This window comes from Chelon labrosus (genome assembly GCF_963514085.1).
Source record: "Chelon labrosus genome assembly, chromosome: 20".
Classification (NCBI taxonomy): domain Eukaryota; kingdom Metazoa; phylum Chordata; class Actinopteri; order Mugiliformes; family Mugilidae; genus Chelon; species Chelon labrosus.
In genome coordinates this window covers 17,704,658-17,848,836 of record NC_140353.1, presented here as the reverse complement: position 1 = coordinate 17,848,836, position 144,179 = coordinate 17,704,658, and the positions used below count along the sequence as shown (strand labels likewise).

The following is a 144,179-nucleotide window of genomic DNA, read 5'->3' as shown; positions in this document are numbered from 1 at the left end:
TACTTTCATCTCAAAACTGTGTAGCGCCCAGATCCACACAAACAGTTGAGTTATTTCCTAGTATATACAGTCAACGGCTATTCAAAAGAGCAGTACACATCCTGGAGGAAAAAATATCATGGGCTGGGGACGGATGGGCAGGTCAGTCAGAGATTCTGTTGAATAAGAATACCTCGAAGCTGCTCAATTAAAAATAAAAAATAAAAAAAAAAGAGAAAAAAATGAACACAAGCTGTTCATTTTGGAGTCTCTGAACTTAGTTCAAAATTAAAAAATGTGAACTATGAGCTTGAACTAGTTCACTTTTATCTGTGTGAACTGAACCTTGAACTAGTTCTTGTTTAGTGTGAACTTGCCCAACACTGGATAAGGGTAATATAGGACAATACACTGCCTGGCCAAAAAGAAAAAGAAGAAATGAGAAGTTACTCATTGCATCAGTTTGGGTTAAATAACTTGTTGCCAGCTGAAAGATAATCACCCATGTAGCAATTATCCAATAGGAGGCTCATACCTATTTGCTTAGTTAAATCCAGGTGGCGACTTTTTTTTGGCCAGGCAGTGAATATTGCTGCTACTGGATGTTGTCCAAGTAGTGGTCCTCAGAGAAAATGTGATTGATGAGGGCATCCCATAAAGTCCCATCCCAAAACATGTAGTCTTCCAGGGTAAATTTCCAAATGTGGATGCTGTCACTTTCACATGCTCTAATAATCTTTGGTTTAAATGTCCTAAATGTCTTTGCCTTTTCTAGTATCAAAACCACTTCAGCCGACAATCTCTCACAAAATGTTGAGATGCCACAGCTTGTCCAATAATCACTTGAGACTAATGGTGACTGATTGCCGTGCCGTGCCGTGACTTATTTGAGTTTGACATCTGTAAATTCTTGTAAAATGTATTAAATGACAAAAACATATTTTACAAACAAACTACCCAGCAGGGTAGAGGGTTAAGGGGATTCTGGATGAATTGTCATTCTCTCACACTTAACGAGAAAGCATTTGTCCAACCACAGACCTGGGGTCAAGGACAAGGACAAAATGACATTTCCTTTCTTATCAAATAAAAGGAATTCCTGTCACAGACCGGTTCCTGCACCATGCATCAAGGGCTGACATCATAACCTGATGTAATGGATGGAGCAGGTGATCTTAGCTTTTAAAATCTGTCTATCATCTGCAACATGAAATCTGATTAGAGCCGAGTAATCTAGTTATGTTCGGCTGAAATAAATCTATTGTGGCTGCAAACATTGTGCAGGTAAAACTGACAAGAAGCATGTTTATACATTTACTGCCATAACCTAGTAAAGCCTTTCAGCGGTTTGATTGATTGGGAAAATGTTTTGTTAAAACGGTCTCCACAGTGACAGAGAAAGCCAGTGTCCTTCTCAGCTGTCATCCTTCAATGCAATGATTTCTGAGACGCAGGATGATACACTGGAGGGAGAAAGGAGCACTTATAAATCCCCCAAGGAGGAACAAGACAATATTACAGAGGACAAGGACATCTGAGAACCCAACTCGGATATGTCAATAATGTACACAACTGGAGAAAATTCACCTCGGTTCATCTCTGTTGAGTTCTGTCCGTGTGGAAACAGTTGCCATGTTCAATGTCAAAAAGCACAAAACCCCCCTCAAAACCACAAAGACACCCACACACTCCAATGGCAGCCCATGAGCACTCTCAGCACTCCCAAACACACTCCCACACATGCTCAGATAATGCTCTGAAGCACACATCTACTGTGTAGCCACAAACCTGTCCACACATGCAAACACACACACACACACACCTCTGAGTTCAACCTCCAACAATCACAAAAAACAAATGGCTAACCCAAATTATGTTTAAAAAAAAATCGCACACACCTACACATCTAGACCACTCAGCCAGCTCATACACTGTGATGAGCACCATCTGAGTCCACTTGTGCATTTTGTTTTTGGTTTAAAAGGCTTAGTTCTATGAATATGAATAAACCATGGGACAGGGGGAGAGGCTTTGAGTACTCTGACAGAACATGCAAAATTACAATTATTCTAACCAGTCGTTTAAAGAGTTTTTACAAAATTAGAAAGCTGGAGCACCATCATGACCTTTAACACATGCAGCTGCATCAAAAACAAATCATGTTTCCCCCAAACTTGATATATGACGAGAAGAACATACATTTATACAGAAATGTTACAAAGGATTACTTACAAAGTACCCCTCTAGTTGAGTGTGTTTTATCAATTTACTGCAGGCATTCTTTACTAAATCAACTGTCTTATTATTAACGGCATCTTTGCTAGGGGACAAACCTTAACACTAAAGGGGTGTACAGTGAGTAGCAGCGACGTGACAGCAAAAGAATTTTAAAGAAATTCATCAAGTTTTAACAATGATTTGTGAAAAGAGAAAGGGAACCAAGTTGGACTAATCTCAGTTTTGATGTGACACATTTGAGGCAAACAATAGAAGGGGCTGATACAGTTGACTCATATTTGTTGTAAGCAGAGTTCCCCGGACGTTTGTCGCAAGGAAACATTGTTGAAGATGCCAGTTCCTACCACCAGATTCACCAAGATGACAGGGGGTTTGGACCACTAGGCAACCCAGCGGCACCTTTTTATAGTATGTCCTTTTTAAATTACAACAAAAAGAGCTAGCTTCGTCCATACAGTAGTCATATTTTATGTCCTGCTTGTTTTACTCGGAAAGGTGGGATTGGATCTATAATGGAACCTCCACTAAAGACCAACGGCCAGCTCTTCCATGTTTTTTTGTACAACACATGATAGAAAAATGATTGTGGTGAGTTGCCCCCTTTGCTCTGTATTTTTGTACAACAAAAGCCAATTTATGAATAGTATCAATACATTACAAGACGTTTTATTAAAGGTCAAGTGTGTAGGATTTAATGGCATCTAGAGGTGAGGATGCAGATTGCCACCGACTTATGACCCCTCCCCGCCGGTTCTTACTGAGAGAAGTCAAAAAGGAAAAGAAAAGGATATTGTCATCATGAAAAAGGCCGTCCATGCCCTCAGGTGCGGCTTTCAGAAAGTGGAGAAAAGAGGAGGCAGAAAAGAGGTCCCGGCACAGACGTATGTCATCTTCTCGCCTAGGGCACCAAAATGGATAGAGCCGGCTCTGAAGGTAATTATACAATACTAAAAACAATTTTAAATATTTCTTATCATTATGAATACTGAGTTCCATTTCAGCTAAGATCCCCCTAAATCCTACAGACTGGTCCTTTAAGTTTTGTAGTGCTTTGCTATAATGTCTGCATTGCTTAACATTAAGTTTTCTAATTCCTCATTAAGACTGTGTTACCCATCACTGCATTTTGTAATCACAAGCAAAAGCTTTTATCTCATTGCATAGTTTCATATTCCATAAGTACAAGATATTTACACTGTAATTTTCAGACAGTAATTTAAAGTGTTTCTCTGTAATGTTTGAACTTGTTTGTTAGACAAAGATCTTAAGTGTCCTGTGTTCTCAAAAACAGTCAGTGAAGTCTCTACCAGAATGTTATTAACTCAAGCAAGCACAGATAATTGCTTATGAATACCACACTTTAAGAAAGCAAGACTGCCATCATCTCACAGTACAGATAATTCCCCGATTGGTCATATTTGTTTCAACCTTAGCAAAACAATAAAGACAAGAAGTGAGCACGTAGAACAAGAGACTCGGCACAGTCCAACAACACTGAAGACAGCACAACTCTGAACAAGGGTGAAAGGAGAACATCTATGAGTTTCAACTGTGACAGTTTGATGGAGATAAATGCTGACAGGAAGGTGAAGCGGGAGGTGCAGAGGTCAAAGGTCAACCTCCGAGAGCTCTGACCTGCCCTACCTTTTCTGACGCAGATCAGCTCATGCACTCCACAGTTACGATCGCCACCTGGAAAGACAATGCAGTTACAATGAGCCACACCGTGATGGAGGGGAACAAAAGACGAAACATCACAAGAACACATTCAAATATGTTCAGACGCAATCAGACAAACTCCAGGAAAAGGACATGAATAACACACATAGCAGACACTGACAGAGACTGGATGACAAGAGTCTTATGTGGGTGTGCAGTTTTCGAGCTAGCTGAGTTCTTAAAATAAAGTGCATCAACTAAGAGCACTTACTGTTCTGCAAACATCTATTCAAACAGCCTTGGACTTAGTAAGCAGCAGCATTAAGTGTAACTGCATTTTTTTTTTTCTTTCTCCAGCCGCAGCAAGTCACTCATGGACAATCACTGTCTGTAGGTTTTTATTTGGTCTAAATGGTTGCATAATGTCCCCTGTCAGCAGCTGATAACAGTTGTGTGCAACCTTCAGCTGGATTTGTTGTTATTTCCTGTTGGCAGAGAAGTATGACAGTATTGAACACTGGACAAAGAAGGCAGTGTTTTTTAAACTGACAAATGCCGCAAAAAAATAGTAGTTTATAACTAAAAATGTGCGCTAACGTGCTATTTATTTTGAAACCCCTCCTCTCCCTCCAAAACAATGAAATGGGAAGTACACATATTCACTTTCTTCCTGAGAGCTGGATGAGAAGATTGATACCATACTCATGTGTTTCCTAAATATGAAGCTATGGCTAGGATATGCTTAGCTTAGCTTAGCATAGATAATGGAAGCAGAGTGAACCTGGTAATTTACCAGCACCTGCAAAGTTTGGAGATAGATTTGTTTAATCCACACAAAAACAGGAAAAACTGCTGTTTTCCACTGTTTCATTTTGCTAAGATGACTTCATCTTAGCTGGACAGATACAGTTACCATGCTATTGATCACTGGTTTTCTGGTTGCTTCAACACAACATAACAGCTTTCATTCTCTCTTTCAGCTGTCCATCCTCTCCATCCATTCATCTCTCAGTGCAAAACTATTAGACCAGAAATGAATGGTTGGTTAATTGAATAGCAAATATAAAAGAAGAAACTCTGACAATCGACACACTGTTAATCAAACTGAGGTAGTGAGCTTAACAGTTTGTCAAAGACTGTCTTATGTGAAAGTAAACTGGATAATTTGAGGTCAGATTATTACATTCATTTTTTTTTTTTTTTTTTTTAAACATTATTTTACTAATTACACCATTTAACATATTAGACTGCACCCAAATACTTAACAGCTTTTTTTTTTTTTAGAAAACATTAAAACAGAGAGGTCTGATATTACATAATTATTTTGTCTGACTCAACCCCAAACCCAGAACAACTATTGAATATAAGCCACTCTGTAACATCTGTGAAAACCAAATCGAAACAAGACAGAATATCCTGAAATGTCCTGGATTATGTATTATTGTGTCACTGCTCATTGATTTTGAGTTAGAGACAATGGGCCAACATATTTTTACTGCATCCTATGATTCTATCTGACTGCCTCTCACAACCTAGCTATAGACTATAGACTGTTGCTTATTTGCTTCAAAAGCAGAGCTGGGGCTCATTTGGCTACAGATGAAAAAAAACAAAATTGGGACCTGCTGGTGGTGCTAGATGAAAAGTTGAGGGGTCACCAAGTTATTATAGTCCAGAGGGGAAACAACAAGTTATGAAAATCCATTCAGCAGCTGCAACTTATCACTCGATAACTGTAAACCCAACGAGATGGTGCCAGAGGAAATGTCAGAGCACCATTCATCCTCTAACAACAATGCATGTCTTACCACATTTCTGGTAGATTGATAGACCACCACGTAACTCGTAAAGCCACTGAATACAAAAATCATGTCTGACATCTCTGCTTTGAAATGGAAAGAAAAGCACTATTATAATATGAAAAACATTTTGTGTGTAAACTGAGACACAGAAGGTAATATTTTTACAGTGCATTACTCTTTAATAAATGAGTCCGGCATCAAGAACAACGTCTGGAGGCGAAATCAAATTTCAGCCAGTGTCACTGACGCTGTGGGTCTTTACAGAGCAGCAGATGGACTTCCAGACAGTGACTGTAATTCAGAACTATTACTCACACTTGCGAAAACCTCCTAGTCTCTGAGCTCTGCGGCTGCCTCTGGGATCTGTCCACAGGTTGAGCTTTCAAATAGCTCTGGCTGCCTTCAACTGAGACACTTGTAAGATTTGTACAGTTCAGAACAAAGGACAGAAAAGGCTTAAAGCTACAAGTGCTGTGGCCTTAACTTTATGTCATTTTTCATGCCGTGGTCACATTTGAACTTGTCAAAATGCAGGTCTTTCAGTAAAAAACATCAACGTTAATCCTGATAAACGTTTGTACATACCATTCACACTTATGAGACAAAAAAGTCAAAATCACAAGATGTTAAATTGAATGATGAAATAGAACTTCTAAATTACAAAATCAATAAATCACAACTATGAGATAAAATGTCAAAACAGAGATGTACCAAGTCAAAATGAAGAAACTAAATAGTCAAATTTTAAATTACAGGATTTGGGTCAAAATTTAATCATATCATAAAGAGTCTACATTTGGACACACTAAAATCAAAATGCTAACTAAAGGTCACAGCATCAAAATAAGTCTCAATTACATTAAATAAAAATTATGTGCAAAAATTTAAAGTTGCTAAAGAATTATTAAACATTTGATTATACTATGCACAATACAAATTAACCATAGCTAGAAAGGAATCAGTCGTAATGACGTTAAAGAATTCACATTTGTTTGCAGGGAACCAAAACCGCATGACACAAGATCCAGATTACTGTCTTTTGTATACACCACTCCCTCTGTATAAAATGTAAACATATGCAGTCCAAATGAAATGTAAATACTGAATGAAGCACACTAAAGTAAACTTTATGGGTATTTAATGGGAATAGGAATAATGGGAATGAACACACTGTATTTGGTTGATGATATTTCCATCCTGAAAAGATTTGGTCATCCATCCTGAAAAGGTCCAACATCCAAAAATGGCTCAGGTCTGATTCTCTAAAAAGAACAGGCTGACCTTTTCCTGCTGGTTTAGATCCATTTCATTGTCTCCAAAAACGCAGACACAAGAGAGCTGCACATACAGATTTGAATGTGTCCTTTATGAACAATGTCCACCACCCTCTACACGACACTATTACCAGACAGAGAAGCTCTTTCAGTGACAGGCTGATGTCTCTGTCCTGCTCCACTGACAGGTTGAGGAGATCGTTTGTCCCTCAGGACATACAACTCTGCAACGCCTCCCTGTGAGGGCACAACTGGACTGTGGTTGCTCTGCTATCTTATATATGTTACGACTACATATCTTATACATCTAGTCTGTCTTATAATAAAGACAAGCCAATGATACAAATACATTAAAATATTACCGGTTCTCTAGCTTGTCAGTATTTTATTGGTTTAGTTTCAGCTTTTTGGAATATGCAGAACTAATGTGAATATAAAACTCAGAAGTGAGCAGTAAAGTATTAGAAATTATTCATTACCACTCATCCATTATCTATGACCTCTTATTCTAAGAGGGTTGGAGGAGCTTTATTCTGACTCAGTTGGTATTGAGCAGGAGGAACGGTACACTCATGGAGAAGTCGTTTGTCAGTACTAATTATCAATTCATTAAAAGTTTTCACCTAGTTGATACAAAACACTGAGTATTTTGTATGACATCACCACTTAGCACCCTGCAAGCAGACTATTAGCACCACCATTACTTTTCACCTGAGTGAGGGAGGGAACTTATCGCTGATCAAAGAAACTACTATACGTAAACTCTTTCATTTCTAGGAAAACTCTAGCCTGGTGAGACGTCATTTGGATTTCATTATGATACCTCTGCACGCAAGTGGATAGTCCTCCAATCAATCGTATTTCCACCCACAAGCCCATCCAAACAATTTCACTGGCCCATCAGATTTTTTTTTACCGAGGCGTGATTAATTTTCCAACGGAGCAGCTCTAGACCAACTTTTCACTGCAAAAAAAAAAAAAGAAAAAGAAAAAAAATAGTTGTGGGAGGTGGAAGTTCATGCTGCCTTCCAGGCTAGAAAAACACAGGAAAACAGCTGAAACCTCGGTAAGACCTGAACCATGCTACGACAGATAGTATCTGCATGTAAACATGCCTGCTTAAGGAAGCTGTGGCTCCACATGACAAGTCTGAAAATCCTTCCTAGCAAACACGGAGCCGAGAGCTGTTGTCCAGCAGATCGATACAGCAGCTGTGTGTGGGAGGAAGCTCCTGGTGCTGTTTCACTCCTCCTTCACTCATCACACACACACAGTGCTCGTCAAAAATAACATTTTCTTGCATGTGCCCTTGAATAAGGTACACATATCGCAGTTTTGGCGGTTTGTAAGTATTTCGTAGATTTTGTTAAAGCACAGCCCACGTTTTCATTTTGTGCCAGCGAATTCTACTACTCATGTCTCAAGACATGGTAAGAAAAATTTGCACAACCTAATATAATCCGGTAACTGGTGTTATTTAGGCCATTAAATGAGCAACTCAGGGCATTCAAATGAAAAATTTTGTGAATCATTAGAAGCTAATGTAGACGGCAACTTGTTAACGTAGTAATTTTGAGTCAGTTACTAATTTCACATGTGTTTTCAGGCGCCCCTGCACAGTTGAGACTGAGCTGAGAAAATGTTCTCAATGAAACCAGACCACAAGCTCTTCAAACCTTGTAATTACATAGAGAGGTCCACCTGATCTCCTCTTGAGCCTGACAGAAATCAATCTGAAGCACCAGTTGTGATCAATATAGCATGTGCAGTTTCTGAGACCTTGTTTCTAACCCTTGGTTTCACCAGAGAGCAAGCCTCTCTTCTACAAACTAAATCAAGGTGAAGTCTGTGGCTTCGCAGTCTTCCCTCATGCAGACGTCTGGGGCCGAGCCGGCAGCAGTTTCAAGGTTTGTCCCAGTTTCTCCAAGGAATCTCCTCTGCCTGCCTCCTCTAATCAGGCTGCCGAGACTAACACGTCTGGTTTCAGGAGAGATGGATGGACTGAGGCCGTGACACAGAAAGTTGGGCTGAAGACACTGACCTGATAGAGATATTGGCCTGTTTGAGGTCAGTGAAAAGAACGTGCTGTAACTAATGGGAACTCAGAGAAACAAACTTCTGGTGTTGCCCCCATTAGGCATAAACTGCATGCTGCACTTAGAAGGTTTTAAAATGAAAGTAAATAATTTGAAACAGTTAGTTTGCTTTCTTGTCACTGATAAGATTAGATGATTTCTAGCTGTTGCCTTCTAAGTACCATCTCAAATGTTTAATTGGGAGGACAAAAACTGTAAAAAGTAAACTGAGCATCTGTGGAGTTTGATACAGCAAAATGGTAAATGGTAAATGGCCTTGCTTTTATATAGCGCTTTTCTACCTATTGGCACTCAAAGCGCTTTACAGTCATGGACGCATCTACCCATTCGTTCACACAAGCACACACACATTCACACACCAGTGCCGAACTGGGGGTTCAGTGTCTTGCTCAAGGACACTTCGGCATGTGGCACATTCCGGGGATCGAACCGCTAACCCTCTGGTTCGTAGACAACCCGCTCTATCTACTGAGCCACAGCCGCCCCGTCAAAAATGGCTTTGATTGGTTGTAGGACTACTCAGTTGCAGGCAGGGGTATTCTTTCTGTGTTTCTATTGAAAGCCAGCCCATAATAAAATCCAAATGACTTGTTACTAGACTCATTTTCTAATAGTAACTGACTCTGGCTATGCCTGGCTAATGATGACAGGCATATGTGTCTAAATGATCATCAACTAGACCTGAAGTTGTTGCAGCAAATATGTTGACAAATGTGTTTCCATTCGATGTTGGGTTTGTGTCCACCTTATGACAGCCAATATAGCTAACTGCTCTGCTAAGACATTTAGACAGCGGTTTACAATTGGTTTAGCCTTTTCTAAAAACAGACACCAGCTATTTGTGGAAATAAAGCCAAAAGTAAAAGTGTATTAAAACGTTAAAGTTGCAGGCTGTAAAACCAAAACGGAAAAAGAACTAAAATGTTGTGTACAAGTGAGGTTTTATAGCAGTTAGGGATAGTATTTGTAGGTTAATGCTTTCCCAAGACTCCTTCTACAATACACACAGTTAATTTATTGTTAATAGCAGCTTTAATACTAATCACACAAAGTGAACATGTAGTTATGTACAATAAACGACACTAAACTAGCCAAACATGCAACAGTCTTCATCCACATTAACAAAACAATGTCAGAGGATCAAATTGTGGCTTGTTTGCTCAGGGTACATTATATCCTCTCCTAGCAATAATTGATTTAGGAGATACATTTCTTGTCTGCAGCCATTTACATGAAAACCACTTAGTCTCTATACTGAACCCAGCGGAGGGAAGGTTTTTGAAACATGTTCGTGCTGTCACAATGAAAGGCTAGAGGATGCGTCGTCAGAATAAGCTCCAGCTAAGCCAATTAGCTCATGGAGGATACAGTACATCAAAGATTAGCCAGCTTAGAGTGAAGATGTAACCTCATGAAGCAACAACAATCTCCTTCAGTCTATACATCTTTATAACGTAATCTGTTGCACTGGGATTCTTTTCCAAGTCACCCCTAACCATTGCTCTACATTACCAGTGCTATCCATGCCCCGGGCAATGGAAACACTTTCAAAAGTGGTGCAGCTGATAATTTATTTTTAGAACTGACAAAGCCAGAAACACCAAATTTAGAGTCAGTATGTGAATTTCAGAAATGGTCCAAAGTTAATCATAGCTTGAGTTTGTAAACCAGGAGACACAAATACAAGACAAATAGGAATTAAAATGTTTTTCTTCCACAAAATCTGTTATTCCCAAGTCAAACTGAAACGTTCCCTGGATCCTTCTACTGGGATAGATTCATCAACGTCACAATAAGCGCTGGATTAACATTCAGTCCAGCTCACAGAAGGATGAAACTGTCTAACATAAGACTATGCATCTGTTTTTTTGTGATTCAACTCCCAATCTCCTTGGTTGGCCGCACGTCAACTGGCGAGCAGATCAATAACTAGACTGCATCCAAATCGTTCGAGTAACAAATCCTAGTCTCAAACAGACAAGAAGCCCTGAAATGACAAAGAAATTCTAATATACAGCAAAAGCAGAGCTGATGGTGAGTCAGTTCAGTGGATGAACATCTCTGTGTGTTTGTTGAGCCCACTGCTTAATAGCAGTGTGTGTGTGGGTGTGTGTGCGTGTGTGGGTGTGTGCGCGTGTGTGCGCGTGTGTGCGATTGTGTCCACAATCAAGGAACAAAATTAAAAGCACCACAGATCAATCTTAGGCCCTGAACCAAAACCTCTGGGACCAGTCTGGAAGCATGCAGTTACAGACAATGGTCTAAACTACATCAAAGGACCGTTTATGCAATTATACAGATTCCACAAGTTGTCTTTATTCATTTTTAAAATGAACTCTGCTTTAATTTGGCAGCTGAGTCCAAGTCCATGATTGACTCTTGCCTTAAAATGTTGATATAGGTAACAATCTATAATTTTAGCATCATTCACATCTTTTTTTAAATTGTGCTTTGTCCCATCTAAGAAATGTAATTCTCCTTTGAGCTGTTTTTGGTCTCCACCAATTTTTTGAGCTAGAAGTTTTTCTACAAAACGTTAGTGAAATTAAATAGATATTATAGACAGACTTTTGCACTGCACCTAGTCATCCATTCTTTATATACAAATAGTGATTATTGCAGCTTTAATATGAATTCACCCTTTGTTGGTCTGCTGACTGGTCTGCTGTCGACCAACCAGAGGGCTCCTACCGTCTGTCAAGTCCCAACGCCCTATGTTACTGTTGCTGTTTCAGACAATAATAGCCATGCGGGGGTCCATGCCCAGAGAATACTGTTGGAAACATGTAATAATAGTCTGATAGAGGCTAGAGTGAGGTGGAGGTGGGACAGTTAAAGTTAGCAACCATGCTATGCTGTTGGCAGATATTAGAAAGATTTCTTTTCACCAGTTCTCAGTTTTTATTTTTGCTTCCTCCAACTCGTGTCAACAGTACATTTTTTGGAAGACTTACAATTACAAGCGCTAATGTGTTTCTATGGGAATGGACTCCTGCATTGCTCTTGTTTCTCTAACCAAGCGCAGTAACATAAGAAGTTAGGTAGGAGACCTCTGGTTGGTGGTCAGCAGATCAATCAAAGGGCCAACAAAGGGTCATTCAACTAAAAGCATGAGGAAATTATTTTTACTTAATATGATTGTCATTCTTCCTGGAACAGAGAATCAATTTGTGTTATTCTGTTTATTAGGTTACTTTATATGGTCTCAGTGATTGAAATGACAGTTTTATGAGACGACTGCCGATGAGAGTGGTGAGACTCAGTAAAGTAACTGGCATTAAAAAAACAAAACAATGAGCTAAACAAAAGCTAAAGCACACAAAATAGCAAAAAGGACCTGCAGCATCATGTCATAATTCTCTGAGTGGCTCTGACTAACACCTTTCACATTATACATGCTACTTTCATTCATTGGTAATGTAAAATTATTGATTATAGCAGCTTTAATTATAACATAAATACTCAAGACCTTCACTGAAAGGAATGGCACCGGCTTTAGCTCGCGGGAGACTGAAATCTCTCCGTTTGATTCATGGCACACAACAGGAAACAATTATACACTGAAAGTTATGTAGCGCTCTATTCCAGTTACGCCGTCTCACAGCTCGCATTAGCTCAAATGGTCTGCAGACATATTGGCTATTATCACCTCATATCCTGTTTCTCGCTCTCCAAAACAAACAGAGCCATGGGGAGGTGGTGATGAAAAATCTTGTGACAGGAAGCAACAGCTTCACTGTTCACGGGAAGAAAGGTCTTAATGTTTTGAAAAAAAAAACAAAAGAAAAACATGTACTGTTTGTATCTCTATCAAATCCAACAACATATGTGGCGCCCATGTATTTCAAATAGGACTTAGCACAACTAGCTGAAAAAGGCGCCGGAAGCAGAGCGGCCTGCCAGGTGTTTTTTTAGTAAGATCTGGAAGATGCTGTCAAAATGTCAGCACGAGGAGCTCTACTGTGGCTGTACTTTTAACACACAATATTTCCACAGCTCAACACATCCTGGCCTGCACACTCTGCACTTGGCTGCGGCTCAGTATTCGACAAGGCTTCAATACACACCACACACACCGAGAATACAGAGCGAGCAAGCTGGGCTGTCTTCGATCTGCCGGCCAGAAAACCAGGGGGCTTAACTAGGATATTTGAAATCCATTTGGGCGAGCAGTCGATCAGTTTACAGCTTGTCACAGGGGCTGATGGTGCTTGAGGTTCACTCACTGGGTGGAGATGATTTGTTAAAGTTTTTTTTTTTAAAATGTTCATCTTTCAAACAAATTATCTTTTCTGAAAAACTGATTTTGATTAGCATAATTCCTTATTTTGATTTCTAGTATCAAAAGCAGGTTCACAAGTTGCTCAGTGATCTTTTCACAGAGAGTCAGCAGGGTATATCCTATTAAGAAGCTTAGCAAGAGCTTTGATGTATCTGGTATTTAAAGCAGCACCCTTTGATAATGGTGCTTTAAGATGATGATTCAGAGAAGAATTAACAACATAAACAGACTTGATCACACAAGTGAATATCAGTGAATACATTATGCAAGTCCCTCTCAATACTCTCTAAAACTGGGAGGCATTAAGAAAGATGAAATCTGTGAGTCACACTTCACTTGAGGCCGTTGCTTAACTAAGTAGAAAGATATCATTAAAAAATGATTTCCATCCATTTTAATGAAAGTTTCTCTTTGAATTATTTTAGATTTATCTCTCAATCATTGAAAAAGTATTTTCTGCTTTTCTTTGCCATGTTTGATTATTTTTTCTGTTCAATAATGAACAAATGTTGACGTGGATTTTGCATGCATCTGCTGTTTAGGTGTTAGTTAGCAAAAGCGTCAACACAGAACTTGCAGATGCAGCTGTTGCGTGCGAGTGATCGCTAAGAGAGATGACAAGCTGCAATCTCAATAGCGGCGCTTGTAACTGCCGAAGGAAGTCTTTGCTCTGAAATGTCAGCCAGAAACAACTTGTCCCTGTGTTTTTTTGCGACACCTCGTGATATTCGCCCAACCTGACATCACAAGTACAGACAGAAACACAGCCTCCCACTGGTGATGACGGCCCGGCCTCCGGATGCTGCAGGTGTCAAGACGGTCCCACAGCTGCAGCATAAATCTCAGCGGAGCCAAACTAGCTCTGGTGAAATATGGCTGCCAGGAGACGCTGTAATTATGGCCTTTCAGGAGGCAGCATTTTTGCTGACTAATGTAGTGGGATAGCTGGTTAGGTAGGAGGTGGTTGAGACGACTGGAAGAGGGGCAAACACTGTCCATTATGGTTTGTCTTATTATATTTATCCTGACAGCTAATTGTTTCAATTCAATTGTAATTAATTTTTATTCATATAGCAAATAAAATATCCACATATACACATACATGGTACATATAATGAATTTAACCCATCCCTTTGTACACACAGAGAGTACTAAGCACAACTGGAGCAGTGGGCAGCCGTACAAGGCATCTAGGGAGAGGTTTTAGAGCTTAAATGCAGCCACGGATGTGGAAGCTTACTTCTCCAACCAGTTGTCTGCAACTTTTCACCTAAACGATGCTAAAGCACGTTTCCAAATTTAGTTTTTGTGTATTTCAAGTTAAATCTTGAACGAGCGATTTGCATTATACATGAATTTGTGGTCCTAAGATACTCCTTCATTCAATTTTGTAAACTAAAACTACTTCCAGTCATTGAGACAGTTTTTAAATGATTACTTGTGAATTTATGACTAATACGTGATTATGACTAATACGCACCATTGGGAACTAATTACGCCCTGGCAAAGATGGGTCGAGCCAATCAAATCGTTTGAGTGATGGACAGAAAAGAAATAGCAACATGGTAGGTTGTGAGACCATTCAATTGTGGACAGAGGTACTTCCTTCTCTTCACTGAAACATGTCCTATAATGAAATCCAAATGGTGTGTTACGCCAGGCTACAAAAGTGTAGCATATGTTCCTCAACACTAAACCATGCGTTTCTGCGTTTTAAGAGTGATTAGAAAAGCCCAGAGGCCGAGCTGAGTGGATGGTCTATTTGCCTAGTTTACAGCCGGATCTGGCGAGTTGGCGTCACTGTGCCGTTTTATAGAGGTGAACTCTGATGTCCTGTATTCCTCATGTCCTATTACTTTTCTTTCATTGTTTTCCTCCCAAGACTTTTGAGAACTTTTACATGTTCAGTATCTAAAACATCTTCTCTGATCAATTAAGGCACTGATTTATTTTGGGAATATTAATAAAGAAATGGAAAATTATGTTTGGATGGGTTAAATTCTACTGTTAAGTGTGCATTCCTGCCTGTTCTCGCTTGCTGCTCTGTTAATAAATATAAAAATCCATAGGCATACATTTAATTTAGATTAACCATAAACGGATCATGTTTTTCAGAGCACAGCTTTGGTTTGATTGAAATGGAAAAAGGTCACCACTCTCTATTATTACAAAACAGGCCATCTATCATCAAGGTATGTCACGTCCTCCTTTCACTGACATCTAATGTATTCCGACATTACATTGAGACTAAGCTCAAACTAACATAGCACCAACAAAGCTGCTTACAGCCTGCAAACTTACATAAGCAGAGAGGAGTTAACTATCACACGATAACAACAGATAACCAACATGACACAAAGCAAAAAAAATTCAAAGACATGATTTAAACGTGAGCCTGTGCACGTGCGAGGTCGGCTCTCTTTAATCCAAGTTGTAAAGTGGCAAGATGCAGCGAGGCTACAAAATGACTAACTAAGTGACAGCCGTGGTTTAGTTAAATGAACAGCAGAGACACAGGCAGGAACCAGACACACAGCAGCCTCTCTCGGTTCAAATGAACACTTTGTACAGGGGAGCTCTCCTTTCAGCACCGCCGTGACAAACACAACCAACGCCGCTTCAAGATTCTTCCTCCTCTGTCTTCTACTCTCTCACACACCGCCAAGGAAAACGACCGCTTTTAAAGAACAGTCAGGAGAAAAAAGCAACTTTAAGCGCTACCAGTCACACGGAGCACCACTCTTCTGAGAGCACGGACACTTTTGGGGCGAAACGCTTCACCTGTATCATTTCCAGCTGAAGTTAATTACGAGGAGAGGAGAGCCGTTATTGGCCTACTTACCATCAATCGCCATGATGTTCTGTTTTGGCTTCTACCAAAGTGGGCGGTAAAGAAGGGGGAGCGGCCCACTTCGAAGGTGAGGAGAGGGGGTGTTCACGGTGTGGTACGGTCCATGAGAGAAGATACGTTGAACGTCTGGAACAAATGATGGTGTAAAAAGACATACACATAAGAGGAGACAGCATACATAGGCTGGCGTTATTGGTAAGATTTGTCTATGTGTATGTCTGCAATAATAAGATAACACACAGATAAATAATGTACTTATAGCAAACCAAAGTTTAGCAACTTATGTGGTTTAACTAACTTAAGAGGTAACTAAATCCACCTAGGAAACGTCATTTGGCTGCATTAGGTGCTAACAAGATAATATAATTCAATTAATTGTTGAATAGCCAACTCAAAAGTTAAAATTCAGCTAGGACACATTATTAAGTAGTATCCGATACGAACAAAATAACATCATACAGACCAATAATGTTAAGCCTACTAGACCAATAATGTTAAGCCTAAGAGTTAACAAAGTTCAGCTAAAGTACTTTATTGAACTGCATTGTATGCTAGCTAGATAGCATAAAACAGTTTAATGTAGAAGTTTAGCCAACCAAAGAGTTAAGTAAGTTCAGCTAACAAACATTATTCAGCTGTATTATGTGCTAACTTGATAACACAGTTCAGCCAACTCAAAAGTTAAAGTTCTAACTTCATTATGTTACACGTTACATTAACACAGAGTATAGGTACTCACAGGATAACATATCTTATGAGTTCACAGTTTAATATTGCGTAGGTTAGCCAATTTAACAGTTAGCTAAATTCAACTAAACTACATAATTAAACTGCATTTTATGCTAACTAGGTGACATAATACATTTTACTTTAGCCAACTCAAGAGTTATTATTCAGCTAGTATTCATTATTGATCTGTATTGGATTCTAACTATATATAGTACATTTGCTTGTCCTTTGAACCAAACTAAAGTGTTAACTAGGTCAGCTTAAGTTCATCATTGAACTTTAGCTGAGTAATATGTTTATATACATTTAACCTCCTTACCACCTCAACCCTCAATCTACACAAGTTGGTTGTTTCAACTTCTGATTAGCCACTGTAAACTGATGCAATATGTAAATATTTTTTGTACCATAACATATTTGTCTGCCTTATTCTATTTTTTTGTATCTTTTTTGTATCTTGCACTATTGTTCCCTGCCGCTGTAACACCCTAATTTCCCCACGGGGATGAATAAAGTCTTATCTTATCTTATCTGATCTTATCTTATATTACTAACACAATTAAATAGTTTAGACTACTCAAGTGTTGATTTAGTTCATTAAACTGTAGGCTAGATGTTGAACAACATAATGGATAACATAATACAAGCTAATAATGTAGTGAAAATGGAAACCAGCCCATTTGCAGTTAATTTAGGTCATCAAGTTATTAAGTTGTATCAGATTGCAATGCAGTTTATTTATGTACCTTAGCTGACCTAAATAAGCTTTGATAATGTCAGTCTTTAAAATGATTTATCCTGGTTAATATTAACTAACTAACTTACTACAAGCTCATTTAGCTAAAACAAACATTCATTTAGGGCAGCTAACATCAAAGGCATTCCACTAACTAGATGCAAATCAGGTTAATACTGCAGCTTCGCTGACCTTGATTTTGCAATATTAATAAGGCATCTTCCTTTAGTGACCTGTCTTTATACTGTTTTGAGTTTCAAACTAAAATAGAATGTCAAACTTAATGCAAGTTAAAGCAGAGAACAAGTAATAGAGCTATTTTTTTCTGGAGTGTCAGTATTTTCATATTTTATGGTATAATTTTTTCCCGTCCTTCTTCAGTTACCTTGATGGAAATAATCAGCTCTCTTCAGCTGTGGTTCTTGCTTCATATGACTCAGTGCTGCTGGTTCACCCACTACCTTAGCTGTTAATCATCAACTGATTGCTGATGGCTGGAAAGGAAAGCAGCAGGGCTCTGATTCCCAAGAACAGACCGCCGCTCTGAAAATCAGCAGTAAGTGTTTGTGTCAGCTCTTCAGAGCCACAAGAGTCTCTTCCTACACACAGCCCACTGGCATCCCTCAGAGAGGTGGCAGATAAAACTCTTATCACGGATGGTAGCCTAATACAGCAGAATCCAATGACTGCCACGGTCTTGAGAAATTATTAGAAAATCCAAAGAGCAACAAGGCCAGGTTCTTGTCAAAAGCATTCTACAACATACAGTATATTGCAACACAACAGTGACACCTGAACTCTGTAAAGTCATTGCCTCCCATCAATACAAGTTTTAAAGGTCTCACATTAAATATTTAAACAGCATGCGGCAGGAATCCCTGACAATGAGAATTTCTGTTTAATTATACATCTAATCCTACATGCCGCACAATCCCTCTTAACACACACACAACTCATACTTAAAAGTATTTATTTTACTGTGATCTGAATTGCTCCCCGTGCTGCTACACGCAGCTCATTTCCTGATGAGGTTCATTAAACCTCCATTCATTTTTATCAAATCAAATGGTAATTAAGCTCATTCTGCTGTTGTGAGTCACTCAAAAATTACTGCTGCCTGCTTGCGCTCTGCCTAAAATATAAATATACATTACATTGTATGAAGTTTTCCAGCATGCTCTTCCGGCCATGCAGCTGTTGCATTATACGTATGCTGATAACAACCTGTTGTTGCCATAGAAATATTTAAAACCCATTAAGTTTTATTTTAAGACTCAAGTTATACTTGCGTGCCGTCATCAGGTTGCCATGGATACATACAGCAGCTGCTACCTTGTGATTCCCTGTCAAGAACATGGGCAAATGTTACCCATTCGAGGCATTAGTAACACCCCATCCGTGCATCCTTGCTCTGCGTCCCCTCTAATTTTAGATGCACAATTTATCAGGCACAGAAAGATGTGTGTTACAACGAAGCGCATCCGAAGCGCATTTTGTGAAACGCATCGATTACACAACTGAAGAAGGCTTTGTAATATACTCCTGGCATACAGTTTAAATAGCATCACCTACACCAGAGTGCTCTAATAGGAAAATGTGATGGTTGATCAGGGCTTCACAAAGGCAGGGCAGAGGAAATCATTATGCTTTGGCCATATGCTCACACCTCCGCATGAGCAATGTCTGATATTCATACACTGACTGACCTGTTGTTGCAAACTGTAAGACTAAACAGCTGCAAAGAAGGAAAGATCCTCCCAGTGTCTTTTAGTCAGACAAGCTAGCGAGGGAGAGAGGAAAAAAAAATCCATACAGCATAGTATAGTTATATTTTGCAAGGCAATATGGTGTCAATACATGGACACAGAGTATCAAGAATTACTTCACAAATATGAACCGAACTTTTCGGTGATAGAATAATAAAATCAATGACATCACCACTACAAAGTGATGTTGGGGTTTTTTTCTACAGAGGTCAGAAGAGGGAGGAAGCGGGAGGAAGTTGGTCAAACAAAGACAGAGACGTCAAACGAAAAAGTGGAAGAGCACCATCTGAGTTTAAATCAAATGTATGGGCTTATGGGATGTATGAATATGAATGTGACACATCAGATCCACTCAGTGCAGATAAGTAGTAATAACTGTGGTGAGATGAACAGGCACAACTTTATCTTATTAGAGAAAGCAGCTGCCAATAATTTTTGGAATTTCATTTTGTGGACTGCAGAAACAAAATTCGGGCTGGTCTGGGACCATTTTGGCAGCTTTGTAAATTACTTTTAAATGCTGGTTTGAAACCAAGTGAAAGTGAATTTGCTCTTCCCAAGACAGATGTGTGTGCATGGGGGCTCTGAATGTGCACCGTTAATGCTGCTTTCTAAAGAGTAGAGAGGTGGCCCATCTGTCCATCAGTGGACTACATCGTGGTAGTCGTGGTGGCCAGCTGGGGCTGTTTGTTGCTGGATGATTTCAATTATTTGACTGCATTATTTTTTTTTTTTGTTTTTTTTATGATAGTCGACACTAGTTTGAGCAATCTGGGTGGTTAAAGTACTAAACAAAATAGTGTAATATTTTGGGTGGTTTCTGAACAGCTTTTGGTCTGGAAACAATTAGATGTATCTGACAACGCTGCTTTATAACACTTTTTACAACATATTTTACTTGTACAAAGGATTTTCAACCCTCAGACTGCTCTTTAACAAAGGCATTAGAGTTTAAACTGGGCAATTATCTCATCATGTACAATGACACAACCCTCGTCTTCAGGTTTCCAAAAGGATAGCTTGAGCACATAAGAGATACACTGCCACAACATTAGAACCACTGAAGTAACAAGGTTCTACTGGGAAACGTTTGGACCTGGAATTCATATGGATGTTACTCAGACATGTAGTACCCACCTAGACCAGACCAGGCACCCCCACCCCATAGCAATGACACTCCTTGATGGCAGCAGCCATCCCCAGCAGGATGCAGCCTGACACAGACACACACATAAAAACGCTTTAGGAACAACTCAAAGAACATGAAGAACAGTACAAGCTGTTGACCTGGCCTCCAAATTCACTAGATCCCAAACTGATCGAGGATCTGTGGATGATCCACAGAGGCCCCTCCCCTCAACCCAAAGGATCCAGATCCTCCCACTAACTACATTCTGTTGCCAGACACCACAGGACACCCTCAGAAGGCCCATGTCTATTCTCTGATGAGTCACAACTGTTTTGGAGGCACAAGGGAGACCTACACATAATGTTATGACTAATCGATGGAAAAAATGTGGAGGATCATGTTAAATTAATATCACTGACTTTAAATGTGAGCTTTTCCCAGCAGGCTTGACCTCTTGACACCTCTTAATGTCACTATTATCTCTTGGAGAAGTTACAAATCTTAATCAGGATCAGCTTTTGAACACATAGATAATTGCAAGAATTCCCTTATTTTCACTAGAGTAATGACTAGAAAACTGAAAAAATATGGTGAGCTTCATTTAGAGGAGTTCACTGGCACCCAAAAAAAGGAATTTTAGGAAGAGATGTAGGGAGCTAACAATAGCACGTTGGTGATGGATTGTACAAGATGCACAACACATGTACATTGTGTTGTGCATCGCTCTCTATCTCCTCCATTCATTCCTGTTTACTTGCTCCTATTTATAGCTGTTCAAATGCCCTCTGCTGGGCTCATCAAAGCACATCCTCACTGTTGTCATAGAAATGGGCCGGCGTGTCCATTAGCTCCTCTGTCTGCCAGCTGTCCAAATCACGTCCGCCGGAGGCTGGAGCACAGCTGTGGGTCAGGTAGACGGATAATTCACGCCGGTAATCTCACAATTATTCAATCGCTTGGGGACACAGCAGATAATTGTTCACGGTGTAAACACGAGTTAATACAAGTGAGCAGATGAGACGACTCTTGATAGTTGAAGATTTTCTTCTGAAGGAACTGTGAGGCCGTTGTTCCACATTCGGCAGCATTTGCAACACGGTCATGTCCACACCACGTATGACCTTGCGGTGCCAAGCGATGACAGCACCCAGTTCAACCGCCTTAATGTGGTTACGGGGGCTGCTGGGGAAAAACTGGTAACTCAGAGGAGCGAATTATAGATGTATTTTCAGCCAGCCACTCATTACAGCTGAATAAGAGGTGTTTCATAACTGCCATTCACTGACTTATATCACCATGATTATATTTAAATAAATTCGTCAGATGAAGAAAGGATGCTAGGCAACAAGCCTCTCAAAATAAACTAAATGTTAAATTAAGATGATTGTGATATTCATTTACACAATCCCCATTACAAATCCTCAGTTTATCTGTCTCTGTGTCTCTGCTGTGTTGCTAGGAGGTCTATGACAAGGAAACTGAATTGAATTTCAATTTCAAGCTCTCTAATGTTTCCAGCATTCAGAGTACGGTAAAACGTACGTAGAACTTTTGATTTGTAGCTCTTAATGAAACTTGTACATTTCTCAGCTGGTAGTTTGGTCCGCTGGGTGCCTTATCCCAGTCTGACAAATTAAGATGTCCGTTCTGATAAGTCTCGATTGCTGCAGCAACGTTTGAACGGTAGGGTAAGAATTTGGCGTAAACAGCATGAAAGCATGGATCCATCCTGCCTTGTATCAACGGTTCAGGCTGGTGGTTGTGTAATTGTGTGGGGGATATTTTCTTGGCACGCTGAAAAGGCCACAGCCTACCTAAGCATTGTTGCTTACTATGTCTATCCCTTTATGACCACAGTGTACCCATCTTCTCATAGCTACTTCCAGCAGAATATGCTTCATGACGGTTTGAACATTGCAATGAGTTCACTGTACGCAGGTGACCTCCACCATCACCAGATCTCAGTCCAATAGAGCACCTTGAGGACGTGGTGGGACGAGAGGTTCGCATCACGGACGTGCAGATGACAAATCTGTAGCATCTGCGTGATGCTTTCATGTCAATGTGGACCAAACTCTCTAAGGAAGGCTTCCTACACATTGTTCAATCTATGCCATGAAGACTGAAGGGAGTTCCTAATAAACTGGCCAGTAAGTGAAGGTTTTGAGTGATTATCCTGTTGGAGAAAATGGAATCTGTGACCGTGATAAAACTCTCTGACAAAATGCTCCAAAATTCTTTAGTTATCTTCAAATTTCATTGTGTCCTGCACGGATTAGTAGTAAATAAGTAAGTAAAGTTTATTTATAGAGCACATTTAACCACAGCTCACACTGTCCAAAGTGCTGTACATAGTGCATATTAAAAGGATTAAAAGGACTAGAATCAGCAAAGCAGGCCCATAACCCACCGAGGCCTTGACCATGCTTCTAGGTGTTGTTCTTTTTTAAGCGTGGTGGCAGGGCAACCTGGATTTTAGTAAGCTCCAGTGCTCGTCTTGCCTGAATGGAATCTTCCTGGACTTCTTCCATGGAGCTCACTTCCTTTCAGAGGGTGATGTTTGATCGTGATCATGCGGAGGTTAGATTGTTTTCATTTTGCAGTCATTTTCCACCGTTGGAACCGTACGTCTGTTTGGACTGGGGTCATTTTTCCACTTGCAGCTACTTCCAAGGAGGGTGGACCTTAGTGCAGTGAGTTTGTCAGTTCTGCTTTCCCGTGTTTTCATTCTCTTCATTTTCACTACACTCATCTGATCTGTCCGCCTACATTCTTTGAGCGCAATCAGCCTTTAAAGTTCATTCGTCTGACGTCCCCCCTGCTCTTCCACAGGATCTCAGCCAAGGTCTCCATCAGCCCATCAGCTTCCCCAGCATCTCCGGGGTCCCTGTCTCTTATGTTCATCTGTCACTAGTCAGTGATGTTGCTTTTCCTCTGAGCTTAACCGCCAAAACGTTTGAACTCCTAAGCTCCTGCTACTTAAATACATGTTTATCTTTACTTCCACATTATTACAAATGTTCTCTTGAAACTAATAATATTAGCAGGTGTGGCAACAGGAACGTCAGGAGAATCATGTGCTTGGAGATTGTCTTGACCATGCACAGACAGTATTTTCTGGCTTTTAATTTCAGTAAGAATGGAGCAGTTTTTCAGTGTATAGAATCCATCATAAATCACATATTCAGCCTTCAAATTTTTACTGAAAATACTGCTCAGTGTTCTGCAAAGGAAAAGGCACAATGAATGCTAGAGGCTGAAAGGGCATTTATTTAATTATTTAACTGAACGCTGATGATACCAGGATGAATAATAAATTCTGAACAGCTCACTCTGAACAAAACACCTCTTTAAACATACCAAGGCTGCATTGCAACCTTCACCATCAACATCATCACAAAGCTTACAAAATGTCTTATTTGTGGTATTTTAGAATGAAACCTTTTGTCTTTGCTCACCAAACTGCTCGAGGTGCTTTTAAATAGACACTGCTGTGTTGTACAGTAGGTTATACAAGTGCAAAACGCACAAGTCAACCTGTTATCTTATGCAACAATGTCAGAGCTGCGAAGACAAACTATCTGTATCTACAAGTTGTTAAAGTGAACTCTGCACTAGATTTAATTTAATTATATATAACAATTCAGCTGCAAAGGTATATGTTGTTCTCGGAAAAAAATGTTTCTACAAAGGACTAAGAGAAGGTTAGAAAGACGAAATCCTGAGGCGCTGTGTCTGAAAAATGAACTTCAACACCACCATGTGGGGAAACTTAGAAACTGAACACTGAGGTAAAATAGCACATACAGTATATTCACAGTAAAAGACTGAGCTGTGATTTATACATGTAGAGATTTATTTGAATCACCTAAAACATTATGTTGCATTTCTACACAGAAATATTAGGAGCTAATTCACGCATATCTCTTTTCTTCTACCAGGAATTCGTTCATTCATCTTTCCACTCACCATTCACAGAAGCAATGTTTTTGTCATGGCCACACACTCCCTCCCCGCACACACACACCTGCTCGCATACAGCTGTTCATGCCTGTAGTTTGTGTTTGAGGTTGCTCAGTTGCTCCATGTTGATGCTGCTGCCACCGCACACGATCACCAGCAGGGGGCCCGAGAGAGGGGGCAGGCGGCCTGAGAAGAGAAAGATGCAGTTAAGACGAGACTCTTCCATCTGCTTTTCATCTCGAGAGGGAATCGTTGTTATACGAAGGTACGATGATGGCTTCAGAATAGTTACCTTCATCCTGTAATCTGAGTATAAGTCCACTGTAGACAGGTGCTAGCGCTGCTCCACACGCCATCTCCACCAACACGCGCTCTTCATCTGCAAGCAGTGTGAAAGTACATTTACTCAAGCATTGTGCTTAGTACTGACCCTAATTCAAAGTACTTATACTTCATTTGAGTATTTTCATGTTTCTACTCCACCAAAACTAGCTTATTTTTAGGTTGACGGATTTCAAAGCATCCCCAGATGTGAAGTTTCAGAACTCATGTAAAAACCGTTTGCATCTTCTCCCTGTTCCTGTGTGGGTTTATCCAGACACCCTGGCTTCTGTCCACACTCCAAAAACATGCATGTTAGACTGATTGGTCATTTTAAATTGGAGCTAGTGAGTGTACCCCGCCTCTCCAGCAGACTGTCACGTGGGATAGGCTCCAACTTATCTTTACAGGACAAGCTTTAATTGATGATGGATGGATGGACATTATTGTCTGCAAACTACTGACATTCCAATCTGCTTTTTGATCTAATTTCTACCTAAGCCTTTGTGGGATTTCTCTGAGTGCTCCAGCTTCCTCCCACAGTCCAGTGACATGCTTGTTAGGTAAATTGGTGATTCTAAATTAGGTGTGTGAGTGTGAATGTGTATCTTTTCGTCAGCGCTGAGATAGACTGACTAACCTTCTAGATGGAGGGTTAAAGGTAACAGATGGAGAGATAGATGGATAATGGACTTGTAGCAGTAAAAGTGGTTATAGTGCAGCGTTAAGGAATTAATCTCCAGTCAGTCCTGCATCCAGTAGAATCACAGTGCTAATACCTCAGTGCTCTTAAATTCATCATTATCATTAGGAGGACACTGAAGCTTGTTGAATACCGATGAGAAAGAAAGTGCAGACTTCAATTAGCAAGTCCTTAAACAGACAACAGTGTATCTAGCATCGACAGCATCTGCTCTTAAATCAGCAGTGGCTAAAAACATACAGGTTGCATCACGCTGAAGATACACACACAGTCTGAGATTTAAAATTAGTTTTAAGGAAACCAACCCAGGAATGTTTGGACGGCATGCAGAGCCTGCTGGTCAGTCACCACTTCAGAGATGATCGTCACCTCGCTGCCCTGGCTGTACTCAAAGGCTTGCCTGCAAACTGTCTTCGCTCCGAGACACTTGGCCTCACTGTGGAGAGGCACGCGGAGGGATGAGGGGTGAGGCCGCGTTCCGAAAACTTCACTGTGGAAAACTTTCGACTCATCCAAACACCTAACCTGGTGATGTCGTCCAAAGTGACCACTCTCCCCGCCTTAACCGCAGCGTTGAAACAGTCTGCCCCCACCGTCTCCATGGCGACAATCGGCACGTCCGTCCAGCCCACATCCTTCAGGCCCTGGACGACCCCGCACAGGAGGCCCCCTCCACCCACAGACACCAGCACAGCTCCGGGCTTCACGCCGGGACCTAGAGAGGCGGCGACCTCCGCGATCATACTGGCATGGCCTTGCCTGTGTGAGTAGAGACACAAACGGTGAGTAAAGTAGTCTTACAGAGTTATAGTCCATTCACGAGCATCACATCGTAGAGACTTATTACCACAGAAGGGGGTGATCAAATGGAGGAACATAGGTGAGTCCTTCGGTTTCTGCCAGTCTGAGAGCCTCTGCATTAGCGTCATCCCAAACCTGAGAAGAAAAAGACTGCGCTTCATTTTCTCGTCTAAAGACTGAAAACATGGTCCGATGTAAACTGGCATCTGTGCCACAATAAGATCATCTTCAGAAAAGTAACACTACTCTTCACCTTGCCTATTATTTTGACAGTTGCACCCTCATCCTGGAGCCTCTGGACCACCAGCTGAGGAGTACAGGAGGGGACTAAGATAGTAGCAGGCACACCCATTTTCCTGGCTACATAGGCTGCAGCCATGCCTGCATTGCCACCTGGAAAAAGAGTTTTAGATCTACTCAGTCGGCTATTTCAAGCTTTATTATAACCAGCATATGCTGTGCAATAGTATGCATGTCACCTGAAGAGCAGACAACTCCTTTGGACTGTTTGGCAAGCTGCAATGACAGACAACCAAAATCTGGTCAACTGGATCGGGGGGAAAGGGCTTTGGAGCACCAGAAGAGGTTTTGTGTTTCCCACCTGCTGGCAGAGGTGTCCGATGCCTCTGATCTTGAAGGAACCAGAGGGTTGGGAGTTCTCCATCTTCAGATACACCGTTCTTCCCACGCGCTTGGACATGCTGGTGCTCTCCAGCAGAGGCGTGTTCAGGTGGAAATGCTCAGCCATGGCAACTTCAAGGGCTTCCAAAAACTTGTATCGGTAGAAAGAATAAACACTATTTGCTGGTGAAGCTCATGAGACGCAGTAACAGCTCAGGAAGAGGCTACAAGTGCATTAAAGAAGAGTGTCAGATTTTCAATTTTTGATGTTGATACTTTCATTTCCTGCTTTACTGTGTTCCATGCACGGTCAGTGCTGCTTTCAAGAACAGCTGTAAACGTAGTAAAACAGAGGCACAGGCAAGTGAACGTTTTAGGAACGTAATTGTCTTATTTAAATAATAATAAAAAAAAAAACTCTGTACAGTTATAATACGTCCACTAACCATGTACACGGTTTATCTGATGATAGTAGGCTATGTATTGTGTTGAGTTGATTTTTATTCTAAAGGAAATTTGTACATAAATGTTAGCAGTAAAATCTCGGTTGAACGTTCATGCTAAAACTTCTGCTAGCTTTTTTTTTTAGCATTTAGTGAACGCAGCAAGTCCTCACGATAACACGACACGACGTAACGTAAAGTGCATTATGTAAACCACTGTAAACTGTTGTCATGCTAATGTGCTACGTGTTACACTGCACTCCAGTGTGTTTTACAGCAACTAATTTTAATATATTGAATGTTGACTTACGGTTAAAAATGTCTCGTTGAACGAGCCTCTAACCGTGCAGTGTTAAGTTGTTCATATTATAGGAAATGTATCACAGTTTGAGTGTTAGCATCTAGCTAGCTCCGTCAAGTGAGGATTCACTACTGCTACTTCCGGTTGCTGCTTCAAAATAAATGTATTACTTTGGTTATTGTAAGTCTGTTCTGTGTATCCCATAGTAGAAATTCACTCACTATTCATGTAAAGTTTTATAATATTATCATTAGTAGTAGTAGTTGTAGTATTATTATTATAAAACTAACTAAACATACATTCTGATAACCTGGGTTTCTATTATTTTGAAAGATATTTCTGGCATTATTTGTTATGTGTGCTAACTTAACCTGTTCACAATTGATTCATTTTAATGGTACTTACTGTACAGGATACATTGACTATATAGGCATGTTTTATATCTCTTAAATGAAAGGAAAGTTGCAAAGCAGACTTGTCACAAACACTGCCTGCACTAGTTGACGATACTGTGAATTTAATCAGAAAGAAACTTACGCGTGAAGTGCTTTCTTCCAGTGCTGAGCTTTGAATGACCTGTGAACTATAATTCCCCTCTAAAGTCCACAGTTTATTGGTTTGAAGCTCTGTGTTTCTCTTTGCGTATGTGAAATCTAGCCATGTCTTATAGTTAATTTGCTTTTATCATGATGTATTGTAACTATGCTCTGCTGTCTTTATACTATGCATTTCCTCTTTTTCCTCACGCCTGTTCCAGCTGCATCCATCTTCCACCTGTTACACTCCTTTCATTTGTAGTTCAGACACCTCAGCGAGCACAGACACAGCTTTTGTTCTCTGCAGGGATTATAATTCCTTTATTATTATTATTGTACATTAGCTGTACAGTTACAGGTTGCATATACACAAAGTGATGGTATGCCCTCCTCAGAACAATGTCCCCCTCTCACACCAAACATCAGGCAACTTATTGCTTCATATTTTACACTTCATATTTTGTGTTCAAGGAAATGACGCAAAACCCTTCCTGTACACTGGGTGGCAGCAGTGAGTGGCACCAGAAATGAAACAGGAGAAGTCTGCAGCAATAATAATAATAATAGAAAATAATATATATATTTTTTTAAATAAAACAGCATCAGGGGAATAATACATATCATACAAGAACAAAAATATGTAAATGTGAAAAAAATGATGAAGAAAGTTTTTTTTGTTCTTCATTAACTCTGGGCTAACTTAGCCCCATTTTAATACTGACATATTTTATATTAGGGTTTGCTTTTTAAGTCACTCTTCTGAGTTGTAAAAAATAAACACGTGAGTTTTTGTTAATGTGAGTTATTTCATGGATATTAAATCCTTCAACACTTTGACCGACGGGAAACACTGCTCTATCTTATTGTTCGTTTCAGCTCCTTATAGACAAGTTGTACCAGGATGAGAACAAGTGTCTTTATCCTGAAATGAAAATACGACTAACAGAGGTTTGATTAGCGATCTCTTACCTTTAAAAACATTTTCTACACATTCTTATTTCCCTTCCTTTCATCCTACTCGCTCCCGTTTTACCATTAGTGACCTGTTTTGAACAAATGTGGACACGGCACCCAGCATTCAGACTGAGTCAACACAAGTAAAGGTGATTCATAACTGCTTTTTATATCAGTTTGAGTAATCAGAAGTAAAAAAATACTCTTCTTACATGACCTCAAACCGTTTTATTGAGCACCTCTAACACTTGGGTCGATGCAGAGCTCAGCCACCATGTGTGATAGTCCCGTGGTTTCACTTCCTGCATTACTCCTCCTTGACTTTGCTAACAAAGTAAGTGCCGACAAAACTTGCTGTAACACTTCTCACTTTCCTCTCTCCAGCTTCACTTCCATGTGCCCCATCTCACACATACTTTCACCTGATCTCTCCTGGAAATTTCGCTGCGTTTAAAATCTTCACGGCGAACAGCGTGAAGGTGTTTTCTCAACAAAGAACACATCCTTTTGCTGTGCGGCTAATGAGGCTGGCGTTATGTACATCCACATAGGTGTCCCTTTTTTTAATTAACACCCTATCAAAATAAAGTGACATGTAAAGATCAAGAACATTTGGAGAATGTCAGGCAGCGTTCATGTATTGGGCTGGGTGGGTGTTTGATGCAGCAGCCAAATGACTTTTCATTTTTTAATACCTTTGTTTTGTTCAGCGTCTCTCATGCTGCTGAACTCTTGTGAAGTTGCCAAGCTCAGAGGAAGATTCAGGCAACTTCCTGCAGCAACTCAGTGAAAATATATACTGCTTCTACTATAAAGTGGCTCCGTTGCATTCGAACAAACAGGGGAAAAAAAAGTGTCTCCGTCTTTGCCTCTCCTTCTTCCCTCTGTCAGCCTCCCAACCTTTTCGGCTTTTCTTTCTCTCGACCGCATTCTCCTCCTCCTCTTCCTTCTCTGCTTCTTCATCTCTTCTGTGTGTGTGTGTGTGTGTGTGTGTGTGTGTGCACATTCACGGTCTGGGCTTTATGCCAGCGAGCGTTGTCTGGGTTTGATCCTTGGATACAGCTGGAGAGAGGGGGAGAGAGGGGCAGGGTCACTACATCATGTTAACATTGTTAACAGGTGCCTGAACATCATGAAGGCCGACATTAAGACACGGCGTGGGAATAGATGTGCTTCTTAAGAAGCCGTTTCCGCTGGTAAATCACAGCCCCCCATTTCATTGAACTAATGGAAACGAGTATTGATGATGCTTCCTGTCCACTGTTACGTGGCCGGACCATAAAACTGGCACGTACTTCCTGTTAATACTCGGTTGCTACCAACACTGAGGCAGCTTGGAGCAAAGTCAGATATTACTGGTTCAAAGCATTAGCAGTAATTGTTAATAAGTTAGAAACTGATCAGATATATTCAGTGTTCCTGAAAGGCTTTTATTCTGGCTGATCCAGTAACTCACAATGTATGCTAAAATCTATATTATATGATTACAGTTTTTATTGAGTTTGCTACAATAATGACAAAACAAAATATGCTATGTTTTTTACTACCAGTTGCTAATATTTCATTAGATTTACTATAAATTAAAATGATCAACTCACAGCCGTATGCCTCCCCTGAATACTTAGTAGACTACAGGATGGAGTGATAAAGGTGTTTTTGCAGAACACCGTGCAGTCACAGTGACGCTGACTTTCTGACCTTTTGGATGTGAAATCTCATCCCTTCTTTTTATCGCGTTAGACATTTTATTTGACATTTGAACACGATAAGGTCAAAAAAACGCGTTTTGTGAGGTCACAGGGACCCTGACCTTTAACTTGAATGCTCATCCTTGAATCAAAGTGGACGTTTGCGCCAAATCTGAGAAGTGTGCCAGAGAACGGGCTGGATGGATTGAGCAACAACGCGAAAATCATAATGCCATGACTGTCACTGGCACAGAGGCCACTGATTGAAAAAATTAAACCTCTACGGCGCTACTGCATCGCAGCTTGGCACGATTTAACTGATCTGACGGACAGTCAGGCATCTTCAGAGTCTTCAAATTCAAACATATTTGAGTCACTAACAGCTGCTAGGGAATCCTGTTGTCACCTATTTGCGGCGGCAGCCACTAAAGTGAGACACGCTGCACAGGGTTCCACTCAGTGTTGCTGGTTTCATGCCCAGCTGGGCGGTTTTTCAATTTTATTTAACGGATAAAAATAGAGTTAGACGGACAAACAAACTTTGGGCTGGTTTGGAATCATTTTAGCAGCTTTTCTACAGAACATTCACTTCTTAGAAGAGTGTCTGTGTGTGCATTGAATGTGCTTCGCTAGTGCAAAGAGTAAGAAGCCTAGTGTCAGTGATGTAAGTGGGACACTTTACAGTTTTACCCTGTGGCGTACTGAGTTGAGTTTTCCCATCATGCTCAGCCGTACAGGGAGTTCTCACAAGCATTGTCTCCTGTCGGTTGATAATGGCACTTAAACTACATTACCCAGGGGGAACTATGTGTCAGGTAGATAAGTGCTTCCCTTTATTTAATTTCTTAATTTAGAATATAATTTACAAACAAATCAGACATAGCAATAATAATAAGAATGAATTAGAAAAATGGTTGGCTGCTGAGGTTGGTCACTGTATGATTTCTGTGCCTGAGCTGCATTTCTTTTTTATGATAGGCTGCAATAGCGTAAGCAATCTGGCTAGTTAAATTACTAAACAAAACATCAGTCTAATATTTGGGTGGTTTTGTGAACGTTTGACAGTTTTTGAACAACTTTTGGGCTGGAAACCATCAGCTGCATCTGGCGACACTTATGCATCTCCACTCGTGCAAGAAGTTGTACCCAGCATTACGCTGTCTCGCATTTCCTTACCCCCAGCAGGTTTCTCGGTATATATCCTTCGCGATCGTTCAGCCGCGCCCACCACCACTCCGTCTCAGTGTCGTCACGACGACGCAGCACAGTAATAGCGTCACCCTCGCTGAAGGACAGCTCATCACCCTGCTGGGCGGTGTAGTCCCAGAGAGCGTAGACCAAGCCTTTGTTCATCACCCCCAGCTTTTCCTGAACACCTGGAAGGAACAGAGAATGTTGAGTTAAATTCTTTGATAGTTGAACTGTTTATTCATTAAATCATAATTTTTTACATAAACTTCGACCCGCCCTGAGTTTGTCTGTTTGTACCTACCATAGAGGAACTGAGAACACTGGGTGTAGCCCTCTTCCATCTCCTCACATTTGTCTGCCGCTGTTTCAACGTCACTGATTGTTGTGGCGAAAATAGCCGCCCCTGACTCCACCAGCATCTTACAGAGGTGGACGCTGTTACAGGAAGCTGCACAGTGCAGAGGAGTCCTGAGAAGAACGACATTAAATCAGACTTCAGACATTCCTCCGCCAGCCAAGGTTCATTCAGCTTCAATAAACACAGGACAAAGATGTTCCAGCAGTACACGTCAGATATCAGCACGTTACAATAAACTGATGTCAGGCCGAATATAAATTTTACTAACTTCTGAATACAGAGCCTCACTACATATGATAATCTCCTCTTTCAATACTGCTGAGGAGGCTGAGCCAAAATTAATTCATAAAGTCAGTTATCTCTGTCGTTGCTGCCCAGGACCGTATTCATTACTCAAACTCCCAGAAGTCTCTCAGCAGCCGCCGCTCTTTTATTAGTCCAGATTATTGCATGATTCACTGACTGGATGAAGGCACTGACCATCCGTCACTGTCGGCTGCGTTCACATTCACTCCAAAGTCCAGCAGGAACTTAACAATGTGGTGATGGCCAGCGCAGACGGCGTTGTGAAGAGGCGTTATGCCCTCATCGTTAGGCATGCTGGGGTTTTCCACCTTAAAGACAGAGATGTGAATGTAGAGATATTAGACTGCATCAAATTTAAAGATTCTTTTGGTATCAGGTTTGAGAAACCCTTTGTATTTACAAGCGGAGTATAAGTGCATAAGTGCCAATATCCAGTTATACAGCAAAACTCGGGATAGTGCAATATTTCTGTGCAGTTAGAGGCTGTTGAGTGCCTCGGGGCATACTGTCAGACTCAGTTTGTTGTAGATGTGAAGCATCAGATTGTTTCCTTGAGAGTATCATCTAGAGTTTTGAAAGTCAGTAAGCACTTTTTCCCTCCAGTGAAAGATGTCAGAGATAGATGAGGGTTTGCTTCTAGAGATGTAAGGCTTTGTTCTCTACGTGCTGCTGCAACACTCTGCGATAAAGAGCCTGTGTCCTCAACAATAACCGCACGCCTCACAACTGAGACCACCTCTCCCCCGACACAGCTGTGGAAGATCAAAGATAGAAAGCGCTGCTGTGAAGGTACTGAAAAAGCTTCACACTCTTCTAGTGGATAGCCAATCTGTTGAGGCAATCTGCATGTGGGTGTAATTATTGGCAGGTAGAAACGTTATTCTGTTGCATAACAACACAGAAAAGTGACCTTTAGAATTTTAATCAAAGTGGAAGTATTAGATCCAAGCTGTGTCTGCTGATACAAGCAGCCCAGACTATGAAGGTCCTGGTGAGTCTTGGTCTTGTCAAGACATTGTTCATTGTGACATTGTGAGGATTAGGAGTGTTATCCAAGTCCAAACGTAGCCTTCATTTCAACTGCTTTCAACATAACTCCTCTAAGACGGAACACTCTCATGGTTTATATCCTTATAAGACACAAGTCACACGTTTCCTGATGATAAATATTATTTTCTCTACACACTCTGAAGGTGAAATGGTGTCTCACAAGGCCACATACTGGGCCCAGTACTGTTCTACTTTTATGCTAATCCTAATCATCTGTCCCACCATCTTCATGCCCAACCATCTACCATGCTGCACACTGCCCTATCTCCTGACTCTTCTCTGAACTAAGAAAATAAAATAAATAAAATAACTGGACTTTGATAGCATCTCTCACAGTATATCCATTTGAATTAGCCTTGATCCCAAAAGTTTATCTACATCACACTTTTTTATTGTACACTATTATAACAGAAGGTTTTAACTTTCTAGACATTTGTTTTTGCATTTGCTAATTTGCTGTGTGAAAAGCTTTGGATGTGTTTGGAAGCATACATGCATGTACAGCTAAACTATAATATTGAACACATGCATTATAATGCACATTTTGCTACTGCACCATAACACAATGTTTTACCTCATATATGATTCTCTGCACCAGATCAAACTCTCCCTCTAGTGACGCATCCAGCAGCAGAGCTAGAGGGTTGAACTTGACTCTCAGGCCGTGGCCTGTCCGCTCCGATGACGGCTTCTTCAGGTTGGTTCGCTTTGTCTACAGAACATGGACAGAGGGAAACAGGAAAGTGTTGACAATGCAGAATAAGAACTGCTATGTAAGTACATGCTGCTTAATCTGGCACATTAGCTCTTGCAGAGAATAATTTTGTTTAGGTTTGCAGTATCATATTTCTGTCTGAGAAACTATTGAGATGTTTTGCTAATATTCAGATCATATAGTCCCTTGTTTTGATGCGTGTACCCAGATTTAATTATACTCCTACTACCTTAGGCAGTGCAGGTGGAGCAGGAGGCGATGGAGAAGGGGAGGCGTGGCCTACTGAGCTGCTGGCAGGACTAGATCCTCTCTGGTTGTTATTGTTCTGGTCTTCTGGCTTATCAGGTGCAGGGGAAGGGCTGGGTTGGGTCGGCGGAGACACATTATTGCTCTTCTCTGCCTTTGCTGTTGTCTCTTTGGATGTTTCCGTGGCAACAGAGGGAGGAGACAAGCGGCGGGAGTCAGAGTTCAGGTTTTGACCTTCCACCCCTGCGGTTGCCACATTGACTTGCTTGTCACCAGGTTCTACGTTCCCATTGGCTGTGTGGACGTTATCCATGTCTCCCAAAAGGCATTCGGGCTGATAGAAGGTGTTGCCTGGAACAAAGAGGGAAAGTTAAATATATGCAGCATCCATTTAGACCCACTGATGTCCCCTGGCCATCTCATCTCAGTGTCTTACCTGAGCCTCCCTCCATGCCTCCTGCCAACGTGTTAAACCTGTAGCGCCAGAACAGAAATTCACATTAGCTTCATTGAGTAAAAGTTTCACTTTTTTTTTCTGGTGGGCTGTAACATACACTAGCGCCCACCTCTGGTACAGTAGTTTTTGGATGTTTGGCCCTTGCGGACCCTCAGGTTCAGTGATTGAGCTTCGTTTCTTGAGAGGTCTTGGCGCATTGCTGAGGCGTCGACGGAGGACCTCCAGGTCTGCGTCACTCTGGTATCTTAGTTGGGAGTGTGCTGTGGAGGGCAGAGAGCGAGAATTAAAATATTTAATGAGAGTTTAAAGCCTAACTTTTTCATTAAATGTTTTTGTTTATGGCAAACTTAGCTGCTCATGCTTCTAAGATTGTGCCTTAGACTTTAAGATCAGTTTAGTACCAAGATCTCTCATCTTAAAAGTTTTTTGTAACAGAGAAGAAGATGACTGGGAACGCTCCCTGCTCTAAATATGTTGTTCATCCTTTTGGCAACACAACTACGTAATGCTGCTTCACTTAAACTCAAAGTCAGCCGGTCTGTTTTTGTATATCAAACATTAATGAATTAAAATGTCACATTCATTAGTATTGTCCAGTTTGATTTATCCTCTGGGACCTACCGACTGGGGTGAGCTTAGTAGGGCTAAGGGGGCGAGGGATGTTGTCCACGCTAGGCGGAGGCACAATCTGCCCATCAGTGGTCTCTCCTGCGCCTCCTTTGCCTCCGTCTTTATCCGTGACATCCTCCCCTGCTGATTTTACGCCTCCTCCTCCCGTGAAGAAAGGGACAGGTGACGGAGAAGTGGAGGAGGTGGGAAGGATGGGTTTACCGTAGACTGTGGAAAGGGGAAAATGATAGGGAGTGATTTACATTCCCTTGCAGACACAATAAATGTACAATATCTCAAGTCTATGATCTAAAATTATAGTTCATGTTTCCGTTAAATTACCCGCTTTGACAGTAGTCCTGTTGCTGAGAGATCCATAGTTTTTGGCTTGAGGCTGTTGGAGGTACATGCTGTAGATGGAGCTGCTGTTCATAGTGGCAGGGCCCTTCCTCGGGGACTGAGGCCTGGAGGGATGGTCTGGGACGTACGGACGCACGGCCACCGCCGGAGGGGGATCTGTCCGCTCCGTTTGTGGGGACAGAGGAGAGGGCTGGGAGGTGGTGGCAGGACCTAACAGCAGAGACGAGAAAAGGAAATTCTGCAGTGAACGTGACAGTTCATCTTTCAGTTTCTCTTAAAAAGAAGAGCTCTTAATAAATAAACACAAATGTGAAATTTAAGAACAGGTGTTGGATTACCTTGACTTGAATTAGGAGGGACAGAAATACGCTGCTGTATTTGCTGTGAAGAGGAGGATGGTGAAGAGGAGGTGGAGGTGGCGTTGGCGGCACTGGATCGAGGCCAGCCCAGAGTACCGGGGGCAGAACGGGGCAGGGAGCTTGTGGCACAGTGATGTCCCGCTGCCTGGTGGGCGGCACTGGGGTAGGTACCATAACCAGAGGGAAGCTGTCGGGAAGGAGACACAGAAATGAAGAGTGAATCACGTAACCTACTTTTATTCCACTAAAACCTCCATGACTGATTTTTCATCCTGAGAAATTTCAAGTTGAAAAGTTCACACAATCCTTCACTGCACTGGGTCAGCAAATTCAGAGCCTCAAGGGGGCTTTAAACGAAATGAGGAGTTTGTGTAATACCCCTCACTGCACATGAAATCCTCTCTCGTCATTCCAGCGTGTATGAGAACAGCTCTTATAAATGACATTCTTCACTTTTATCGGTGTCTAATGTGGAAACAGTACCTGCTCTGGACTGTTGGTCCTCCAGTCCGGCACATTCTTACTGATGCTAGGCCACGGCGCTTCATTGGCTGAATGGAGGGAGACAAAGAGAGAGACGTGTGTGAGAAAGAGAGAGAGAGGGAGGGAGTTGAACAGCTGAGAAAGGGAACAAAGGTTAAAAGAGGAAAGGCGATTAATGAGGGGAAGAGGCAGACAGACCCAAACAAAAAGGAGGATGACAAAGCACTGTGGAAAAACAGGTACATGGTAAGATAGAGTCAGCAGTTAGAGGAAGAAGAGAAGACTAAATCATTACATGTGTTATGATGGGAGGAGGCCTGGGAGCTCACTTGTTGCTTTAAATTAGCTGTTTTCCAGTATACATGGCAAGGCAAGCAAAAATAAAAGCCTATTATTATCCATATATAGCACAAGACGAGGCTGTGTACACGTGCCCCATTACTTAGCACCACAGCACACAGGCCGCACAACAATTATGCAATGTCTGTCACACACTCATCGAGTTATTTTTAATTTGACCTGACGTGCCTGCCTCTCAGTTGTCAAGCCTCAACAAAGCGAACGCTGTAATGTATAAGGACAAGCGCTAAATCGCTTAACAACTGCTCAACATGACTGATGATTACAGTCTATTCTCCGCAGCAAACATGTGGTTTAGTGCTGTAAGTGGCACGGCGGCGGATCAGAAGACTCTCTGATCATGTGCCGGGTTGTAAAATGTTTGGGCTGTGTTGATGCTGTTAGGTCAGGAACTGAGAATAAGAGTTGTGTTCTGTTATTTTATTATTTTTTATACCAGAAAAGATACACTTAGTGGTTACCATGGCAAAAACCACGACTCCAAAAACTGAAATGTTCTGCCCTGAAGGTTTCAAACTGACTTGATTGACTGTGCTGTAGAAAATCAAACCCACTGGATATGTTGCAGTTTAACTCAGCCTCAGGCTCCACAATAGTAGTGTTACATAACTAACTGACTCAGTTCAATGAACTAAGGTCACATGGCCGGCCTGTCACTAAATCTCGATCCACTGTTGCCGCTTCACATGTGAGGGTGAAGGTCAGTGGCCTAGCCTGATGATTCAGAGTTTCACAAACTCATTGACACCTCACCCATAAAGACTCATTAAAAGGAAACACCCTAAGGTATTTCTAACGTAGTAGTGAACTGACTGATGGACAGGCCAGCCATACGTGAAGCCATGTTGCTAAAGCAGAAAAGATTGTACGATAATGTGTCCTCCTTTGTGAAATGTGGACAAAATTTAACGTTGGTTTTGAAAGTATCGCTTTAAATCGTTACCTAACCATTTGGCCGAGATGTCAGTGGCGCAGCCACGACACAGTTCTGGCAAATACCAGACTCACACTGATTAACTACTGAACCTCTTGAGCAAGTACAGCGAGCTGTGGTTCCGTAACCTGTTGACTGGCGCTCTAACGCACTGACCTCGGGAAGAAAACAATCACGACAGGAAACAAACAGCACGCTCTGTGCGAGGTGGAAACTTGGCCGTCTGCCTGAGAAGCCAGATTAGAAGCAGTCGCAAGGGTGTCGTGGAGAAAAGACAGAGACGGCACGGGGCGCCATCACAGTATGTCCCGGTGCAAGCGACGCAGGGGTGACTCAGGCCAACAGTTTACCAAAGCTTATCGAACTCGTCACTACTCAGTCTTTACATTTATTTAGCATTACACGAGAATTCCCTCTCTTGCCAAGAGTTGGGTAAGAAGTTTGATATTCTCACATCTGTCAGGAAAATATGAAACTAAAACAAGGAGGACACAGCTAGACTCATATTTGTATAAAAGCCTTTACAAACAGGCTGTAATGTGCTAAACAGATGTTATTACACTTACATCAAGCTAACAGTTTGCCATGTTTTCAGTTTTTAAGGCTAATGGACTGCAGGTTGTAGATATATAGAAGTTGGTACTATATAATATAAAGTATATATTTAAATATTAATGCTCATTATTGTAAATTAAGTCTAACTCATCCAAATCTAATGCAAGGACGAAATGGACACACCTTTTCAACAGGATTTCTTGTTTTTTGACTCCATCTCCAACTGAGTCTCCATAAGGGACACTCAAAAAGAGAGCTTTTGTATCAGGGATTCTGGCACACAGATCTTGTTACCACTTCCTAGCAAATATTAGTTCAGGTCAGTGGAATATGAAACCATTTTTGTCTAACAATGTCTTGCTGGGAGTTTTGTGGACTCTTGTCTTAGCATTCATACGGGAAATGATAGATATTTACAGCTGAATTCACAGCTGCCATGACCCCCACACCCTCCCGTTGTATGCCTCAGACTTCCTTTCATTCAACAGTCGAGCCCAGTGGACTGTTGACATGACTTACAACTATGTATTATCCACTTTACATAAGCCTGGCAATAAATAGAACTGTGGCATTTGCTTTGGCATTCAAGAACACAATGGGATTTATAACAGTGCTGGTTCAAGACACGTTGCTTATATCCAGCAGTGGTACTAAGGATGTTTTCACACTGACATTTTGTTCTAATTCAGGGAGCATTTCTTACAGTATTATTACAATGTTCGGTTCAAGTTCACAGGGGAGTCGAGACAAAGTTGTGACGCCCTCAACACTATGTTCTTGCAAACAGTTTTGTGATTGGTCATAATTTTGCGGGAAAAATTGGATAAGGAAATATATCAAATTGAAAGCAGCAGCAGCGAGTGTGAGCACGCTGTCATTTATTGCTGTTGTGTGGTTGATGTAGCACTGTTGGGTATAAGACCAACATGTTCAGGTTGAGGCTATGTGTAGGAAACATTTATATGCTAGCTGCATCCCTGTTTCTCTTTGTGCTAGGCTAAGCTAACTTAGCTCAGCTGGTACATGTAACATCATATTTACTGTAAATGGAAGTATATTTCTGCCAGTGTGATCAAAAATTATTTTGAGAGACTGAGTCATTATTTCAAGAATGTTTCTACAATGACTGCTTTTTTCCATCTCACTGATGGAAATGGGTTCCCATAGATTCGAGGGTGATGGCTCTAAATGTGAGTAAGAAAGTGAATAAGTGTATTTCCCAAAATGTGGGCTATTACAGTAAGCCGGGTGTTAGGACATTTAGACTTCAGCATTGCAGTTCTTCACTGAGTACAATTAGTTCCACTGTGTCAAAATATCATTTATTCTAAATGTGCAGCTCATCATCATTTTTATCTTTTTTACAGCAGTTTACCTCCTGCTTTTCCACATCTCGTAGGGAAGAAATAAGTGAATATGAGTCTCAGTCCAGACTGCGGTTTGCCCTCAGTTTATTTTCTCAGGCTGAGTTTCCTAACCCCAAGCAGCTGCTGGCTATCAGATGTCACGTCTGTGTCCTTATACGAATGACCTTTACATTTTAGGGTCATTTTGTGCAGCTGATTCAATTATGTTCTCTCTCCTAACCATCTGGTCTGTATTATAGCACTGACATGAGCACACTATGAGTGCCCCCCTTTGATTTTTCAACCCAGGATTCTCCTCACACTTGACTTTAGAATCATTACTTAATGTATGAACCTCCAAGAATCTGTAGTATTCTGTAATGGTACATACATGGTACAAATGAAGTGAATTAGAAGGGTGGGCAGTAGCATCTATAAATGTATATTTTTCCTTATTTGAAGTCCATAAGTGACAAATGATTTTAATGTTTTCATATGTATGATGCAGATCTTAGTTGTGGTTAATGAGTAACTTGTCTCATATGTAAAGAAACTGTAGGCGCAGGCATCCACACACCAGGGGGCACTGAAGAAAAGGGGTTAAGGCTCAGGTGCTGCTAATCTATCATCAATGAAGCTAGTTGTGAGTAAGATTCTCTAACGTTTTCTCTAGGACTCACTGTTGTTACTGTCACCCGCCTGAGGGGACCGAGGTCCCTCCCACGTCTCAGTGGGTTCTGACAGGATGATGTCTAAATCTGACACCTTCCATTGGCTGGGAGGCTTCTTGATGCCACTCCTGTCTTCCTCTGCATGGCCACACCCAGCACGACAGTAACACAGCCAAGTACGAGACAGCAACAACCACCAAAAACAACACGGACGACAACATCGGGATGACATCAGGATGACAGCAACCACCACAACAAGCGACACAACAACGATAATCACAAAATCACCATGTTAAATTGTTAACATTGAAGGAAACATCAACAACAACAGATACAGGGAAGGAAATACGGCACCAACAGACAGGAAAAAGAAATAAAAGGACAGAAAGTTAGAGCTCAGAGATATGAGACAAAGTCATCCAAGTCTTGTAAAGAACAGCATCTTAAAATGCCAAACAAAGAAACAAGATCATTCTACCAACCCGAGAGGGAGCGGATGTGGCTGAGCGGGATGGGTTTGGGTGGAGGGTCGGCCGGCTGGGGGTACCCCGTCTCCTGTCTCCCCTCAGCTGGAACCTGGATGTAGGGACAGACAGCCGCCACTCGACCCGAGACTCCACCACCAGGCTGGGAGGAGGTTTGAGGAGAGGGCGGGCCTCCGCCATTCATGCGACTCAACTAGAAAAGAGCAAAGCATGAGGCGTGCAGGAACTGTCAAAGTAGTGGGGTCACTTAAAAAATTATAATGACATTAACAGTTTGTACTTCTGCTCTCTTCTTATGCAGACGTTCTCTCAGGTCACCGATGCGTTGATCCATCACCGTCACCTGGGAGTTCCTCTTGTTCAGCAGCTCCTTGTTCTGGGCCAACTTACTGCTCTGCTCCAGGTTGTGACGGTTGCGGGCCTGAAAATAAAGTATTACGATTCTTACAAACCATTTCTGACCTAAAGAACTTGAATGTGATGATTTACATGCAAATCAGAGGTTTCAGAGTAGGTATAGTTTACTTGAAGCTCCTGGTAAAGTTTCCTCAGCTCCAGGGCTGCAGGGCCAGACAGGGAAGATCCTTTATGGCCGGTGGTTGCACCCTGGGACCCGGGGGGTGCCCCCTGAGCTGGTGAGTGCAGTTGAAGGCGTCCTCTCCTCAAATCCTCCAATTGTTGAGTCAACTGGTTAAACAAACATATGAAAAGAAAAATCTTTAGAGCTCACCTGAATGTAAAAAACAAATAAATTTAAACTAAATTTTACCTGATCTTGAAAAATAAACCCTAATGCAAACAACTCCACATTACCTGGTCGACTCTGACCACTGCAGACTGCAGCTCCGCCTGCTTCTCCTGAAACAAGCTGCTCACATGGTCGATCTCTGCAGCTGGATGCAACAGACACAAGCAGAAGAGAAGCAATCACCACTGTTCTCTTCACCGTTTGAAACTATATTATATACTGTAAGCCACATTTAAGCTGAATGGGATTTCAGCCATTTTTCTGTGAACAGTTTAAAGAAATCCCTTGTGCAGGCTTCCTTCATGCTGCAGCAGTTCGACTATTCCAGATTAAATTCATGGTACACAGTTTCATAATTATCTCTGCAGTGTGTTGAGGCTTACAGAGGTTTCCGTTGATCAGTTTGCTGTAGTCCACTTGACCTCTCATGGCTCTGATCTTCTTTAGCTTTGCTTCCTGAGTTTCTACTCGCTCCTTCAGCCGCTGCAGCTTCTCAGCTTCGGACTAAAGACGAGAGGAAAAAATACACAAGTTAAATTTATATATATATATCATCACAAAAAACAGGAGGGAAGCTTATAGACTTAAAGAAGTTAAACAGACATCTGGATCCCACCTGTGTCTGTCCCTGGTTAGATCTGCCTCCTTGCTGGAGATACCTCAGTCTCTGCTCCTACAGGGAAATAAGATGAGATTTCCATTCAGTCTTTACAAAAACAAAACAAAAAAAGCATTAAGTTTTTGTTTGTAGCTTAGTATGACTAAGTCCAAATTCAAAATAGCCTTCTTTCACAAACTGCACGTCTAACTGTCCCAACCACTCACCAATGTGGGAGTGGTGTTGGGTTATGTACATTATGTTGTCAGTGCTGTCAGTTCAACCTGATCAAACCAGCTTATCTGCACGCAGCCACATTGTGTTTTACAAGCTTTCAAATGAAGCATGGAAGTCAAGAAGAGGACATACAGTACAGTCAGTGTGTTATTAACCTGACACACTATGTAATGGGAGAAAAGTGTTGTGAGTCATTCATCAAAGTTTTTAGTCCAGTTTGCTATCTGGCGCCTGTACACACACTTAGGTGTATTGTGTTTCAGCAGCTACACATTTATCAAGCTGTCATGCAGAATTTCATTAGCACGTTCTGTTGCTGTGAGCTTGCAGTCTGGAAGAAATCACAGGCTGTGAATACACTGATAATGGAATAATTCCCTAGTGATTTTTCTCAGGTGTGTTCACTTCTCAGCACCTTGTACACAGGCTCAGACTGATTGACTGACAGCGACTCCCTCACTTTTAATTTGTTAGACCACGAGGCAAACCCCGAATGAAAATAAGTGCATTCTATTCAGGTTAGATGGTATCGAGCATGCAGCCTCACTGGGACATGTGGTGGAACTGATCCAGCATTAACCAAATAAGTTTCCTGTGAAGTTCGGTTTACACCATATTATTTTCAGTGTATCGAGTTTGACGGAATTGCAATCATGGCACCTGTTAGTGTGTTAAAAATGTTCTCCTTCTCCCTGCTTCTTCTAAAAACATTTAAAGGTTGCACATTTTGTTTTCTGTTGGAATATCACTCGGACCACCATGTTCGCACCATTGTATCCTTTTAACACCCACCACCCACTCTTGCTACGTGGGACTAAACAAATGCGCCATCGTGCTGAAACCAACAGGCAGGCTGGAAACACTGCAAGAGCCGCCTTCATGCGCCAGAGGAATGAATCAGATCTCAGCGGGAGACTGAAGATAGTCATTTACTTTCTATTACTTTCTAATGGAAAGTATTCCTACACATGATTTTACATAACATTATTTAACTGTTTCATTTATCAGCCTTGTTGCTGCTTTAATTTAAGTTAGCTTGAACGTAAACTCAACAGCTCCCCATGTAATCACTCTGCAGGTCTGAGTACTGCTTGATGCACTGCGAGACTTTAAGAGAAAGAGGATGGAATGGACAGATGGAGGCGAAAAGGAGAACCAGCACAGAAGTCAGGTGATGGATGGAGATAAGGCTGCCAGAAAAAAATGGTTAATAAAAACTCCATTTATTTCACATTATAATGTCTAAGGATGCTCTCTCACTTATATTCTGTTCTGATTCAGGGAGTAATTGATGAGGTGTTTTTTGCAATGTTGCATTCAACCTTGGTATGTCTACCCGATCGAGACAAAGCAATCAAGACAAAGTTCTGACTCACCCTCAACTCGACGTGCTTGCAAACAGTTTTGTGACTGGTTAAAATTTTGCCGGTATACAGGAGACAATCAATCAAAAATGGAGCGTCAGCAGCAAGCGTGTTCACGGGCATTTAATGCTGATGTACCAGCGTTCTGTATATGAACAACGTGCTCAGTTTGATCGAGCACCTACATGTTGGTGCTCTGCTGCTGCCAGACAACCTATTCCTTATTAAGTAAACTGCTTGGTTGGGGTAGTCGTATGGGTCCGTGAGTAACGTGTGTTCACACTGCAAACAAAGCACTCCAGGGAGCAATTGCAAGCAGGCTGAGACCACCTTTTTCTAAGCGGTCTTAGCTCTGTAGATTTGTTCCAGGACAGTGAGTGAATGCCGTGTTCACAGCAGTCCAAACAAACCGACCTGGTGGGGAAACACTCCCTGTTCCAGAACAACAAACTAGGTGTGAAAATGTCCTAAGAGGTCTTAATATTAGGAGTGTTCGTTTCCCTGCAAAAAGAAACTGAGAGGTAGGGGAGAAGAAGTAGGGATTAACCACCCCTTACTTTACAAACTGAACATTTTGTTGACTCGGTTCAACAGAAAAATGCACCTGTCAAGCTCACGGTACATATTTGACCTCATCATTTGTACTTCTTGTAACCTTCAGCAGCTATTGATTTTCATTTATGTTGTCTGTATGTTTGTTTTCGACCACCGCACACGCTATAAAACAAATAGTCTACAGAGACACAATGGACAGAGAGAGAGAGAGAGTGAGAGAGACGAAAACAAGGCCTGCCATGTGTGATGCTGACTGAGGCAGTTTACACCTCTCTCTGTATCGTGCTGGCACGTAGTACAGCTGACCTCACACACACACACGCACACACACACACACACACACCCACCCACCCACACACACACACAGAGGAAGAGGGGAAATGGAATGCTGGCAAGAAGCCACACATCATTCGCTGGGGACACTCACATGCTAATAACACGTTACATAACAATGGCTTGTTTCAGCGCACAGATACCGCGAGAGTAAAAGTTGTTGCTCTTTGGACTTTTTGTCCCTGGAAGTCGTCAATCGTTGTGGCATTACATTCATGCCGAGAGGAGGGAAAATGGGGTATCTGGGAGAGTTTTCCATCCAGCAAGACAAGGAAATGCTTCAGCACTTACACGCTGGAAGGAAACACTTAATTGCTGTGATTTTACAGTAGCAGGGAAATTGCTGCTTTTAAAAAAAATGCTGCATATCAGCATAACACTGACAGAGAAAAAAAAATCTCTGCCACGGTGGCCTTGAAATTGGCAAAATAAAAGTTGGTGGTTGAGCATTTATCCATTTTAGCCTATGTAGACACTTAACCAAATGAAAGCAGTTCTTTTTTTCTTATTGGCCCGCCCTCCTGACTCTTTCCTGGAGTGCAACTCTGGTTTAACTTCCTGGCAGCTGTGGCTCTGCCATGAGCTAATTTCCTGTCAACTCAAAAGTCGCTTCCTAAATGTGGGAATGGAGACAAGTGACCGTGAGTCCTGTTTCCCACACAAAACCTGGAGATGATAATAGCGGAGATGTCCTTTCCTGTCATTCCTTCAACCCTGACCTGGATCACATGTCCTGCTTCTGTGCCGTGTCTCTAGCATTCACACATACATTCCTCAGAGGCCTCACTGCTGACCTTTTCAGACAGACTCTAATGTAGATAACCTTACACTAACAGACAGGCTATCCATCCAGAAGCTGTGCGTAGGCCTGAGTGTCTGTGTGTCTGTGTGTGTGTGCACAAGTTACCTTGGCGACCAACATCTGTTGCTGAGCCTCGATTTGTTGCTGTTGTCTTGTGGCCATTTCCTGAAGCTCAGAAAGGGTCAGCTCCACACGGGGAACCTGCACACACAACCGCGCAAGAGGTATATGTTAATGCACAACAGCTTCCATCCATCCACTGGACTGTCGCTGACATGATGAAAACCCAAACAGTGACAGCAGATAAAGCACAGCTGCACACACATATACAGTATATCACCTCACAGTTTAGGTCACAGTGCAGCTTCACTGTGCTCCAGAAATGTTATTAGACTAGCAGCTGGTGGCCTTGGCAGAGTGACAGAATTATAGTATGGGTTTAGGGAAGAACTGGTAGAAACCTAACTACCCTGGTCATTGAAGTGCTATTTAATACACCTGGAAATGTGTATAAGACTATGTCTGAGAGTGGGGTAGGGGTCAGAAATGCCTTTAGCAGACAACAACGGAAGGTTTCAGCCCAGCTACATCCTGCTATTGTGTATGTTCACTCATGGACACACACATGCACACATTCACCTGGTGTTATTACATTAATTTCAGAATATAGTGACCCTTGTGATAATAATCTGTTTACGCTGTAAAGAACTAGATCTCTATTCAATGTGTAGATAGCGGATGTTTCCATGTGTTGTGTCCATGTGAAAAGAATAATAATAAAAGGCCCTAAAAAGTCTATAATAATATTGTAGCACATCTTCAACAGAGTACAACCGGTACGACCATACAGTGGTGGAACGTCAATGTCTGACCATACAGAGTGTTTTACTGTCGGAAAATTATAATGTAACACTTTCAGTCTAGATCAATGTATTATATAACTACATACCAGGTCTACTCAGAAATAGGATTAAATCATGCGATTTCCCTACTTTCATGCAAGTCTTAATCACCTTTACACCGTTCTATGACTGTCATCTCGCGTTAAATTATCTGCCATTTTACCAGCCATTGTAAGATGAGTGATTATAATTGTTCTACATATTCTATTAGAAAGTCATATCCGAAATAAACTATTTGCTGTGATTGTAGCTTAAATGTTTTTATTATACCAAAGGTTTTACTCACTGAGAGTTCACTGGGGTCAATTTGTCTTCTCTAATCGAAAGAAGAGCAACTCGACTCTCTTTCTCAAGTGAGAAAGCACTTGACTAAGTGCACTGCATTACATTACTCAGATGTCTCCATTTATTTATTTTACTGGTTACTTGCTGTGTTTATTTTCTGTGAATCAATGGAGGGATGCAAAGAAGTGTAGATACAGTTTAATGTGGCCAAGTGAGAATCTAAATACAAACAGGAAGGGGCTTAAAATAAAACCCTGAGGGATGCCAGAGTTAAAAAACAAAACAAAACATCAACATTGGACAATGGAGTTCGGTTTGTGGTGTTCAACGAACTGAGAAATTATGTTTCTCAAGAGGGGGTATTTGGTACTAATGGTAGAATTAACTTCAACTTAGCTAGTCATAGCACTTTACGTTTTTGTCCTAGGTACTACTCTGGATTATTTGGGCACGGAAACCGGACACATAAAGGCCTGTTGTTGTGGGGTTGGACAGGTCTAATATTTAAGGTTAGTGGGTAAACACCATATAGCTCTTATCAAAACTCCCTTTTGGACAAGCATAGCATCAAACCCTTTAAATGAGAGTACAGTACAGGTCATATCCCAATAATCGTCTTCATATGTCTAAATGGAGACTTCAGTGCCATGACTCAGATAAGAGCTGATAAAAACACCATTAATGTGAAGCGAACCCTTGGGTCATGGTGGTTCTTAGGTATGAAATGAGTGAAACAAATTAAAATCCCAGGCCATCAATGACTCAGGGAGTGGAGGTTTTAACAGGCAGCGTTAGCGCTACGCTACATCAGTATCAGTGATTAATGACTCCAACAGCCACACTCTGCTACAGACAGCCTCATTGCCTTCAGGCTGACTTGTATAATGCTTAAAAACATACTGCAGACACAGAGTATTCCAGCATAATGCAGACTATATCATGCAGTAGACGATGTCATTATGCACTGCTTTTCCAGTCAGAGGTGCCACCTATCATTAGCTAACTGCTGACCCACGAGATTCTGCAGATCCTCACTTTGATGTGCACTATGAGGAGTCTGTGCTCTCCTCTGAAAGGAAACCAGGCTGTGCTGGTATTATTAGGACATGGATCATCATCACCATGTGAAAACAATGCAACTAGTGATGCAGAGGGAAAGAAATACATCTAGCAGACCAAAGACATAAAGCAATGACACATTCGTTGTTCTTAGAGCAAAAATCTTGCTGTACAGAGTCTATGTTATCATACTTTCTTGAACACTTTCAGTTAAATACACTTGAAGCTAGCTGGAATCAACAAAAATTATAGTTACAGTGGTAGCTCTATCAATAAATGACCATATCTTTGATACTCCTGGCTGATTGACTTTACTGTAATTTTGCTACTCTGCTCCTCAGTACCACATAATCACCTGGACGAGTTTGAGCAAAAAACAATAACAAAACAGTTCGCTTTGGCATGCTACATCACTTCATTATAGCACAATGTAATCAAGAGCTAGAGGGACCATATTGGGCTGGATAATGAACCCTCCAAATAATCTCCACAACCAGTATGGAGCATCTTTTAGGAATATTTAAGTTTTTAACTTTTTTCCTACAGTCCCTGACGGTCCAGTTTTCTGTCAGTTGACTGTTGGGTTTTTCTGTCTTTGTCTTGTTTATTCCCGTTTACAACAACCTATGAAGCCGAGTACAGCAGTACATTTATAAGTATATAAGTTTATAAGTAAACCCTGGCACTACCTCTAAATACAAGCCATGGAAATGTAGATGTTGTGAAGATGTGTTTGATTTTGTAGGACCTTGTAATGCATATTTGCTTCTAAATCCAATCAGCAAAGAATTTTCAGAAGTACATTTAATAGGCACTCAGAAAAATCTTGATCTAAAATCTAAAAAGTGGACATTTAAGATATGTGTTTTCTGAAAAGCAAGTGCAGTATGGAATGCTATTTGCATTGCACAACACGCTGCACAATTTGCTGACTTGCTTGGTTTCAAAACATCTGCAATATTGTCACTGGTTGGACAACGGATCACTGTCAGTCAAAACAGTGTGTGTGTGTTTGTGTGTGTGTGCGCCACTGTTCTTCCTGGGATTCCCTGCCGGTAAAGTTTACACCCTCTAAATGCTTCTCTTTCTTCTTTGTAATGTTTCTAACAAAGACACGCATCCTGCAGCTACTGAAAAGTGGACAATTCTCCTGATACTCAACCACCGTGTCATGTATTCTGCTGCTCATGCTGTTAACACGGTGCACGACATCCTGCAGACTGCGCTGCCGCTGACGTTAACATGCAGTTCCTATCAGCATCCCGCCGGGCTGTATTTACCTGCAGGCTGTCCCATGTGATCCTGCAGGAGCGGACTTTAATTTTGCTGCATTGTCCTTCAACAGTAAATTCCTGCACCAAATCCACCTCATTCCACTCCATCCTCACAGCCTCTTAGAGACACAGCAGCAACTCTCTGTGGCTTCAGATAGAAAAAAAAAATCCCAGAGGCTGAGAAGAGAGACGCTTAAAGAGGGGGGAAACGAGAGCAATCCTTATCACAACTTTCCCTCTCGTCCGCCCGGCGATGTGCTGTGATTTACGGCACTCACTCTCCACCTCTCGCTCTCTCTCTCTCTTGCTCGGCCGACTCTCCCTCCCACCCCTTCTCTCTCTCTTTCATACAAACTCTGTTTCGGTTATTGGTGTGTTCTAATATGACGTATGAATGGAGAGTATATCCTGATAATGAGATCTTGCATTCAATTACTGCAGTAAACAAACCGGTAAACTTACAAATTGGTTCTAAACGACAGAAGGAAAGTCAATACTTCCATCGTTTCTTTATACCTCTCTCTTTTCTATCCTTATATCCTTATACCTTTTTTCTGTTATTGTTTTTTTCTATACCTCCTGTCTCTTCTTTCACCCGAGTCATCTAGTTGTTTCTTTATTTCCCTCCACTCCTGTCTTAATCTCTTTATTACTGTATCTCTGTATCTCCACCACTACTTCCACACCTTTCTCCATCTTTCATAATCCCCACCTTCCTCCATATCTGCATTCCTTCATCTCTTTCCCCCTTTTCTTGTCATCTCTCTGCAGCTGGCTTTTTGCTGCAGCGACATCCCCTTCTCTCTCTCTCTCTCTCTCTCTCCCTCCCTATCTCCCTCTTCCTCTCACACCTCCCTTTTTTCTTTCTCCCACTTTCTCTGAGAAGGGAAATCACTGCACCACAGCCCGGTGGGGCACTAGCTGCTCTCAATCAACCCCTGCCTCTCCCTCCAGATGTGCGCTGCGAGGAAGATGACGATGGTGCCGGCAGATTAGCGGCCGCGGGAGCGTGCGCAGCGATCCCGTCCCATGCGTTCCTGACAGTCGCGGCCAGCGGCGCTCATGTATGTGCGCGCACACACACACACACACAAACACACACAAACACACACACCGGAGTTAACAGTTGACTGCTGCTGCGTCATATTTTCATCCTCTCTTGCTCTGTCTTGTCTCTCTGCAACACATGCTGCGTCACACATTTTCTCTTTCACAGACAAACATGCACCACACATCCAGGAATGAAAGCTGACTGGAAATGTTTTTGCTGTGCTGCTGTTCTGGGTGGAGGCCTATGTGTGTATGTGTGTGATCTTGTTTTATTAAGTTGTGGGGGGCAATTCTTCATGAAATACCAACTCAACTTTTTGAGGGTTAAAATCTGTGAATGTTTGGTTTTAGGTAACGATTAGATTGTGATTATTAGGGTCAGGTATTTAGTGCAGGGGCTAGGGAATGCATTATGTCAGTAGATGGTCACAAAGATAAAAACACAAGTTTCTGTGTGTATGTGTGTTCATGTTGGACTCTGTAGAACTAATAAAAGCGATTTTAACTTTAATTTTAATTCTAAGCATTTACATGTATTTTCTGGCCATGCATATTATAAAAACTGGATACTGTATTCAGCGTCAGCAGGTGTATGATGCAGACACAGTATATCAAAATTTCTCAAGTGTTATGATTACTTCAGGCCCCTAAAACATGATTCATACAACCAAAGACGTGAAAACTCCAAGACTCCAGCTCTGGAGCAGCTACACAACAGTAAAATGACAAAAGCACAATCAAATCAGCCTTGTGTTCCCCACACATCACCGGCTCTGTCGACATCTGAGTGAAAATTGATCGCTCGAGTACGGCCGATTATTAGTTTCAAATTATTGGTTGCAGTCCAGTTTTCATCATGTGTCTAATGCCTGAGATTGTGGACCATGTTTCTCAAGCATGGCCTCTTATTAGCAGAACTGACTGTAGGCCAGAATGAAATTTCTTCCGAGTGGGGGAGATGAATATGGACCCTGTGAGAATCAGCTTTGCATCTGTAGAGCTCTGGCATGCCAAGGTCAGCTTGGGTACGTTTTTTGTACGGCTCAGGTATTTGGTGTTTTAAGGTATTAAGAGTCATCGGCTGTATTTTAATGAATCAATACTTCCTATCCTCCAGTTAGTTTGTCAGTTCGAGATTGACAGGAACACCATCATTTAGTCCAGTGGGCTGCAAGAAAAGTTGGTAAGGTCTGGCTGCTTGTAAGGCAATAACAGAGGACGGATGAGGATTTCTTTTCCAGTGAAAAAAATAGAATCAAATTGAAGTTCTTCTATCTGACAACATGACCCTATACTATTTAGAGATGCAGCCCTAGTTTATGGTAGAAAAAACAACAAACTAGGCTACTTTTACGATAGATTTTATGATAGATTATAATATTTGGTGTCAATTAACCCTTAGATGCATGAGTGACTGGACACTACACTCTTCCATAAGTGGGTCAAAAATGATCCATGTTAGAATCAATGTGTTTTTATTCCACTTTTGTCATTTTGTTCAAATGACCACGGGAAGGCTGCCATTAAATCCAACTTCTGAACTTCCCTGGTCTGAAAGCCTTCATCAGAGAAGGGATGTCTGGCTTGTTCTGAGAGTCTGAGAATTGTAGAGTCCCCACAATAGTGAGATCCTTCTCCTAGAGATGCTGTGCAAGAGGCACACCGGTTGAAAGAGTTATCTGTGGTAATGTTCCACCCTTTGTTTCTAAATCTACAGCACAACTGCCTGACAATGTTTTCTCCCGATTCTTCTAAATTTCTTCCCCTGGTTGTCTCCCTGTGTTAACCATTCCATCTATTGGTTAGGGAATGCACGCATTACAATGTTTGACATGTACTGTAGGAACTTGTGCCTTCCCCTGAATGACTCAGGCTATTTGTCTACAGTTACGCAATCACTGGGGATGAATTGCTGACAGTAGGTACGGTAGGGTAATTTGTTGATGCATGATTATAACACACATTTCTGAGTTAGAAAAGGTAGATAATACTTGTGTAATGTATCAGACCTTGTCGTGTGAAATAATATTCTTAGGAGGTGACACTTACGATATAGCCTGTGTGGTTCACAAAATATATATTCCTGACAGTCACATTTGATAAGAATCAAAGCTCCCATGAAATTCCATAGGAAATGAGGGCAGGTCATTTTTGAGCCACTTATGGAAGCTTGGGGTAGTAATACAAAAAGTGTAATTTTATAAAATATATGAAAGGTAAGTTAAAAATTAAATGGCATGATATCAATAACATGTTTTTGAGGAATATCCGGAATATGAAGTGATAACAACTTTTCATTATGAAGATATTGCAAGAAAACAACCTCACTGGGTCACTTTTGACCCACTTATGCATCTAAGGGTTAAACATGGCAAATGGTGGTTCAGTCTTTTTTAGCTGCAAACTGCTTTCTCATGTTGACAGCGTTGCTATCGTGGCAATAATCTGAAGCACATGGGGATATTTCACCTTCTTAGTGTGTGTATTACATTCCCAACAGTTCTCAGAGTTACACACACACAAACACACACGTTGTTCTGATCATAGGTCCCTCTAGTAATAAAATCCATCCCCTACTCCTCTGCTGGGAATCACTGTAAAAATATTCCTCCTCAATTACAACAACAGCCTTCTGATGTTTGTGAAGCCACGGCCAGACCAAAGGGGAAAAACTCTGTTATTAATGCCGCTCCAGTAACCATCATTCACACAGCAGGGTGGCCTCCCGGCTGCAAACACCATCCTATAATGAAAGACAACATTTTTGAACAGCACCACAGACAGCTTGTCCATCAACGGCCATGTGTTCTGACTAAAGTGAAGCATTGATGTAATGTAGAAAATGTAAAATGATACTAATTTATACCTTAAAGTGATGTCTATAAACCATCACCAGCACTAACATGCGTCACATGTGGTGATTCAAGTCTGCCAACGTCCCTGAACCCAGGCTATCACATTTCCGAGGCACTTCTTGCAATGACCTACAGTGAAAACATTCATCTTAATCCACATCAACACAACCCCTGACATATGTGTTTGGTCAAGTGCACACAAGCACTCAGAGACACACCTGACATCTTAATATATCCCTCAGCAGTGCTCTGACATGCAGCTGGATGGGCTAGAGTTACGCACAGTTGGATCAACAAACTTAATTCTGTGCATGTGGAAGTGTGTGTGTGTGTGTGTGTGTGTGTTAACTCAAAGTGTGTGACCATCCCTGTGGTTGTTCTGAGGCCAGGGGAGAGGTTTATAACAGGGTGTGTTGTGGAGGGGAAGGACACTGCCTGAGTCAGAGTGCTATATCAGATTCTTCTAAAATATTATAATAAATATATGCAGCTACCCAGAATCTACAAGTGCCTGTTTCTTTTTCCTTAGTCAGTAGGTTTTGCCTCTTGGCATAACATGGAAAGAAAATTGTAAAACAAGGCTAGGACTCTACAGTTATGCAAACATCTCTGCTTGGGTGTGCTTAAGTGTAAAAGTACTTTGAGCTAAATGTTAACATCTCCATACTCACACACTCACAGTGATGCTAACGCTAACAGGACAACGGGGAGCTGACTCAGAGCTGGATCACTTGAGTCGCTGTGAAACTCTGGTGCTACAACTTCAATGAGATGCACAAGTTGAGAACACGGGAGGCCCAACTCACATGTGTAATGTTAGCAAAGAAGTTAGTGATACTAGCACGTACTGTATGCAGTTCCCTAAATGGACACCTGAGGTTGGGTCTGAAAGCGAAACCCCGCATTCGTTTTTGGATTAGGCCAGTCAAGGACCGAAAAGATGGCGACGACAGGAGACCACCACACTGAGCTTCAAAAATGCTCTTCAGGCATCCCATGGGTGACTTGCAGAGGATTTTTATCAAATTTTAAAATGAATTCGTACAGTTTGTCTGCTCAAATAAAGAGAGCAGTAACCAAACTCAAAAAAGATTTCAAAAAAAGACAATAATTAGACGATACTGTGTGCAGTTTAATGCATTAAAACAAATCTCACAAAGGACAAACTGAAAATTTGACCTCATGGTGGTGTACATACAAACGTTACCTAAATCTTAAGAATTTAGCCTCGTGGGACCATGAAAACTTGACTAAAATTTCATGGCAATCAATCAAATATTTGTAAAATTTTTTCACTCTATAAAGGACTCACTTGTGAAACAACTGATACTCCTACTCTTTGGCTTCAGGTGTCAACGTAGGTAAAAATAAAATGAAATGATGGACTTTGTTTAGAAGACCAACTTAAATCGCTGAAGTAAGAGATGAATTACTGTAATTAGTGAATGAGATATCTAAAGCTACTGCACACTAAAGTAATCCCTCTCTCCGTCATACTCACAACTGTCATCGCTGTCATCTTTACATCATTCTGTGGCAAGAAACACCATCTGTTGTGTGTTTGTGTGCGAGAATCACTGAGAGCTTTTGGATATGATTATACAGTGCCAAGAGTCACGCCCTGACTTGGAGTCATCATGCATCCACATCCCAAAGTGAGGCTGACACATACGCTCACAGACAAAATAACACTGTCAAGCCTAAACACAGATGGCCACAAGAAGCCACACCCCGCCTGCACATACAGCACGGTTTTGACAAGATGTAAGCCACACCATGCTCCGATTCAGTGTCACACATGTTGAGAGACACGGCCTTGACACTCGGACAAACTGTTTGTCAAGCAGTCAGTGTGTGTGTGTGTGTGTGTGTGTGATTTGGATCATGAACAGACTGGAGTTTAAGGGGACAAGAAAGTAACACACACGCACATACACACCCGCTCACATTTCAAAGTCACCTCTACGTTTGATCCTGTATCCAGTTTTTCAATGATTCTATTATTTATGATGAACTGACATGAGAAGGCGGCAAACACACTAAAACAGACTTTTCTGAGGTTGACACACACACCATCAAACAATTGTAGCTGCACACATACACACACACACATGCACACCAACATAAAAGAAAAAGAAAGCCATTTCCAAAACTCACCCCCGTGTTCCGGTCTTGGCTGAAACTCTTAGTATTTTGCAAGCCAAGTGCAAAACAGTAGAGGAACTAAGAAAGACGGCGACCTCAAGACGAGTGTGAAGGAGTGAGTGAGGTGAGAGGAAGAGGAGAAGTGGGAGAAGGAGGAGGAGGAGGAGCTGTTTGGCTCGCTAACAATCCTCTTAGCCTGGTTATGTCATGGGACCAAGCTAATCCTACCTTCACTGACTGACCAACACACACACACACACACACAATGGCAGACTGACCAGCAGACTGACCAACACAGTTACACATGTACCTACACAAAAGCAGAGATGGCGGCTGGCTAACCAAGGCCAAAGCCTAACCAAGAAGAACAAAGCAATTGTCTGCTCTGGAGTTAAATACAATGGCTGACACGGTTGAAAATAGCACTTAGTGACAAATAAAACATTCCTTGCATGAGGTCAGCTGCTCTTTTTACTATATGACTCATTATTGTGTGTTGAAGACAACAGCATAAACCAAGCTGGCAAAAGAAAACATGGTTAGCTAATGGGAATGAATCAGGCTAGTGACAAAGGGCTAATTCCACCTTTTTCATTCTGTACATACACAACAATTACATCTGTAAAGTATCTACTCATTGTGTGCGTATGTGTGTGTGTTTGTGTGTGCACATGTTCACATGGTTCTCACTGCTGGAGCAGTATAATCATCACTGTCACTAATCTGCAGGCTAATCCGCTAGACTACACACAGAGACAAATACGTACACACAATAAGTGCACATGCACTGAGTGGCATGGGAATACCCGCTCACACAAACACACTGGTGTATTTATGAAACTGTTTTCAGGGTTTAATTTGTATTTCTCAAATTAGATGCTGGGGAACAAGATCCAAGCAGCATCGTCCGGCTGCAGAATGGGCTGATTTTTTTTATTAGTAGCCGCAAGTCTCTGAGCTCATATCGCTTTATTCGCAAGCCGCAGATCCAAATGTTTTTAAAGGAACACTGCAAAATAGAAAGCCTGCCTCAGTTAAAAGCCAGAAGAATCCACCTAACTGCACTTCTGTAGTGATGTCTCATATATTTCCTCAAACACATGACGTGCTTGTGCGAGAATATGCCTTTAGAAAGAATGAGCAAGCCATTTTACTCTGTTTCCTTCCTTAATGCTACGATAATTTCCTTGGAACCTCATGGTGGTGGCATAAGTACAGAATTTTTTTACTTATTTATTTCTTGACAGAGCCCAGCTAGCTGTTTCCAGTCTTTGTGCTAAACTAAGCTAAGGTAAACGTAAACAGGATGCAGCTTCACATTTATTAGACAGGTGTGAAAGGGGTATCAATCCTCTTTACCTAGCTCCCAGCAAGAAAGCATATAAATGTGTTCTATAAGATTATTGAAGGGAAAAAAATACCATACCTGTCAAGTATCCCGTTTTGGCCAGGAAAGTCCCGTATTTTACCCTTCTTTCCCGCCGTCCTCCCGTATTAGTATTTTCCTGTAAATCTCCCGTATTTTAACCTGCCTTATTAAAAAATAATAATACCCTGGGCCCAGGCAGAGTAAAAAAAAAACAAAAAAACATTCCCAATCTGAGCTCTGTCACGAGCCTCGCGATAACTGCCACCTTCAGTAGCCTACTGCAGGTACTGTAGGTGGCAGTTATCGCAAGGTTAGTGTGTGACGTCAGATGATGAGTGACAACGCGAGAAAAAAAAGAAAAAAACAGAGATGGATGATGGACGCCACGACAGAGAAGGCACGCCTCCTGCCAAAAAAACAAACTACTTCTTGAACTTAAGGGCCAGCTCCTTTGTTTCCTGTCTGCCATTATTGGACAAACTGATTAATCCAGGTGTGTCTGATTATTGTTGTTGTCACTACTGAGGTGAGGCACACCTGGATTAATCAGTTTGTCCAATAATGACAGACAATAAACAATGGAGCTGGCTGAAGTTCAGGAAGTAATACAGCTATAAAGCCAATTGTAGTGGTTGACAAGTGGTGATTTTAGCTTTGTTGTACACCTGTCTTAAAATGTAAGGGATACTGGAGCTTGGTTGGGGTGGTGGGACTGCTCGCGGCGGGCGCCGGAAAATGTCCCTTATTTTGAAATCCAAAACTTGACAGGTATGAAATACTAAACGTGCAGTCAGTTGTGTTCAGGAGTATTTCATACTTAAAAATACTGTATTAGATTATATGTACTGGACATAATACTGTATAAGAAGCTGGGTGGAATCAAAATCTGTGCGTGTGTGTATGTACCTACCCTGTCATTAGCACTCTCTGTTGCCTCCGTGGTCCAGCTCTGCTCCAGAGGCTGCTGACTTCCTGCATATCAATGAACAATGAGAAGAAATGTGAGCATGCATATTAAAATAACATATTAAAATGGACCTGGGGGAGTCAACCCTGGTGATCTGAGACACACACACACACACACACAGAAAAAAGAAAGAGAGAGGGTTTTGGTCTTAATGAACCATTCAACCACATGTGTGCCTTATCACAAAGATTAATGACCAGGAAACATCAGCTTTATGCTGTGAAAATTGACTTTCCTTTCCATAACACTGCATATCAATCAGGAGTTTCTTATTCTCTTAAAACATCTTGATACATGGCTTCATTTACTGTCATGATATGTGTGTATCTTTTAAAATTGCTTGTATATTTCACGCTCTTGTCGTAGTATTGCCTACAGCTCTGCTGGGGAAAGTTACATAGTAAGTGTCCTTATTTATGCTCAGTCTACTATCCTCTAATAAAGAGGGTGTTGTTGGCAATGTGCCTTTTACAACAGCTCTACAATACTCAGGACAAAGTGGTGGCGTGGTGTAAAACTGATGCCGCTGCCCAGGCTGTATACATGATTGTTCAAGCCATCGAAAACATGCAACAGACACTTTGATATAGGATACAATAATACACTCTCTTTCTCTCTATTCTATATGTAGCTCTATATTTCTCTATCAGTGTAAGCTAGAAATAGCATCATTTGTTTTCCTTCTACTGAGACCAGACAGGGTGAATCTGGGCTAATCCCAAGCTGCTCCAAGTCAGTTAATAAAGCGCTTACTGTACGGCGGTACTCTGTGTTCAATAGCCGTCAATACTGTACACAGCCAGTAAAAATCCGATCAGTATTAATTGATCGGATATTAAAATACTGTGGAGTCCACAGAGCAGTTGTCACACTAGGACAGTTAAAATAGTAATAATTTATCAAGAGTACTTTATTTAAAGAAGTCATAATTTGGATATGAAGGGTTAGGGTTAAATCAGTTCAACACTGAAGCCTCTAAAAGGAAGGAGATGTCCCTGTGTGGGAGGTGCGAAATCACCACAGGCACCTCCAACAAGCCACAGAGGGCAGATGATGTTAAATTAGCCTGGTAGGAGGTAATACATTAGGGTAATGTGATGCTCTGGTCCTTGCAGAGAAATTGGCTAGTTTAAGGGGCCGCTTTATGATATTAGGTGCGGAGCCAAACACAAGTTGGCAGCAGAAGTGCAGGGACAGTTTGACCAACGCACTGAGTCCCATCAACCAGCCTGTCCCTTAAAACCATAGACGATGTCGCTCTTTGTGTCAATATGTACTGACAGTTCAAAGCCACTTCTATATTACGGAAACAGACGGACCAAGCGTGAGAGGCTGCCTCTTATCTCCTCCATAGGCAAATAAATAAGCGTCTGGTCTTTACTCCAGATTTGCTGCTCGTAAACTTAATATAGATTTCTGTGGAAATGAGGTGTGAATCTGTTTATACTCAGCAGGAAGCATGGAAGCTGGTGTAGAATAAATATAGTATTAAAAATGTGTTGGATATAGACCATTAACAGTGAATGATACACATGATGACTCAGTCAAGATGGATTAAAAAAAAAAAAAAAAAGGTGTTATGAGTAGTTCATTATGAGGAATGTGCGTTTCACAGTTCACTAGCATATGATAATAAGGAATGCTTAAAAATGGTAATCATGTATTTAATGAATGAGGGGTGAAATAGGAGCACACCAGCAGGTGGTGAGGTTGTCCCATCCCTGCAGGCAACAGACACAAAAACACTCCAGTGCTACAGCACGGTGAAGCTATTCCAACCTTGCTGCTGAAAAACAAGTTTAGCAGGCTGGTGTCACAGAAAGTATTCCTCGCAGCATTGAGCAACACAGGCATCTACTTTAGCAGAATCTCATCTAACATCTCTGCAGCATTCTTCTGTTCTCATCCTCTCACAGCCACCCCCGCCCCATTATGTAACTCTAATCATCTTATCTGGCTAATTACTGGCCAAGTCCCTGACCTCACCTCTAAACCTCACACACACTACTGACACTGGGTTTATGTTTTCTGCATACCTTTTAACGCCCATCCCTGAAGAAAATGTTTCCTTTAGAAAGGTCTCCTCGTCAGTCAACAACTGAATATTAACTCTTAGTTTACTTTAATGGAAAGCTTTCATGGGATCGTCGTGTACGTGTATTTGTCTTGTTGTACCTTGTGCCCAGGAGGGGCAGTGTCTGAGGTAGAAGCTGACCTCGGGCCTCCTGGCTCCCCACTGCTGAAGGAGATCCAACAATAACAACTCCTGAGGGAGAACTCGCTCTGGGAGAAGACACATGGAGAAGAAACCTTTGACAAAAATCCCACTAATTGTTGAAAAATAACATCACTTTATTGTGTTGTATGGCCAGGGGTGAGAAAAAGGTGATTCATACGTTAGTTAATTATTTACGGTACATTCTGTTAAACAACACAACTTCACAATCCCTGCTCACAAATCCTCTGCTCTCTGTCTGCTGGCTACAACTGTATAATCTGAACCCACTCTTAAGACGTAGTAGTTCTTGGCCTCCTTTGGCAGGTTTGAGAATTTTTATGACTCTGCACCTTTTTCTGTTCAGCTGTGCAGTCAGACACTGCATAAACACAGTTTAAAAGACCTCAAAGTTTCCAAATATCACATATATGTATTTGAGTGCAGTACACTGATACATACTGTATACAGGGCCACTTAACCTCTCTGACTATTTTGCATCTTGATTTTGGAATGATCTCTGTTGGTCGATCACTGCTGTGGAGACTAACAGTCGTCTTAAATCTCCTCTATTTGGTTACAATCTGTTTGACTGTGGATGTGTGGATTCCAAACTCCTTAGAGATGGTTTTGTAACCCTTTCCAGCCTGATGAGCAATTACAACTGTTTTTCCTCCTTTTTCGGTGCCATCATACACTTCCACACTTGAATGGAAACCTGCTATCATTCTCTGTTGTGGTCTGGAATGCTGATACCGCAAACAAAAATGTATTTATTATTAAAGATCCAATCCAAGCAACAATATTCTGCTCTGAATAATAAATAATAAATTATGTCTGATATGTTTTTCTTACAGTGTCATCTACAACTCTCCCCTAATCGAGATACAAGACATCTCATACGTCATTAATTCTTAGTGTATCTGCAGGCTTTCCACATAACATAACTACTGGGCTAGGACAGGCCTCTAAACTGGTTGTGTTAGCTCACAACTGGCTTGCGGGTACGGTCCTTAAAGTCAAATACTGGGTAAGACAATATTTTCCAATATGTATTTACATGTTATTATGCTCTATAAAGCAGAAAAACTAAAAGAAAGGTCACAGTGTAGCCGCGTTTCGAAAAACCCAGCAACAGTATTCTGACAGTGAAATACATCACTCTATCACAGCTAAGTGCACGCATGTAGACAATGTGTCAGACACGCGTACAACAGCCATGAGGCCATGTGCCCTTGAGGCACGGCCTCTCTCCAAACACTGACACTTAGACACACAATGTATTCCACCCTTTATTATGTGCTTCTTTACAGTGTCACCTTCTAAGACGCAGCATAGTATTAGAGCCATTTATAGCCTGTCTGACCGCTCAGTCACACCGCGGTGTCACACAAACACACTGTGTTGTTTCTTCGACGGCTGTGATTGAATGTATGTGGGCCATGCTTCAATGGAGACGGCAGTTCTTAGTGTCTGCATGTGATGGACTGGTCCATTCAAGCTTACAATGGCGCACAGTATCCCGGAGGCACTTAGCGCTCTATCGATTTCTCAAGATTTAGCCGTGATATAGGTCTGTTTATAACTAGCTTCGCAGCATGTGATCTAGGCCACAGTCACACTGTGATTATCTTGTCATTTAGTACCAGAATATAATCATGTAAATACTCAAGACAAGTTGTCAATAGTAATTATATGAGAATGAAACTCTATTGAATTATGTAAGAACATATGTGTGGATATAGATCTAGTGAGGAGTAAGGAGGGCAGAATAAAAATACTGACTACCATCGTCACTGTAACGTGTTACAAGAGTTGACGTCAGATTTTGTGAAAAATCTCTGTTAGACCAACTGTACATTATCTTCCTGCCAGCAGTATAGAAATTAAGTTAGAAATAAGAAGACAAATACAGTGGAGCATTTAACTCCCAAGGAGCCAGTTATTTACATCAAGGACTGGTTGAGGCCATACCAGAGATACACGGAGAAGAACATCAAAGGAAGCTGCTTATCTGCTCAGTGTGTAAACTGGCAACTGTCTAACGAACTGAGGTTCTGCTTTCTTTATGTCACTGATCAATATATCAGTTAATATTTTTATTTAACACGAATGGACTCACCATGACCATTCCATATTTCGGCAAGGTGACACTCCCCCTCTCCGGCCTCTTTGCAGTACTCAACCACGTCAATCACTCTGGTTGCCGGAGTAACCGGGACCTCCGTGAGCATCTGCTGGGTGTCATTGAGGTAAACCGTCAGGATCACCTGTAACCATGGAAACAAACAGATTAAATGTAAAATATCCAGCGTTACCATTTTTAGGATATATCCCACTGATCAGTGACTGAGAGCAGATCACCATTTTTTTAAAGGGTCACTGAATACGTTCCTTATCTATGTATTGGTAATGAATTAATCAGCTCTTTGTCACTGATAACAAATGATCACAGAAACTCTTATCTTGGCATTCAAGAGTCACTCTGGCTGGAGAAAGTGACTACATGCTGATAAAAGTGTAAAATTCTAAGACGGTCAAGACTGGATCAATAAAGCCGTCTCTGGAGCTAAAACACAGCTAGACAGCTCCGGGTAACTCCACTCACACACACTATTCAACTGCCCTGAATAGTGACAGGAATAAAGCAGTTTTCATACTGATGATGCAGCTTTTAAGACATCAAAATATGTTCATGTCAAGCTGTTAAATCAGGAGGCTTTTGTGACGTGAAAAAAAAAATAAAATCTAACAAACCATAAATCATATCAGAATGTATACTCATTTAATTCAATTTAATTTCACAACCTATGACACTGAAATTGGTTTTCAGAGAAGAAAAAAAAGATGAATAACCTAACTGTGTAAGTATGGACAGTGAGCTAATAGTTAGTTGAAGCACCCTTTGATTTGATTACAGCACTCAGCCTGTTTTGGAAGAGTCTATTAGCTTGGCACAATTTAACTTGGGAATAGAAGGCGATTTAACTTCTTTTCATTTTCTATGTTTATTGTTTTTCTCTGAAGTGTGTCACATTGGTTTCCAGTCGGTGCACAGGTTGTGATTTTTAAAATAAATGTAAATACGTTCTGATATAATTTATCTTTTCGTACATCACAACAACCTGCTGATTTAATAGGGGATTTTAGCGTTTTTATACCCAATGTATACACAAAAACACACAATTCTATGAACCGTGGTTAGGTTAAATCAGAGCAACAGGGTAAATTATACTATAATTTTGAAGGCTCTATCACTGTAAAGGTTTAACACCTTGACTTGGTTTCAGTTTATTATTCTTATTAACATATGAAGCATGAGCAGGAGAGAAATGATCCCCCCTGAAATCATTTTGTGATCAAATCCCCTAGAGTCTGCGGTCAAAAGATTAAAATAGCAATCGGAAAAGGACATCCTGTGTTATCAGCTGTGATGTCACCGGTGATGTCATATCAGATAGTCAGTCAGCAGTTGAAAGATAAATTTAGGGTAATCTGGGATAGGAGCGCACAGAGACTCTGAAACACACACAGATACAGATTTTAATCTCAATGTTGCTTTTTCTAGCTCTCTCTCTCACACACACACACACAAATACACACTGTACCCCATCTACGTACTACAGGATGCACAGACATACACTTAAAATATATATTGTACACTAATCCAGGGTATTCTACACACCTGTCCCAGATCATGTGAAGTAATCTGTGGTTGCATGCAGACGGACTCAGCAGGGACACATTCACTAAAGCTAGGATTAGACACACACACTGACACGCATATACCGTACAAATGCATGCAGACCCTAAAACCCTGCTAACACAGTAGGGGTTATCTCTAGTCCTGCAATATATTTAGAGCAGGCTAATCATAGCGTCATGTTTCCTGTGGTCAAAAACATCACAGTGTTGGCAGGGATGAAAGGGCATTTTAGAATCAAATCATCCAGAGTGGTTTTGTCATTGGAAGCAGATATCAGTGAAATATTAACCAAAACATTCACCCTAACCGGAGCACAGACACACATTTGGTGACAGCTGAAAATATGTGAGCAAACACCAATACGGATCCCCTGAAGAAAAAGGTTATTTAGTTCTAACTTAGGCAGGAGTTCTTTAGATACCTTGAAAGAGATGCAAGTGCAGGTTACTGTGGCTTTAAACTGAGGCCGCTGCAGAAGTATCTACAGACTAATATCACTGAGGGCTGCTACGTGCTGTCCCGAGCTCCCATTAAAAAAGAGTCACCTTCTCTTATGAAATACTATTGAAATTTTGTCCTCATGGTTTCATTATCTAAATCATTGAGATTGAGAGTAATGTTTTGGGGCTTCACTGGCTTGACTGTTGAGCGACTGAGGCAGGATGTCAAGGATGGGGCAGCCCAGGAGGGTCATTGATCTGTTGAGTCGTTTGCTCCTTATTTTGATTCTGTTGCCATTAAAAAAAATGAAATCCCAATTAATCGCATTATTTCCATAGTAGATTCTGCTTGCTTTTCACAGCAATACTGCTGCTATGATCACTTCCAAATTTCCCAAATTATGGTCTGTGCCAAGGTCATAATAAAAGAACACGTGTGTTAAACACACATTAAAAAAAAATAATGTATGTGTTAAAAATTATTTGCGCTAACCTATTAATGTCTTAATTTCAGCAGTCCTAGTTATATACCGGCATTTATTCTTTGGTCCAGTAGGCTAGTTTTGGTTGTTTATTAGCTTAATCTACTCCATTTTTAGATCTCCTTAATTATGGTATGCCGTTCCCTCTGCTCTACATATCTGCAAGGCTCCAACGAGTGAAAGTGGTGTAGATCATAAATCCATCTGGCTCCACTGCAAACCAACGGGTGGCATCACTGCCTGCTTCATCCTTCTTTACATACAATCTGTGGTTCTCATTTTTTCTAAATGCTGCACATTGTCTTGTGTTTCTTCGGTTTGCACTGTGTTTCCTTAAGTTGTAGTCTGTTGAGGGCCGCCAGCGCCAGCCATACTAAACAGATGGGTTAAGCACAGTGCATGGGGTTGTGCAGAGTTGAGTGAGTACAAAGCAGTGTCTTGTGTGACATCCTGCATGAAAATTTGGAATTCTCCAAATTGGAACGTAAACACGAGTTGACACGTACATCAGAAAGCTTTTTTTTTTTTATCACTGAACTAAAGCTGTACCACACATTGTCCTCACAGAATCCCTTGCCTGGCATTTATAAAGTTTGATTGAACACATTGACTAGAAATGTGATAAATGTCTCCACCAATAAATCCACCACATATTCCGTTTGTGTATAGGACATGTAAAACAATCTACCCTAATGAGTGTTTTAATCTGCGAAGTGCAAGCGACTATCCGATAAAAACAACAGAAAAGCAGGGGGGCATTCTCCAGGGTCATCCTCCTGTCATTTAAAGGGCAGTCATTTAAAGGGGGCCTGTTATGCTTATTTCCTGCTCTTTATTTGCTCCTTAATTGTAAAAGTGAAATAAGCCACGAGAAAATAGTTATCTTTATGTTTAGAAACCCAATCTGCTGTTTTCTCTCACTTCAGATATCCAATATGGCCACAACAGAGTAGACCCTCTATAGATAGCCCTGGCTATATAGGTCAAAAGCAGACCAAAATTCACAATTAGGCCAAAATACTGAAGACACAGACGGATGGCTCCTTCAGATTCTTCCACAGCAAACTAACTATGATAACATGGAGCATGTTTATCTCTACCGTATCTGTATGGAATGGTGCTTAAGAAATAAAGTAAACCATAACAGATTTATAGTACGGGATGATTAATAAACTCATTAGTACGCACTAAGTCTCTGATAATTTGAGGTCAACTTCTTTCAACTTGTTAGCGAGCAACAGTACAGAGATAGACAGAGAGAGAGAGAGAGGGGCAGATTAAGTTGTGGTTCTTAAAATGCCTCCGGTGCTGAATAGAGTGACTCCTGCTATTTTTGGCATTACAGGGAAAAGAGACAGTCAGAGAGGAAGTCTGCAGTAGAAAACATCGATGCTCATGTTATTAATTGCTCAGTGGCATTTCAACACGGGGTGTCAATTTTAGAGGGGTGGGGGAAGGATGGCACGGTGGTTGGCATGCGTTCTCTCAAATGCGACTCTGTCCCCGTGCCACAGCAGAACACTAAAGTACAGTAAACTCAAATCTGGTCTTTATGTCAATCCTGATGAGTCTACCGAGCCTCTTACTGTAATGTTAATTTGACCAACTGTGTTTCTAAAACAATTTTGACATAAGTAAACCAAACCCACACTACTTTTTTTGTGAAAGGCGCACATTTCATGCTATTTTTTGCTTTGACTCAACTATATATCAGACTGTATTTAAAGTGTTAAAAAAAATAACTGTGTCACTAAAGAAAAACTGTTCTCGGTCTCACTCACCCATTGTTTGCTTGTCCTGCTTTTGACCTTCTTCTTCTTCCTGCATTTATTCAGTTTGAGGTTTTTAGACAGAACCACCAGTCGCTCCAACACAAGCCCCAAAAAGCGTCTCATTGGGAAACCATCGCCCAAAGGCACACGCGGCGGTGCGCGGACGTACGCGTCTCTGAGCGCATGTGTGTGCGCGTTCGAGCCGGTGACAGATAATTAACGGTGTCACACAGAGAAAGTGGTGCCTTTGTAGGTGACAGTGTGTTTGAAATATGTGAGTGGGTGTGCGTGAGCCCGGGCAGGGAATATAGGAGAGTGTCTCATTGAGGGAGGGAGGGAGTCGGCTTTCAGTAAATGTGAGGAGAGGGAGAGGGGGTGAGTTGGAGAGGATGAGGGGAGATAAGAAAGAGAATGAGGACGCTTTTTCTGCCCCTGTTCCCCATGTCCCCTATGTCCCCTTTTTTCGTCAGTAGGAGAAGACTGTGAGACTAGTCTGAAGTTGTTTTTTATCAACTTGATATAATCCTCTGATATGACGGAGGTGCTTCTGTTTCTTTAGAACATACAGACAATGACTGAGTCAAAGTGTGAGTCTATTGGGAGGGTTTTACTCATCAGGGTTGGGTTAGGGTCAGGGGCTGTAGGTGTTTAGTATTATTATTGGAATTTTTAAACATGAAAATTGTCACTTCAATTCACTTCAGTCAGTTTGATTATTAGCTATGTACATTAGCTTGTCCTTATAGAAACAGTGTTAAATACTAAAGACTATAAAAAGAATATTCAGACGTTGTTTTCTTTATATTTTAAGCAGTGCACTCGGTAGGCATCTATGTTTTTTTGAAAATCATTTAATTGCGTTCAATCCAATATATTTCTAAATGTTAATATATGAGTAGGGATATAATTATTTTATTTACATTGGAAATGTAAATACGTTGGATTGGATATAGGCTGAAATGGGAACAAAACTGTGCTGCGGGACATACTGCTGCCGTTAGTGAGGCAGAAAAGTGACTGCAAATAAAATCAATGCCAGATTTATTCTTGTTCTTTGTTTGCACAATAATAAATCTGCCTCATCTGCTTTGCTGATTCAGCCACTCCAGTATTATTCAAATTAAACAGATCTGTTCTGTACTCATCTAGGATCAACTCTTCCAACTCTTCCTTCTGAGTTCTAAGAAATATGAGCGTATTTTTCAGTCAAAATAAGCTTGATAAGTACTAAATGAACACATAACGGTCTATCACAAGATTATCCACTGGAATAGTAATTTCCCTCAGCTTCACTCACTTCATGATAACATCCAGCATGTGACAACTGTATAGTCCTAAAAAAAGTCCCAGACGTTACGTTGCCCAAACTTTTTTTATAGCTCCAAGTGCAGCAGAGCTGGAGCCGCTCAGGTCACTGAGGGTCAGGACTGACAGCTTCACTTAAAAAATCATCAGCAACACAATACTAAAACACAGTGTGGCCCTTTGTTCAAGTAAACTTCCAGTGTTACTCTAAAACTGATGACCTATAAGATATTGAATACAAATATTATGATTACAGTAATTCTCATGTCTGATGACTACATTGTTGGAAAGAGTAACTTCCACTTGTCTGTTATTGCATCACTGCGCACTCTTGACTTTCCAAAACCCAGAGACTAAAACCTCCAGAGTGGTGGCAAGGAAAAATCTTGAGCAGGAGATCCCAGCTCATATAAAGAATGGATAGAGCCAGCATTTGAACTATTTATTGTAGAACAGCTTAGTGTGTTCTCATATAGTTACTTGCATAAGAATAAACGGGAACACAGGGGCATAAGTCTATGTCACTGACAATAGTAGTTCTAATACACGTGAGTAGGCTATTAAGTACAGGAATGAACACTGGGTATGTTGGTGAAGCCAGACAGATGAGAAACATGTAGCTCTGTAGATCATGCAGCTCAAAGCGAGACAAAAGAGTAGCTAAAGATAAGCGTAAATGACTTCTAAATTAGATAAAACACGTAAACGATCTGCTATTATGACCTCGGCCAGCACCATTGTTTGGGAAATAAGAAAGAATTCGGTGCATCAGTAACGCTGTGGAAAGCAAGAAGAGTCTAAAGTATAGTCGCAGCAAATACTTATATCCTTTGGAAGGGAAGTAATATGCCCTGCAGCATCAAAACTGCCAAAAATCCCCCCAAAAAGCTGAGTAAGGATGCAAGTAAAGAAAAAACAAGAAATGGATAAAGCTACTGATCTTCTGAGCAGGAGGTTAAGCTGTAAAACCCAGCCAGATGTTTCTACTGACAAAAACAAAGTTATCTGCATTTACTGTCCACATCTCATCTCTGAGCTGCTGAGAGATGAGATGTGGATAAGGGTAACTCAAACTTGAAAAGTATCTCTTTCAGGTGCATTTAAAGCAGATATAAGAATGTGGGAATAATTAGAATTATTGTCCATTAACTATGGGAATCATGCGATTCATCGCGATTAAACATTTAGTTTATACAGTATCTGTACTGTTTGAACAGTTTGAATTGTGGTGTGGAGTGAGGCTGTCCAGCTCCAGCAGTGGTAAAAGCCAGGGGAGCAGAGATTAGAGAGGCTACGCTGATACACTGCAGCATGACTGCTCTGTCCCGCACAGGAAAACGCGCACAGAAAGGACACAGAAGGTGCATTGGCAGAAGAGCTGTGCCCCCCCTTTCTCTCTCTCTCTCTCTCTCTCTCTGTCTGTCACACATACACAAGGTCACATGTTGGGTGCATGTGCTTCAAATACACACACTAACACACTCTGTCTCCACTACATCTATTAGAGCAGGCAGAAAATCAGTGGCCAGTTCAGAGGAAGCGGGGCGTTACATTAATATGCACCGTGTATCTGCTGACTAAAGTGATCAGCACGGCATCGTCAACACAGCATCTTGTTCACAAACACACCGCCATAAATCTTCAGCACAAATGAGGTGTCATGTGGACCTGATTGATATTTATGCCCCACAATCCTTTTCAGCTGCTTCATGGAGACCAAACTGACATAACCCAGACTATGTCAAGCCTGACAAACTGATCAAAAAGTTATATTGAGCTATTTTAAAGTGGTGAACAGTGTCAGTCATCACGAGAGCTATGATTAACATGCAATCATAGAAGAAGCAGTATTTTCCTACATGACAGAAGTGTCTGTGACTGGCATTATTTATTATCAAGACACTCAGGGGGAACTATGATGTACTGATTGTGTGGGTGAGTGTACAGAAACCCAGACTCTTATAAACAAAATGTTCTTCCAAGTTCTTTTAACGAACAGCACTGTACTTTCACCTACTACACAGAACGTAACCACATAACAGATAATCAGACTCTGTCTAACACACTAACCAGAGCCAAGTCAGATAGTTTTCTGGCTGTCCATCATTTTGAACATTTTTGTTTTCATCTACAGTTCAAGAGAATGTACAGCAAATTGACTACAGTGCATGTGTGTGTTCTTGTTTTTATTAAACTGAGGGGGCCAAGAATAATAATGTTTTCCTTGTGAGTCCATTTTCTTTTTGGGGTTAAAACCTGTTAAGACCTGCTTTTAGAATAAAGGTTACAATTAGGTTATGATTAGGGGCTAGTGAATGCATTATTCATTGGAAAGTCCTTTCAAAGATAGAGGAACGTGTTTGTACGTGTGTGTCCGGCCACTTAGGCCTGACACCAAGTTCCCCAGCTGTCACCAGCTGTCCACTCAAAGGACAAATGCACATAATATGCTCATCATTTAGAGTTATGGGCCGGAGCAGTAACTTTGTACAGTCTCCTGACTGTCTGTTACCTGACAACGACACCTATCCAAAGAAAAAAAAGTTGTCCATTGACGAACTTTAGAGGTTATTTTGTTACAAACTGACAGTCTCACTGTGTTCCCCTGCTTCCAGTCTTAGCCACACTAAAAGGGTTTGCACGCCAAGTCAGTGTTTATCATCCAAAATTGTTTAGAAGAGAATACCGCTATTGAAAATCTATTTGATTGTGGAAACTGGTGGTCTTCTCTTAAATGCATGTTTCCAGTATTGTTAGCAGTGATCATTTGCCAACAATACTGGATAATTTGACTGGATAATTTGAGAAGTGAAACTCTCGCTGCTCTTGACATTTTCTCAGGATTCATTTTCTTTTTGGACCATGAAATCCTCAATGCCTGACAACTCCATTTCGTCTAATTCTGCACAACATTCATTCATTCATTCATCTTCTATACCCGCTTAGTCCTGTTAAGGGTCGCGGGGGTCTGCTGGAGCCTATCCCAGCTGTCAATTCTGCACAACAGAATAATAAAATGTATTGTACTCAGTGTGCAATTCAATTTACTGTATATGGTCTTGACATGTGAAGACCTTAAGCCAAGACCTGTTGGCTTTCTCTCATCTCTCTGCAAGAAAGTAAATAACTACACTTCCCAGAATGACACTAGTCCTTTAAAGCTGAAAGAAACAGCAATACATAGAGTAAAACAGAATGATTTCAACAATCATTTCAGCACTGTCTTTAGTGACTACTCTGTGTCAGCGGTGTCCATCATTGCAGATATGTCTGTGTTGTGTAATCAAAAGTAATATTAGTAGCTGGGATGGTGACATTTGGGTGGATGTGGATTATGTAACAGATGTGGTTAGATGATGTTTGGGCTGCTTTAGCTTTAAATTTTGAATGATGATGGACTGTGTTGGGATCTGGGGATGTATTGTGCTTATACCTGCTCTAGCAACCATTCAAGGAGAGGAGACCCTCTGGGAGAGAAGGTTTTCAGTCTGTGCCATTTGTCTCAGTTTTTTTTTTTTTCTTCCTGTCCTGCCCATTGTCTTAGCTCTTCCTATTCGGTTCGCTGCATTTCCTACAATTGCTTCAGTTCTTGGTGTACACCCAGACAGACTCTTACTGGCCTTAAGACCTAAATGAACTCAGGAAGATGCTCAGATAAAGATGAATCATGGCAGGATAAATCAGCAAATATGTGTGTGTGAAGGGAAGGGACAACTGCCATTTAAATACTACTCATGTGGACATTTTTTAGGCAGCAGCCCATCAACCAAAATTATGAAAGTATAGCACACAGAGGATATAATAGTCCCGACATCCTGTGTCTCCAGTGAAGCAACTTCAAGTAGCATCTGCTAATGGACTGTAAGAATGTACAAGATTAAATACAGAGTCATAATCTGTATGTAGTAGCACTCACTGAAGACAGACTTGGTGGTATGTCAACCCTGACAACTGAAACAAAGCCTTAACGGAGCAAATAAATACAAGGGAGCAACGGCCGTCGTGCTATGAATGAAGATTATGGATGAAAACAAGCACGACTGCAAAGAAATACATCTGTGTGTGTGCAGTGGACCACAGTGACAGCTGAAGGTGATTTGCGTTCCAGACACCCCAAGCCCTGCAGCCCACACCCGAACACACACACATCAGTCAGTACCGTCTCTATAGGAACTGCATGTGACCAGTTAAACACTGGCTTCCTGCTCGGTGAAAAGGAAACAACCATCACGCTTGGGAGCCAGTATATTTTAATACCTAGCGTGTGTCGATAAATTGTTCAGTTTCATGGTTTACTACAAAATCAACCTTTCACATGTTGGAGTTAAGTTAATCAGTTAAGGTTGCAACATTTTAGTTGGTTTAAATCTTTCATAAAGATCATTCGAACTGTATCATCAACATTAATATTACAGGACATAAAGTAGTTTGTTTTGCTAAATGTTAACATTGTACTATATACTATTTAGTGCTGACAATCTATGAATCTATGACAGAGAGAGATAAAATGCTAATACTGAAATGCTACATTTTATGGTCAATACAAATATGCACACAACTATAACTACATTAATAACTACAAATCAAGCCTTCATAGACTCAAAGAAAGTAGCTAATGTTTGTGTTTCTCTATTTTGCTTTGTTAATGTTCATTGATAAAGACAACTTGAGTTTTGAGTTAGCTAGTAGAAGTAGCACAAGAAGATTTCTTAATTTGTTTTCTTTTGATAGCTAATGTCACTGCTCACGAGTCATAAACATGGGAACCTTAAGCGACTATTTCACAGATTAGCCCCAGTACTACCTGGTATTAAAGGAAATGAAGGTAGTGACAGTGGAACTGCCAGCTCTCTACCCAGGAAAATATGTGCTGGCTGTTCAACATTTCAGAAGAAGTTGCCAGATGATATCAGGCTCTGTTTTGCATTTGCTGCATCAATCATGTGAGCTGTTTCAGAGGCACGAGGACAAAGCCATGAGAAGAGCTGTGCGAAAAAGTCAATACATTCCCTCGGCATACTAAATAATCAAATGTGCTTGTTGATAGCACCTTTAGGCAAATACTCTCACAAGGACTGTGAGTTATAAAGCTGTGAACTGTAGTGGAAGAGTGGCACAAACTGAAACTCCATGGACTTTGGGTCAAAGGATAAAAAAAAAAGCCTGAATCAGATATCGATATTCAGAGTGAAGTCAAGGGTCAAGGTAGAAGTTTTCTGTTTCTCTGTTCTCTCTCTCTCTCTCTCTCTCTCTCTCTCTCTCTCTCTCTCTCTCTCTGCAGCAAACACATCTCTATATCTTCAGTGTATTGTCTGGAGCTGACAGCCGCCCAACCCTGCCACAAAGAGGTGTAGTGTTTTCTGCATTTGTGTGTGAGAAAGAGAGAGAGACATGGCAACTGAGAAAGGAAGGATAAAAAGGAAACAGGAATGCTAATGATACATGATGGCGGGTTGACACTTTCTCTGTTTTTTGTATGTACAGAAAAAATGTATCTACAAGACATGTTTCAATGTAACAGTGTACAATGTAGTATAACGTACAACAATGTACAACAATGCAAAACCTGCGGATTTAACACTGAACATTTTGTTTGTGAGATCCAGTGGTTCGCCTCAACAGTGATGCATGAAAGCGTTTCCAGTGTTCAGGATGAATAAATGACAACTACGAAAGTGAGTGAACAAGTGTGGGTGAGTAAATGGGCAACACATGCACAACAGCATATGCGTTGTTTGTGCAACTGTGTTAAGAGTGTTCCATACACACTCACAGGCACACACTGAAGTGCCGACAAACACAGCATGGCCTCTGCTCAAGACCATGACTCCTTGACTTATATGAAGGAAGCAATACCTATGCGTTACCTGCGTGTATATTGGACTCCACTGGAACATTTATCATCAAATGTTTGAAACCAATATACAGTACGCTGGCCATTACAGTATTTTCAATCTGAATATACGCATACGTGATAATGCAAGCTACAAAAGCTGTTATTTATTATAGCCAATAAATGTACCAAAATCTCTAACCTTTATTGTGTTGCCTTGCTGATAATGGGCGACAACTGCTCGATTTCTCGTAATTTTGCATGTTTGCATTCGCATGCTTATTCATTTAAAAATGTACCTGTAGCCTATACAACTGTAACAATTTCTGGTCAATTATTATTTGTTTTACTTTTTGCCATAAACAATTGTTAAATCACATAATGTATTGTTTTGGGAGATAAACAGAGTGAAACAAACAAAAAAAAGCAATATAGAAAACTAGTAAAAACCTAAATCCAGTAATTACGCTATCATCACTAGCTAGTTAAGACTAGCAGTTAGCATTAGCTTTAAGGCTAGCTGTTAGCGTTAGCTTTGGACATTTGTCCTTTTATTATAATTAAAAACTAATAGTTAAGCAAATTCCACGAACGAAGCCATCCCAAATTATTAATATTTTTACTTATTTTGCTACACAACTTAAATTTGTCAATAGCTAAAAAGCACAATGGAAATAAAAGTGACAGCAGTTAAATACAGTACTCCTGCTAAACGCTAATTAGCCTAGCTAAGCACTGGTCTTAGCGGCTTGAGTCATCAATGTCAAATAATACTTAAAACTGTATAGAAATACTTGAAATATTAAAGCTTTTTTATATATAATATATATTTATATAATGACCAAACCAAAACGTTATAGCTACTGTTTTTTTAGTTTTTTAATGTCAGTGACTATTATTAGTATTAATGTTTAAATTCAAGGCTTTTTAAGTTATGCAGCTGTCTCCCAGTTTCACTTCTGTCTCAGACTGACTGTGACTGCTCTGCGCCTTTGTACGGAGGTTAGGAGTGTTTCTGGTTTAAAAGGTGGCTAAACTCACATCCTGTTGGATTCATTTGGGACAAACACATCAATGAAAACTCACCGGCAACATTCCTGCTGGTCAGCCCGATAGTCCTCCTGTCCCGTCAGAAAAACAACTTTCTTCTCCTTACTTTTCCTCCTCCGCTCGTTTACGCGCGTATTTTATATCTTTTCCTCTACTTTCAGATACTTTTCCATGCATTCAAGTCCTCGTCCTCCTCCTTCTTCTCTCTCTCTGCGACTCCAGCCAGATTTCCAGATGCTAAGCAAACCTAAAACTCCAGCTCCTCTCTACTTTCCTCTTTCAATCCCTCCCTCTTCCTTCCTCTCTCCCCGTCACACACTCACACACTCAGCTGTTAGACCCACAAGGGAAATGCAGCTGGATATTTAAAAAAAAAAACAAAAAAAAAACATGGAAACATCCGTTGTAGTCTCATTATGAAAATTTCACTGATTGCATCCTTTGATCAGCAGCGGGCGGTCCTCTGGTGTGTTCTGCAGGGTGAACTGGGTCACGATCATCCCTCCCATCTGGCCCCGGTCTACTCCTCCTCCTCTTCCTTCTTCTCCCCCTAGGTCTCCTCCTCCTCTTCCTCACAATAAAGACCCTATAGGTTCGATAAAACATGTAGCAAAAGTAGCAAGTGGGACATTGGCCACTGTAATAATCCATACTATTGTCCATAACATGTTATATCGTGTAACTTTGAGTAAGAGCGCCCTCTCTCGGCTGAATGAGCAACAAAAAAACTTTAACGCTAGAATTTATGGTGTTGTTCAAGCAGGGTGCCCTTATTATATTTCTAATATACTGCTATTGAGACACATGAACTTAAAAAAACAAAAAAACAAAAACCGTATTTAGGTACTTCACTTAAATAAAAGTACTACTTTCACACTGTGAAATACTGTGAGTACGTGAAAAAGTTTGCAAAAGTAACGTGAGTAAAAGTATGTGGATATAATCAGAAAATGTGCCCAATATATCAAAATAAAAGCACCTGAAGCCAAAGAGTTTGACTTTTACTGTGTGCATTTTAAATCCATGATATTTAATTTTATTTGTAAAAAATTATTTCAGTGTCTGCAAGTTACCCAGAGCCTAAACTCATTGTCTTGTCCAAGAGGAAAATCACCATGAGAAATGGTTAATTTATTAATACATTAAAGCATCAGATTTTATAAGAACATCTTCTGTGACCAAAAATCTTATTTGTAAAGGTGTCAGATAACAGTTTATAAAGTACAATATTTTCATTGTTCCAGTCATAACTGGCTCCCAGAAATGGAAGTACTCAGTAAAATTTGTAGATTCACAAACAATGTATAGTTAAATAAAGTGGCTCATGTAGTGCTTGTGGCTCTCATTTTTTCTTTCCATAAACAGCAGAATTTCAACCAAGATTCTCATTTTCTTTCCTTATAGCCATCAATCTCTAAATGAAAATGAAAGAAATATAAAGCTATTGACTCTATAGACACTAAACACACTCCCATGGTCGTGTAGCTCACAACGAGCTCTTCATAGCCGTCATGACTTCAGCGGATTATCATAGAGCTGCTGCTGCCGAGGATGTTGTATGTGCACGTTTGTCCTCAGTGTTACGAGCTCTCACTTTAAAGTCGTAATTTACAAACCATAAAAACACGGAACCGTACTTTACAGCAATAACTTTGCCGGATTTTGTTTTATGATGAACTTTAGGTGTTTATCAGTGAAATTATTTTTTTTGTGATGTGCTTCACCTTGAGTGCAGTCATAAATTCACAGTTCAAAAACCACTGAAAGTGTCTTCTCTACTTTATAACCTCAGTGCAAATGACTTGATTATGAAGAGAGGCATGGGACAGGATGTTACTGCCCTCTACTGTCTGTGGGAGCTGCCAACACTCAGGCAGATAATCCCTGTGAACTTCACCTCTGGATTTTATTTACTTCTCTGGTATAGCAGCTGCTCAGTGTATTTGATTCAGTCTAGCATAACAGTTAGTTGTATATTAACTGAAAGCACAGACATACAGTTATGGCTTACCTTTTGATGATGAGTGACTAGTTTTAGATCCACCGAGCTGAAATGAATAAAACGTATCCAATAGTCCCGCCATAAATAAAAATAAATACATTTTAATGTAATATTCAGCTTGTCGTCCCTTGTATGGAAGGCAGGCAGCGTTTTCTCTACATCTCTTTCTTCCTTCTATACATGCTCAAGTCTCAAACCCAGTTTGTGGATATCTATTGTATTTGTTCACTGTGGCCCTTTTGGTCAAGGTTACTTCCTGTGCATGCGTGTTGTCAGGTCAGTCAATAAAAAAACCAATCAACCTTCAATCATCCGTCTCCATGTGACGCTGCGCTTCCAGTCCGACAGCCACATTCACGCAGCATCACCACAGCCAGAGGCAAGCTCACACGCGGAGAGTTCACAGAGTTTAGGCTCAGCTTCGCACTGGCCAGCATCCTTTCACAGTCCGATCACGGTGACCTGGAACTGCTGCAGAAGCAGAACTGAGTGAGGCTGAATTACAAAAAAAAACGAAAGAAAAGAGGATCCACTGATATAAAGGGTCCTGACTTTTCATTACTGGACATCATTATTATCAAGATACGTATATATCCATGTATTTAAGAATTTGGAGTAAAGCGGCCTTTGCTTTGAAATTATTTCAAGAATTCGGTCAGTATTAAGCAAATATACAACACTGACTTACACACTGAACTGGATTATGTTAGGTTGAAACACCCGCTGTTGTGCTATAACAAACAATCAAAAAGCAACAGTTACAGTACTAAACACTTTAATTTTCCAAGATTGACTAATAGATTTTTTTTTTCTCCATCAGACGGACATTGCACAAAGAGACAATCAATAAATAAATAAATAAATAACAGGTACAAACAGATACAGTTGACAAGAGAAAGGAAACAAGAACCTATAAAAAAAATAATAACATCACAAAGACCAAGATCTCACGAACACAGCAGCTGACCGAAGAAATAGCCGGAGATAAACAACAACTACGGCCACTAAGGTTTCAGTTGCAGCCATGTTGGATCCACAGACACAGGAACACACCAAGTATTTGACAGATTGTCCTATTAATTAGTGAAAAGTGGGGCACCAAAATTATCACATCGCATTACTGAGAAATGCCTTCTTCTTTTGTTAAATGCTATGTTAAAGGCAGCATCCACACTAACATTTTTATTTTTTTGCTTAATCTCTGTCCAGATGAGTGTTTTAGTGTAATCTCATTTTACACTATCTCCTGAAAACACGTGGCGCTCCATGTTTAGGGCTGATGACGCCGCTGGACACGGTAACAGTCGCAAATCGCTTGAATAATAGCTTACACAAAAAAATGCAAAATTTAACTGCACAACAGCTACTAACATAGACAACAAAGTCGACCACACTTGCAATTCATCCTTTATAGTGGATTAACCACTGAGAAGTGTCACATGAAGGGGGATGTGAAAAATCGATTGGAAGCAAACACCGGTCGTCGGCCGTCAGTTTTAAAAGTCTCGATTTCTTCTTATCCAGACTAAAATGCAACTCTGGAGTTTTCAAACTAAAACGGCGTTTGTAAAAGTCACAGTTTTAGGGTTCAGAAATGCTGGAGTAGACTGAATACTGAGGAGAAATGTAGCAGATGTTAAGCCTTTCAAATCTAAAATGTATCAGTGTGGATGTAGCCTAATAGTAAATCCTCTTCTACCGTCCAACTGTGCATCCAGGACTGTTATCATGCAGATTACCACCCAATATAATCTATGCTTAACAGTCAGCAGGAGGATTACGATCTGATAGTGTATACTGCCATCGCTCATCACTGTGTATCATAAAGTATACAGGTATATGTATATAGAGATTTTAATTGCGTTGTTAATGATTGAAAGCTAACAGAATAATCTACCAAAATATTTAAGTGTTCCTTTGTTAATACATTCACCAACTGCGCTTTAACTTGTTGGTTCACTGGCATTGGTGACATTATGACGGTCAGCGCCGAACACTTACAGCCAACACAGGTTCTTGCTCTAGAGAAGCAGCCTACGACTCTGCTCTGGGACATATATTACAGGTAGGTAAATTTTACTCTTGTTTGATAAACTATGTCTCACATTTGCATCAAACTGAGGACACATTCCTCATGCTCATCTCTTTAATAATACAAGTTTTCTGACTTGTCAAAATTCTTTGTCACGTGCGCCTCGATCTTGCTGCAGGACATTGGTTTGGTCAGTGTGGATGGATTGAAATAAATAAATGAACACGTTTTAGCGCCACTGTGAGGACTGTTGTGCAATAACTCAGCACTACTCTGAATGTACATATTGTCAGCTTTTTTTTGAGTATTTTTAATGTTGCACCTTAGAATGAATATCAAGCTGCAGAGTACAGAAGAATGAGTCGACTGTCAAACTCACCACGTCTACAGATGCTACATTGATCATAATGTCTGATCCCAAAGTAAAGAGTTTGAAAGAGCAACTTGCAGGTTAGCAACTCAAGTGAATTAATGAGTGTCTCTAGGTGGACTAAAGTAACAGCTTTTTGTCCTTATACCGGCCGATAAAGACACAGCCAGGCTAGGCCAATGTTAACTATATAAATAGGAATTTACAGCCTGCACAAACGAGCCAGGAAATATAACTTAAAAAATAGCAAAAGAGGTCAATTCACTCACATTCATTATAGTGTAACTGGACACATTGATTATAAATGACGTATTTAACTAAAATTTCAGCCTGCAAGTTGCTCTTTAGTCCAACAATCTTCACTTGTAACAGTAAACAGTGAGAGGTTGAACTTTGGAGTAATTGTTTTGAATTTTTACAGACAAACAAGCTTTTAATTCTGTCTGACTTTAATTCAAATAAAGAGTATTCCTGGGTATTTTGCTACATGTTTGGGTGAGGTTACAAATCAAGGAACAGAAACAAAAACTTCTAACGCCTTCACTTCTTAAAATTCCTACTGTAGGCAGCAGCTCTGTCCGTTGGCATCTTTGGAGCGCAGACACAGTTTGGGCTTGTAGTTCTCCAGGTAAACCAGCTGCTTGGCGTTCAGTGCTCCACGACGCTTCCTGGGAAAATAAAGGAGACACGATGCTCAAAAAAAAGACGGAATACTCAAGAAGTGAGCGATAGATGTGTGGACAGTTAAAAGGGCAGAGCGAAATGTGGCATATGAAAGGAAGCAATACAAAGGAACAACCAGAGCTGGTACTCACTGTCTTATTAAGTGCACTGCATCTTCATACTCCATCCCACACTCAATTAGAGCCAGGGCAACCAACACAGGAGCTCTGAGGACAAGCAAGTACAAAAGTCAGGTCACGTCTAAGTCATACAGCTCTCACAGACAGTACTTTCACTCTAGCTTTCTTCTCTATCAAGTGAAGGCTTCTTTACTGTGGTAAAAGTCGCACTCATCGATCTGAAGCAGTGCTCCCAGATTGCCCGGTGAGACGAGCTGATTTGGAGCTTTTATGATTAAAGGCACAATAATCAGTCAAAATCAGTCAAACAAAATACGACATAAACAGACTGGTTTGTTTTTTTTTAGTAAAGTTTAGGGGGAAAAAAACATGAGCACACAGTGTAAAGTTATGGACACGCCAAGAAGAACTATTGACAGTGTGGGCCGACTGTGACGTTGTCTCACATCGCCCGGATGAATAGGTTGCACTGGAATACCCTGCACAGACTAGAGCCAACGGCCAGCTGACACATGCATTCATTTGCCAGTTCATTAGAAGCACTAATGAAAACAAATGAAATCTAATAACAGTCCTGCATTTCTTTAAAATAACAGAGAGCTGTTGATTCAACTGTGTTTTCATTTTGGAGGCTGTGGATTGTTGTACTATTGAGTTGTACTGTGCTGTAATGTTTCTATTATTTTGACAATTCCATTTTAGTGAGTGTCTCATATCTGCAAGTGTGTGTACACTCCATGCTGCGTGAAAGCATATAACTCTTCGCTACAACTAACTAAACGAAGGCCACAGATGCTTAATGGTGGCCCAACACCAGCAAATGGCTGACCGTCGGCTTGGTGTGTCAAAGCTTTAACCAACAATGGAGGTTAAGTTAAAAGCAGATTACAGCAGCTAGTATTGTGCCTATTTAAAAGAGCCCTACATCAGAGCTTAATACACAGAGCTGAATAAACTGCCTGTACACTCCAGGTTTACGTAACAGATTGCTTGCAGATCTAAAATAAGCCCTTCACATGTAATAAACACTATATAGCAAATCGTGTTTCAGCTTCACACTGACCGTCCCAATCCAGCAACACAGTGCACAGCCACACAGGAGCCGGGCTCCTCTCTAAACTTTGCCTGCAGCAGGCTCAGCCAGTCATCAACCACCTGGTCTGGGGGGGCAGAGCCATCATCAAATGGCCAATCCTGGAAAAAAGATGGGGAGTCTTTATTGCAGACTAGACAACCTTTGTCGTTTTGTGATAGGTGGATCCAAGTCCACATTTAAGTTGTTGTATCGCTGAAGGATGAATCACTTTCTGCATCCAGAATGTTCTAGAAGTTGCTGCTCCTAAAATCAGTTTACAAAGAAAATGCAAAGGAAGCTCTATGGCTATGTTAATGGCTGGTTAACTTCCAGATCATTCAAACTTAACCAGCCAGAGTATGAAGTTCATAGCATTTTATCACTGTACTCTGTTAAACTGATCTAGGTTGTGTTTTTATTCAGATGTTTGGGCTGTGAGCAGGCTTAATCCTATAATGACAGAGATGTGGTTAGACAGTTAAGATCTGAGTCATGACCCATCTTTTGTCATTACTTAGATTAAAAATAAAAGACCAGCAGCACACCAATGTATACTCATCGCTTACCAGGACTTGTATGCCTTCTTGTTCCACTGGTGTCTTGTCATACGTAGCAGTGCACACCCTCACCAGGGTGTTAACTCCAAACGCCTTGAGATCCTACACATCAAAACACACTGAATTTACCACAACACAGCCCTCTCGTTCCTTCAGGATACGACAATAGACTGGGTAAATGAAACACGTGGTACCTCTATGAATCGTCCCAGTTGTACATTGGTGGGATTGTGCGTGATGAGGAACCTCAGGCAGTCGTAAGAAATCTCCACTGGAGCTGGTCGGTTCATTTTCAGGGTTGCCAATGAAGAATAAAGGCCAGAAAAGAACTGTGCTTCAAAGAATGGAGTAACAGAGAGTCTTCAAAAAAAAAAATAATAATAATTCTGGATGTTTAAAAAAGTTTTTTAAAAAAAGCTTCTATTAAAAGAAAAACTCTTCACGTTGATGAAAAATTTCTATTCCTTTGATAACAAAAAGTAAAACCTAAAGAAACTATTTTCTGGTAAAGAAGAAGGCAGAAAAAAAAAACTTTTCTTGGCAATAAAGGAAAAACTAAAATTGGCTTGGTTAAGAAAATAACTTAAAATCTAGCAGAATGAAGAGTGGTTAGAAGACACCCACAGTTCTGAAGAAAAAAAAAACCTGAGACAGAAAAAAGCTCTGTCTTTCCTTTCTATTACAACTGTTAGCCCATTCAGAGAAGACTTCTACAAATCCAGGCAGAAGAAGAAGAAAGGAAATGCAGGAAAGAAGAAGAGCAGAGAGGAAACTCCTGTGCTGAAACCAACGCCTCCACTTCTCCCCAGGACACGACGCAGGCTGAAGGTTGGCTTGTCTTCATATGGGTTGAACAGGGTGGCAGTAAGGACCTATGAGGACATGGAGATGCTTGTTTGTTGCTTCACTGCAATAAGCAAGCTTCACTAAAAGTTACGGTTTATTATAAAACGATCTTTCTTTCTACTGACCTATTTCAGCTGTGACTCTAATGTTAGCATGTTTCATCTGAAAACCAACTCTGCATAGATTATATTCAGATATTTATCTTTTCTTGGGCCAAGCTGTGTGGGCTGAGCCTGGTGTAGTTAGATTCAAGTAGTAACACACCATCTAGATTTCATTATGGGGCGTGTTTCAGCCGATGCCGACATAAAATGACCTCAGCATGCAATTGACTAGTCCTACAACCAATCAGAGCCAGTTTGGAGTAAATTAATTCAAGCTCAGATGACATGTATGACTACGTTGATGTTACCGTCCATCACTGCATAAGGTCCACCCAAACAATGGTCAGTGCTCGACAGAGCGACTCCAGACCAACAGAACTTTCTGGGTGGGTAAATCAGACTGGCTTCCCGACTAATGTCCTCCAAATGAGTATTTACATTTGACCATTGGGTATACTAATGAAGATAAATGCATTCTACTTGAATAGCTCTGCACTAAATCCCTTTCATGCTGAAAACCATAACTTTCATAAAGATAAGATTTTGTGCAGGACATTAAAATGCATTCATTGTCTCTTGGGTTCCTAATGAACTAGTTAGAGAGTATAGATAAATATTTATATCACCAGTGATACAGCATCTCTGCTCTCTACAATCCACTGATTTTAACTAAATGTTTCTTCGTTATATTCCTGAATTAAGACAAAAACAGCCTTAATGTCATGTACAGTGTGTGTGTTGCGCACCACCTGTGTGTGTGAATGGCAGTGATTGTGCCTAGCTGGTGTCTCCTGTTCACTTGTCCACAATAAGCAGCAGGTGCTGGGCTTGGCAAAACTCCCCTCCAAGCCTCGCAAACGCCATACATGTGCAGCCTGAGAGAGAGAGACACACAAAGTCATGATCAAGTGTGACCGTGTAGCTGCCAATTCACACTGTATCGACACACGGTGGTCTGTGCTGGGAGTACTCACTGTGCTGAGAGCTGAGGAGCTGGTTCATTGAGCGGACACAGGAGAATGTGACGGCTCCGGGATGTAGACACACCATTGATGATGATGCTGCTTTTTCTGGGTCCTGGCTGACAACGGCCCGCTAGCTTAGTGCTAACCTGCTGCGTAGAAGACAGCATGTTATTGTTACTCAGCTAGTGACTTCAGTGGCTCTAATATGTGTTTCTGGATGTAAGAGCTAGCGTATGCGTTGCTATTCCGCGTATATAAAGGCTAAACGACGGTTAAAATTACACACCTGGCAGCTTATATGAACATATATCAGAAGAAAATATTATATTTGACCAGAATGTACTTGGAGTTTAGCGTGACACTTTGCACAACGGCTCATTTCTAAGCTACGTTCAGTTAGCTAACGAAATTATGTCAAGGGTCAGATGTGACAGTAAAAAAAGAGCTAACTACACAGAACAACGTACAGTTTTTTTTGGAGCTCATTATTTATCTAATGAAATCACTGTTTACCTCAACGGCAGTAGCTGCTAAGAAAAGGGCTGTTTAACGTTGGCTTGTGATAACGTTAAATTACCAAACTGCTAGCTAGCCTAACCGATAAACCGATAAAGACATAAACTGTTACAACAAAGGTCATGACAACATGTTAGCACATGATTTAGACACCGACTCACTGGACTTAATCAACAGCGGCTAATGTCTGTAGCAGCTCCGCCAGCCAGGTCATGAAAAAAATCAGGTCAACAACCGTGTTCACGGAGTAAAAAGACAAGCTAACACTTCCAGGCTAAGAGCATCCGCCAGGTTTCAGCCAAATGACAGCGCAGTGCAAGTGACCTTGTTAACACGGGCAACGTTAGCTCGACTGCGGTGACAGCGACTGCATCGACGGTAGACACGAAGGATTAATGTTAAGTACTTACAAGACGCAGTAGTTTCGCGAAAAATCCAGACGCGTCTAATGACAGAGGAGAGTCTGAAAGGAAGACATGTTGAACAGAACTGTCAAGGTAGCCAGAATAACGACGCTACTTCCGGTTGCAAACCTTTGAAAATAAAACATATTTCCGGTGCGGGTAAGTGTGTCTGTGACTTGCAAACTTGACAAAAAATAAAACAATCAAAAACTGCAATGCCGCTTTTAACCCCACTATTATGTTGTTTTTCTTTGCATTTTTTTTATTTTACAAAATAGAAATCTGAATCTCACATTTTATTTATGTTAATGAAAATTGGACGTGAATTTTATATACATATTTACACTCCCCTCCGAAAGTATTGGAACAGTAAGGCAGATTCCTTTATTTTCGCTGTAGATCAAAAACATTTAGGTTTAACTTCAATAGAAGAATACAAGACAAGAGATCAACATTTCAGTTTTTATTTCCATCTAAAAGCTATATCTAAAAGCTTATTTCCATTTACATCTGGATCTGATACACACCTTAGTTACAACTTTGTAACCGAACACCAAATTTTTAGGCGAGCAAAAGTACTGGAACATATTAAAATAAAAAAACTGAATGAGACTCAGTATTTGGTAGCAAATCCTTTGCATGCAATAACCATCGACCCTGTGACTCATTGACATCATCAAACTATTGCATTCTTCTTTTGTGATGCTTTTCCAAGCTTATGGTGCGTTCTATTCAGTTGTTGTTTGTTTTGTGGGGTTACTCCCTTCAGTCTCTTTAGCAGGTAAAATGCATGCTCAATAGGGTTTAAGTCTGGAGGCTGACTTGGCCAGTCTAAAACTATCCACTTTTTACTCCTGGTGAACTCCTTTGTTGTTTTGGCAGTGTGTTTTGGGTCATTATCTTGCTGCATGATGAAGGATCTCCCAGTCAGTTTGGTTGCATCTTTTTTTGTTGGCAGATAAAATGTTTCTGCACACTTGTGAGTTCATTTTGCTGCTGCCATCACTGCTTACATTATTAATGAAGATTAATGAGCCTGTCCCAGAAGAATTCAATTTCAATCTTATTTATATAGCGTCAATAACAATACAAATCGTCTCAAGACGCTTTACAAAACCCGGCCTGAAACCCCCAGAGCAAGCCTGAAGGCGGCGGTGGCAAGGAAAAACTCCCTTTTAACAGGAAGAAACCTTGAGCAGAACCCAGCTCATATGGAGGGACCCATCTGCCTAAGGCCAGCTGGGTACAGACAGAAAAGACCACGAAAACAGATGTAGTATGGAAGCCATGGCATTACCGTCACCGTGTTTCACAGATGAGCTTGTATATTTGGGATCATGAGCAGATCATTTCGTTCTTCAAACTTTAGCCTTTCCATCACTTTGGTAAAGGTTAATCGTTGTGTCATCAGTGTGATGGTTCTGGTTTTGTTTCACCTGTGTTCGCGTTTTGAGTTTTGTTCATGTTTCTTGTCTTTCTGTTTCCTGTTTTATTTTAAGTTTTTGATTTCCTGTTGTATTACTCCCTGTGTTTCCCTCCTTTTTGATTAGGTAATTGGTTTCCTCCTTGTCTTCTGATTTGTGTCACCTGTGTCTCGTCACCCCTCTGTTCCTCGTGTGTGAATATATAGCCCTGCCTTCCCCTTTGTTCCTGTTTGCATCATTCTACTGTTTTTTACTCCCCTGTGTGTCACCAGTGCCCTCAGTGTTCCAAGTGCTTTTCGTCTCCAGTCTCATGTCACATTTTTGTCTTTTTGAGAGTTTTGATTTTTGTTCTTTGTGGTTTCCTGCTGTTTCAGCAGCGCTTTTGGTTACCTTTTTGTTTGATTAAACTCGGTTTTTGCCCACTTCTGCCTCCTCCCTCTTTGTCCTGCACTTGGTCCTATTTCCCCTGGAAAATCCATAACAATCAGTCCATACAACCATGCCCCAAATGTTTGAGGCTTATCTCTGTACCTTTTCATAGAGTTCATAGAGTGGTGTGACAGCTCACACCTGGAACTGAACGTCAGTAAAACCGAGGAGATGGTGGTGACTTATTCCAAGAAGCAGAGGGACCTGACTACAGCAGCCACCACCATCATCCATGGGAAGCCAGTGGAGCTGGTTGAGGAGTTCAGATATCTGGGCACCACCTTTGACAACCTGCTGAAATTCTCCTCCAACACCGAAGAGACCCTCAGAAGGTGCCGGCAACGTCTCTACCTCCTGAGGAAACTCATCTCCTTTGGAGTCAGCCAAGACATTCTGCAGACTTTTTATTACAGTTTTATTGAGAGCATCATCACCTTCTCAATAACCTGCTGGTTCCACTCCATCAGCCTCCACAACAGAAACCGACTGCAGAGCACTGTTTCGGTCTGCTCTAAGATCATCGGCCTGCCTGTAAGAACTCTATCACACATCCATGACCAACAGACACTCAACTTGGCAGTAAAAATCACCAAAGACCCCTCACACGTCCTCCACTCAGCGTTTCAGTGGCTTCCCTCTGGACAACGGCTCCGCTGCCCCGCCTGCAGAATTCAGGAGAAAAGCCACCTTCGTCCCCAAAGCCATCCTCCTCCATAACTTGTAAATCCATATTCCCTGTAACTACTGTTTACTGTTTACATTTGCACTTTAGTCATTTTACTTACACAGTCTGTTTACATTCTCCATGGATATTTTGGATAGTCATAACATTTATGGCATGGTAACTTGTATATACTTTGTACTTTGTATCTTGTTTCTGTTTTTTTGCACCTTAAAATGTCTGTACTTGCACGTTAAGCTGCTCACTTGTGCCTTAAATTGCCCCCGGGGACAAATAAAGTTTTCTGAATCCGAATCTGAATCTTTTGGCAAATTCCAGCCTGGCCTTCATATTCTTCTTGCTAATGAGTGGTTTGCATCTTCTGGTGAAGCCTTCTGCAAATAGTATATTGTGATTCATTCACTCCTGCCCTCTGGAGGTTGCTGCTGACGTCACTAACAGTTGGTTTAGGGGTTTCTTTCTTCTTCAGGACATTCCAAATGGTTGTAATGGCTTTGGCCAATGTTTGTGCAATGACTGATTAATTTTCTCTATGCTCTCAGTTTCACAATTGCTGTTCACCCATAGACAGCTAAATGGTTTTCAAGTTGGTTACACCTCTAAATCTGAAAGTGAGCGTAGCCATCCTACCCTATTTAGTTTGAGTAATCAGTGTAGGACACACCTGGGCAACAAAATACACCAGTTTGTCACATGTCCCAATACTTTTGCACACATGAAAAATGGGTGGGTTCAAACAAAATGTGCTATCATCAACCTGCCTATGATTCCTCTTACATTTTCAAACTGTCATGTAACATCATCAGTTTGTATCATAAGATTCCACATGTACGCTTTAGTCAGATATGTGTATCTATGACAGATGTATGTTTATCTTGCTGTTCTCTTCTCTCTTTCTTCTGTCTGTACCTGGCTGGCCTTAGGCAGATGGGTCCCTCCATATGAGCTGGGTTCTGCTCAAGGTTTCTTCCTGTTAAAAGGGAGTTTTTCCTTGCCACCATCGCCTTCAGGCTTGCTCTGGGGGTTTCAGGGCAGGTTTTTGTAAAGCGTCTTGAGACGATTTGTATTGTTATTGACGCTATATAAATAAAATTGCATTGAATCTCCTAAGTGGTGTATCAAATCCAGATGTAAGTAAGAGAGAAGAATAAGAGAATAAGATTTCAGCTTTTAGATGGAAATAAAAGCTGACATGTTGTTCTCTTGTCTCGTATTCTTCTTTTGATGTCAAACCCAAATGTTTTACAGCAAAAGTAAAGGAGTTTGCCTCACTGTTCCAATACTTTTGGAGGTTAGTGTATATAATTTCCCCACGGAGATAAATAAAGACCTATCTTATGTTATTTTATGTACTATAAACTGATGTCATTTACTGTTTTGCACACAACAGTGTAATTTACAAAGTACATTATGTTCCTGATCGTTCTTCAAGTAAGTAAGGTTTTTACCAGATTTCCATGACAAAAAAAAATGTTTTAATCTCTCAAATGTTTGAAACTATTCAGTATATATTGATAAATAAATGCACTTGCAACCATATACTCTAACTATATATTCTGTTGTATGGTACACATTTTGCTTTTAAGTGTTCTTATTTAAGACTGTAGACAATTTTTGTTAATTCTGCCCTAATTTCTTCTGAATTCATTTAGCAAAACATGACTTAATGCCTGTTAGAACCTTCATTCATGAAGTTACGGTTCATAAACTGCTACAATAAGTTCCTGAAACTGTCCAAATGTGCTCTGATTTGATTCATCTGTCTGCCATTTGCATAAATTCCACAAGCCTAACATTAAGGGTGTGGCATTTTCCTCTGTCTCGCTTAGTCTTTTTCTCCTATACACACACATCCACACACATGCACACACACACACCCACACGCACAGGCATTTTGGTTGGCTGGAGTGGATGTTGTGTCCCTAGTGCTCAATAAAGCATGTGCCTTATTCTTTACCTATTCATAAGGTGTTAGGTTACATGGATCGCAGGGAGTGGAGTCTCCCCACTTCCCGCAAGCTGACAAGACATGTACAGCCTATGTGCTCGTGTGTTTGTTTGATGACGTAGCAGCTGCTGAATCTGGTTTGGCAGGATTTCTGAGGAAAGGGCGAGTGAGTACGGACAGGCACAGAGAGAAAGGAGCTGAAGAGCTGAAACTAGTTTTTCCCTCTACTATTCTCAACTTCTTCGCTGTCTTATTTGTCTTCTCCTGCTGGTGTCGACATATTGACTGTTTGAGCGAGGTTTCAGCACCAGGTAAGGTTCTCTTCCTGTTTGGTTTTTATTGATGTGACTGTATCTTAAAAGTCAAGACTGAGCATTAAACAAAGAGACTGTAGCTAGATGGTGTTTAAATGCTGCGCAGGCTGGGTTACCGAAATGTTTTTTTCTGTGTTACCCCTAAGAAAAGAGGGATACAAGTCGTTAGTTATGCAACAAATGGGGAAACCACTGGAATTCAATGCAAAAACACACCCACGATCGGAGTAACTTTTCATTTTGGTGTGACTAAGACTAGTCTATCAGGATACTGAGCCATCAATGTAAAGGAAAAAAATGTGGGTGTAGGTGGAGTGGCCTACTTCACAGCTAAAATTTTCCACATTTCCACAGATGCTACATAAAGTATGCTGTTGCTTAAGTTATTATCGAACATATGAGAATTTTAACGGGTTTAAAGAGTAATGCTTTCCCATCGTAACATATGCTCTGTCTGGCTAAAAGAAAACACCTAATAATCTAGAATAGGACAAGTTCTGTGACAATCAAACCAGACCTTCACCATTAGACCAGTGTCAGAACAGCCTCACCACAAGACCTGACTGGTGCCGAAATCTGTTATTAGGGTTTAAACGTTAACACAGAAACGTTCTCAGGGCTGAACCACTGCTGTTTTCTGAAATCCAAATAGTTTACTCTTTTCTAAACAATGAGTGATCCTCCACTGTGCCAGAAACTATACATGCCTGAGGAGAGAGTCACAGAACCCATATGGATTTTATTTCTCTAGTTTTCCACCGATATAGTAACAAGAAAGAAAAACTAAAGCTTTAGAGGTTCTTACAATCCTCCGGTACAGTCAAGTCAAATTTTGTCCTTTTCCTTTGAACCCTACACCCCTAGACCTTCCTTCAGTTTAATACTAATTAATGTGGAGTTTCATGTATCGGAAATTCATGTCAAATTCATGTCATGTCAAGGTCCAGTGTGTAGGATTTATGGGAATCTACAAATTGTTGATAGCTTAAAATGAGGTCTTTATGTATGCACAGGGAGTGGATCCTCTTCCACAGAGGCTGCCATGTTGTTTTGCCATGTTTCTATGGTACCCTAGAAAAGACAAACCAAACAATGGCTCTGGAGGGGGCCATTCACATTATGGTGAAGTAACAAGCATTATCGGTTCCCCATGACACATGGACTGGGAGGGCTAAGGGTACTCAGTTGGTTGCAATCTGCCCTCTTTAGTGCGAGATGACACTAAATCATCCACAATGGTCCTTTAAGGTCAGGTTTAATGCTGCCTTCAAATGGAAGTTGTGAACTTGAACTTAAGGGAAGCCATGTTCACAAAATGGTTGGGGTTCACTTGGTAACATTAGCCGTAAGTTCATGTTTAGCAAGCTAGCAACTGGGTAGCTTTATGTAAAAAGTGCAAAGACACAATGAAAGGATGAGGCCGTTGGGAATGTCAACAGTTTCCTCAGACATATAAAATTACAAAGAAAACCTATGACAAAATAGAAACATATCAACTTATCATCCACCTTCACCATTTTTGAAACCGTCAGCTAACAGATCAAACTTGGCCTCTCTGGAAGTTCCAAGTTACAAGGTTGTGAATATCCCAAGAGGTCGCAGCTCTTATGGAGTTTACTCTTGAAGGCAGCATAGTATAATACGCAACACATATATTCTGAAAAGCTACATTCGTTGCACCTTTTTCCATATCTTTTATACTAGTTGAAGAGTAAATGACTCATCCATCATAAAAAAAGAAGACTCAGTGTTTGTTGTTTCTATGTTTCTGTCTGTACAGTAAAACTTTATACTGATTGTCTGCAATATATTTATTTGCTAACTGCCCTTTATGTAGATAACAGAAACCACATGTGTGCCAAGAGGTTTATGACTGAAGTTATATTTATATTGGAGTATATGACTGAATGGCTGTTTCATTCATGAACCTCATTCCCTTCACCCACACGTTTCACCGTTTTCATTTATCTGCAGCAGACAGCTACACGGCGGTGATATGTACTGAGAACACACGCACAGATAAACACTCTGTAGGTGCTAATCAAACACGCAGATGTGCGGTCGTATTGTACTCATAGTGTTAAAAGGAAAATTTCTGCTGATTGATATAGAGACAATATCTGACACGTTGTATTGTAGGAAAACCACGGCTGTAAACATTAATATTAGTGATGGCTGACAAAATGTTCTACTCACATTAATGTTTGCCTTTTTCTAATTATGACAAGCTAAAATGTTTTTGAAAAAAAAATATTATCCAACAGAGGGCCAAAACTGAAATAAATTTATAAATACGATTCAGTGAATACATTTATATAATATTAAATGCACAAAAAATAACATTAAAAATACATGTAGGTATTAATGAATTTATATTCCTTAATAAAGTTTTCTGTTTATTTACCCTTTCATTAATCCCTCTACGTATTTACTTTCTCATTTACAGTAAATGTTTTATTTATTCATTTCTTTACATATGTTTAATGTATTTTTATTTTTTATTTAATTCATTCATTTATTCATTCATCTTCTATACCCGCTTATTCCTGTTAAGGGTCGCGGGGGTCTGCTGGAGCCTGGTCTGGGTACACCCTGGACAGGTCGCCAGTCCATCGCAGGGCTAGCACAGAGAGACAGACAACCATTCACACTCACACTCACACCTACAGCCAATTTAGAATCACCAGTGAACCTAACCAGCATGTCTTTGGACGGTGGGAGGAAGCCGGAGTACCCGGAGAGAACCCACGCAGACACAGGGAGAAAATGCAAACTCTTTTTATTTAATTAATCTTTAATTTAATTTTTTTATATTTTTTACAATTCAGTGTGTATCATGCGATCAACTTTCACCCATTAACTGATTAACATCACAGCCAAGTTCACGAGTGAAATGGCTACCTCTACTCAGAGGTGTACTTTGCATTAGGGAAGTTTTCAGTTTGCTCTTCGTAAACAGAAGTATAATTGGGATCATTCTTTTTGGAAAGGGAAGCAACATGCTTAGTGATCTGTGGTTTCAGGAAGTAAAAAAATGTTGAGCATACAGTCGCTTCTGCCACTTCCTACTGTTGATCTGCTTTTTAATGTCAGCGGAAAGTCACATCAGCACATAAATGTGTGGCTTAGCTTAATATTGCAACTGTGCGCAGGTACCTTTAAAGTGAAAAATGTTGACAGTTTCTAGGCTCCAAGAAGTCCGCGGTACCATCACTATCAATATGAAGTCTTACGGTTTCTGTCCTTTTTACGCTTCAGTTTTGGTGTAGCTCTTACTAACCAGATAGAAAGCCTGGCAAGCCATCTACCTTTCAGCTTAGCTAACCAGCTACACATTGGCTTCAGTTGCTTGAGAACACAAATAAGCTCCCCTAAAAATGCTGAACTGTCAAAAATTGACAAACTAATCTATACATTTGTGGGTTTAAAAATGTACCAACTGGATAAATTGGTTTGGTGGTAAAGATAGTAGTAGTATATTCCACATTTTTATATGTCGGTGTTAACATGAATGATTGGTATATTTTGGTTAATCCATCAGGCACCGCTGCCAGTGGACAAAGACATTAATATTCCACCCTGAGCCTGACATGGCTTTATTTTCCGTGGCCTGTGTACATTTTGTTACACTTACTGAAGCATGCACTTTCATTAGTGAGAAGCCTGATAATATTAATAGGCTTGAATAATAATTTGTGCAGTATTTAAAAAAAGCTTTCAACTCAATTTGTCACCATACATTAGAGTCTAAGACATGCAGGCGTGAAATGAAACGTGAATGTTTCTAAATGTTAACTCTGTCACCTGGGAGGGTGGCTGTTGAACTGGTATGAATGATTTCATGCAAGCCTACACATGCAGCCATGTATTCATGTAGCTGGCATGCATCAGACAGCACAAGGTGTGGCTCATCCTTAACAATAGCGGAAATGTGATGTCTGCATTTTAAGGAAGCAAAACTCTTATTTTCTTTCTCGCTCTTTTCTACAGGGTGCACTTGCGTCCATCTCCCAGGCCAGTGCAGCAGCAGCAGCAGGGATGAACTGGTCGGGGCTAGAGAATCTGTTGAGTGGAGTCAATAAATACTCCACGGCGTTTGGGAGGATCTGGCTGTCTATGGTGTTTGTGTTCCGTGTGCTGGTGTTTGTGGTGGCAGCGCAGAGGGTGTGGGGCGATGAAAGCAAAGACTTTGTTTGCAACACTCGACAGGTAAGAGCTATTTTCAAGTTTGACCATTTGTAACTCCAACCTTTCTACATGAGTTTACCCATTACAGTGAGCAGTTCTTTAAACGGAAAAAAAAATGTAGTCGGGGTGTGTAGTCAGTACAGACAACCCAACCAATTGTCTGAGTGTCTGTGAAAACAATAAGACAGGACACACCCAGATAGCTACCCTTTGGCATACTTTGCTGGTCCCTTAAAATCCCCTAAACCTATAAAGGTCCTGTGAAATGTAGATAAAGTGCCATTATGAATCAACAGGATAGGGTACTGACTGCTTGTGATGACTTCCAATACGACAGGAAAAGTCGCAGTAAGCCAGAGGGTTAAACTTAAAAGTTGTGGTACTGCATGCCAGAGAGTACCAACCCACTTAAAGCACTAACTCAGTACTACTCAGCCAGTGAAAACAGTAATGCAGGAACTCTTACAAAGTCTGTCCCAGATGACTTCAATAGGGTTGTCTTGGATTAAAATGAGCTTTTTTTAAGCGAGAAATTACAGCTTTAGCTCTGAACTTGTGTTGTGTAGCTTTAAATATGTAAATATTTAGACAGTGTTGAGTTGAACCATGGGAAATGTGGTAGGTTTTAAATTTTGCACCAGCTCTTTTGATCTAAAAAAAATTATTAGAATTCACATGATAAACTAGTATTTAAACGCTGCACTTTAACACTTTTATCCAAAGTATATTGGTAAATATATGTCTTACCATCATCATAAAGCTTTTTTTTTATTTTGCTGTATTTACATTCTGAACTTTCAAATTAAAATCTTAATTAACAGAAAACTTTGTAATATGTCAGCAGTCCCACTAATCTTGTTCATTCATTTTTACCTATATGTCTTGTGAGAAGATCTTTTTTTTGCTGTTGTGGTTTAGGAGGATCATCAGATTTTATCAATCATCAGCATATTGTTTTGAATTTTTCTGAATTTCAGCCCGGATGCACCAACGTCTGCTACGACTTCCTCTTTCCCATCTCCCACATCCGTCTGTGGGCGCTGCAGCTGATCTTTGTCACCTGCCCGTCCCTCATGGTAATGGCCCATGTTAAATACAGAGAAGGGAAAGACAAGAAATATGAGGCGCTGCACCAAGGCTCCCACCTTTATGCCAACCCAGGCAAGAAGCGGGGTGGGCTGTGGTGGACCTATCTGGTCAGTTTGGTCTTCAAAGCCGGATTTGACGCAGCGTTCCTCTACATTCTCTATCATATCTATCATGGATATGACCTGCCCAGGTAATGCTGGCAACTTAATATTGTTCAAATGAATACAGTGGTGTTCTCTACTACCTATAATCTGCTCTACTCTTTTCTTTTGAAAAACTACATCCGGCGCCGGTCAAAGCCGGCAGCTGCTTGCAACAGCTCTTTTATAGCTACTCTCTTTGCTCTTGTTATTTTTTATTCAGCATTTTCTGTAAGCTGTTGTGAACTTTCCCCATTGCGGGACTAATAAAGGTTTTTCTTATTCTTATTCTTTAAGGTTGTCCAAGTGTTCACTGGACCCGTGCCCCAACACTGTCGACTGCTTTATCAGCCGTCCAACGGAGAAGAAGATCTTCATGCTGTTCATGGTTGTGTCCAGCGCACTGTGCATCTTTATGTGCATCCTCGAGATGATTTATCTCATCGGCAAGCGCATTGGTAAACTGCTGAAGCGCCGGCATGAGAACGAGAGGCTTGTGTTCGCTGACCAGCATGAGCTCAAGACCATCGCTCCACCCAGGTCCCAGTACAGAAGGACCGATCCAATGCTGACAGAGAGCCAGCTGAGTTTAAACAAGAGGAATAAGGTTAATGACAGTGGTATAACCACGACGCTGTAGGACCCACGGGATCACAAATCTGTGGGTTTGCGATAATGGACGGCCAACAGGAGCACAAGTTGCCTAATGTAACTGCTAAGACTGATGAAAGGGTTGCTCCTGTGTATTATGATCCTGTGATCCAGCCGAACATAAAATATTCATGATTCTCTTTTGGAAGAACTGGCAATGACTTCTGCCTTTGTGTTGTGGGACATTGTTAAAGAAGAGGACTACTTGTGGTTAGACATCACATTTCTAACTGTTTACCACGGACCTATGAGCAGAAACATTCACATCATGCTGGCTTTTACAGCGTAAGTGGTATCTGATATATGTTGCTCATGCATCCGTTACATTTAATTACATATTTAAGCTTGTTGTAAATATTATAAATGACAGCACTTGATATCTTCAGCACTGCTAACGGCATCATTAATGATCACATTGAGAAAAAGACTGCCTCCAGAGATCTGTGTGTTCATGTCCTCTACTAACGGGACTAAAATGAGGCTGGGAATGCAATGAGCTGGTACCCTATGACGGTTTGAGTTAACTCTTTGGCTTGTAAGAGCTGCTCTTGGATTTTAAGGGCTGTCTGGAGTGGATTTGACAGGCCTTAGTGTCTTGTTAAAAAGAGCCTTAATTACTAGGATTCAGGATGCACAACTTACATTGCTTTATAGTAACTCAGCATGGACTTAAAGCTGTTGTCTTGGAATGATGTTAAAGGATGAGCTAATACTGACACCACTGGTTAAAGGAACAATTTGGAAAATATTTTGGGAAAAATGTGTAATACCTGTACTACCCAAATGGGGCCGCTGTTGTTTCTGATAAACACTGATGAGTTTCTTCAACATGATGTACATACAGTATATCAATATTGAGTCAAAGGTTATTTAAGCCTTGGCAGAAGCAGAATAAGGAGTGAGTATGTATAATACTAGCTATTAAATGGAAGAACATGTGCTTCTGCAGTATCACTCAGGATCATAAAAAGTGCACTTTTTGAATCTTAGTGCAAATGACTCTAGTCTAAGTCTTTAATATCTACAACACACAGACACTGGAGACAGTGGTGTTCTAGAAATCATCATCATAGCTATTTTTTCACGTTTTGTGGATAATCTTTTTTTTTTTTATGTTGTTTTCAACTTTGTCTGGGGATGCACAAGAGAAAAGCGCAGAGAAAGTTGGCATCAACCACGTAACTAGCCATCACACTCATCATATAACTATAAAACAGTCAGACCAAACCATCCACTTATTCAGAAATTTCTTGTCACATTCACAATGCACCCTCTTACATTACCGTTAATATTGATTCTCTTGCCTCCATTTCTTCATTCTTCATCTTCAAACATTGAAGACTGAACTACATCTGTGGTATTTTGAGCTGAACCGTGACAGACACATTCAGGGAACATTTGCAAATCCCCACTCTCACTTCCGGTTTGACTGAGAGTGAGCTGGAGTTTACCACTAATTTCTTTTATGTAGACCTTTTTTTGTTTTGTTTTGTTTTTTACCATAATAATGACGTAAAATAAAAATACTGTTCCTAAACTGTTTGTGCAGACTCATTTGGAGAACATTTTATACCGATGTGCAGTACATGCCTTTACACAACAGTGCTGCTTTAAATTCCATGCAGTACAAATGCCTCTTTTTCGCGGCAGACATTTTGTTTTGTCCTTGTTTGTGACGCAGCATGCACTATAGGCCTACCTGTACCGTGAAACTGAAGCAACGTGCTCAAAATATGGACTGAAAATAGTTATATAATTACAGTAGATTTCTTGAAGTCAAACACAAATTAAAAATACATATTTCTCAAGCGCTTGGTTGGTTAATGAATAAATAAGGAAAAAAATTTACCTGCGCACACCTGACTAGTGGAAGGTCTCGTGCCATCATGCCAGGCAGCACGGTCATATTACTTACCTCAGCAACATGGACACGAACACGAGATTCTGGAACACCAGCTGCGCTCACTACCAGCGGTCCTCGAGTGTGAATGTAAGTAGTAACTAAGATTAAATGTAAGTGTACATCGTATGTATACACCTGTGCTAGCATAACGTGTCTTACAGCTAACTAAAGAACAAAACAGGACATACTTTTTAAAAAAGATATGCCACTATATTGAAGTAGCTCATGAAAAAACTCAGCATAAAACGTACTTTGAAAAAGTGAGACTATAAAGTGTGTCGTGTCTTTTGAACATTGGTAATTTGTCCAAAATTGGTAGCTTACGTGCAGAAAACGACGAGGATGGGATTCGAACCCACGCGTGCAGAGCACAATGGATTAGCAGTCCATCGCCTTAACCACTCGGCCACCTCGTCACATGACGTAAGCCATTTTGTGACGTATAACAAAACAAACATAAAACAATTGCATATGTAGTTGCATGAACGTGTTTTGTAACGTGTTTCGTGTACTCATTAAGGTTGCTACCGTTTTTTTAGTTTCACTGCTCTTACCACTAGACATGTTCGGTTACATGAGTTCTCGTTTCCATGCCATATCAACAAGTCTTGCAAGAAATTAAAAAAATATGACATAAATATATAGGATATACAGCAGCTAAAACGCTGACTAATCACCGAACACCAACAACGTGTGAACGAGGCGTTAATGTGTTGACTGAAAGCACATAAGCAAGTGTGCACAATCACACATCTGACCACTAGAGGGAGACACAGACCGACTAAACAACCAATAAAATAAGGACTTAAAGGGAGTGCGGTCTGGCGTCTGATAACTTGTTTGCGTTTAGTGTTCACATATTAAGTAAAATATATAGGTTGTTTGTGTGTAGCTCGCATTAAATCCTGCTGCTCTACTGTGCACGTGTCTAGCTGTATGGCCACAGAACCCATTAATAGATACAAGGATCCAATGACAGCACTTGTTGTTCCGTGTCTCTCAAAATGACCACGCCCCTAATTATCCACGACTTAAAGCCATTATGACAATATTTGTCATGGAGAAAGAAATTAGCTGTAGAGACCAAAATAATTATTTTGTACCAGACTGTTAATGCCTATTAATATTTCTACTTTAAAGCCGTCATTGGAGCAACTGCAGTTTTTGGCACTTCTGCATTGTCTTTTTTTTTTTTTCCAAGCCCAGAGGTTGTATTTTTATGTAGAGAAAGAGTGCGTGTGAAATGCAATACGGCATCATCCACAGTAGTGTGCATGTTCCCTTAGTCGATATAGCCATGCTTGTATAGCATGACTTTACCTTTTTATGTTCTTGTCTGATTAACAGTTTTCATTTCTTCCTTCTCATGACCTAGATTACTAGTGATGTCACAGCTTGCATATACCAGCTACTTAATCTGCATCTAGGTTTATTCTTTGTGTCATTGTTCCACTTTATATTTCATGTCTAATGTGTGAGTAGTCCTACCTTCAAGTGTGTCAGGGGTGTGAATCACAAGGCAGAACACAGACAGAGGGGATCAAACATTTATTTACCCTTATTAAAAGTTACAATAAAACCATTAACATCTTCAAACGATAGCAAAATAAAGAGAACCAAAAATATTGGCCAAAACATATTTACAGAGACGGTTTGCAGAGAAAAAAGCTCACATTTTGTACACAATCCCAACCCCCTGCGTCATAAACTCTGAAATGTGAACACTGCAATACTCAAGAAGCTTGAATGTGGTTTTAGCCAGAAAAAGAATCAAAATGCACGAACAAAGACATAGCTCTTTTTCCACCTCCCCTCCTCGTTTTCCGCTTTTCTATACATGACAAAATACTTGAAGTCTGGGGGTAAAACAAAGGAATGTAGAATTCAAAAAATTAATCATTGAAAGGTTTATGAGTCCGTATAACAGTCATTTCGAGTGAGGGAGATGGTCCGCACCGCTCCGCTGACAAATTTTTAGATCCCAAAGAGATGAGAAAGAAAAGTAAGATGTTATAGGGCTGCCACGCTGTTAAAAAGGATGCTTCTCCATGAATTGGGAAAATAAGTCAGTATTCCTGATTCGCTCCACATCCAATCCATTACCTTCGCCACACGCCAGTCCCTGTGTGTACCATGAGAGGGGGGGCGACACAAGCCGACGCTGTCATCATGAGAGGGCCCGGTGAGATTCCGTCTGTCGAAGAACTAATAAAAGGCAGTGAACTGGTGGTTGAATCAGCAAATGTGATATATCCTTTGTCTTCTTTTGTAGTTTTGTTTTATAACTTTAAGAACGTGGCACAAGTCTCTCATATATATATTTATATACTTTAATCTTGGAAAATCAGTTCAGGTGCCGTGGCGGGGGTGCAGTCACTCTGCCTGGGCCTCGCCCTCAGAGGCTGCAGGTGTCGTATCGTCGGCCGGGGCGGCGGCCTCCTCAGCGGGAGCGGCCTCTGTTGGTGGAGCCTCCTCTTCCGCCTTGGCCTCTCCTTCAGGTGCTGGGGCTTCGGCAGCGGCGGCCTCACCCTCTTTGGCCTCAGCGGCCGGCGTCTCCTCTTTGGTTTCCTTGGCCGCGTGGCCGTTCTCCTCTGGCTTGTCCTCTGCCGTGGGGGAGGCGGCCTCCTCTTTGCCCTCCTCGCTGCCCTTCTTGCTCTTCTTCAGCGAGATGCCCTTGAACTTGAAGGAGTTCTTCAGGGAGAACTTCTTCTTCTTCTTGCCATCCTTGGCGGCCTCGCCCTCGGCTTTGGCGGCCTCGCCTTCAGCGGCAGGAGCGGGCTCAATGGCATCCCCGGCGCTGGTCTCGCCCTCCTTGGCTGGTTCGGCCGTTCCGTTTCCATCTGCAGCGGCCACTTCCCCGTCGGGCTTGGCTGAGACGTCGCCGTTGGTCTTGACATGGCCGTTCTCCTGTAGAGAAGAGGACAATTTGGTCATGACTCAGAAATAATCAAGGTGCTCAAATAACACACACTGCCTCTGGAAATATAAATATTTTATATAGACAAATGGAAACCTGCAGATGAAATGAATACAGTTGAAATAAATCGCGGTACATAACAGATTAGCCATAACTCGTTTCCTACAGCATCAACAAATACTTGAGGGAGGCTGCTTGCCCTGACTGTGGTATTCAACAGCTGTCTGCATGACCCCGAGCAGACGCGTGGGGGCAGTAACGCTGCATCAAAACACCAACACGGCCAGCGAGTCGGGGAACAAAGGAATCCCCGTGAAGCCTGGTTTCTGCTCTCATCCAAGCTGCAGCTCGCGTCTACCAGCTCTCCCTGCTGGAGTTCAGGGCAGCCAGCACTCTCCAGACACGGCACAGACATACTTGCGTAAAAGCCACATCCAAACCAATACCAATACCTTGCTCTTTGTGAAGAGGAAGAGATCGGTCACTGTAAACGTACCTCACAAGTTCAGCAACATGTCTTACGGACATCACATAATTAATCTTCTGATCTATTCTCTCATCAGTCACCGCTCACAGTTTCTACAAACTTTCATTAATTCGCTTTGTGCAGAAACCCGCCTAAATGTGCAAGAGCCGTAGGGTGAAATGAGGTCTGAACTGGCGCCTGCTTTGTTTGCTGCTCCGCAAAATGCGCCTCCAGCAGAGCGCATTTGCATCCTTTGCACCGTTCGCCTCTCATCTTTTGTTCGACGTGAGTGCGGCTCGCCTGCTCGACCGCAGCCGACTCATGAGAGAAAACGTGGCCCAAACACACGTCTAGACCAGAATTCGACACCCCATTCGTATAAAACGTGTGCTAAATGTGTGCTAAGTCGACCCCAAGGAGCAGCAGACAGAGAGGAATTAACAAAGGCAGGTCTGGTGCGCGCTGAGCGGGGACGAGCACGGACGCTCGACCGCTGCTCTGCTGGGGGTCGCCTGCTTTCAGACGAACGGTTTTAAATCCTAAAATCATTATGATAACAGAGACTCGGGTCTGCTCTCAGCTCAGAGTAAGAAAAAGCAACAGCTCTTCTCCCATCGCAGCCCTGAGCCCAGCCGCGGTGGCACCCATGCTGCCAGTGGGCGTTGGGTGCCATGTGGCTCCCCGCTGATGCTCAGCGCATCAGGACTGCGTTCAACTCACCTGGCCGTTGGCTTTGGCAGCAGCAGGGTCGGCTTTCCCCTCAGCAGCTACTCCACCCTTGGACAACTGGGCTCCCATCTTTTTTTTCCTTTGAGGTGTTCTGAACAAAAAAATAAAATCGAAAAAGAAAAACCTGGAGGAGTTTGGAGGTTTAAAAGTCCAGATCTGGGATGGGTAAGATCTTGCCCAAAGACGTGAAAAAAAAAATCCGAGCTCTCCTTCTCCCTGGCAAGGACTTGGAAGCGAGAAGATCCCCCCTTTTTGTTTGTGAGTGTGAACCCCACGGTGGCTGAGCTCAAATTAAAGGATGTCAGGGAGATGGCTGTGAGTATTTCAACCGCGCCTCAAAATCGACCAGAGTCTCCTCCCCTGGGCGTGACGGCAGGGCTCTGTCCAATCTGTAGCAGTGGGGGGATGGGCCTCCTTCAGCCCCCTGTCACTGCAACAGTCTGCCACTCCACTGGAGTATCAGCAAGACTTTTTCCACTCTTTCACATGTCTACAAGATTTTGGAAAGATTTGAAAATTTCTTCATTAACTTACACAACACTTTAAATCCAATCTAGTCTGTAAATGGTGTCAAATGTGGCACAAGGAAGTCCAAATGGGTAGAAAAAGTGCTATAACTGTTGCTTTAAAAGATGAGAAACCACCACAAATGCCTTCGAAGGTATTTCATCAGCTTGCTAACCTGAGGGTCAAGACCCCACAAATGGTCACAAGATCAGTCTGAAAGGTTGATAAACAACTAAAAATATATATATTTTTTCCCACTAAGCTTTATTCAAGCCAGTGCATCTGAGAACTGAATACTTTTTAGGTTCAAAAAGGTCCAAATCAATAAGGTAACGGTGCATTATATCAACTTTTTCTCGAGTCTCTGTTCAGTTTTGTCTGAACCTAACAATCTTCTTGCGAATTTGCCGTCGTTCTATAGCCCAAACAAATCATCAGAAGGTCTCGCTGATTTTTCGGTGGAGGAAATCAGTCCGTCAATGAGAGGCGTGGAATTTTAATGGCCTCCTCTGGATTTTGAGCGATGGGGCCGGCCTTCCAGGAGTAAACTCGTTACATAACACGCGGCTCTCTGTAGAGACTTTGCGATGGCACTGGGGTTGCTTTGTCACCGACACAGACAGGGAGACAGTGAATCAGCCTGTCAGCCTGTAATGAGGACTCTTTGGCCAGACCACTGAATCCCACGATCGCGGCGGTGACACTGCATTTTTTTTGGTTTGTTTTGGGGAGCCCAAAGCTGTTGGGACACTCTATAGGGATCCAGCGAGGTCAGGGGTCTTATGTTTCAAGAGGAGTTATGAAAGCCAGCGGATGGCTTCTACAGCATGGATACGTTCATTTATGTATGCCAGCTGCCTCTTTTAAAACCATTACTCTTAATTCTGGCAACCTTAACCAAATTAGCTTTTCTTTCCCATCAACAAGGCCCTCATTTGTCCCAAAGATGAACCCATGTTAACAAAATGGCACTCTGTCCGCTTGTCATCCCTACAGGACTTCATTAAGTGGAATTTATGGTTTCCTCTCTCTTCAGAGGCATCCCTTTGTAGGTCCATCTCTCTCTGTCTTCATCCCTCTGTCATTGTTTCCATCAGTCCTCCACGCATAAGACACACTCACACAAACATGTCACCGCCACGGTATGCAAGGCATGCATACACCACCCAGAGAATGATCTCCATCCATTCCGCGGGCCAAGCTTCCCGGGGTGGAACACACCCTGAGGGGCTCAAAATCTGCAGCCACCCGCCCCTCCTAACCGACCACCACTATATACTCCCATTTTCCTGGAGTGAGTCAAGAAAGAGAACCGTGATGTTTTTTACCCCCCCCCCCCCCCCCCCCCCCAAAAAAACAAAACAAAACAATCCAACCCATCCATGGCTCCATCATGCTTTTGGAATTCCTCCATGCTTTCTGATGTGGGGACGCCAGAATCGAATCCTCGCTCTGATGAGGTCTATGCATTGAGGTTGTCAGATTTCAAAGTGGTGCTCCTGGCTTGATCAGAGCGAGGTATCCAGTCTCCTGCTGACTCCTGCCTGATTGTCATTCAGGTATTACATATTTAGATGATTTTATACTGTAGATGTGGATCAGACGAGCACATTTTCTGTTACTCTGACAGCTAAAATAAAACTTTTACACAGGGACTGATAAAACTAGAAATTGGTAGTGTTTGATCGAAAATACCTCCAATACCATCAATATTAGAGATACCAGCAATGCATATTTAAGAAGTTTGAACTCATGTTGTTAGATATTTTCTTTTGTCATCACCCTCTGGACTTTCCTGTAAACCGCAAAAAAAAAACACATCAAAAATAGAAGCTAACTTACGGGGCTTGCTCATGAGCACTCCCTGATGTTCTAACCATTCATCCATCTTCTGTATCTTCATAAATTTACTAGCCTGGAAGCCAGGCCAAATTCCCACTGGACGTAACATTTTGGTGGGGGAATTTCAGTTTTGATTCTCAAAGACCTCCTAGGCCAGCCAAATAGTTTGTATGGTTTTATGTGAACATCATACACGTCCTTATGATCTTTGTTTCGCAACAAAATGGAAGCTGTTGGGGACGCAAGATACTTAGATTTCACACGTCACAGCAAGAGTCACATAAGTCGATGCTCTGATTAGTTGTAAGATTATCTCTGTATCATTTATAACACGCCCTATAATGAAATCAAAATGCTGTTAAATACTGATTCTTGCTCTTCATGTTTTATTTTAGAATTTAATGTAGATGAGAAGGTTGATACGACTGTCATACATGGATCTTAAAAATTAAGCTCGAGCAAGCAGGCGATTAGCTTAGCTTAGTCTGCAAAGCTTAAAACCTGCCTTAAAAGAAAGAATTTCAGCACCACAAATTTTCATTTTCTTTTTGTTCACAAGTGAAACAGTGATATTTAAACAATTTGTTATGTTTAGAGGTATTTGTGCTAAGCTACGCTAACAAGCTGTTGGCTATGGCTTCATATTTATTAATAGATATTAGAGTGGCATCAATCTTCTCATGTAATTCTCAGCAAGACAACTGGGATGCAGGAAAGGATTTGGATTGCAGCAGTTACTGTTAAAAAATCATTAGCATCAGTACAGGCACTGCTTTATGCACTTTTAGAAACAAAACTGAAGAAGGCCTCACCGTTATCTACGTAGTATTAGTAGAACACACACTGTGACGATGACACAGACCGATTTCCATGAGAAACTTGAGATTGCGGCTGGACAACTTCCTCTCTCTCCTCACCCTGCCAACTTATTTCTGTCACGTTTAACATGCTGCCTCTTCTCCTCTTCTCACACTCCCCCCTCACCGAGCCAGTCAAAGCCCCCGTTTGTGCCGTTGCCCATTTTTCATGCCCCGACACAGGATGAGCTCTCAAATCCCCTCTAAAAAGCCCCCATTGTCTCTCTTTCTCTCTGCGAGCCAACTGATGAGCATCACAAGTAGAAAGAGAAAGAAAAAGATGACTGGAGAATCGGAAACATGTCTCTGGGGCTCCCTTTTGCTTCAGGGAGGAGAGAAATTATCTTTATGACAGTCACCTTGAACAGATTACTTGAGCACATCAGCGTGATGAATATGTAATCTCCCAAGGTTCCTCAGTTTGTGAGCAATTCATGCATAGACAATTGCAAAAACAAGAGTGCAGGCTGTTTCCTGTTTGCTTTATTTTTTTTTTTGTGAGAGGTTGATGCTTGCAAATTGCACAGATAAAAGCCTGCACATCTCAATATGTAATGCAGTGTCACTATAGGATTATAGGACAAATTTTAGAACAGAAAATAATGAAAGGAACAAATATGTATAGGCAAAATAGTTGCAAAATAAAATCCTCTCATATTAATGTTTCCCAAAACACAAATGCAGCACGCAGAAATGTGTGATTTCTAAGCAGCTTTGTGCACATAAATTTGATGTCTGATCTAGTTTGGCCTTAACACAACATTTGCATTGCCAAGCACCTAAATACAAGGAGAATCAGGTGCACAGCCCTCTTAAGTAGGCTGAGTAGGGGAGTGTCGACTTAAAAGAAAGCCCTTTGTAATGCTAATTAATTCGATCAACTGGCTTATTGACTGCAAAAAGGCCCTCACCAGCAGGCGACCACAAAGCTGCACATGGCAGCCATCTTGGCTGGGGGCTTGTGCAGACTTATCGACTCTGGCTGTGGCTCTTGGAGGAGGAGGAAGAGTTGCGAGCATGGTTGTCCGGTGCTCAGCCAGGCCTAATGTTTGACCCGCCTCATTGATAAACCAGTCGTTCATGTCCCAGGGGAGCTCTGAGACACAGAGCGACCTCTGAAAATGGAGGAAAACTATCAGCAGTCATGTCGGTGTGTGTAGATTTCCCTCTTTCTTCTTTTCTGTCTCTCTGTGCCCAAGGTGGCAGACATGACGCGACAACCCCCCACCCCCACCCCACCTCCCACAACCACCTAGATTTTCTGCATGTGTGCAGACATGCCACAGAGCCGGTTGCCACGGCAACGGCCAACTATCGACGTCTCTGTCTGATGTTTCGGTGGAACGTGGTTTGGTGGGAACGCATTCAGGAGTGGAATGGAAGAGGATATGGCCTGGCCGTTGTTTTTGTTTGCCGGCTCTGTTTATTTGAAACGACTCTGACTCCCACAATTCATGCAGCGGAGACTCTCAACCTCTCGCAGCACCGCGGGGAAATGAAGCGTGGTTTCCTTTTAACCTTCACCCTCGCTGACTCCCCTTCGGCCTCTGTTTTTCTCGTCCTCATCATGAATTCTTTTTCTCCGAGTTGCATCTGCAGTTCATCGTCCCCCTGTGTTTGTCTCTGGCGTGAAAGCTTGAGCCAGTGCGGTGAAATTCAGCCAGCGGTGGCTTGTTTCTGTCTGTTGTCATAACATTGCAGGCCAGGTAAGGAGGCAGAAAGAGATAAAGCAGATGGCGAGACAAGTTAAAGGAGAGGGTGAGGGGTTAAGGAGCACAGAAAGTGTGGATGAGTGAAGCAGACGGAGGGGTGCTGGGTAGAGTCCGTGTGTGTGTGTGTGTGTGTGTGTGTGTGTGTCAGACAGGGGCATACAGTAGTAGGGCAGCTCATCCCCACTGGCAACTGCGCTGCAGCGTTAGTAGGTCAGTGTGCCATCTTCTCATTCATCATTATCGCAGCCTGCTCTTCCTCCTCTGCTCTCCCTCTTCATCCCTCCCACACTTGGTTGCATTTTTTCTCTTCATCACACACACACACACACACACACACACCACTAAGAGAGACACACCACGGTTTGGCAATAGAATGGATAGTAAATCCAAAGAGATGTATCAGTGGCTACCGCCGTCCTACTCCAACACTCCATAAAGAACAACTTTCAGCTGCAGATATTCCTTCTGGGTTAAGATAGGAAATGTCAGGGGGGGTTACAGAGACAACCAGAGCCTGAAACATCCACCAGTGACCAGTCAGTGGGGACCATCCACCAGTCAATTACAAAACAATGGGTGACGAGTATGGCTTTATATGAGGATCAGGTTCAACTCTGAGTCAGGTTAGTAGCATGGCTACATAGAGATGTTGGTCAGCTGGTCCTTGATCCAGTTTAGAATATTTTCCACCAATCTGCCAATACATTTTTGTAGACATGTTCCTCAAGTTACAAAATACTTGCTTGCCATACCTAACTAATGCTATAAACATGATAATTCAGTTTAGAATCGCCATGTTAGCATTGTCAATGTGAGCATGATAGCATGCTGCATGATAGCTTGCACAATGGTGCCTCACAGAGTTAAGGTGCAAGAAGACTCTGGGTTTTCGTGCAAAAATCATATGCATTTGCATGTTGTTGCCTTAAAAAAATCCTTCATCAAAACGAAATGTGTCATCATTGCAAAAATGGATAAATCCCTTTGATGTCCTTTTAGTCTGCAAATTGTGAATCACATTTTGTGCTCATACAGTGTATGCACTGACAACTTAAATAAGGGTTACTATTAATTATTAACAATCAATTATTTAAACGCACTTACTTACTTTTATGCACAGACATGGCAAATCTGTATGTCAGCTGTATCCTAACTATGAAGCCTGGGGGTTAGCTTAGCTTACCAGTTTAGCTCTAGCCACAGTTCTCACTATAAACAAACCGTAGAGTTAAATTAACTTATTATGAGCTCATGTCAGGCCCAGTGACTTCCTGAAATCTCCACTGGTTGTCTTTCAGTAATGTTTGATGTCATGGAAAGAAGGCTGTGATCTTTAGTAATAACTTTCTAATCATTTATAGTGGCAGAAGTTGTGCTGTATAAGTCAAATAGATACTTAGAACGACGCCTTATTTATAGTTGCTCTGCGAAAACAGCTCCTGCCCTATTTAGAGAGTGATCAGTGTCAAAATAGGAAGTAAAGTCCTTTTCAGACAGTGTCATTCTTAGGTATGAATACACGCCCTGGTCTGTAAAAGTGACAGTGGCAGTCTTGTTAAGTTAGGCCATGAGACATTTCTGCTGAATAAATGCAGTCTTGCAGACAAAGGGGCACGCACAGGGTTGCTGTGGATTAAATCGACGCCTCTTGTCAAAAATCTGAAGCATCAGACGTCCTTTGACACTTTCGTGAGTTCAGTTTAATGTTGCGCAGGCAGAAGCAGAGATACGGCCGCCACGCTCCGCAATGTGAAATAAAATATAACACGCTGGGTAATATGACAGCTTTGCATTCCTGCATATAATGAAAAGGCCTGAGCCATATAACAACACACACACAAACACACACCTCTTCCCTGCTGCTCAGAAACAGTTGGCAGCATAAGTGCTGTTTGTTTGCCAAACACAAAGACATATATACGACAACAACCACTTGCGTGCACCCACATGCAAATACATTTACCCCCCACTGCTGCTCATCCCACACACACACACACAGACTATGCACACATATGTAGTCAGACTCATTAGCTGAGTACTGGGTTATCTGCTTTGGGTTTTTTTGGCCGATCTGAGATCATCACTCTCTCTCAGCCCCTGTCAGTTTTTTCCACTCTGCCAGCTCCTTGGACCCCCTCACCCACACACAAACACACCTCCTCCTCTATCATCTTCATTGTAATGCAGATTTAAGGGTGGAGTGGGGGATGGGAGCAAGGGGCTGGGGGATGGGAAGAGAGGAGGTTTGTAGAGAGGCTGTGGTTGGTGTTAAGTATGACCTGGCAGCCCCGCTGTGCCTCAGCGGGCGGTCCGGCGTGGGCTAGGGGGGAGGGGTGTCCAATAGAGAGAGAGAAAGAGAGAGCTTTGAGGGTTATCCCCCCCCCCCGCCTGTATACATGACTCAGACTTCAGATATCATCATCATGAAATGAAAAGATGGCAAACACGCCCTCCTCGTATCTTCACGCGACAGTAATCTCATCCAGGAGTGGAACGGAGAAGAATGCTCGACGGCGTTTTGTGCTGTCTAGACATAATGAGCTTAATGTCACCGAGGTCACGTTGTTGTCCTCTCCGTCATAGACTAATACCACGTCAAGCTAACTGGAAAATTAATAGTGATCATCATTTGCAAATGGTCGGGCATTAATCTGTGCGGGAAACGATAAAGCCGTGACTTGGAATCTCACTAATTTGCCCACACAAACTGCAGCGTGAGGCAGTTGTGGGCAGTTTCTCCGACAAGTGTGTCAGGGCGTGCGTGCGCAATCAATTTGTGTGTGTGCGCATTTGGGGTGGGTAGCTGTTGTGTCTGCAGCTTAAACTACGGTCAGGCTCGTCGCAGCTGTCGGATTGTAATCCAGTTTTTGTCTCTGTCGGGGCACAAGTCAAACTGTTTGCTGAGCACCTGCCTTCCTCTGCAAAAACTACGCCATCCCTCCTACCAAACACACACACACACACACATCAGAATGGAGGGCAGGGATGGTAGACAGCAGAAAAAGGCCTGCAGCGGAAATAAATAAATGTCTAGAGTCGATACTCGGCCATTGTGCTTTAATGAGCCGTGTGTGGGCTGGATTCATTGACTTTGCACCTCTTATTGCGCTGAAAAAAAGGCAGCCAGCTCGCTTCTGTTGTTGACTCCCCTCTCTCTATTTGATTACACCGAATTGCACTCTTGCAACACACAAGAACAAGGTCGCTCAATTAGGAGTCTTAATACAGTTAACTTGTACACACTTGTAAATAATAATAATAATTATGTGATAATGTGCACGCTCTAATTTCCTGCCTCCCCGTTCTGCAGGCACCATAGAGCAGGTTCAGACACAGAGCCAAGGATTTAGTGGCATTCGATCCAGTGAGCTCAGCTGAAGGACGACTTTCACGCTCGCTCCTGTCAGTCCGGAGTTGTGTGTGGCTCGCGCCGCCTTGACGTGATTTATTATTTGGTTGTCATTTTGCTCCACTTTTCCTTTTCGTCCATCTGCCATTGCAGCTGGGTTGTCGCGGAGCATCACCGTGATTGTGAGTGACCTATTTATAACCCGCCCACCCCCTCCATCTCTTGCCCCCAATTCTCTCCCTTGTCCTCCTCCAGTTTATCAAAACACAGTTACATAAAAACAACTTCCTTTGAACCGGCACTGGGCATGGCAATCTTTGTGAGATATTAAATAATTCAGAAGTCGAGGTAAGGCGTTTAGTCTGGGTTATTTAAATCTCAGTCTTAAGCGGTATTCTTAGCTCAGAAACTGGCAGGAAGGAGACATGGGTGCAGTGTTTGAAACACATAAGAGGCCAAAGGTGACATGTTTGCTTGCTCCTTTCTGGTGATTGTGGATTCACCTTTTTTCTTGTGTTAAGGTTACCTCGAAACAGAAGCTAGACTGATATTATCTTCCATGCGTTTATGATTGTGAATGAGTAAAACACCTATGTGGTTAGATCGGTATGAGGAAGTTTCTGGCAACTGATATCCGCTGGCTACTATGAGCCACCAGTTAATGGTTTATTGAGGTTTTACATGATAAGCCAAGTTAGTGAGAGATCAAATGACCAAACATATATTTACCGGGAGGAGATATGATGTAATTTCTTGAAGATACATGCACTTACATGAATTTGGCACATACAGACACTGGATTAGATAATGTGAAGCTTATCGTCTGCTGTAGAATATCTGCTATAACTGTTAGTGTGGATGATCGCCTCAAGACATCAGTTGTCAGTCATGCAAATGAGGTTAGGAGTCTCCAGCCTGAAGGGTGTAACAGCTCCTTCTCTGTGCTGCTGAGTATTATACTGCAAAAACAATGGCTGCCGTTCTTCAAAATCTCACCCAGCCTGCTGGCTTTGACCTCTTGCCAGCCTTCTCAGTTTGCACTGCCTTGCATAGTGCCAGCATGTTTTTTCTCCCTCTTATCAGCACTTTAATTCATCTACAAATATCTGAGTGTACTCGCAGCGTAGCACTGACCTCACCTGCACTGGTCTGCCGAGACGGCTAGCGTTCATCTACGCCAGCTTGACCAGCATGCCCAGTTGAATCTACATTAACCTCCCGCTACACTGGGCCTGGTGAGGCCCCTAACCCTCTGGCTACTGCCCGACAGTGATTGCGAGTGATTGATTGGGGATTGATTGGTTGAAACGGGGGATAGGGAGGGAGGTGGAGTGAGATAAGAGGTTTGTGTCTCATCAGGAAATGAGCGCAGTCAGGTTAGGCAAAGATTTACTGTTACTGCCTGCATTATTCTCTCGTACATTCGCTCCTTGTCAGAGCCTGAGATACTGCCCTGACGGAGCGAGACATTAAAAACAAAACGGGATGAATATATCTGATGATGACAGGCGCAATATGACAGACACCTGCTACCACAACGGCACACAGACGACAAAGCTATTTGTCAGTTCTGAGGGGAGACTCTTTCTTTGTGTGTCATCCCCTTGGGGGTGGGCTAACAAGGTCATCAGGGGTCACTGATGAGCTTTGACTGGAGATCAATGGGAACGCATTTAGAAGACCTCTAGTATCTGTCCAGAGTGGGCATCAGGAGGGTCAGGGGTGACAGCAGGTAAGGTATTGGGGCCAAGGGCATCGGTTCAGGTTCATTTCTCAGGAGGCTGTGCCTCATATGATCAGGTGCCCCAGTGTAACATCCTCAAATACGCAGCATGCAAGCCGATCAGGCACCATTCACAACTGTGAGGGAGATAATCTGCTTTAACCCAACAACAATGGTTTAGATGTATAGATAGAGGCCCATAATTTGATGAGTGTGTCAGCTCTTTATTGATGTCACCGGGGGATTTAAGCCTATAGTCGTGTAACATAAGCACGTAACCTGTGTCACAGGGAGATGACCAGATGCACAACGCACAACAGGAGCAATTTGATCACTGCCCATTGTGGCCTGATTTCTGGTGTGGAGTGCCCTCGGGGAGAGCTACTGCTTCATTCTGGTAAGCAAAGAGTGTTGGACCTGACAAGGCTATTTGGTGTCATGAATTTTGTCCCTGCGGCGTATGATGGATGGATCGTTGCAGCTAAGTCATGGCTCCTTTTTCATAAGAATTTGCCCAAAAGGTGTTCATTCCTGAAACATTCCAGGGTGTCCAATGCTCACCCCAAATTTAAAAGTAACCAAAACCATAGTGCTCTCACAGTGCCGTTGTCTCAGAGAGGACGGAAGTTCAAATAATTCCCAGAAACATTTATTCAAGCTTGAAATCCCACAGGCTGTATTTGGTAGATGGGCAGGTGATAAACCGCTTAAAAGGGCATCTTATTAAACCGTGCCGTCTGTCTCTGTGCTCTCTGCAGAGCATTCAGAGGATTCTTTTAGGGAGATTTATATGGGTGTCATGGGAAAGTTGGCTGGGTGGAGGGAAGTCGTTCCTCCTAATGGGCAGAGTGACCCCGGTCTCTTCAAGGTCAGTGAGATGTGGGTAATTAACGAGAAGCGGCAAAACGGTCTGACCGGCGTTATCTCGTCCCCCGTGCTATCATTAAAAACCTCAAACCTTCAGAGACTCCTGAGTCAACATAAGAACCCACTACACACCTGTGTGTGTGTGCACGTCCCTGCACCCACATGGACACACTCAAGGGTGTTCAAGGACGTGGTCTTCAGCGTGACTGATGGGCATGTCACATGTGCGTGCGTTCCCAAAAGTTGCTGTGTCACAGTCTGACAAGAGGGTGTCTCAGCGCAGTAATGGCTCAACTATAGGCAGAACTCTAACTCAATGAGCTGAATGTCTCGGCATTCAGAGCTGCACGCGAACAACAACTCTTGCTGATGGGCTTGTTTCTCCGACTCAACCTATAGACTCATCCCTCTTTACCCCGTCCAACCAGAGACCGGGTCCCCTTATAAGGACTGAAAGAGTTGGGAGCCTCAAGCAGTTCGGCAGCAAGCTCGTCACTGTTGGGCCTGATGTATGGCCTTGTTATTCCAAACAGAGAAGAGGGAAACGGCTGATTATTGATATCTGCTAAGTGTCCGGGATGAGTAATGCGGCTGTCCGGCCAAGCAGCTGTTCACCAAGCTTTTGGCAGGTGGAGGAAATCAATAGCAAGACGCACCTTTCAGATGAGGATAACAGATGAGAAGAGAGGGGCCGCTGTGATGGAAAGATACCTGTCTTAGCTATTGCCCGGGCCTCTCCTGCAATTACACAGACAATAATGTTACAGCAGTGATGAAAGCCAGTTTGGGAGTTGTCGGATTTCAGCCTACATGTTTGCCCAACGGTGTCCATAATGCCGTTCCACACAGACACAATGGGTATACACAAACTATCCACTGTCTAAGGTGTTGTCTCTATTATGATCCTCAAATTGGATTCAGCCTGGTGTCCCCCCTGCCCCCCGCTGGCTCCGATACAGGTTCATATAGAGTAAGCTCATCCGTGGCGTGCTCCCTGCAGGCATGAAACACATTCCCTTGCCGTGCTGCTTTTCACTTTTTCATCAGCTTGCATCACTGGATGTCACATATCATCCACTCCATATCTTGTCAATACTCTCATCGAATACGGCGTTAAATGTTTAACTGTATGTATGAAGCACGTTGGCGGCGTACTTCTTTGAATGTATGAATGCCCTCTTCCTCTTTCTTTTCTCTCCATGTTACTCCCCCTGGTCGCTCCTCTCTCCCTTCCTCTGTTGTGCAAATGCATTACTCTTGTAGCTCCCAGTCTGAAGGGAGGGCACAGTGGTGTGCTCGGTGAAATATGCATGTGTGTGTGTGCCCATATCTGTGAGCTGAAAAAAAGGATAAAAATGTTTAGTGTATAGTTTTATAGTGATACTGTATGAGTAAGACTCGGGAGGTGAGGGGAAAACCGTGCAAAAGAAGTGAGAGATGAAGCTCGGTGTGGTTATGTGGGAAGAGTTTTTGTTTCTATGTCATGACACAGAAGAAAAGGAGAGGACTGGGGCCCGCATGCCCCCAGCTATGTAAAGAACAAGTCTGTGATCTGTACATTTTCTGGCCTCTCAGGCAAACGTTCGTCCCAAAATAGAGTCGAGTCCATTAATAAACCATGTACCTGCTGTGCATCCCAGCTTTTTTCCAGTATCCCTGAAGGAAAGAGAGAGAGAGAGAGAGAGAGGAGGGGACAGTCAAACTTCACGTGAACCGAACTGGATCTTTGTAAAGCTCTGAGTCACTAGTAACACTCATGTCAGCCAGTGCTGGCAGCATTCCTACATTATTAAAAATGTTTTAATGGTCAAATGACATGAAATATTCACTCTCATCTTGCCATTTGCGGTAAATCTCTCTCCGTCATTTCTGACTTCACATTTTCCCCTTTTCACCTCCTCCCATCCTCGTGTTTTTTTTCGTGCTCTCTGTCTTTCTCTCATTTTCCCTGTTGACTGAGCAGCGGCATCACTGACAGGGATCTAAGTGGTTGCCATGACAATGCCATGACGACAGTGATGGAATCCGTTTGGCATGGGGATTGCATGAATGGAAGAGTTTGAACCTGAGGAACCTCACGTCTGGTGGCGCTCGGTAGACAGAGGAAGAATGGCCCACCGCCCCCTGCTTGGAGTCCCAGATATTATAACGTCCATCACTAAACCTTTAGCTGTCCCAGGGTTGAGGTTCACATCATGGTCGGTCAGCGTTTTACCTTTTTAACTTTCAGTGTCCTGTTACGGTTGAAAGGCTTTGTTCAGCCAAGCGGCAACCTCCAGGGCTCAAAAATGAAGCCAGCACCGAAGTGTCAGCAACTTGTGACTAGCTCCAAAAATTAAGTCCCCATGAACTTCCATGCTAAAAGGCCCAACTTTACAACAGAAGTATACAAGTTTACATCCCGGGATCAAATCAGTTATCTTCGCTAATAGCTAATTTCGTTCATTCATTAATGACAACAGTACGGGTATGAGTGCACTGTCCCTTCACAGATGCACCATCTAATGTGCCATGCAAGTAAACTGAATCTGGTTTCCAGCATTAAACATATCACCGTATTTACTTATTACCTTACAGAATTTGGGACACACCATTCTAGTGCTGGACGAGGTGCCACATCATTCACTATGACGAGGGTTTGGAAAGTTGAAAGAAGGGCCGAGGCTTTAACACATGACAAAGATATGATTAACGATGGCAAAGGGATCCTTAAAATGACAGCTACAGTGTTTGTTCTGTGGGGGAAAAGAAGCAGACGGGGAAGATCTGCATACCACAAGCACTCACCACTCATTCTGCCACACTGAGGAATCACAGGAGGTCAGAGTGGGCGGGAATTGCGATGTGACATCATATCCATCATGGCGACCACGGGCCCCAGCTGCCACCAGCTGTTGTACATTAAGCAAAGTGCAGCAGGCGGATTTAGCTGAGCCAGTTATGGGATAACTCAATAACATTACTGCGTTAGAGGCTGCCTTGAGCTCTTTATTTCATAATGCATCACGGTTTTAACGCACGGCCCGCACATCTAAGTCTCCGGAGCTGTCGTGAACTTCAAAGCTGATTACTGCCCCCAATGCTAAGTTTATGGGTCATTACCATTGGCCTCTGCTCATAAGTTCAGGTCTTACCACACCTTGTTGTCTCCATCAATGAAAACACTGTTGATATTGTGTTATTGTACAGCTGGAAGAGCAGAATTTCATTAAGCAAGGCCATCAAATCAGATTGCCCAATGTTTCTCCGGCCTACTGGGTCTTAATGCCTTCACAGAAGTAGGTTAAGTGCCTCATGCCAACACAGAGCGCCACACAGCATGCCTGCATAAATATGACTCGCCACAAGTGCCACACAAGTGCTCCTTGGTGAATTGCCAGGGTTCCAAAAATCTCTCCCAGACTGCAGAGAGAGGATTGTGAAAGTCAGCAGTTGAAAAAAAGGGATGAATGTGTGGTCAATTCCAAGAAATGCCAACATCTTTCCATCCCCTGCTGGCTTACAGTCGGTCGGGGTGTGTCTTTGGTGTGTGGGGGACTTGAAGAAAGCGGTAGAGAGTGCAGTATGTAGTGGGGCTTTTTGACAGTAATTGTTTGGGATGGAGGTGGCAGCTGCGGGAGAACTCAGGGGCAGAAAGGTGACTCCCTACTTCTTCTGAGCTCTGCTGCAGCCATGTCCACGCTAATGGAGATAAATTTGAAACATCATCTTTTTTTCTCTCCATTTTGGCCTCCATCCATTCTCAAATGACATTTGCCCCCATTAAATACATTCTCAGAAAAGGATTACATCTCTGTGCATGAGAAAAGGACATTTTCCCTCGTTGAGGCCAATTACTTGGGAGAACTTTACAGAAATCCTTGTGTATGTCTTAATAACAAAACTGCCAAGCTTGTCAAACTTTCTGTCCTCTCGTGATCTCTTATCTAATACTAAGTCCAACAATGCTTGTCCTAATACAAGTCCCATTTGTGAATTGAGCATTCCCCATTTTTCCATGTGATGCTATACATTCATTGTCACCACAAATAAACCCTTCATTTTCTACTGTTGGTCAGAACTCTGTTGCAGTATGGCGGCAGACGCATCAAGTCTGATCCATGAACTGAGAACATGAAGACAAACTGGTAAAGGTAGCTAGAGTCAGTGGTCCAGTATTTATCTAAGCTAATGCTAACATTAGCAAGCTGGGTTAACTAGCTTCCCTTTCCTAATGGAGGCTTGATTCTTTAGCTTATACCTAGTTTAGCATGCATGCTAAGCTAATTATCTTAAAGTTTTGAGGACACCACACAGGAAATATAAACCAATACTATGGACACAGTAGTCTAACAGATTTTACACAGAAGGCTATATTGTAGATTTTGTTATCTTTGGTGGAGGAGAAACATTTTTCCGCTAGTACCAAGCTTTCCAGAAAACATATTTGTGTGGCCTAAATTCTGCTGCCAAGCCAAAACTCCAGTCGGTAATCATAGGTTCTAGTCAGTATTTGGACCAATAAGCATGTAATAATAGTTCAAGCTTGTCTTGAAGCAAGAATTTGACAACGCAGTTCAACAGTCCCTGCAAATTCAATGTAGCAACCAGTGTACCATGCCAGTGAGATGTATGATGAAATTATGTAATAATCTTATAGATGTCTTGGTGTTCGCTGTCCCATCCGGTCCCTAAACTTGACCGTCTACGCAAGATAGCAGCTCCCTGTGTCATCTACGACCTCCTCCGTCCAGAGTGTATCAGTCCGACTTTACCTGCCCTTTGCTGCTAACATCTGTTACATGAAGTCTGGCTTTGCTCCAGATCACAAAGGCTTCTTCAGCTATCAAAAAATTTCACCCTTGGACTTTCCGTCTTCACTTTTGATTGCACACTGTCTGGCTCAGCCACCTGGCTTTATCCTTCTGCTTCGATATTGGCTGTACGCTTGTTAGCCTGCCTCACTGTCTGTCGTCTCGCCGACTCCATAGAAGGTTATAAATACCTTTTACAAGCTTCCCTGCGACTATCTTTTCTTTTACCTCATCCTGTCCTTCACATCCTTCCCTCGATTTGATTCTTGTTTCGTCTGTCTTCCTTCCTTTCCTGTCTGTTTTTGCGTGGGAGGTTGCACAGAAGATAATAAACACGATATAGGATGTTTATGTCCTGAAACATACAGAACACAAGGAAAGACACCCACAAACACTTGTGGGTGTTTGTGGGTGTCTTTCCTTGCCCCGTGTCATTAGCAGTTATGGTTGCTCATGGACAGTGGGATTGTGTTCAGTGGCACAGTGATAAACCCAGAAGGCACGAGTGAGGAAAGAGGAGTGAGTGGCTCACATGCAGGCCTTGGGGTCAAGCTCTGTCCATATGGGTGGAGGTTTTGGGGGTTGCACCAGAATGTAATGTGGCCGTTACAGCAATGTGGGTCATCAGAGTCAGAGAGAGAGAGAGAGAGAGAGAAAGAGAGTCCTCCAACTGGATGACCTCATTGCTCCTGCATTATCATGATTTTCCCAGTCAGTCGCTAAGATGGAATTCAGGGGGACTCTGCACCAGGAAGTACGCCCCCCATCCCCAGTTCCCCCGCGCATACACACACTTCTTACCCAGGGGAGAGGAAAGAGGAAACGTAGTTACGGCAGCGCTGAACCAAGATGTCAGAGGTTACCATTACAAATGGCTCAGTCTCACATTTAACCATTCAACAGCCAAACTAATCACACTCTCTCTCTCTCTCACACACACACACACATACGTGACCCTGAACCCCTCTGTGCTTCCATGCTGCAAGATCATACATCTCACGGTTTGGGATTTCATGTGGGGCTACAAAGTGGGCCTCATTTTCTCACCATGTAAGTGTTTCCTCACTAATCTCTCAGGCTCTGTGCGTGAGCGAAACACCAGAGCCATCAGCAAGAGAGAAAAAGATTGTGCCACCTCTTTAACGGAACATCTGTTTAGATCTCTAGGACGCAGACCAGCAATCTTTTCCACTTCTATTGCTTCTCACTGCTCCTATTTTGCTCCTTTTTTTTCTCCTGAGCCCACCTCTCCCTCCCGAGCCCTGAACTCCTGCCAGTGACTGTTAGTGGAATCTGATTTGCGTTGACTATATTAACATGCTCCAGATGTTCGTAGTCAGAGATCTGACACCTCTGTCCCACAACTGTCTCATCTTGGAGAGCGAAGAGATGCAAGACTACATCGTGTCTGCGAGCTGTGAGGGAGTGCTGTGTTTCAACAGAGCATGAGCAGATATGTGAGATGAACTTGGAGCAGGTTCAAAGGAAATGAGGTGTGAGCTTTAAATAAAAATATAGCTGGGGTAGAAGACAGAGGGAGCTGGATACAAATGAGGCAGAAAATAAATGGGCCCTCATGAAACAAGGAGATAAAGCTAACCAGAAATGTGTGTAAGGATCAAGAAGTGAAACGCTGACAGAAGACAGAAAGTCTGTGCAGAAGTGGAGCAGGAGAGCTTCACTATGAGAAGAAATACTCAGTTCCCTAGACTCTGCCCAGTCCATCTGTTCAGTCTTGTCTTTATGGGGTTTGGGACTTCCCCGCATGGCCACAGGAAGTGGTCAGCCTCCCCCTACACCCCAGGTCTTCAGAAGAGAACACGATCCTGTTAATGTAAGCCTTGACACCCACCACCCTCTTCTTCAGAAGTCCCTGCATGCCGTAAGTCCTGATTTGGCCTTCGAAAAGGCTCAGTTCCCAACTCTGAGATCAACTGGGAGGCCAAACCCAGCCTTGTAAACAAAGCCAACATTTTGGAGTTACAAGCTGGAAAACATGTTTGATGACTGGTTGCTACAGGATCAGGAGTTTTATAGACTGTGGTGGAACGTGTATACTGCAAAGCTCAATCAGAACCAACAGTCTCCTAAAAAGTACATGTATTGGTAAGTAGTTTTGTCTTAATGCAACATTTCTTCCAGTGTTTAAGGTGGATGAATGTCTGTGGAGACTCTTAGTTACCATGTCTTGAACAAGCCTAAACAAAGACAACTGGGCAGAACTGAAGAAGCCAGTTGCATGGTGTGGAAACCCCCACACTCATACATCTTACCTTTGTTTTCGTCTGGTTTTAGATTTTAGATGGACTTGCATTGTGAATTTTGTTGGGACAATCCAGTCAGAAAAGCAAATGTCAAACTCAAGGTGGTGATTTTAAAAAGTCATGAGGATATATCATCTAGTAACCATGAAATTCTGTACATACGTTCTACATTTTATAGATAGTGAGATATATCACAGAAGAGGTGAACACTTTGAGGTTCTGGCGGCCTAGTAAAAATGTCAGAGGGTCATCAATAGAATTTATTTTCTGGGAAATTCACGGCAATCCAACCCACATTGGCATGCAGGGAGCATTACTTAGCTACTTAGCTTAGCTTAACACTGAGTATAAATTCTTCTTCACGACATCTGCACATGGGAACTACAGTATGATTATGGTTAGGCAGATCTGTTAAATATGTGAAAGTCAGGTGCACTGCATGCCCATCCACCACCCCAACCTCCACAACCTCCAAGTGGCAAGAAATAATCAAGTTCATGCAAATTTCTTCTCCTGAGCAACAACCTGAGGACAGTCAATCTTCTAGCTAGTTAGCTCTGACTAAACTTTATGAAATCCCTTAAAGATGGTGGTTGCATGACACGTCTCCCACCCCTACCATCAAAAAGCCAATCACTTGCTTTATAAGTCAAACTACGTGACATATCAAGCCAATCATGCCTGAGGTCGATGACAGTTTCAGCTGTCGGGTGGTAGGAGCAGTAAGCGTACTTATTGGTGTCTTACTGTATCCATAACCTGAATTAGTATGGCATCTATTCAAGTTCTGTGTTGGAATGAGCCAGAGACGTGGGTCACAGCAGTTTGAACTGAGCAGACCATGTGCATATGTGGTAGAAGTATAGGCAGAAAGTTAAGATAATACATTTTTTAATCTTGTTTTCGACTAAAGTCAACAGTCTTTATGACAGGCTATTCTGTGCAGTTTGTATGTCCTTGACACCCATAAATTTACAGTTACAGCTCCATTGTTTTGGTTAAGATCTTGGTTTGTCTAACCCGAAATAGCTGCCCGGTGAGGTTTGTAAGCTTTGTCTTTCTAGGAAACCAAACTCATAGTTCTGGCTGTAAAAACACACTGTAGTGCGTGACATCAGTCAAGAAAACTCAAAGTACTATAATTTGGCTAGCAGAAGGCATCATTTGTCATTGTTGAAATGTCGTACATGTTTGTCTTTTCTAACAGCACCGAACCCCAGTTGTTTGCCATGTTGCATATGCATGTGTAACATGTTGGCCAATGTATCGGAGCAGTTCGTAACATCTCGGAGCTCATGTTCAGTGAGAAGGATGCAGTCGGAAAGCCCAGCTAGATTTGATAAATTTGATCCAGTCACAGTCACAAGTATTCTGCACTAAATCTCAAATGTTTTTTTAACATGGGAGCATTTAGAGCAGCATATCAGATGGTGAGAAGGAACATTTTTTTCCACATATGAAATTCCTGTATATCTTGGCCTGTGCAAATGTTGCTGGCTTTCTCTGGAATTCTCTTTTGTTGTGAGTTTTATCAGAAGTCCCCATGAGCTCCAGCTGAAATACTACCATAATCCCTTGTGCACCAAGAAAGAATCACAGAGAAGCAGCCACAAAGTTGAAAAGAGGTGAAGGACAAAGAGATGGCAATCAGAGAATGTGTTGTAGTGGGAGTGAGAAGGCAGCTCCTGGAGGGATTTTGACTCTAACCAGACCAAAAGGGTTTTAGTCACTTGTTTAAAAAGACCTCTTTGGCGTCATCTTCAAGTTAAATCTCGTCACTATCTAAACTTTAGCATTCCTTCGGCTTCATCTCAAGATGGGGGACGACAAACAGAGGAGAGTCTCTATCTGCTATTTGTAAACATGGACAACCAGAGGAATCCCAACTATGAGAGCTATGGGTTAGGTAGTGTTTACACATGCATGCAAAATGCACACAAACACACCACACCGCACACAAACACACACACGCTGGTAACAATGTAGTGCAAACAATCCGTCTTTTTTTTTTTTCAGGGGGTGCCAATTTTCACAGCGGGCATGTGCGTGCCTGACCGCGTCCTTTTTCATGTTTGTGTCAGAATAAGTGTCATTTTTGTGGCACTTCCTCGCCGGGAATGGAAATGTGTAATCTTGGTGGAGATTTTCCCTCGCAGTGAAGAGGAGAGGATGCTTGTTGGCTCCGTATAGTAATTATACTGCACCGCTGTCAGTGCATTCCTTCTTTGTTTTGGATTCGCAGCAGACGAGGCTGCGGTAAAACAACAGAAGCAGCACTTGACACGGATAGTAAAAGGTTTGAAGTCTGCTGCCGTGTGAAGAAACACTCTGAAAAACTCATTACTAGTGGCACATCGTCATTATGAGTTCACTGTATTAGTGATTAATACATTTTTACGTCTTCATACTATAATAAAATTTTATTGAATTAATAAAATACAAACATATCACATAGTTCTGTGACCACCTGCATATTTCCGATGGTTTTAGGGCAGCAGACGACTGGTCATCAATTCAAATGCAAAGGTACACCAATCAGGCATAACATTATGACCACCTTCCTAATATTGTGTAGGTCTCCCTTGCTTCTCCAAAACAGTTGTGACTCATCAGAGAATGGACATGGGCCTTCTGATGGTGTCCTGTGGTGTCTGGCAACAGAATGTAGTTAGTGGGGGGCTTTGGGTCCTATGGGTTGAGGGGAGAGGGCTCTGTAGATCATCCCATAGATACTTGATCAGTTTGGGATCTCGGTGGGTGATACATATCTAAGTAACATCCACATGAATGACAGGTCCAAAAGTTTCCCAGCAGGACACTGAATTGTCACAAGATAGTCAATGTTATTCACCTCTCCCATTCTAATGTTGTGGCTGATCAGTGTATATGGATTTTTTTTTTAGCTATTTAACATCCGGCATCAGCACACATTCACTGTATGCAGGACGGTTGTCCACAATTCCAGCATTTCAAAGTAATCGAACCTCCTAGATCACATTCCATTGCTTTACTTAAATAACTAGCTATTATCAAAACTCTCATGTAAAAAAAATTGTAATAATAATATCACTTTTTTTTCACTAAAATGTCTCAACGTACATGACTAATTTCTCTCTCTGTGTTGCTAAATTGACAATTATTAGCATTAAAACATGACCATTTAAGGAAACAATCTTCTCCACATCTTAAGCATCCCTGTTATTGTGTCTATTGAAACATCAGGAATCAATAAATATGTGTCTCAAGTCCCTTGTGTATATATAGGCGTGGCTGATCTTAAAATATTTGTTGTGAACTGTTTTGTGTAACATTTCAACCCCCTTCAGAGGGACATTATATAGTATTTTGAGTGGTTAAATTATATTTCCAGGTGTGTGTTTTCTTCAAGTCCAAGCATTTTTCTTTCCAATCTAAAATAAGTTTACTGCAGCTACAAAGTGGGACGACAGCTTTGGGTCTGTTGTTTATCTTAACGACTTACATGTATGTGAAGAAGGAGCCACTGCACACTCGTTAATTTCAGTCTCAGCCTCTCTGGTGCTTTCAAAAAGGTCCCTTCATCTTAATTAAGATTTAAATGGAAAATAATGAAGTGATATTTTGTCAAGCACAACACCTGGAATTACATAATGATTTTTAACCTTTCAGCCGCTTTCAGTTCCTCCTCCAGTCACCCCGAACGCCCCCCTCTGCCCCTGGGTCGTACAGGAAGTGAATAGCACCCTGCCGGGCAGCAGAGCATACGCAGGATGCCTGGCCGCTAATCCCACAGGAACAGGAAGTTCCCTTACATGTTTGCCCCAGAGACGCGGTGACACATGTGTGAAGGATTGTCAGAACGAGACAGCGAGAGATTTGAAGAGTCAGACCGTCGGGCTGATAAACGCTGAAAGAATTTACAACATCTGCAGGAGCCAGGAGGATATTGGGTAACAGTGGCTGGGCTGATGCTGAGTCACAAACTAATGAGACCAAACACGTATAGGAAGCCATTTATTCTCTGTGACATAAAAAAAAAAAATGAAGCACCCAGATAAGTAGGGTGAATGGAGTAGCAGATATGAAGAATGAGGATGTGCAGTAAAGGTTTGACACAGTGCTTCCGGCCATGAGAGGAAAGAGGAAATCCTTTCATGACCCAATGAGTTTCCACTTGAGACTAACAACACAGTCTAATAACCGAACGGCAGAGTAATTGGCTCTCTTCATCATCCCTGGAGTTTGCTGATTCACTGTGCTACAGTCTTAATGGAGCCTTGTGGAATTTCTGCTGCATGTTTATGTGTTTGCTTTTCAGCAGTTGAGAGCTGGGCCGTCCCAACAGGTTTGACACCTCTTAGAAACTGGCCGTTTTTGTGAAAGCGTTAATGGGCCTGTGACACGCCACTCCCGGGGGCTAACTAACTGGCTGACCAGTCGGTCTGTTTGCCTGATCCTGCCCTATTAACCTGCCCCCCAGGAGAGATCAGAGGAGTCTATTTCTTGAACGCGGCCCCATCCCGGCTGCCTCCTAAAGGCATCCCTCCACCAATTAGGAGCTCATAAATAAGATAAGGGGAGTTTGTTTCTAGATATGGGGTCGCCTGTTAGATCAAAACAATCTAGATTTGGTGTCAAAACCCATAAGCCAATAAATAGTTAATGAGTGTTAAAATATTAATCGAATCTTTTTTCTGTCCCAGCAGCCTGGCTCATTTACGTTCTTTCACAATCCAAATGTCCTGACTGTTGCCACACACCATCCCGCTCAGCTGAGATCTTTTTTTTTTTTTTTTTAAATCGGATTCACTCGAAGTTCTCACAGTAGGAGCTGCACCGCTTCTTCAGAACAGAACTCTTAAGAAAAATGTGAAAGTTCAGCAGACTTGTTTGGATTAACAACAACAATCCAGGAGATTTTTTGAGGAATTGATGTTGGCTCAAGAGAGGTGTAACAGCCCTTCAGTGTCCCAGTGATCTGTGTCGAAGACTGACATGTTTAAACTATCTCTGTCCTTCATCCTTTGAGTTTCTACTTCTTTTTTCTTCACATTCCTGGCATGCTTGAGTTGACTGATGACACGTGCCTGTAAGAGTGTTCTGCGTCTCACCTCCAGGCCTTTACCCAGTTCCAGGAAAAACCAAGCAGGGGTCTCAACATTTGGAAAAGGGTAACATGCAAATGCCAGAAGACTGAAAATGTGGTCTATTTTCTTCTGTGTCTTAAAAGACATGCTACAAAACACGAATGTGTGCCTTCAAGCTCAGTTGAACTTTGCGTGGGATATTTATCTCACAGCATTTTTTACTTGTATTCCCAGTAGGGAAAGGGTGTTTTCCCAGAGCGGCCCAGCTGTGTGAGCACGGGAAATCGCACATCTTTTGACAGGAAGTTCCATCGTCCCACACACACACACACACACACACACACACACACACACACACACACACACACCAGCGAGTCAGGAAGCTCTGCCAGGCTTTGGCCCGCCAGTTCATTCATAAATCTCGACACGCAAACACAAAAGAGCGGAGCGTAACTGGTGAGACGAAGCTCCGTGTTTCAGTCGCAGAGATTTGACTATTCTGACTGGATATGTAAAGGTCAGAGGTCAGAGCTGGGTTTAAATCTGGGAGCTTTGTGGGTGGTTTTAGGGGTTTGCAAAAAAAAAAAAAGGACTTGATCATTATTTGACTTTGCATGTATCTTCTTCGTTATTTTCAGATGAAGCTGAGATAAGCCGTAAAGTGCAAAGGAACTTCCTGGGAAGGTGCAGATCTGATGTCTTTATTACTCAGCTTTCCAGGATCCTTTATCTTCTTCTGTTCCCCTTTACACATGAAGAAAGTTAATGTTTAAGGTGACCCCAAAGATGAAGCAATTTACTGTGCACGCAGGGCAGTTGATCATAATAATTAAAAAAGATTCTTATCACAAGGGGCCTTTTCAGAGTTATGGCACATACGGGGACTCTTCATTCATATTATTTTGACGACAGTCTGACCAGCTATTTAAAGAGCCCAAAAATAACCTTCTTATCTTCTCAAAACTTGTGAACCTGCTCCCTTGTACATCAACACCCACGTAAAGACTGTCTTTAAAAGGTGACATCACGAAATATTTTCCACAAGAGCCTGACTTTAATTTATTTTTAACAGACGGCGAGAAGTGTAGCGGAAACGTCATATCTGCCCCAACTTGCCCTCGCTTGGCCTGTGGATTTCAGTAATGAATGGGTCTGTGTGTGTCAGAGTTTACAGTATATGTGACTACATGAGATCATACGTGAGTAACATCTGTCTTTTTTTGCCGCTTTACGTGACAGTGAGCTTGAAGGTAAGGAGGGAAGTTTCTTGTCAGTCAGAGAAAATGTGAAATGGATCTCCATCACAAAGACTTGTGACCTTTAGTCATCCAGCCACGGTTGTACACTTTATCTGTGAGTCGCGTTGCCGAAGTATTACTCTTCATGTCCATTAATTTCTTTCTGATTTCTGATCATTGCATTTTTACGATTGCGTCACTGCGATTTTCCAAAGCAGCAACCTTCGAGGCTAAAAAATGAAATGCTAATACCTTCGTCAAATGGACGCTTCCATAAAGGGAGTCGATATCCACTGACCTCCACGTTCCAAAGGCCCAACCCCACAGCAAAAATATTTATGGCTAGCCCCACTATTCATGACAATAATCTGTGAAAACCATGTGCTCACATTATCCATAACTGAAAAGCACCTGTTTGTCTGGTTGGAAATTTGGTTGTTTCTTGCTAATAGCAGCTACTGTCAGGCATGCAAACTGGTCAGGGGTCAAAAAGGTGAGAAGAGTGTGAAGAGGGAAATGGCCACGAACACCCCCCCCCCCCCCCCCCCCCCCTTGGTAAACAGAGATTTACAAAGACAACAGACTACAAATTCACTAATTTTTACCAAAAAAAAAACTTTTGAGCCATTGAGCCTGAACAGCTCAATGGCTGTTTTTCCTCGGGCCTGAAGGGCATATTTCACTGCCGGGCCTTTATTTTACTCAAGCACATCGCGGTCCAGGCCTTTATTGGAAGGAGGCCAGAATTAGAGGCAGGCCTTAATTTCTATTTGAGCAAAACGAACTACGAGTAGAATGAATAAAAACAAGATTTTGTGTCTATTTGAACCTATAAAATACTAGGTTCATTTATTGAAAACGTACCGTTACCATAACATGGTATGCATACAGAATATTAACAACAAATGAGCGGCGCGACGCGGTCGGAGCGCACTGAGGACAGTGAGTCCGCTGCCGGTCGGCAGTCGCGCCGGGAGCGAGTGGGACCCGTCCCTCCCCGCACGGAGAGAGGGCGCAGTGAGCACTGATTCCACGACCCCAGGGACCCCAAGTGAGATGCGGGGGGTCGCTGTAAAGCTCGCGGCCGGAGCCGACGAGCCACCTTCGCCCCGAGCACTTCCAGGTCGACCCAGAGCCGGTCGCGGCGCACCGCCACGGAGGAAATGCGCCCGGCGGGGGCCGGCCGACGCCGGGGAGAGGTCCCGCTGAGGGGATCCTCCCACACCGTGCCGCCGAAACCCTGACCCGCCGAGATGACCGGCCTTTATTTACCTCCGCTGACAGCGAGACCGGCAAATGTTGGAGACCCGGCCGCTAATGGAATACAGGCCAATATTAGAGGATTTACGGTATATAGAACATTATATTATTATATTATTAAAATATATTAAAATAAAAGTCAACGAGTAGGCTACCCCCCCCCCCCCCCCCCCCCAAATATTTTCTCCTCGGATTTGCACGAATCACATAAGTCACCCAATTTGGATTGAAAACGGCGAATTTCGCCGAAAGGTGAGGAGTTTGCATGCCTGTACTGTAGCCACTTGCCTCATTCAAAAATGCTTAGCGGTCCCTGGAGGTTCAGTAAGCTCACTCCTTTCTCATTAACTCATTTCTACACCTTAATATCTACCTCTTGATGGAAAGGGAAACAAGGATTGCTCGCAAAATGTCAAACAACGCCTTTGTAGTTTTATGACCTTTGTATTTGAGGGTATAGCGGCTTGAAAATAAAGCAGAACTTCAGACAAATCATTCTGGAATCTCCCTTTAACTCCCATCCGATAATACAGTATAGTCACTGTCTTACGTGGAAGCCTGGTGTTTTAAATGGCATCACTGTGCAGTTTCAAAGAGGCAAACAAGTCCTAATAGGGTGCGTCCGTGGTCCTCTCCACGATCTCCAGGGTCATCACCCCTCCTTCCACCTCTCCCAACCCTCCGTGACCCCTCCCGCCCGGGATGCTCATCCTGTTTCCTATAGTTTCCTCCAGCCCGTGGACAGGAAATGACTGGAGCCCACGGATACGCACACAGAGGGGAGCCGGCAGGAAGTGATCTCACAAGCAGCACCTGCAACCAGGAAATAGAACAGCCCCAGCAGGGAGGTGGAGGAACAGGCCTCGTGCGCTCACACACATAGAGTATTATGTACACAAACAAGCGCCTAACCCACAAACACCCTCTGACTTCCCCCACAGCTGTTGGCATTGGAACCACAACACAGGAAACCGATTGTGAGCACATTTCGCAGACACACAAGCACAGATCCTCTTTGCTCATCAGCATAGTCTGTTTAACTTGCACGCAGAGAAACTACCTGAAAAAGCTGGTGATCATAAGTTGACAATATGGAGAAAAGCTGTGGTGAATCTAGGGCTTTCCTCGCTCTTTGCTCAGAGACGTACTGAGGTAAATGCCTTCTTCGTTAAAGCTCTAATTTAATTTGAGTGATGGTGGGGTTCTGGGGAAAATCGTGTGTGCACAGAATTGTGCCTGTGCCAGGGGGATATTCCCCCAAGCACTGCTGATAATCTGAAAAGTTTGAAATTTCATTAACTATTTAGGAAATACATTCCAAGGTCTTATTGTTCGCATAGACCATTGGCATCCCATGGCATCCCATCTCAGAATCCATGCTACTGTTGGAGGAGTCCACAGCCAGCTCTTGATGTGCTTAGCTTAGCATAAAGACTGGCCACATGGCTGGGTGGCTAACATGGTTTTGCGCACGTATGTTACTTCCATGAGCCTTTCATTTAAGATAGTGGGTCTTGTTAGCCAAGAAATAGTCAGCATGGTGTTCCATACAGTTATCTGACAGGATCCAGAACCTTCATCAAAGCATTACCAGAAGATTGAGGCAGCCTGATTGAGTAGCACTGTAAACGCAGATGAATTTGAGACAAGCTCTCCAACAATTGCCCTTGATTATCTGATAACAACAGTAGATAATATTCATTTATTCATTCATTCTCTGTTACTGCTTGTCCTTTTGGAGGTTCGGGGGCTGGAGTCTATCCCAGCTGTTATTGGGCGAAAGGCAGGGTACACCTTGGACGGATTGCTAGTCTATCACAGGGCTAACACAGAAAGACAAACAACCATTCACTCTCATACACCTAGTAGGACGGATACACATATACGGCTAATTCAGAATCACCAATTAACCTAACGGGCATGTCTCTGTGGGAGGAAGAAAAGGCTCACCGTAAAAACCCACATAGATACAGGGAGAACATGTAAACTCCACACAACCCCAGCAGGCCAGTGGGTTTGGACCCAGAACCTTCTTGCTGTGAGCAGGACCTGAGTGGTTTTGACAATCTAACAAAGGCCCAGGTGTTATGGCCAGATTATTAGGTCGTGGTGCTTCCATTCCAAAGTGGTGTCTAGTACCAACAGCAGTCTGAACAGACTGAGGAGTAAAACCACGACCTAGAGACAAGGTGTTGGGGACTCTGAATCACAGCTTCTTCAGAGACCTTGCAGGGTCCATACCTCGGCTAATTTGAGCTGTTCTGGCAGCAGCGGTCATAGCTTTTTCCATCATCAGTGTAAGTGTCCACATGCTTTTAGCCATATAGTGAATGTTCTTGTGAACATTTTTATACTTTGACATTGTGGCCTATGCTGCTCGTTACACAGTCCCCCTATGGCGTTCAAGTATATGAAAAAGATGTTCCAGTAGAGTGACTGTGACTTTAATGAAGTGAATATGTGCTGCCCAGATAGACCTCTTTAATTCACCCATTAGCCAGTCAATGGGAGTGTGCACTGTGTGACGTGCAACAGTGCAGAGTACTCACTCTGAATAAGAATTGGCTGCACTGGCAACAGACTACTGTACTTCACTGCACTGAATCTGTCCCACTCAACAAAGGGTGAGGGGGAGAGAGGGAGATAGACGGAGACAGAGATGTGGGCCAGGCAGATAGTGCAGCCCACTGACATACATTCTCCAGATGGAAAAATGGAGATTTACTCCTTTTCGCTTTCTCTCTCTCTCTGGCTCTCTCTCCCATCCCACCTCCCCCACCGTTTAATCAGACTTACTACGGCCAGCTCATTCCTAAGTGTGAGTGAACCATTTTGTATTCTGCGCTGGGGAAAGCTTCATTTCTCTTGAGTGTTGCTGCTTGTTGTGTGTGTGTTGGAGAACCACAGTGGAAACAAATCTGGCCTTTTCTCTTTCCCCTTTCTCCCATTCTCCAGACCTGCCGCTTATCTTTCTGATTCATCTCATCTAGTCTCTCCCAGCAGCATATTTATTTCCATTGTAACGTATTCTGTCATCACGGCCTTCAAACACCTTCTTAATCACTGGAATGCTGCATTTTGGTTTCATCCCTCCCCCCTCCCAGATCTGCAGTCCTCTTCTCTGTTGTCATAGTAAGGACCCTTGTGATTCCAGAGATTCCAGTACGTGAAATACAGAAATATTTTTCCACTAGAGCTCATATATCAGTATGTATATATTGTAAACATGCCACTGTTGTTTCTACACTGCAGGCTGAGCAGGGAAAGAATAGTTTTGTACTGCCAAATAAACACCCTGCACGTATTTATGAGAAGGGTCACCCAGTGTGTTCCCTTGACGTCGTACACAGGATTAAATACTAACACAAGAATGATGCTGCAGGAGGAGAGTGGGCGACTTACTAATCTGTCGCTTTGAAGGCTTGGCTCACAGGGCCACTATTCACAAGTTGTATGAAGTGAAGTTTCAAACTTTCTCACGGCTGTTAAAATTTAATACCAACACTCTTTGCAGGGTTAGCCAATGTAAACATAATACAGCTCAGCACCATCAAAGCCTTGCTACTTGTGTCAAACTTGATACGCTGGTTCAGACCACACTAAAGTGTTGGGACTCCACGCCAGCCTGCTGCAGTCAGTCTTTCAGCAGACTGTTGAATGAAGCATTGCATCCTGGGACTTCTCTTGGTCGCGTTTAACTCACAGACCCAACCCCAAAAAACAACCCTGCTTTTTAATTAACACACCGCCCGCCCAAGAAACCAGACCTAAAGCTGTCGTTATGTCGTGCATACTGGTCATTGCGACATCAGCACAGTGCCATAACCTTTTAAACTTCTGCTTAATGTTCACGTGACTCTCTGCAGCCTTCTCTGCAAGATAGGTGTTAAAATACACAAGCGACATAAATAGAAATGACAACAATAGAAGTAATGAGCAGGAAGTATGCTTTCAAAACTGTTTTCTAACATCTTTTTCAACTGTTGCAGAAATCCCTTTCAACTTTGTGTTGACTGGGAATCCCTGCATTGATGGATCATCAAAAGGCAGACCTGCTAACAGACCCGATCTTCCAGCTCATTGATTTTGCCAAGCCCACCAAAAAAATGGGATTTGGGAAACCAGCCACAGGACACCAAGCAGCACTGCATGCCATTGCGTGTAAAGCCTGGTTTATGCTCCTGCAATAGGTATACTCAGAGCCTATCCTGTAGTGGGCTACATGGGTACAGCACACTGGTGTTTTGGTGTTATTTTGTAATTACTTAACACAGCAACAACTGGAATTGAACAGTCATGTGGGAGTTGCTCTAAGTATACCAAAATCATTGCAAAACAGGAAGTAGAGAAGACTGATTGTGTGTGTGAGGCAGAAGGATGAATAGTTTTCTGTTATTGTCCAGTTGTGATTTGTCTGATCGGTCTTTTTGGGCAGGCACACATCAGGCTACGGTGTAGGGAGTAAAGCCATAGCATACCTATGGCATAGTGACTGCGTACCTATGCTATACCTTTGCCGTAACTACGGCTTCGAAATTGACATGCGACCATGCGACCATTCATCTGGTTTTGTGCAACAACAGCGACCATAAATACAGTTTAAGGAGGAGGCCAGAGGATGATAGACGGATCAACAAAACACTAAAGTTAACATAAACCATCTTCATCTTTCCCTAACCATCCAAGTTGTTTTTGCACCTCATTAAACCTTCGAACATCACCTTATAATCTTTGCTAAACAGCAGCCACTGTGGACACAACTGGCATAATGTATTTACTCTTTTTTTCGGGATTTTACTTACAAAAATTACAGAAATATGTCTTTGTTACATGCTAAAACTTGGTGAAACACAGAATGATAAAGTAGCAGAACTAATTAATGTCCAACACACATAGCATTGACATTTAGTTGCTACGGTACTGTTCCATTTCTTCTTTCACCAGTTACACGGTCTTCATTTTAATTAGTGGTGTCATTTGTAGCAATGTATATCACCTTACAGGCACATCAGAATGTGCTTATGTTGTTCTGAAAGGCAGTTGCAAACACTCTATCTCGTTTTTTAAGTTGAAGGGCTTGATGGGCTAAACCTAAGGATAATTCTGCTGCCTTTAAGCTCGAGACAAAATCCATCCGCTGATTATTTTTCTCTTCCTGTAAATGAACAAAGGTCAATAAAATAGAGCGGTGGACTCAGAGCGCCGGTCCCGAGTGGATAGGCCATCATGAAACGGGGCTGTGTGCCAACAGAAAGAAAAGAAAGCGACAGAGAACTTCTCCAAACCCCTTCCAATATGGCCAAAGTCAGCAGAGGAAAGTATTTGTAAAAAGAAAAGGGGTGAGAATAATCTGTCCAAAGTTAAAGGACAAAAGGTGCCTTGCCACCTGCACCCTCACGCAACCTCTTTTTTTGTTGTATCAATTTTTTATGTTGTTTATCCGTCACACTTTTATTGATTTCCTTTGCTTCTTCTGCAAATGTTGTGCGCAGCCAGAGAGGTGATATTGGAATTTTTGACTTGTGCTGATATTTATCGACCGCCCCTCCTCCCCCGGCCGCCCTCCCTTTTCTCTTTGCCCTCTCTCCTCCGCCGTTTATTTTTCTCCCTCTTTCTCTCTGCCAGCTGTCAGCATTGGCAGAGCGCCACACAGACGCTTGCCGCTCGGCTAGTGACAGATGCAGCAGCAGTCAGGCAAAGAGGAGAAAAGGAGCGAGAGTCAAAACAGACAACGGTCGAAAGAGATAGAGTGAAGCAAGGGAAGAAACAAGAGAGAGAATGGGAGAAAGAGAACGAGAGAAGGGGAAAAAAGGTAGAAGAAGAAGAAGGACGAGTGAGACAACCGAGAGCTGGCCCACCCCATTGTGTCAGAAGGGACACGGCGCTGGATTAGGCCATGGCCAATAATCACAGCCAGATGGGCTGTGGAGGGGAGTGGACAGAGAGGGAGATTGAAAAACAAGATAGCCTCGGACATTTTCAGAGTTAGATTACAGCACAACTTTATTCCGACATTTCCACTCGCAGCTTTGTATACAGTACATACATAAAGTTAACAGCTCCCAACACTGTAATGTGGTTTAGAGTGCTACAGCTAATTTCCTTGCAAGATTGCATCACTGATAGGCCACATCTGTGTGGCATTTAAGTCATGTTGCCCTTTTTCCCCCCTTATTAACATTCCAGAGCCCATTCTTGAACCACTGACACAGAGATTACCTTGACCAAAAACATGGCTGTTTCCCTCCAGCTTTAACACAAATTGCAGCAGTCGTTTCTGTTTTCGAATGAGCGATTTGTCACCCGTATAATGTGTACATATCAAGTGTCAGGGCTGCACCTTCACTCCGAGAAGTCCAAGAAACCTTATAGGACAAGAAAGTTCCTGGGAAGGGACCAAAAGAGAAAAAAACACTATATTAGAAACAGGTTTGGGGGATACCGTGCTGGGATATTTGTTTATTTGGGCAAATCAGGCTTCATTTTCTTACTCTCTGCCTTTCAGCACTTGAGGCACCCTCTCCCTCAGTTTCTGCCAGCGATATCGCCACCTTTTCAGCCAGGAAACAAAAAAAAACAGTTTAGCATGTTTGACCAGCTTTGCTTTGCACAACACACGTAACATTATCATGAAAATGGGACGCGTTATACAGCGATCTGGACTACATATGAGTCACTGAATGGGTATAATCACAGTCGGCAGGCTCATGAACTTGGCCAAGGCTATTCACAGGCCAAACAAAGGCACAAACACACACAAGCAAACAAACAAATGAGCCCATGACAAAGCCGCAACCCCCACCCCTATCTGCACCTTGGCCATTCAGCCTTTATGTCATTGTCCCCCCCTCAAGTTTCTTTGTCTCTTCTTCTACCCCCATCTGCCGCATGTGGACACGGCCTCTCTGAGCTAATTGACTTCCTTGGACACCATCTGCCGTGTGACTTTCTACAGTAAACTGAGCCTGGCTGGCTATCTCCGGGAGGGAAAGGGCTGTGTTGTCACCTGTTCAGCACGCCGCCTTCTGCCGCCCGGCATCGTTTTTCACTGGACGCTCCACGCTTCGACGGAGAGGGTGTGACGAAAAGGGTGTTTGTCAAGCATTAGCACTTCACTTATCTGATTTTTCGGCGCTTAATGACTACCTTATGCCTCGCAGTGTCCGGGCAAAATCATTCATTAGTGTAAGCTTGCATCCTTTCTACTCCGAGGAACAGAGTCTAAATGGCCCTGCATGGACTTAGAGATGATCCCTTTTATAATCAGCCTTTTGGTAGATGATTTTAAATAATGTCCTTTCTTTTTGGGAAGTAGTTAAATAAAGATGGTCTGTGCCTGTAAGCGCCGCCAGTCTTACGTCGTTACTTCCAAAGAGATTATATCTGAGTTTCAGAAATAATTTTATTGTTACTAATATCTGGAGTTCTTTGTTACTTTGACATTTGGGGTTGCCTTGTTTTAATGTCTTTTCGGGATTTATTGAAGCGTTTAGACTTTAGAGTATCTAGGGCCCCCTTCAGACCTTGCATTAACATCCAGCCTGAGCCATGCAAACGCAAGTGGCCAGTTTAAAGTACCTGATCTCAGTTGCAAGCTGTATGCAAATATACTCTGACATCTACTGCAGCACAGTAGAATATCATAACAACTGCTGTTTCTGTGGATAGCCACGGCTGTATCAGAATGACGTGTGTGCGTGTTACGACTTGGGTAACTGTCACACATTTTGGAACAAGCTGTGAAGTCTCTCTTACTGACTGAAAGCATGCTCATTAAATTAGTATTCATCTCTGCCCTGACGTTTTCTGAAAGAATAAGGAAAAACTCTGTTTGCGCAAGAGCACCACTGCTGAGCAGGAAGTCTTTAATGTGACCCAGGGCGCATTGTGCGGTTAAATTGGAACACTCAAATGCGACCTGAATGCGTCCTGGGTGTGTTTACACCTGCACTTAAAGCTGGTCAGATACGATTGCCCAGGATGGATGTTAATGGAAGGACTGAGCCAAGGTCTGAATGGTGGCCTAGGTGGTTTGGTTTGTTAGTAAAGAAACTGGTCAAAAACGTATTAGTTTCACAAGGGTAGGGATTATGTAACGTAGATTGAGACCAAAGAGTAATATGTTTCTAGAAAGCACTAAAGCTTATGCAGCTTTCTTAGCAAGCTTTCTAATGTTAACTACTGGTAAGCTTATGTACTGTTTGTGAATCAAATATTTTGTGAGGTTTCACTGTGAAGCTAGGATAACACTGTTGCCAAACTTTATGTATCAACAAGTACTTACTGCCTGCTAACTGATAGCTAGCTAACAGCAAGCTATCAGTTAATTCAGGGTGGGTATCACAACTGATTTCCAGTAGTGATTTGATTCCAATTCACAAGGTCCTGTTACTCTTCTATTTGATTCAGTATCAATTTATTTAGTGATGTTTCAGTTTCAAAACTATTTTTTTAGTAAGAGATTTTCACAAAACTAATATTGTCATTGGTTCCAGAGATTTGCGGTAATTCCACAATATTTTATGTCTAGTTGACGCATCTTGTATGTGTATCTTTGCTTTTGTGAAGCTCTTTTTTGTCATATTATTACTACTAATCCAATCAGTTTTCAGGCCTTAGGTTGTTCTCTGAATTCTAGCTTTCGTCGTGTTTTCCTGCAGGAAATCAAGATCAATTTGAATAAGAAAATCAATATTTTAAAAAAGCCCTACAGTTAATGTACAAATGGGGCATGAAAACTGCGTCGTCCTTTTATAAATGAAATCATGATCAATACAATTGTCTTTTTGACAAGAATATACAAAAAAACGTTTTCTGTCAAAGTCAAAACAGACTTGTACAAAGTAATGCCAATTATTTAAAAAATAATGTAAAATACAGACGTCCATAATGTTTCCTTTTCTTGCTCAGCATGTAAAAATGATAAAAGCAGGTAGGTAAGGTAACTTACCCAGTACTGTCGGCTGCAGATTTTTAAATCTCCTTTAAGGCCAAAAATAAATAACAGAGAAACTTAGACAATTCTCTTTTACTATTCCTTATGAATTTAATTATATATCAGCTCCCTAATCAGCTAACTTTATTACCACAGACTTCATTATTGAGAACGTCAGCTTCTTGGAGGTGAATCTGGATAATAATAGCAGGACTGTGCTGTTCAATTACCAAGCACAGCAGGTGATTTTCTCACAGAACCAAGATCCCAGACTTTCAAAAATGTCAGTGGATTAGAAGCTTTTTTTTCCCTCAAAGGTGCTATTCACCTTTAAGAAAGACACATACTGTAGGAGCGCTTGTGATCTTACCAGCGTAGATCACCCGCAAAGTCAACACTGTTCAATTTTAAGCCTGGAAATTATGAATAGGTATGAAAGTGAATATGCTTTGAAAGAATACCGCATGATCTGTAAAGCAATACAGACTTTGGCCTAATCCTAATGGATGTGGTCCAGTGTGTGTGCGCTGGGTTGTGGAAACAAACGGCCTGTCTCTGCTCAGTTTCCTCCCTCGTTTCCAGCCAGATCCATTTCTTTTTCCCCTCTCGCTGCCTTTTCGACCTTCTAGCTCTCCACCCCTCGGCAGAGTTGGATTTCTCCAAAGCTCGGCCCGGGTTCTGCCATCTGTGGCTTGTGCTTTGACCCTTTTCCATGGCTCAGGAAGAGAGCGGGTTCTAGGGGGAAGACTTGCGTCGCTGAATTACTGGCTGACTGAGTGACTGTTGACGTGACAGCTGGGTGAGGAAAACATTCCCCAGCAAGAGGACTGGGATGGAGCAGACAATGTGGATTGTATGAGGGCCTGATTTAATGCACAGAAAGAAAACATGTGAGTGACATGTGCATGTGCACACAGGCAAAAGTACATGCAGACAAGCCCACAGTAGCAACTGGAGCCTTGCAGCTGTTGACACTGCAGCATGAGAAGCTTGTGGCTCTGGGAGCACAACCCAGTTGCAGCATCCCTGCTGTTAGTGTGGGCAGAAAACGACTGTCTGCTGAATATCTATCAGTGGAGACCTCAACGCCCCTCCAACCTCCCCCCCTGCTGTCTTTTGAGGAGGTGATAGCAGTCCTCCATCCAGCACTTGTCCAAGCAGCCTGTCACTGCATTGCACTTTCTCCCATTTAATCTTTTTTAACAGGGCCACCAGGGCCAGCAGAGTTCAATTTATGACACTGCCATTATGTTTGGCTCTATTTTGAACCTTGGCTTGGTTTCAGTACAACATTGTAAACAACGTCTAATGTTGAAACTATACTTGTGATGCTGTGGGTGAAATGCTGTGGACGTATTACTTGGCTGTGTTGTGAACGGCTGTGATTTGCTGACCATGAAAGTGGTGGTACAGAGGTGCCTTCTTCAGCAGAGGCTATGAGATGGAGTTGTCTACGGTACTAGTTTATTTAAATAAATGAATAACCAGTGATGGACAAGCTACTTGATACAGTATGTGTAGTGAGCTAAGCTACCAGCTACTCTACAATAAATTCAGCTTCACTACACAGAAGCTACCACCCATAAAAATGTAGCAAGCTAAGTTACAATCTGTCAAAAGTAGCTTGATAAGCTACATTAGTAGCTACTTTCAGTTAATCAAACTGCATGCCAAGTCAATGCAATTTTAGTGATCAAACTGTCAGTCAGATAAAGGCTAAAATATGATTTATTCATTGAACAATAGCCCAATACACAAAAAAATAAATACAAATCAGAGCACATTTTTAGCTCTAGTTACACAAGAATGCCTTTTGAAATTGTAAATAAAATAAAGTAAGTAAATAAAGTAAGAACAAAATATAGCAATGAGCCTGAATAGGACAAAAATATGAGTTTAGTTTACAAATTAACATTGTAATTGTATTTTCCTAAGAACTGTTATTTAACTGTAATTTAACTGAATTGCTATATTTCAGCAAGAATGCCCTCTGAAATTGTAAATAAAATACAGTAAGTAAATAAAAAAACATGATAGCAATGAGCCGTGTGTTCGAACGTGTGTTCTTATGTTTGTGTTCGACGTCGTTGACGTCGACAGGAACTTTTTCTTTGGGTTGCACAGAAGGCATCTGAAAATATATTTCTTTTCACTGGTCTCCACTAAAGTGACATACTTGAAGGTATGGCCACGGTGTATGCTCATGCTCTTCCACGGATCTTGGGCTCTCTGCCATTCTCTTTTCTCTCCAGTGTGTGTGTGTCGCTTGTCTATGTCGTCACCGTGAACACTCTGTAGGCCTACGCATGTGCTTGTACCCGGCGTGTTTTTGTCGACACAGAAACATCCTGTTTTCCTAATTTATGTGTTTGATGGCTGCAGGGAAATGCTGTTGTGTGTGAAATGTCAGAAATGTCCAGGAGAAATTAGCTTTCGAGGACGCTACTGCGCTACTTGATCAATAAAAGAGCTTAGCTACTGAAAAGTTACTTGGTTTTGTAAATAGCGACGTTACTGCCAAGCTACTGACAAAAGTAGTTAAGCTAGTAGCCTCTCTACAAGTAGCGACGCTACTGCCCATCACTGTGAATAACCATCAACAACATCTTGAGATCCTTTAAATAACATCTAGTTTCCATTCATTATCCATCTGTCCATTTCAGTCCACATGCTGTGGGTTTGCACAGCCACGTGGAAAATGTGTGTGCTGTGGTAGCAGATGACTGATCTACACAGTAATTTTGAATAAATGAAACAGCCCCCCCAACACACACACACTTTTTCTGCTCACTCAGAACAAGTGCACTAAACTACCACATGGCCGCCAGAATAGTAACTCATTCGCGTGCACTCCTCCCATCTCCAGCAATCGATCCCAGCGCTCATTAAGTCCAATCAATTCTCATGGAGGATCGATCTACAACTGATGCTGCACTCATTCAAACTCATCCGTGTCAGGAATAACAGCATGGACCCCTGATACGGCCGTTTGTTCGCATGATATATGGATGGGCTGATCTGGAAGAAGCTGGCTCCACCACGTGTGTCTTAGTGAGTGCGTTGCATGAACAGGATGTCCGATGCCGTCCAGGGGATATGGAGTGAGGGTTGGCGGGGTGGGCACTGAGGTGCTCTGGTGTGGGGAGTTAGGAGTCAGGGGAGAGCTAAAGCAGAGGGATGGTCTCCATCTGTCAGCCTGGCCCACTCTAAAGTGGCCATCACTCAGGATTGATTAGCCACGGGCCCATTAGCCCCCTGGCTTTTTCTCTATTTCCACTTCTTTCCTTTTTTCCAGGCTCTCTTTTTCCCCCCCTGACCATCAATCTTTCTCTCTTTCGCTCAAAACCCTCTCTTTCCATTTTAAGTGTCTCTCTTTATCTTACTCCTTTGCTTTCTTATCCCTCTTGGGCCTCTGTCATATCACTCCCCTCTACTCCTACTCTCAAGGTCCCAACTTCTCTCTCTTTCTTGTACTCCCTTATTTTCTTTCTTTCTGTCTCAGTTGCTGCAGGGAAATGCCTCCCACTGATGGAGCGTTCACCTCAGTTGTTTCATTCCCCCTTTCGGACCTACTAGTGCCATCACGTCTCTTTATCCCCTCTGCCCTCGCCCTTCGTCTGCTTTTATACCAATCGCCGCAGTCGGCCGAGCGGTAAAAATCTGATCAGTGCGCCGGCACACACAGACGGTCTCAACCATCCTGCTGTCATGACAACAAGATGCTGTGGGGCGTGAGGACCATTACTCTGCCCATCCATTTAGGTCAGTGTCCTCTAGATCCTGGAGGGATGTGTGTAGCTAAAGGGGTTGAGGATATTTACAGAATATTGGATTGGTGGTGGTAGGATCGGCAAAGCACACTTTAGAGACAGACAATATATAAAGGGGTCAGAGTGGTACTGCATGTGAGCGTATACACATACGCGTGTGTGTGCTTGCTTTCTTCATTTAAAATTTAGTACTCATATGTTCCAGCATTTCCTGCCAGTGACACAACAGTTTTACGTTTAGCAGCACTGGGCATTGCATTTATCTGACTGAGAGGGAGCATATTTTAACTATTTATATATTGCTGGGTTGTTAAATATAATAAGTGACAATGCATGCGTTGTCTGTTGGTCTATTCTGGGCCACACTCAAATAGCTCATAGAACTGCAATAAAATTATGTATGTCGTTGAGTGTGGTCCCGAAGGCATACCAACTCTGGCTTTATGTCTCTCCGTGTGGTTGACACTTGTGCATTTGACAGGAGTTTTTTATTCACTTATAAGAATTAGAAGGATAACTATAGAATCGGGTTCAGACATGTTCCCCTAGCGATTAACTTTAACCACTCTGTGAGTCCTCACCTCTGTGAATCTCCAGGTCAAAATTATATGTCCAATATCCAGTAGAAATTCTAGTTTCTGGCAGTCAGGTGTATGGTTTATGGTTGCAAAATATGTCAAAAGGTAGCCACCTGGAAGCCCTCTTTCTCTTTCAAACATTAGCTAGGTTTGCCTGTCCTAACATGCTAACTCAGTTGCCGAAACATGCGTTGTTAGCTTGGTGATTTCTGTAACATCATTGCTTTTTATTATTATAGAACAAAGTAGGTGAATACTTCAAGATTTATAAGTCGTGTTAGACAGCTGATGCTAGCATCTAGCTCAACGCTGCACTGTGCTGCTTTACAGAGCTGTCAACATGGCTGTAAACGTCAACCCAGAAAAACCGTGACTTCCAAAGTTACTAGAAGCGGAATATAAGCAGTAAAGTGGAAATACCCATGTATAAGCAGGATACTACACAATTGTGAGGCAGCTCGCTTAGCAATTGTGTTGTTTCCATCCCATATTAATGGACTCCTGACAATATTACAGATTAGCAACAACCACAGCAGTGACAGGAGGTAGGCAGCATGCGTTCAGATACAGGCATGCTAGCATTCTGACAGGCCTAATGGCTGCTGTGTGAAGATGTGGCTCTGGTGACACACGAGCACGGTGACAGAGTGAGGCGAGCTCCTGACTGTGGCTTCACGCCTGGTCCCTGATAAGTCGGCAGAGTGCTGATTGAGTACTAACTTGTCTGTCGTCTGCCTAGCCGAGACTGCTGACAACTAACTTCTTCTTAAGAAGAGGCTTGTCAAAATCATGCCTCTCGAGAGTAAGACAAGAGCCCGGTGGCAACATGCACACACAAAGACTGCCTATCATCAGTGGTGCACTCACACAAGGGTGGGGTGGATGTGGCAGTAGCCTGCGCTTAGGCTTGAAGGCACGTCGGAGAAGCCGGTGTTTCCAGGGAAGACCACGCGCCGCCGACGGGTGTCCCTCCACGTCGAACCCACCTCCTGGTACCTCTGGGGACTCCACCAGTAGCCGCCCTTCCCCTGGTGCGGTGTGGAGAAGCTGGGCAACTCCGGCCTCCAGTAGCGCCTCACGTACAGGGGCTCGTACAGGCTCAGACGAGGCTTCCTTCATCGGGAGATGGGGGCGGTGGAGGAGGGGAGAAAAGGGGGGAGGGGGGTCAGAGACAGAAAATCAATACATCCACAGCATTACCCAGTGTACTCATTTCCTTGCTGTGTGGCCCTATTTAATCACAGACATAAAAGCAAGGGCACGCATACTGAGCAGTCTTTACATATTTCTCGTTTTAGAAGACAGATTAGGATGTTGATGCCGATGTTTTTTTGTGCGACAAGGCTTCTCAGCGTGACTCATCTGCCAACAAATGTAAATTAACTCCACTTCTTCCGCTTCTTCCTTTTCTTTTTGTTCTTTCCTTGCACCCACGCTCCGTCCAGCATTAGCGGTTTTGTCACAGTGCCAGCTTGAGCCAGTGAGAAGTGATTTACTTTGTTGGCACCTCACATCTCTCATTGACCACACCGGACCCGTAATGAACTGGCCTGCACTGTGGTGTGGGAAAGAGAATTAGAGGGGGCAAAAGGAGCTGAGGGGGAACAGGTGAAAAGGATACATGAGTGTACATGTGAATGGGCGTGACTGAACTGCCGCAAATATGATGGCGATGTGGGTCCAGCAATGCTATCTTGTTACCAGCGGCCTTTAATGAATGTAGTGATGAATGTAGAGACCCGCTGGCTGCAGTCACAGACAGTGGGTAACTTTAGAGCAACCCCTGGGGATACAGTGGCATGGAAGGGGCCCCAGGCCCTTCACACACACACACACACCATGAGGCACTGAATACATCAAAACATTATTGCTTAGAAAGCACAGACATACGCCACATCCGCCTGTCTGCAGATGCTTTTGAGAGGCTCTCTGTGTCCCAACCAGCATGGTGATGTACAGCCCGGTATTTTATTTCAGCGGGCCTCTAATGAACTCACTGATGTGTGAGCGCTTTTTTTTTTCCCCCTTGCAAGAGAAGGTCTTAGCCCGTCCCTCCAGGAGCAGCTGTAATCAGACAGCAATCAAATGCACTCTGAACAGCATCCGTCTTTCAGCCTCCCCCCTTCTGCCTCGCTACCTGCATCTCTTCTCCTCTTCCGACTCACCCGGGGTGAAAATGACAGACACTATCCGAGTCGATGTGATGAGTTGCGGTTTTCATTTCGGTCTGAGATGAGGCAAAAAATAAAAAATAAAAAATGGAATACATATTGACATGGCCTTATCTGACACACAGATGGAAAAGGGAATACTTTTATGTCACAGCACTGGTTTGTCCTTACATTTAATGCAGGAACAGAGGAATCAAAAGGATTGAAACAGATGGTAAAAAACAATTAAAAGCAGTTTCTACTGTACCTGTCTCTTAAAAATGTTTGTTGTTTTTTTAAACCAATGTCACCCTGACCACAAACCGCAATGTCACAGCATGTTTCTCTGCAGTAACAATGTGGACAAACAAAACGACAGCCTCTCTTGAAAATTCTGCCTCGCTTACACCTATCGAACAAACGTCCGAGTCAATGAAACGTGGCGCCATCGTTGAAAACAACTCATGTCCTCAATTAGAGATACAATGACTTGGTGTGGAACCAGCGCAGAACATAAGGCACAAATCTGCTGCCACCGGTAAACATGGTCTTATGAGGTGCAGAGCAAATACCACCTCGGACTTACCTCAAGATGTAATTAGCCACATATTCAGCTGTTTCTGGATACATGGCTGCCCGTATTGTGTTGAGTCTTGCCTCTGGCCTGGCGCAAACTGCTTCCTAGATATGTGCACTTGCTGTGAAGCATGTACATTTGTGCCTTTTTGTATGTGGGTGTGTTCCTTAGCCATACCAAAATGGACGGTTTGTGTGTGCGCCTGTTTTAGCAACCAGAATCCCCCCAGGTGAAATCAGCTTGAGCACATCTCTACTTAAATAGAGTGTCTTCTAGGGCTCTGTGGCTGCATCAGAGCAAGCCATGTAGGGACTAGAAGCATGAGCCCTCAGCTTGGTTTGCCCTCAGGCCTAATGATCATCTAAAAAACTTCTTTTGTTGTCAATTTTGGACTTTTGCTAATTGCAGCACTTAGATTCTTTCTCCCTTTCATCCCAGAGTAATTGTAAAAATAAAAATAAATCCTGCGCAACCAAAGAAATATTCTTGAGTTAATGATTTCTGAATAATTGTTGACGAAAATAGCATTGTAACTCGACCTAATACACATCGGAAATGAAAAGGGAGTTTTTAGATTTAATGCAGCGTAAGCCGACTCAATAGGATTACATCCTAAAAACGATCAAACGCGATTGCGGTGACATGCAGTAGATGGGACTCATTTCTCTGGCCTTCATCCCGCTGTTAAGTATCCACAAAATCCGCCATGTTTTGCAATTGAAAGCGAGCGTACGGGGCGGCCTCAATAATGTGGCGTTTCTGTGGCTGTACGTCTGAAGAGAATGGAGTCTGTCTTCTGAAGAGCTGCTTGAGGAGAAAACATAAGCTTGTCATACAGCACTTTTTTGCCTCATTAAATCTGCAGACGTGCCCTACTTTCCCCCTTCCTCCTCCATTGGACTCCCATGCTAGTGAGCAGATTTGGTGGTGGATGAGAGTGGGGGTGTTTCATTAAATATCCATACGCCCCAAGCCTTGCTGCAGTTTTACTCCACATTATGCGAGCGTGTGTGCGTGTGAGAGAGGAGGTGCGGTGCACTTTATGCATGTGTGTCACTATGATGTCCTGCCCTTTGGATTACTTATCCATCCTGTTGTGGTTTAGGCGAGCCAGCCCACTCCTCTCTATCTCCACAAACACACTGATAAGCTTGTCCTTCTAACCCACTCCCATCCTCCTTTGATTTCCCCCCTCAGTCCTCCCTAGTGTGACACTGAGCAGTCCAGGATTTCTTCTCTGCCACACCCACCTCCACTCACTCCTTTATCCTCTCCCATCTCTCTCCTTTTTATCCCACCACCCCCTCTTTTTTTTCCTCCATCACAGCCTGAAAGCTGTCAAAACACTGAGCAGCCTTCTTGATATCAAAGCACGGTGAAAAAAATAGGTCTGTGTTACTGCGACTCAGACTGAATTCAAGAAACATTCAGTTG

General features: G+C 42.2%; 6 protein-coding genes across 9 annotated transcripts in view; 1 reads left to right on the top strand and 5 right to left on the bottom strand.

The window, feature by feature from the left end:
- The window catches only part of syt14a (synaptotagmin XIVa), a 25,046-nt gene extending 20,763 nt beyond the window's left edge, over positions 1-4,283 (bottom strand). Inside the window, exon 1 of the mRNA XM_084569323.1 lies at positions 3,862-4,283. Within this exon, the coding sequence (XP_084425449.1) occupies positions 3,862-3,985 (124 nt within the window). The 5' untranslated portion in view covers positions 3,986-4,283. The remainder of the gene's footprint in view (positions 1-3,861) is intronic.
- An 18,999-nt stretch (positions 4,284-23,282) lies between these two features.
- On the bottom strand, positions 23,283-27,918 carry sdsl (serine dehydratase-like). The gene is made up of 9 exons (XM_084569324.1): positions 27,704-27,918; positions 26,931-27,101; positions 26,809-26,845; positions 26,583-26,722; positions 26,376-26,464; positions 26,054-26,287; positions 25,834-25,964; positions 24,797-24,883; positions 23,283-24,690 (listed from the first exon to the last, which is right to left on the bottom strand). The coding sequence occupies exons 2-9, from the start codon at positions 27,075-27,077 to the stop codon at positions 24,587-24,589; spliced, it is 969 nt and encodes a 322-aa protein (XP_084425450.1). The 5' UTR covers positions 27,078-27,101; positions 27,704-27,918; the 3' UTR covers positions 23,283-24,586.
- A 622-nt stretch (positions 27,919-28,540) lies between these two features.
- On the bottom strand, positions 28,541-74,884 carry LOC311505207 (apoptosis-stimulating of p53 protein 1-like). 2 transcript variants are annotated; one of them, XM_084568651.1, is made up of 23 exons: positions 74,740-74,884; positions 62,238-62,385; positions 60,076-60,183; positions 57,844-57,905; positions 46,100-46,195; positions 42,722-42,778; positions 42,489-42,609; positions 42,171-42,250; positions 41,883-42,044; positions 41,638-41,778; positions 41,355-41,550; positions 37,007-37,074; positions 36,503-36,710; positions 36,147-36,374; positions 35,817-36,032; positions 35,305-35,455; positions 35,175-35,212; positions 34,722-35,089; positions 34,352-34,489; positions 32,902-33,035; positions 32,365-32,531; positions 32,049-32,248; positions 28,541-30,246 (listed from the first exon to the last, which is right to left on the bottom strand). In XM_084568651.1, exons 1-23 carry the CDS (start codon positions 74,746-74,748, stop codon positions 30,205-30,207), a joined length of 3,138 nt encoding a protein of 1,045 aa, XP_084424777.1. In that variant the 5' UTR covers positions 74,749-74,884; the 3' UTR covers positions 28,541-30,204. The 2 variants fall into 2 exon arrangements, with proteins under 2 accessions (XP_084424777.1, XP_084424776.1); XM_084568650.1 differs by lacking the exon at positions 74,740-74,884 and having other exon boundaries at positions 62,238-62,873.
- Positions 74,885-77,463: 2,579 nt separating this feature from the next.
- On the bottom strand, positions 77,464-84,469 carry LOC311505037 (protein tyrosine phosphatase type IVA 2-like). 3 transcript variants are annotated; one of them, XM_084568436.1, is made up of 8 exons: positions 84,384-84,469; positions 83,467-83,606; positions 83,239-83,367; positions 81,737-82,414; positions 81,552-81,644; positions 80,974-81,104; positions 79,923-79,997; positions 77,464-79,775 (listed from the first exon to the last, which is right to left on the bottom strand). In XM_084568436.1, exons 4-8 carry the CDS (start codon positions 81,830-81,832, stop codon positions 79,664-79,666), a joined length of 507 nt encoding a protein of 168 aa, XP_084424562.1. In that variant the 5' UTR covers positions 81,833-82,414; positions 83,239-83,367; positions 83,467-83,606; positions 84,384-84,469; the 3' UTR covers positions 77,464-79,663. The 3 variants fall into 3 exon arrangements, with proteins under 3 accessions (XP_084424562.1, XP_084424560.1, XP_084424561.1); XM_084568434.1 differs by having other exon boundaries at positions 83,242-83,367; XM_084568435.1 differs by having other exon boundaries at positions 83,242-83,367; positions 83,467-83,603; positions 84,384-84,465.
- Positions 84,470-88,756: 4,287 nt separating this feature from the next.
- LOC311505647 (gap junction beta-4 protein-like) lies at positions 88,757-96,774 on the top strand. The gene is made up of 4 exons (XM_084569322.1): positions 88,757-89,171; positions 93,165-93,383; positions 94,340-94,641; positions 94,889-96,774. The coding sequence occupies exons 2-4, from the start codon at positions 93,213-93,215 to the stop codon at positions 95,229-95,231; spliced, it is 816 nt and encodes a 271-aa protein (XP_084425448.1). The 5' UTR covers positions 88,757-89,171; positions 93,165-93,212; the 3' UTR covers positions 95,232-96,774.
- Positions 96,775-98,678: 1,904 nt separating this feature from the next.
- marcksl1a (MARCKS-like 1a) lies at positions 98,679-101,575 on the bottom strand. The gene is made up of 2 exons (XM_084569783.1): positions 101,249-101,575; positions 98,679-100,052 (listed from the first exon to the last, which is right to left on the bottom strand). The coding sequence occupies exons 1-2, from the start codon at positions 101,324-101,326 to the stop codon at positions 99,519-99,521; spliced, it is 612 nt and encodes a 203-aa protein (XP_084425909.1). The 5' UTR covers positions 101,327-101,575; the 3' UTR covers positions 98,679-99,518.
- Positions 101,576-144,179: the final 42,604 nt, after the last annotated feature.

Coding starts and splice junctions, on each gene's coding strand:
- LOC311505037 (XM_084568436.1), bottom strand. CDS start 81,832: ATGAACCGACCAGCTCCAGTGGAGATTTCTTACGACTGCCTGAGGTTC. Junction 81,645..81,736: donor AACTGGGACGATTCATAGAG/GTACCACGTGTT, acceptor TTTGATGTGTAG/GATCTCAAGGCGTTTGGAGT. Junction 79,998..80,973: donor TGTGTTGCTGGATTGGGACG/GTCAGTGTGAAG, acceptor GCTTGTCCTCAG/AGCTCCTGTGTTGGTTGCCC.
- LOC311505207 (XM_084568650.1), bottom strand. CDS start 62,436: ATGGTAACGCTGGATATTTTACATTTAATCTGTTTGTTTCCATGGTTA. Junction 37,075..41,354: donor CCACATCCGCTCCCTCTCGG/GTTGGTAGAATG, acceptor CCCTCCATTCAG/CCAATGAAGCGCCGTGGCCT. Junction 36,033..36,146: donor CAGGACTACTGTCAAAGCGG/GTAATTTAACGG, acceptor CCCTTTCCACAG/TCTACGGTAAACCCATCCTT.
- marcksl1a (XM_084569783.1), bottom strand. CDS start 101,326: ATGGGAGCCCAGTTGTCCAAGGGTGGAGTAGCTGCTGAGGGGAAAGCC. Junction 100,053..101,248: donor CTGCCAAAGCCAACGGCCAG/GTGAGTTGAACG, acceptor TCTTCTCTACAG/GAGAACGGCCATGTCAAGAC.
- LOC311505647 (XM_084569322.1), top strand. CDS start 93,213: ATGAACTGGTCGGGGCTAGAGAATCTGTTGAGTGGAGTCAATAAATAC. Junction 93,384..94,339: donor TTGTTTGCAACACTCGACAG/GTAAGAGCTATT, acceptor TCTGAATTTCAG/CCCGGATGCACCAACGTCTG. Junction 94,642..94,888: donor CATGGATATGACCTGCCCAG/GTAATGCTGGCA, acceptor TTATTCTTTAAG/GTTGTCCAAGTGTTCACTGG.
- sdsl (XM_084569324.1), bottom strand. CDS start 27,077: ATGGCTGAGCATTTCCACCTGAACACGCCTCTGCTGGAGAGCACCAGC. Junction 26,288..26,375: donor TTTGATCACCCCCTTCTGTG/GTAATAAGTCTC, acceptor CTACTCACACAG/GCAAGGCCATGCCAGTATGA. Junction 24,691..24,796: donor ACTCAGATTACAGGATGAAG/GTAACTATTCTG, acceptor TTCTCTTCTCAG/GCCGCCTGCCCCCTCTCTCG.